General features: G+C 37.7%; 1 protein-coding gene and 1 long non-coding RNA gene across 2 annotated transcripts; both read left to right on the top strand.

Moving 5' to 3' along the window:
- Window positions 1-10,285: 10,285 nt before the first annotated feature.
- On the top strand, window positions 10,286-13,828 carry LOC116895504. Its single transcript, XR_004387282.1, has 3 exons — window positions 10,286-10,386; window positions 11,266-11,379; window positions 13,503-13,828. It is a non-coding gene; the product is annotated as an uncharacterized LOC116895504 (long non-coding RNA).
- A 701-nt stretch (window positions 13,829-14,529) lies between these two features.
- On the top strand, window positions 14,530-69,488 carry LOC116895879 (eukaryotic translation initiation factor 1-like). Its single transcript, XM_032896976.1, has 3 exons — window positions 14,530-14,613; window positions 63,377-63,616; window positions 69,333-69,488. Exons 1-3 carry the CDS (start codon window positions 14,530-14,532, stop codon window positions 69,486-69,488), a joined length of 480 nt encoding a protein of 159 aa, XP_032752867.1.
- Window positions 69,489-126,415: the final 56,927 nt, after the last annotated feature.

The raw sequence follows: 126,415 nt of genomic DNA, 5'->3' as shown, positions 1-126,415 counted from the left end.
ACCCTGGGCTCCATCCTCATAGATAGGAATGAATAGCCTTGTAAGAGCACCAGTTGAAGGGGAAGCCCTTGGTCCTGCCAAGAATGAACCCCCAGTGAACAGGATTGTTCGGGGGAGGGTGGTAATGAGGGGAGAATGGGGAAGAGAACACTCTTACAGAAGGGGAGGGGAAGGGGTTAGGGGCATGTTGGCCTGGAAACCGAGAAGGGGAATAACAATCAAAATGTAAATAAGAAATACTCAAGGTAATAAAGTTGGAAAATAAAAAGTAGACCAGGAAAGGTGAAAACTCCATAACAGGCCCTCATTGATAATTAGTAAAGAACAAAACCCTCCTCATCCCTCACCATCAGTAACTGAACTCTCTGAGATGTCAAAATCCATCCTCATTCAAGAGAACAAATGGTTCCAAAATCTGAGCCTATGCACAGGCTGCAACATTAGGGTAATTAGTAGTCTTTGTTTCACATAAAAGAGAACAGTGTCTGACACAATATCTCACACCTTCCTGAATTCTGAGGACATATTTATTATTTGGAATTGCTAAATAATCTGTATTGCAATTAGATAAATTTTAATATGCCTATAAAGAGACTCCTGCTCTCTAGTGCATGCATGTGAGCTCAACTGGGTCCTCACTGTTGACAATACCTACTAAGATATTTATACAACCCTGTGAGAGAGAGAGAGCTCACCGCCCAGACAGGTGGGCACTCCTAAGACTGCAGAGGGGATGAGACCACTAATACTGCCCACCCCTGCCCACATCCCTGGCCCAAGAGGAAACTGTATATGGCCTCTGGGAATTGGTAGATAGAGGCACAGGAGCTGCAGGTCCCCTGTGCCTGAGACACCACCAGAATCTGAAGGGACTGGATCAACTGTTCTCTGCACCCAAATCCCATGGGAGGGAGAGCTAAACCTTCAGAGACGCAAACACTCCTGGAAGCCAGAAGAGACTAAACTGTGCCCACATTTCTGACTCCAGAGGAAAACACCAAACACCATCAGGGACCCTGATGCAGGGTAGATCCTGAAAGGGCAGCGCATGTCCTCCTCATTGCCACATTTGGGGGAAGCACATAAGCAACACTCCATGAGCAAACTTGAGCCTCAGGAACACAGGTAAGTTCAACTTTTGTTCTCCAAGTGACCTGCCTGGTGAACTCAGGACACAGGCCCACAAGAACAGTTGTAGCCCTGTAGACAGGAAAAACTACACGACTGAAAGCAGAACACTCTGTTCACATAACTGGTTGAGAGAAAACAGGAAAACAGGTCTACAGCACTCCTGACACACAGGCTTATAGGAAAGTTTAGCCACTGTCAGAAATGGCAGAACAAAGTAACACCAGGGATAATCTGAAGGCAGGAGGCAAGAGCAGGAACTCAAGCAACAGAAATCAAGATTACATGGCAATATCAGAACCCAATTCTCACACCAAAGCAAACACTGAATATCCAAACACACCAGAAAAGCAAGATCTCGATTTAAAATCAAATTTGATCATGATGCTGGTGAACTTCAAGGAAGACATGAAGAACTCCCTTAGAGAAACGCAGGAAAACATAAATAAACAAGTCGAAGCATATAGAGAGGAATCACAAAAATCCCTGAAAGAATTCCAGGAAAACACAATCCAACAGTTGAAGGAACTAAAAATGGAAATAGAAGCAATCAAGAAAGAACACAGGGAAACAACCCTGGATATAGAAAACCAAAGGAAGAGACAAGGAGCCGTAGATACAAGCATCACCAAGAGAATACAAGAGATAGAAGAGAGAATCTCAGGAGCAGAAGATTCCATAGAAATCATCGACACAACTGTCAAAGATAATCTATAATGGAAAAAGCTACAGGTCCAAAACATACAGGAAATCCAGGACTCAATGAGAAGATAAAACCTAAGGATAGTAGGTATAGAAGAGAGTGAAGACTCCCAACTCAAAGGACCAGTAAATATCTTCAACAAAATCATAGAAGAAAACTTCCCTAACCTAAAGAAAGAGGTGCCCATAAGCATACAAGAAGTCTACAGAACTCCAAATAAATTGGACCAGAAAAGAAACTCCTCCTGTCACATTATAGTCAAAACACCAAATACACAAAATAAAGAAAGAATTTTAAAAGCAATAAGGGAAAAAGTTTAAGTAACATATAAAGACAGACCTATCAGAATCACACCAGAGTTCTCGACAGAGACTATGAAAGCCAGAAGACCTGGAAAGATGTCATACAGACCCTAAGAGAACACAAATGCCAGCCCAGGTTCCTGTATCCTGCAAAACTCTCAATTAATATAGAAGGAGAAACCAAGATATTCCATGACAAAACCTAATTTACACAATATCTTTCTACAAATCCAGCGCTACAAAGGATAATAAATGGTAAAGCCCAACATAAGGAAGCAAGCTACACCCTAGAAAAAGCAAGAAACTAATCTTCTTGGCAACAAAACAAAGAGAAGAAAAGCACAAAACATAACCTCACATCCAAATATGAATATAACAGGAAGCATTAATCACTACTCCTTAATATCTCTCAACATCAATGGTCTCAAATCCCCAATAAAAAGACATAGACTAACAAACTGGATACGCAATGAAGACCCTGCATTCTGCTGCCTACAGGAAACACACCTCAGAGACAAGACAGACACTACCTCAGAGTGAAAGGCTGGAAAAAAAACTTTCCAAGCAAATGGTCGGAAGAAACAAGCTGGAGTAGCCATTCAATATCGAATAAAATCAATTTTCAACTAAAAGTCATCAATAAAGATAATGAAGGACACTTCATATTCATCAAAGAAAAAATCCACCACGATGAACTCTCAAACCTAAATTTCTATGCTCCAAATACAAGGACACCTCTATATGTAAAAGAAACCTTACTAAAGCTCAAAACACACATTGCACCTCACACAATAATAGTAGGAGATTTCAACACCCCACTCTCATCAATGGACAGATCATGGAAACAGAAATTAAACAGAGACGTAGACAGACTAAGAGAAGTTATGAACCAAACGGACTTAACAGATTTTTATAGAATATTGAATCCTAAAGCAAAAGGATATACATTCTTCTCAGCATCTCATGGTACTTTCTCCAAAATTGACCATATATTAGGTCCAAAAACATGCTTCAACAGATACAGAAAGATAGAAATAATCCCATGTGTCCTATCAGAAAACCATGGCCTAAAGCTGGTTTTCAATAACAGTAAGGGAAGAACGCCCACATATACATGGAAGTTGAACAATGCTCTACTCAACCATAACCTGGTCAAAGAAGAAATAAAGAAAAAATTAAACACTTCTTAGAAATTAATGAAAATGAAGGTTCATAGCCAAACCTATTGGACACAATGAAAGCTGTGCTAAGAGGAAAACTCATACCTCTGAGTGCCTGCAGAAAGAAACAGGAGAGAGCATATGTCACCAGCTTGACAGCACACCTAAAAGCTCTAGAACAAAAAGAAGCAAATACACCCAGGAGGAGTAGAAGGCAGGAAATAATCAAACTCACAGCTGAAATCAACCAAGTAGAAACAAAAAGCACCATAGAAAGAATCAACAGAATCAAAAGTTGTTTCTTTGAGAAAATCAACAAGATAGATAAACCCTTATCCAGACTAATGACAGGACACAGAGAGTGTGTCCAAATTCACAAAATCAGAAATGAAAAGGGAGACATAACTACAGAATCAGAGGAAATTCTAAAAATTATCAGATCCTACTACAAAAGACTACATTCAACAAAACTTGAAAATCTGCAGGAAATGGACAATTTCCTAGACAGATACCAGGTACCGACATTAAATCAGGAACAGATAAACCATTGAAACAACCCCATAACTCCTAAAGAAATAGAAGCAGTCAATAAAAGTCTCCCAACCAAAAAGAGCCCAGGTCCAGATGGGTTTAGTGCAGAATTCTATCAGACCTTCATAGATGACCTCATACCAATAGTATCCAAACTATTCCACAAAGTGAAACAGATGGAGCACTACTGAATTCCTTCTATGAAGCCACATTACTCTTATAACTAAACCACACAATGACCCAACAAAGAAAGTGAACTTCAGACCAATTTCCCTTGTGAATATCGATGCAAAAATACTCAATAAAATTCTGGCAAATGAATCCAAGAGCACATCAAGAAAATCTTCAAAAATCATATTTAAAACATAAGAAAATGGGCATTGTTTTCACAACTAATAGCCCAATACAATAAGAAGAGTTTACTTCAGATCTATATAATAAAAGACAAGAAATGTTTTTGTACTGTATTTCAACAGAATATTATTGTCCTACATAAAGTCGATAAAATCTTGAGAGAAAATAATGCACAGGACATTACTTTCAGCAAAGAGCAGATTAAAATTCAGCATCATTTCATATATCAATAAGAAGCTGAAAGTGTAGGAACACAGAAAAACAATTTAAAGAAAACTCCTAAAACCTAAATAGTGTCATTGTTGTCGTCATTGTCATTGTTTTCATCAACATCAGCATCAGCATCAGAAGTAGAAGGAGGAGGAGGAAGAGGAGGAGGAGGAATAGAAGAAGGATGAGGAGGAGCAGAGGAAGAGAGAGAAGAAGAGGGAGAATTAGGAGAAGAAGAAGGAGGAGGAGGAGGAGGAGGAAGTAGAAGAAGAAGTAGAAGAATTACAACAAGAAGAATAATTAGTAGTGGCAGTAGTAGCATATATAGCAGAGCATGGCCATATTGGATACAAATGGGAGAAGAAGCTCTTGGACATGCCATGGCTGGAGCCCAGTGCAGGGTAATGTAATTCCTGGGAGCCAAGAAGGGGTGTATGGAGGTTAGTGGGACACCCTCATAGATGAAAGCGGAGAGGAAGGAGATAGGAGGTTCCTGGAAGAGGAACTGGGAAATGTTTTCACATGTGAAACGTAAAATAAAAAATTAGAAATATTTTAAAGAAAGAGAGAGATACAAAAATTGATTTTGCAAAGTACAAATTCCATGAGACACAGAGCTGATCAAAAGTCAGGTCACACATATTATGTGTGTAGTCTTTCTTCTGTGTGTCGTATTTTCTCCCACAGTAAATCATGCAGAGAAATAATAATATTCCTTTTATGTCCAACCACAGGTTTTCACATGTCTCTGTATACTGAGGGTTGAGCGAGGAGAAATTTTAACACATACCTTTCTTCCTTTCTGCTAAAGAAGAAGTTCTGATTTATTACCTGAAGGCAAAATATATTCCCAAGACAGTAAAAATAAGTGTCTGAAATTCAATCATATTGTGTAAAAAGGAAAAATACAACTTAAGGAATTCTGAATTTCTCTCTGAATTTTGGACTGTTTTAATGAACTGTAGTATACTATTCTTTGACTCATGAACATGAAGAGATCCACTTGTTTCAGAAATCGAACATCAGGCTGAAGAAGAGCAATGACTATGACCCTTAATCGAATTTATATCACATGAGAGGTCTGGATACACTTTAAATACAATGTAGTTAACCACTAAGCATGAACCTGGTTACTCAATGGAGAAATGATCATAGGAATTTAAAGAACAGAAACATGAGCATATTTTAAATGTCCAAATTGAGATATGTGTGTGATATCCATCTGCCAAAATTTTAGCGGGATCAGACCACAAGGGTTAATCCCCACATGAGGAGGGTGGTGAAATTGAACACAATTCTGGCAACGTAACACCACATCACAAGCTGTAGCCCTAGAGATTTTAAATTTTTGTTGAAGAGTAAAGGAAGGAACATGAAACTTTTGATATAATTCTCTAGCGAGATCAACCAGAGCAGCATGAAAAATAAATTCTCTACGAATACTAGCATCCACCAGGGCATTATTACTGGTCATGGGACCAGGCAAATTTGTATGGGCTTGAATATGTTGTATGAAAAATTTATATTTTCTGGCCCAAATCAATTTTGATAATTCTAAAAGAATTTGACATACGGTAATACTCGACTGAATTGGCCCTGCAATTTCAAGTGAGCGCACAGCATTAACTACATAAGCAGAGTCAGAAATTAAATTAAAAGAATCATGAAATCTTTTAAAAACTTCCAATACAATTTTACACTCCGTAATTTGGGGGGTGCCTGGACTGTATTGGATTAAGACTGGTTCTTGAGAATCAACCATATAGGCACCTGCACCTGTTTTGGAGCCATCTGTGTAAATATCTAACGCTCCCAACAAAGGCTCTGAGGCAGTGACCTTTGGAAAAATCACTGGATGTTCAATGAAAAATTGTAGCAAAGGATCCTTAGGATAATGACTGTCAAACTCTCCATCAAAACTGCAGCGTAGTATGGCCCAATCATCTATCAAGGCACACAATGTTTCTATCTGAGCTGTTGTATATGGTATAATAATTTTCTTGGGTAAAATACCAAAATGCTGAATACAAGATTTAACGCCTAACACAGCAAGCTGTGCAACAGCAGAAGGGTAATATTCAAGGGTCTTATTAATCCCATCTCTTTCCACCCTCTGGGCAAAAGGAAGTAGATTTTGTAAACTTCACCATGCTTTTTTATGTTGAGGGTTATCTCGGAGGTGCTGTTGGTATAACCGCTTTCTTGCCTAATTGTCTGCCTCGTTGCCATGTGCACTAGCATGTGGCCAGTCTGGATCATATCTCTCCCTCTCACACTGAGTAGCCTCTTCCTTGAGATCAGCTTCATCATCCAAAATCCAGTCTCCAAAGCACCGAGACTATCCTTCATGCTACAAGGTTTGACTGCCAATTCCTACATACGAACGCATGATGTTGTGGTCTCCAATATCTCAACAAAGAGACATTGCCTTAAAATCTTTTAGAAGACTGGTTTCTAGGATAAGATTTCCATAAAAATATCATCCCAATTTAGACCTGTTTCCCTAGATTGGCTCATGCCACATGTTGTCTAGAATGACTCCATCCAAATTTACCAGTTTTATATCAACCAATGTTACATTTTTTTAACCATATCCAATAACTTAAAAGCCAACAGTCCATAACCAAGGCATGTAGAGAATATTTATACATTTAAAACCAAAAAGAATCAAAATTGAAGTGGCTACACATATCTTAGCTACAGGTGCAAGGCTCCAAGGGCCGATTGAAACTGCTTTTTTAAGAGAAGCACCTTGTCACCTGATAAATCTCCTTGAGACCAGGAATCCAAGTAGGCACACTCTATACAATTCTCAAGACAAAAGTTTATCTTTTTGTTTGATTCTCCTGAATAAATTTTTCAGGCAGTTTACCTCTATCAAATCTGATCAGTATGATTCTGTGAGGTTTCCAGAGCCTAATCACACTTTTTAAAAGCACAAAGACAAAATCTTTCTCCCAAAATACTGTGTTCCTTTTGTCTCCTTTTCTTTTCTTTTTTTCTTTCAAAACCTTTTCTCCCTCCGACATACTTTCTTGTTGCTCTGCAAGGACCCTCTGACCTGTCCTAACAGCTTCCTCATATCATTTATCCTCTAAGCAAGCAGGGACCATTCGCAAAGAGGTTTTGGTCTGGGCTTAAGCTTGCCCTCTGTGGCCTCTCTATCCCACACAAAGAAAAAAAGAAACAAAATTACAAGCCCTACCCACAAAGGATCCATTGGAAACAACATTGCCATAGTTCATAAACCTTTCGGCCTCTATACCAAGGCTTTCACCTTCACAAACCTTTCAGCCTCTATACCAAGGCTTTCATCGACTCTGCTTACCTCCAGAGAACTTTATCCATCTTCTCTGCTTACCTCCAGAGAACTTTATTCATCCCTTATCCAGCAATTTACCGCCATTGCCGTTCTGAATCCACGAGAATGTCCTCGGGTGTCCGTACAAGGCCACCAGTTGTAGCGCCCACCTCGTCAGGCAAGGAAGACGCAACACCGTCAGATTCTTCTTAACAGCCTTTATTGCAGGACCACCTCATTTGCTGATACGGGGACCTCAAGCAGTAAAAGCGCTCGCCTTATATAGACAGCAGGCTGAGGCTATGCTAATTGTCCTTCAGGGATTTGCGGAGCACGAATCACCTCATTAGCATGGTACTGCTCCCTCATTGGCATATTACCTGCCAACTGATGCCAGGTGCAAAACCTGCGCAAGCACAGTACCGTTGTTCATCACAGGAGGGAGCCCTACAGACAGACACACAAACATTTATTATTGAAGAAAGAATTTTTCATACTCTTTCAAGTACTTCAGTTATTTGTGTGTGTGTGTGTGTGTGTGTGTGTGTGTATGTCTGTACGTGTGTATTGTTTGGGGCCAGTATGTCAGTGTATATAGGGAAGTCATAGATGCCTTTGGTTACTTAAATATCTTTTTATATCGATGGGAGTACAGGAAAAATTTTGGTATTTCAGCTTTATTAATTGCATCTTTCCTTACTGTAATCTCTAGACAGCCTAATTCTAAGTATTATTATGGGAAATGAAGTTTCCCTCATACTACTGGTTATGAGTTCACAGTACCCTTGTTGATCCTGCCTCCCTTCTGTCTACTGTTGCATGTGGTCATGTTTGCTTCATCCTCCTCACTGTCATTTAGTGAAAGGGGCTGCTTGTATGTGTGTTTATGTCAATATGTTTTTCTGAATCTCTTGATAATAACAATTTGTGTATTTTAGCAAACAATGGAACTTTCTATATGGTAAATATTCCTATCAGGAAAACGAAGATTCATTGTACTTGCTCTGATAATATCACACTTGTAGATGACCACTGACATATACACCCAGGGCAGACTATGGCTCCCACATTCTCTTTTCAGCTGTACTTTATGTATTAGAACCTGAGATAGTTTTCTAATATGTATGTTGAGAAAGATTCCATCCAACAATAAAAAACAGCCATTTATTCTATGACAGATGCAGATGCTGTTACCCCAAAAAAATTGATTGACAATGGCAAGACACACAAAAAAATGATAGCACTCATTAATGCCATAGACTTCTTAGATATTAAATGTGCTAAGTGAGAACCTACAGAAAAAGAATTTAAGGGTATGTTTCCAAACGAGCATATGTGTCCTTCATAACAATTCAACATGCAGAATGAGCCAAATTTCAAATCGTATGGAGACCTCTAAAGGACAGGTAACATCATCTCAGCAATTCCCAGCATGGAATTTGTAGACTTGTATTAACAAATTAACCTGGAGATTCTACATCTTTTTTCACAGTGACCTTGGAATGTTCCTAGAGCACCACTCAGGAACTAGAGTCCTAATTTTGAAAAAAAAAATAATACATTAGGACCTATGTCCAATGCACCTAGTCACCAACTGTGAAGTATGAACACCTTGTATGCTACATCATTCAGCAATGTAGAGTCAACCCCTGCAACATACAACTGTCAGTAGTTTAGTTAGTCAAGGCACAAATACACCACTTCCCAAACCTGAGTAGTTGTTAAAATTATAAAATTACAAAAAAGGTAAATGTGCAATCTAAACATATAACAAAGATACCTATTTTTCAGTGTGTACCTGAGTCGAATTGGAGACAAAGGATAAGCATTACTCCAGGAACCATTGTCCTTAATCATGGTTTCAAAGGGCAAATTTTATTATTTCAGATTGTTATCTTCCAGGAAATGTATCTGAGATTCCCTCTGCAGTGAATATGTAAGTTCCTATTTGTAAGCTGCACAAGCAAGTGACTAAAATGCCTTGAGATATATTAGCATCAATGGTCAAATATAGAATTGAGACATTCACAGGCTCTATTTATTTGACCTGAAATTTCCCCTTGTGTGAAACATTCCAAATTCTTCTGTCCACTGAAGGAAGTAAAGTAGGAAAACAAATGAAAGGGATGCTCTGTGTTAAATGTAGCTACTAATGGTGATCATTAGGTGATAAAACCAGCCTGAAACCTTTTTAGAGTTACAAAGTGGGACTACCATTTATCGCAAATTCAATGGGATCATTCACTTCATGGCACATTCTAAAGCCTTCCCTTCTTCTCAAGTCAGATCATGTGCTGGCAATGATTCTTACCTGTCCTTATGGTTTCTATTCCAGGCTGGTTCTTACCTTACTAACAATATTGAAAAGTGTTAGTCCCAGACTTCCACCTTTGGTGTCCTGTTCCTTCTATATCTTAGAGTAAAGATGTACAAAGAAAAAGGTCCTGAAAATCATTCTGTTGGAAGTAGTTTGTGTGTGTGTTCAGATGGCAATCATATTGACATGGATCCAAAAAAAAGTGTTAGCTACAAAAGTAAATTAAAGCATACATGTAAATGAAAATACAGAACTACACAACAATTTTGCTCTTTTCTTCATAGGGATTTGGTGAAATTGAAGTGGTTGAAACCAAATGTAGAGCAATTGAGTCTGACTTCTACAAATGTAATTTCCAGAGGGAATTCTATAACCTAAATGTGTGTTTTTAGTAATGCCTTGTTTGCTGAAAAGTTGGGCAGGGTGGTAGAGGTACTATGGTCATGCATTTGTATAGATATATGGATATTTTGAGAAAATGTGTGTATTGAAGGGAAATATGTAGGAATGTAGTTATTTATGAAGGGATAGAGCTGGAGATGAATATACATGTACTGTGTGTTAGAGTAAGGGTATGCGCACAAATCATAAACATAAATGTTGAAATGTTTGCCATTGAACTCTTCATACTGAGCAGAAAACCTTCTGTAAGTTGGTGTTCCTCTCTGGACAAGAGGACCCTTTTCAAGGACACTTCCTTTGGAGTTGATAATTAATTAACCTGAGCTTCAGCAGCTTTCCATGTGACCATGAAAGAAAAGAGCCAAGGGGTTGGGGATTTAGCTCAGTGGTAGAGCGCTTGCCTAGGAAGCGCAAGGCCCTGGGTTCGATCCCCAGCTCCGAAAAAAAAGAACCAAAAAAAAAGAAAGAAAAGAGCCTTAAACAGGACAAAGGTAACCACAGCTGCCCCTTACACTTTTCCATATGTATAGAGTTATTTCTGGCAACACCATAACTCTCAGATATAATCCCTTCATTCCTAACTCCACTGAATGGATTTTATTCTTCTCTTTTGTCCTGTTTCCTTCTTCTTCACAGCACAAGACAACTAAAAAAATATGGCAATAAGTCAAAGACCTAGTAGGGTGGGTATCAATTTCTATAAAGATGATTTATTTGTTGTATGAGGAATGATCCATGAAGCTAAAGAATGCTAAAACAAAGGATAAACAAATTAATTATTTCAGTTACAAAGGGTTACTGAAAAGAGAAACTTACCAATGAGAAGTGATGCAATTAATCCTGTTCCTTTTCTAAAGTGGACTCCTGGAATAACAATGTACTAGATATCATTGCCTGGAAGAGTCAGATGCAGGAAGCTCCTATCTAAACTGGCCAACTCTCCCTTCGAAGAACAAACAGAACAGCTGAAGGTATGAATACTAAGTGACCCCTCTTTTTGAAAAAATCTTATGAAAATTAGGACCAATGTATAATATCTGAGAAGGGTTTTGTGCTAGTGTTTTATGCATTTGGCAAGGTAATATAAATGAACTGCACAGGAAAAGATCATGTGCAAACATTTGAAGAGAGAAAATGGAGATTATCAATAAATAACATAGGCACACTTGTTGAGTGCATCCATTCCTCAAAAGTAGCGCTGTGCACAGAAGAGGAGGAAGAGTCCATAACAATATTCTCCATTTACTGGGAACTTTACTACCAAGAGTATGATTGATTTTTTGCTTATTGACAGAATAAAGAGTTGTGGAGATGGTTGCTAGTCAGAGGAGAGTCTTTTACTTGCAACCTCACCTTCATTTGCAGGGTTCACTTGTAAAGGTCCTATCCTGTCATTAAGGTACTGATGTGGGGTTGTTATAAGAAGACAAACGGTTCATGACCTGTGGCCATTAAATATCTCTTACTGTTCTGGTTCCAGAAGCTAATGTTTTCTAACTTTTGATTCCTGCTGTTAGGAGAGTATTAGGAAAAAAAACTTAATTTCTTGGGTTCTTTTACTTGGGGATCTCTTGATAGACAGTTAAGAACTTATGAATTCATTAAACTTTTGTGAATAACAGAAAATGAAAAAGGGTAAAAATAAAGTCAAGCGCGCGCACGCGCGCGCGCACACACACACACACACACACACACACACACACAAATTTGGCTGATGCCAAGCATTCAACTACAAAAGTGCACATGTATACATATAAACATACATGTTAATAATAGAAATTATTAAGCATACATATGTATATACATACACACAAACAGACAGACAGATATACATATATACTATCTAAAAATATAAACGTTTTTTGAATAGAGAAGATCCAATAACAGCTACACACTACACTTTACTTTTCTCTCAGCATTTTGTTGCTTTTTAGACAAAAGGTGTTTAAGAATTTACCTCATAAAGTTTCAAAGAAAGGAGTTACAGACAGTTGTAGATAGTCAGTTCAAAGTAGTGTTTCACTCTATAAACCCATTGTAAGTTTAAAACAACAGTTTCACATGTCCTTGATAAATTACAGTGCACATTGGTAGCATCATCAATGGATATTACCTACAATTAATGTCTTTCATTGATCTAAAGTATGTCCCAAATTTATTTCTCTTCTTAATTCAATTTTAAAGTTTGTTTCATTCATTATAAATAACATATAATTATACTATGAGGAGGTGCATGCTCTATTTTTTATTTTAACTTTATTACATCTTTCTGGGAAAACAACTAAAACCATCTCCTTAAATTTCTTTCTTAAATTATTGAATCAAATCAAGAATTCTATAGTCATTAATTCATCTAAACAACACTATTATATAAAAGTATGTGTTCATATTGCTTGAAGAATCTGTGTTCAATATTGTGAGATGATGCCCAGAAATTATCAAGCAGTAATAGTGATAGGAAAGCAATATCAGAAATGAGAAGCTATTTTGGGATGGACCTATGCCTTTCAGAGCACACCAATCATAGCTATGCAAAATGATGGGCTATCTCCAGAAAACCTACTTGCTTGTCATCAACCTGCATGGTTGGTCCCATGCAAATAAAAGATCTGCCACATGTTCCTGACTTTAATCCCTCTTGCTGAAATCCTGCTACTACCACTAGATGGTGTCTTATGCATTGGGTTCCTGTGATACTACATACTGGGGTGGCAGGACTTATCTTCTTAAATATTTGTATCACCTCTTATTTTCACATCAATATTCCCTTCTTTGATTTTTCCATGTGCCACACTTAATGACATGTCAATGTCTAGAACTAGATGGGCCCTGACCCAGTGGACTGCTGTATTGTGTAACAGGATTCAGGATCTCATGAGTTCTGGATTGTGCACATAAAATCTTGTGGACTATAAACAATTGAGGCAATGATCATTGTCCACTGAAGAGCTATGCTGAATATCCAGGGACCTATGGACACTGGAATGACCAGTGTATCATTTACGTGGTTACCATTTCCACTTCAGTTATTTGGATGATTATATTCCTTTTAATTTTAAGACCCCCAATGATCTATATTTCTTTCCATTTTTAGAGAGAAATATGTTACTTTGAACTGTATCCTGATTATATTTAGCAAAATATACATGATGTAAGATTCAATTGTTATACCAAATGAGACTCTGGGACTGACTGGGCTGTTACCCACCACTTGCAGACATTGATTCTAGTTCTGGAAATCTAATATGGAAACACCCTTCTGTATGGATGCCAGGAGTCACAGAGACATGCAGTCCAGTTATGTACACGTGAACAATTGTCTTCCTTTTACATTTCACACACTTCATTTAAATGAACCATTGTAAGCATGCCATGACAAACCTATGCTTTACTCAATAAAAGTACTGCCATTCATCTTGAGTTGTTGTCTGAGAACAACTGCCATGTGGGTAGAAGGAATCAAATGCCAAGTACCATGAGGCTTTTATCAACAAGTCAGTGTCAAGTATGCTGTATTCTATGTGATAATATCCACGTTTCATAGGCACATGTTGTTCCTTCTGTATAAATGAAGATTCTGACTTTCTATATAAGAACATCAAAATACAGTAGATAATCTATCTCAAGGAAGACATGCACTGTAGTTATAACAGGAAACTTACAGTTACATCTAACTGACTCATGTGGATGAGTAACATTCACAAAATCACAGCCAGCCCTTTGTTACTATCCCTCTATCTATATCTCAAGGAATCACAGAGAATCCCTCACAGTGTTCACTTTGTATCAGACCTGTTGTTTTAAACCTTTAGAGAAAAAGAATCATCTCTTTTCTGGGTAGGAGAATGTAAAACTAGTGTGCTCTGGGAGAAAATCTCAAAAGGTGTATGCACAAAACTACTGTGCTAGATAGTCTTTCCCATATAGTACATATCACACATGTGTTATATATAAATATGCACGTTGATTCTATTTTTAAGTTTTAAGAATTATACATGATCTGAGGATGCTGAAGGGAAAATTTATATTCTGTGCCCATATGGACATCTAAAATAAAATCATACAATTCAACGTGTTTGAAATATACAAACATTTGTGTACAGCTCCATCTGTACCCAGTGATGAGGCTGTCCACAGCCTCTGGATCGAAAACTTGCTCGCAGACAGCTGGACTGCCAGAAGGGCTCTTCCACCTAAGCTCACAGGTAGGAACCCACTTCCTCTCCACTGACTATCCAAAGAGAGAGCTGCCTAGAGCACATGGTGGGCAAGAGCCGCAGGTCTGCCTAAGACTCTACACCCTGCCTCCATCAGCTTCCAGAAGAATGCAGGATACTGGACGCACGGGGCAGATTTTTACAGGACACTTGCCGTCTCCATCTGAGCACAGAGATAAGGCTGTCTGACAGGTCTTAAGATCCAAAACCTGCCCCCAGAGAGCAGGTCTCCAAGAAGTTTTCACACTCCTAAGATCACAAATTGTAGGCTTACAAGCCCACATAAGGGACAAGATCCACTCAGAGAGAGCAAGACCAACAAACATCAAAGATTACCAGATGGTGAGAGGCAAGCACAAGAACCTAAGCAACAGAAACCTAGACTACTTGGCATCATCAGAATCCAGTTCTCCCACCACAGCAACTACTGGATATTCCAACACACTGGAATGCAAGATTTGGATTTAAAATCATATCTCATGATGATGAGAGATGTCTTTAAGAAGGACATAAATAACTCCATTAAAGAAATATAGGAGAAAGTTCTTTATACCATTGTTGTCCCGAGAAATAGGACACTATTTTGATTAGTTCAGCAAAGAAGAGAGTCAAAAGACATACTCACTATGGTTAGCAACATTCCCTCACTTGGGTCTTGGAGAGTAAAAAAGAAGAAAATAAGTTGTGCACTAATTATTACTTCGTGTTTTATGACTGTAAACGTAATCAGATCATCTGCCTTGACATCCTTCTGTTATGTTTTTATTTTTTCTGTGATCTGTGCAATTGGATTGAGATGCAAAATAAACGTTTCTCTATTAAAAAAAAAGGAAAAGAAGAAGTAAAAAAAAAAAAAGAAATACAGGAGAACACAGGACAACTAGAAGCCCTTAAAGAAGAAACACAAAAATACCTTAAAGAAATACAGGAAAACACAACCGTTGGACTTAACAAGAAAACCCCAATAAAGGACTTAGAGAAAATACTGAAGGAGATGAAGGGGTTTGTACCTCCGTAAGAAGAACAAAATATCAACCAACCAGACCCCACCGGAGGTCCCAGGGACTAAACCACCACCAAATGAGTAAACATAGAGGTACCCATGGCTCCAGCAAAATATGTTGCAGCAGATGCCATTGTCCAGAATCAGTAGGAGGAAAAGCCCTTGATCTTGAAAAGAGTCACTTCCCCAATGTAGGGTAAAGGCAGTATGCTGATGTGGGAGTATGTGAGTGAGAGTGGGAAAATCCTAGTAGAAGCAGGGAGAGGAAGAGGGTATATGGAACGGAAGGAAAAGAGGATAACATTTGTAAAACATTATGTAATCGTATGAAATATATGACAAAAATTAAAAAATATTTGTACATATAATTATGTACTAATATGAATATATCATCTGTCTTTTTTAAAGAGGAACTTTGAATTTTATTTTATCTTTATTACCTTGAGTATTTCTTATTTACATTTCAATTGCTATTCCCCTTCCTGGTTTCCTGGCCAACACACCCTAACCCTTCCCTCTCCCCTTCTATATTGATGTTCCCCTCCCAATATTCCCCACATTACCACCCTCCCCCCGCAACAGTCACGTCACTAGGTGTTCAGCCTTGCCAGGACCAAGGGCTTCCCCTTCCACTGGTGCTCTTACTAGGCTATTCATTTCTACCTATGAGGTTGGTGCCCAGGTTCAGTCCATGTATAGAGTTTGGGTAGAGGCTTAGTCCCTGGAAGCACTGCTTGATTGGCATTGTTGTTCATACGGGGTCTTGAGCCCCTTCAAACTCTTCCAGGCCTTTCTCTGACTCCAACAACGGGAGTCCCATTCTCAATTCAGTGGTTTGTTGCTGGCATTCGCCTATGCATTTGCTGTATACTGGCTGTGTCTCTTTGGAGAGATCTACATCTGCTTCCTGTCGGCCTGCACTTCTTTGCTTCATCCATCTTATCTACTTTGGTGGTTGTATATGTATGGGCCACATGTGGGGCAGGCTCTGAATGGGTGTTCCTTCTGCCTCTGTTCTAAACTTAGCTCCCTATTCCCTCCCAAGGGTATTCTTCTTCCCATTTTAAAGAAGGAGTGATGCATTCGCATTTTGGTCATCTTTCTTGAGTTTCATGTGCTCTCTGCATTTAGGGTAATTCAAGAATTTGGGTAAAAGCCACTTATCAATGAGTGCATACCATGTGTGTTTTTCTGTGATTGGGTTACCTCACTCAGGATGATATTTGCAGGTTCCATCCATTTGCTTATGAACTTCATAAACTCATTGTTTTTGATAGCTGAGCAATATTCCATTGTGTAGATGTACCACATTTTCTGTATCCATTCCTCTGTTAAAGGGCATGTGGGTTCTTTCCAACTTCTGGCTATTATACTATAATTCTTTCCAACTTCTGGCTGCTATGAACATAGTGGAGCATGTGTCTTTGTTATGTGTTGGGGCATCTTTTGGGTATATGCCCAAGGAGAGGTATAGCTGGGTCCTCAGGTAGATCAATGTCCAATTTTCTGAGGAACCTACAGATTGATTTTCAGGATGGTTGTACCGGTCTGCAATACCACCAACAATGGAGGAGAGTTCCTCTTTATCCACATCCTCACCAGCATTTGCTGTCTCCTGATTTTTTGAACTTAGCCATTCTCACTGTTGTGAGGTGAAATCTCAGGGTTGTTTTGATTTGCTTTTCCCTTATGACTAAAGATGTTGAACATTTCTTTAGGTGTTTCTCAGCCATTCCGCATTCCTCAGCTGTGAATTCTTTGTTTAGCTCTGAACCGCATTTTTAATAGGGTTATTTGTCTCCCTGCCATCTAACTTCTTGAGTTCTTTGTATATTTTGGATATAAGCCCTCTATCTGTTGTAGGATTAGTAAAGATCTTTTCCCAATCTGTTGGTTGTCGTTTTGCCCTAACAACAGTGTCCTTTGCCTTAGAGAAGCTTTGCAGTTTTATGAGATCCCATTTGTCGATTCTTGATCTTAGAGCATAAGCCATTGGTGTTTTGTTCAGGAAATTTTCTCCAGTGCCCAAGTGTTTGAGATGCTTCTGCACTTTTTCTTCTATTAGTTTGAATGTATCGGGTTTGATGTGGAGGTCCTTGATCCACTTGGACTTAAGCTTTGTACAGGGTGATAAGCATAGATCGATCTTCATTCTTCTACATGATGACCTGCAGATGAACCAGCACCATTTGCTGAAAATGCTATCTTTTCTCCATGAAGGTTTTGGCTCCTTTGTCAAAAATCAGGTGACCATAGGTGTGTGGGATCATTTCTGTGTCTTCAATTCTATTCCACTGGTCTATCTGTCTGTATCCGTACCAATACCATGAAATTTTTATCACTACTGCTCTGTAATACTGGTTGAGTTGAGGGATAGTGATTTTCCTCAGAAGTCCTTTTATTGTTGAGGATAGTTTTAGCTATCCTGGGTTTTTTGTTATTCCAGATGAATTTTCTAATTGTTCTGTCTAATGCTCTGAAGAATTGGAGTGGTATTTTGATGCGCATTGCATTTAATCTGTAGATTACTTTTGGTAAAATGGCCATTTTTACTATATTAATCCTGCCAATCCATGAGCATGGGAGATCTTTCCATATTCTGAGGTCTTCTTCAATTTCTTTCTTCAGAGGCTTGAAGTTCTTATTGTACAGATCTTTTACTTGCTTGGTTAAAGTCACACCGAGGTACTTTATATTATTTGGGTCTATTATGAAGGGTGTCGTTTCCCTAATTTCTTTCTTGGCTTGTTTCTCTTTTGTGTAGAGGAAGGCTACTGATTTATTTTAGTTAATTTTATACCCAGCCACTTTGCTGAATTTGTTTATCAGCCTTAGTAGTTCTCTGGTGGAACTTTTTGGATCACTTAAATATACTATCATATCATCTGCAAATAGTGATATTTTGACTTCTTCTTTTCCAATCTGTATCCCCTTGATTTCCTTTTGTTGTCTGATTGTTCTGGCTAGAACTTCAGGAACTATATTGATTAAGTAGGGAAAGAGTGGTCAGTCTTGTCTAGTCCCTGATTTTAGTGGGATTGCTTCATGTTTCTCTCCATTTAGTTTAATGTTAGTGACTGGTTAGCTGTATATGGCTTTTACTATTTAGTTATGGGCCTTGAATTCCTATTCCTTACAGGACTTTTATCATGAAGGTGTGTGGAATATCTGTCAAATGCTTTCTCAGCATCTAATGAAATGATCATGTGGTTTTGTTCTTTCAGTTTGTTTACATAATGGATTATGTTGATTGTTTTCCCTATATTAAACCATCCCTGAATGTCTGGAATGAAGCCTACTTGATCATGTTGGATGATTGTTTTGATGTGCTCTTGGATTCGGTTTGCCAGAATTTTATTGAGTATTTTTGCGTCGATATTCATAAGGGAAATTGGTTTGAAGTTCTCTTTCTTTGTTGGGTCTTTGTGTGGTTTCTGTGGCTTCACAGAAGGAATTCGGTAGCACACCTTATGTTTAACTTTGTGGAATAGTTTGGAAAGTATGGTATTCTTCAGTACCATGAAGGTCTGATAGAATTCTGCACTAAACCCTTATGGACCTGGGCTCTTTTTTGTTGGAAGACCTTTAATGACTGCTTCTATTTCCTTAGGAATTTGGGGTTGTTTAAATGGCTTATCAGTTCCTGATTTAACTTTGGTACCTGTATCTGTCTAGGAAATTGTCCATTTCCTGCAGATGTTCAATTTTGTTGAATATAGGCTTTTGTATTAGGATCAGATGATCTTTTTTTAATTTCCTGATTCTGTAGTTATGCCTCCCTTTTCATTTCTAATTTTGTTAATTTGGACACACTCTCTGTGTCCTCTCGTTAGTCTGGATAAGGGTTTATCTATCTTGTTGATTTTCTCAAAGAGCCAAATTTTGGTTCTGTTGATTCTTTGTATTGTCCTTTTTGTTTCTACTTGGTTGATTTCAACTCTGAGTTTGATTATTTCCTGCGTTCTTCTCCTCCTGGATGTATTTGCTTCTTTTTGTTCTAGAGCTTTTAGGTGTGCTGTCAAGCTGCTGGTATATGCTCTCTCATATTTTTCTGCAGGCACTCAGAGCTATGAGATTTCCTCTTATCACAGCTTTCATTGGGTCCCATAATTTTGGGTATGCTGTATCTTCATTTTCATTAAATTCTAAGAAGTCTTTAATTTCTTTCTTTATTTCTTCCTTGACAAGGTTATCTTTGAGTAGAGCATTGTTCAATTTCCATGTATATGTGGACATTCTTCCCTTATTGTTATTGAATACCAGCTATAGCCCATGTCGGTCTGATAGGATGCATGGGATTATTTCTATCTTTCTGTATCTGTTGAGCCCTGTTTTATGACCAATCACATGGACAATTTTGGAGAAAGTACGATGAGTTGGTGAAAAGAATGTATATCCTTTTCCTTTAGGATAAAATGTTCTATAAATATCTGTTAAGTCTATTTAGTTTTTGACTTCTCTTAGTCTGTCTATGTCTCTGTTTTTTTTTTTTCTGTTTCTGTGATCTGTCCATTGATGAGAGTGGGGTGTTGAATTCTCCTACTATTATTGTGTGAGGTACAATGTGTGCTTTGAGCTTTAGTAAGGTTTCTTTTATGTATGTAGGTGCCCTTGTATTTGGAGCATAGATATTTTCGATTGAGAGTTCATCTTAGTATATTTTTCCTTTGATGAATATGAAGTGTCCTTCCTTACCTTTTTTGATGACTTTCGGTTGGAAATCGATTTTATTCGCTATTAGAATGGCTATGCCAGCTTGCTTCTTCAGACCATTTGCTTGGAAACTGGTTTTCCAGCCTTTTACTCTGAGGTAGTGTCTGTCTTTGTCTCTGAGGTGTGTTTCCTGTAGGCAGCAGGATGCAGGGTCCTCATTGCATATCCAGTTTGTTAATCTATGTATTTTTATTGGGGAGTTGACACCATTGATGTTGAGAGATATTAAGGAATAGTGACTATTGCTTCCTGTTATATTCATATTTAGATGTGAGATTATGTTTGTGTGCTTTTCTTCTCTTTGTTTTGTTGCCAAGATGATTAGTTTCTTGCTTTTTCTAGGGTGTAACTTACCTCCATATATTGGGCTTTACCATTTATTATCCTTTGTACGGTTGGATTTGTAGAAAGATATTGTGTAAATTTGGTTTTGTCACAGAATATCTTGGTTTCTCCATCTATGTTCATTGAGAGTTTTGCAGGATACAGTAACCTAGGATGGCATTTGTGTTCTCTTAGGGTCTGTATGACATCTGTCCAGGATCTTCTGGCTTTCATAGTCTCTGGTGAGAAATCTGGTGTGATTCTTATAGGTCTGCCTTTATATGTTACTTGACCTTTTTCCCTTTCTGCTTTTAATATTCTTTCTTTATTTTGTGCATTTGGTGTTTTGACTATTATGTGACAGGAGGAGTGTCTTTTCTGTTCCAATCTATTTGGAGTTCTGTAGGCTTCTTGTTTGTTTATTGGCATTTCTTTCTCTAGGTTAGGCAAGTTTTCTTCTATGATTTTGTTGAAGATATTTACTGGTCCTTTGAGCTGGGAGTCTTCACTCTCTTATATACCTATTATCCTTAGGTTTGATCTTCACATTGAATTGTGGATTTCCTGTATGTTTTGGACCAGTAGCTTTTTCCGTTTTACATTATCTTTGCCAGTTGTGTCGATGATTTCTATCGAATCTTCTCCTCCTGAGATTCTCTCTTCTATCTCTTGTATTCTGTTGGTGATGCTTGTATCTATGACTCCTTTTCTCTTCCTTTGGTTTTCTATATCCAGGGTTGTTTCCCTGTGTCCTTTCTTTATTTCTTCTATTTCCATTTTTAATTCCATCAACGGTTTGATTTTGTTTTCCTGGAATTCTTTCAGGGCTTTTTGTGATTCCTCTCTATAGGCTTCTACTTGTTTATTTATGTTTTACTGCATTTCTCTAATGGAGTTCTTCTTGTCTTTCTTGAAGTCCTCCAGAATCGTGACCAAATATGATTTTAAATCTAGATCTTGCTTTTCTGGTGTGTTTCGATATTCAGTGTTTGCTTTGATTGTAGAATTGGACTGTGAAGATGCCATGTAGTCTTGGTTTCTCTTGATTGGGTTGCTGTGCTTGCCTCTCACCATCCAGTTGTCTCTGGTGTTACCTTGTTCTCCTATTTCTGACAGTGGGTAGACCGTCCTATCATCCTGTGTGTCAGGAGTGTTGCAGACCTATTTTTCTGTTTTATTTCAGCCAGTTATGGGAACAGAGTGTTCTACTTTTGGGCATGTAGTCTTTCCTCTCTACTGGTCTTCAGCTGTTCCTGTGGGCCTGTGTCCTGAGTCCACCAGGCAGGTTGCTTTGAGCAGAAAAGTTGGTCTTACCTGTGGTCTGGTGGCTCAAGTTGCTCCTGGGGGGCTGCTTTGGAGCTCTCCATGACGGAAGCAACGAAGAGGGCCTGCGCTGCCTTTTCCATGAGTCCCAGTGCACCGGGGTCCCAGATGGCATTTGGTGTTTTCCTCTGGAGTCAGAAATATGGGCAGAGTGTAGTCTCTTCTGGCTTCCCAGGCATTTCTGCTCCCTGAAGTTTTAGCTCTCTCTCCCATGGGATTTGGGTGCAGAGAACTGTTGATCCAGTCCCTTTAGATCCCAGTGGTGTCTGGAGCCCTGGGGACCTGCAGCTTAAGTGCCCCTATCTTCCGGTTCCCAGAGGGCATATACAGTTTCCTCTTGGGCCAGGGATGTGGGCATGGGTGGGGAGTATTGGTGGTCTCTCCCGCTCTGAAGTCTCAGGAGTGCCCACCTGTCCAGGCTGTGAACTCTCACTCCCAAGGGGTTTAGGAGCAGTGAGCTGTGGGCCGGGATCAGTGAAGTTGGGGCTCCAGCAAAAAGCCCAGCAAACAAGTGTCTGGTCCCAGAGAAATTTTGGCTCTGTGTGTCCTGAGACCACCATGCAGGTCACTTGGAGCAGAAAAGTTGGTCTTACCTTTGTTCCCGTGGCTCAAGTTTGCTCATGGGGGGCTGCTTTTGAGCTCTCAGTGAGGGTGGCAACAAGGAGGGCCTGCACCGCCTTTTCCGGGAGCACCAATGCATTGGGGTCACAGATGGTGTTAGATGTTTCCTCTGGAGTCAGAAATGTGGGCAGAGTGTAGTCTCTTCTGGCTTCCCAGGCATGTCTGCCCCTCTGAAGGTTTAGCTCTCCCTCTGACAGGATGTGGTGCAGAGAACTATTGATCCAGTCCCTTTAGGTCCCGTTGGTGTCTGGAGCACAGGGTACCTGATGCTTAAGTGCCAGTCTCTTTTTTTATGCAGGTCTCATGTGTTATTGAGTAAAGATAGTCAATGATCTTCCAGAATCTCCTGGGGTCTACTAGGGTTGCAGATAGTACTGCTACATTTGTGTTTACATGGATGCTGGGGATCTTAAATAAGGCCCTGATTCTTTTATTGCAGTCACTTAACCATTGAAAGATTTGATCAAGCCTAACATCATGTTTCATGCAGTTGTATGGAGAATTCTCTCCACTAGGGAACATTTTGTCCTTTACTGGTAAACTCTTATTTATAATACTCTAGACTTATTCTACCCTATCTTTTTGTTAACCTGGAGATGGTGTCATATCTGACATTTTGAGGCTCAGTCCATAAGAATGAATCCTTCCTTCTCCTACAAATCACTACAGCCACAATGGGAGAAATTTGATCCCATTCTAGATGTTTACTCATACACTTAAATGACATACAGAACTCAGCAAAGCACTTAGGTTTACCCACTGTGCATCAAGAATGTCCTTAGCACAGTTTTCAGCTAGTAATGACATTGTATTATGTAACAGAAATATAGACAAGGCCAAAGAAATCTAAATAGATAAACTCTAGTTTCCCAGTAGATGTTAGTATTTTACTTCAACAATATTATAGTGGATGCATTATCTAATAACATAAAGCCTAATATTATTTTTAAAGAATAGATTTAATATAAAAAGTCTATAATATTCTAATGCATTAAATGTGAACATTTATCTGGCAATGATTTTGTTGCTATAAACAGGCTACAGAAAATTAATAATGGAGGACACTCAAAGTTGAAGTATATGTATCAGTTTTATTTTTAAAAGATAAGAATGAACCAGATCCCATGAAATTACTTTTGTTTTCTCAAAGCATTTCAATGTAGTATGAGAATTCATTTTACAATATTAGAACTTCATAACTGAACCTGATGTATGCAAATTTACCGTCTACCATTCTGAATTGTTTTTAAGTCCTGCCTGGAAATCAAATCATCCATGCTCATGCTTGTGCATTTTCATGTTCCTGGTTGCTTTGAGTATTTAGAGCAACATTACATATCCCTGCTATTATTACCAATCGAATATCTAATACAGCCACTAGTGACATATAAAGGTAGATACAGATTTATGGGTAGGAAAATGTTGCTGTTGCTTCCTTCTTCCAGTCTACCAATTACTTGATCAGTACGTTTAATCAATACTGATGACATTATCAGAATGATAGTACCCTCAAGAAAGAACTAAGATGAAAAAAATAAATAAAAAAAGGTTGCCATGTCACTAAAGCAATTAGCAGTCACATATCATGCTCTAATGGTCCTTCCAGTTCTCATTTATTTTATACCACTTCAATATTGATGATCTCCTTTGAGTCTTTCATCCCTCCTAGGCATCCACATGAGATATTGATAACTTTCTAAATTCCTCTCATATATATAATTTTCATGTATTTTCATGACACTCAGATGATGCTACATGGCTGCTGAAATACTGGATCCTTATCATTAGGTGATTGTACATGTTATTGTATATATAAGTAGGTGGGGGCATGATATTGGAAAAGTCAAGGAAAATCAGATAGGAAAAGAAGACAAATATCCTGAAACTTGATCAAGACTTACTTTGGCTAATAGCCTGGTATATTGAGAGATGTGTTGATAGCCTGTAAAGGCTAAGAAACCAGGAAGTGACTCACTGTGATTCCTTTTCCTATGTTTTTTTTCTATCTTTATTAATTTGAGTATTTCTTACTTACATTTTGATTGTTATTCCCCTTCCCAGTTTCCGGGCCAACAGCCCCCTAACCCCTGCTCCTCCCCTTCTGTATAAGTGTTCCCCTCCCCATCCTACCCCCATTACCACCATCCCCCCAACAATCACATTCACTGGGGGTTCAGTTGTGGCAGGACCAAGGCTTCTCTTTCCACTGGTGCTCTTAATAGGCTATTCATTTCTACCTATGAGGTTGGAGCCCAGGGTCAGTCCATGCATAGTCTTTGGGTAGTGGTTTAGTCCTGGAAGTTCTGGTTGTTTGGCATTGTTGTTCATATGGGGTCTCGAGCTCCTTCAAGCTCCTTCAGTCCTTTCTAAGGTTCCTTCAACAGGGGCCCCATTCTCAGTTCAGTGGTTTGTTGCTGGCATTTGCCTATGTATTGCTGTATTCTGGCTGTGTCTTTCTGGAGAGATCTATATCCGGTTCCTGTTGGCCTGCACTTCTGTGCTTCATCCATCTTATCTACTTTAGTGGTTGTATATGTATGGGCCACATGTGGGGCAGGCTCTGAATGGGTTTTCCTTCTGCCTCTGTTCTAAACTTTGCCTCCCTATCCCCTGCCAAGGGTATTCTTCTTCCCATTTTAAAGAAGGAGTGAAGCATTCGCATTTTGGTCATCTTTCTAGAGTTTTATGTGTTCTCTGCATTTAGGGTAATTCAAGCATTTGGGTAATAGCCACTTATCAATGAGTGCATACCATGTGTGTTTTTCTGTGATTGGATTACCTCACTCAGGATGATATTTGTGGGTTCCATCCATTTGCCTATGCATTTCATAAACTCATTGTTTTTGATAGCTTAGTAATATTCCATTGTGTAGATGTACCACATATTTTGTATCCATTCCTCTGTTGAAGGGCATCTGGGTTATTTCCAGCTTCTGGCTATTATAAATAAGGCTGCTATGAATATAGTGGAGCATGTGACTTTGTTATATGTTGAGGCATCTTTTGGGTATATGACCAAGAGAGGTAGAGCTAGGCCCTCAGGTGGTTCAATGTCCAATTTTCTGAGGAACCACCAGACTGATTTCCAGAATGGTTGTACCAGTCTGTAATCCCACCAACAATGGGGGAGTGTTCCTCTTTCATTACATCCTCTCCAGCATTTGCTGTCATCTGAGTTTCTGATCTTAGCCATTCTCACAGGTGTGAGGTGAAATCTCAGGGTTGTTTTGATTTGCATTTCCCTTATGACTAAAGATGTTGAACATTTCTTTGTGTATTTCTCAGCCATTTGGCATTGCTAAGCTCTGAATTCTTTGTTTACCTCTGAACCCCATCTTTTAATAGGTTTATTTGTCTCCCTGCCGTCTAACTTCTTGAGTTCTCTGTATATTTTGGATATAAGCCCTCTATGTGTTGGAGGATTGGTAAAGATCTTTTCCCAATCTGTTGGTTGTCGTTTTGTCCTAACAACAGTGTCCTTTGCCTTACAGAAGCTTTGCAGTTTTATGAGATCCCATTTGTCGATTCTTGATCTTAGAGCATAGGCCATTGGTGTTTTGTTCAGGAAATTTTTTTCAGTGCCCATGTGTTCAAGATGCTTCCCCACTTTTTCTTCTGTTAGTTTGAGTGTATCTGGTTTGATGTGGAGGTCATTGATCCACTTGGACTTAAGCTTTGTACATGTTTCTTTAAAGTTGATATACTCAACATCAAGAATAAAATTAGAACTATCTACTACTAATGCGAATATGAACCATGCTTATAGTAAATTTACCCAAAATTCCTTGTAATCTATTCCTGTTAATAATTACTTGTGGTTTTTTACCTTTTTTAACTTTTCTGTAAGATTTTATTTTTTGAAATGTATGAATTTTCTATGTAAAGAATTTTGTACTCCTATTTGATATATATATATATATATGTTTGTATATATGTGTTTTTGTATATATATATACATGTATATACATATATATACATATATGTGTATATATATGTATCTCAAGAGAGGGAGAAATATTTTACATAAATTTTTAAAGTTCATGGAGACTTTATTAGAATTTTAAAAAAACTCAGCACATGCAAGATATGAATGTAAGAAGCTTCTGAGACTCTTACCACATTGCAAAGAAGGGAATTTAGAGAGCATATGAGGAAACCCAAAAATGTTAGGGAATTATGAGGAGTATAGGGATCATATGAAGAATCAAGAAAAGTTGTGCTTTGGAAAATAATTCCATTAAGCATTCAAGGTTATAAGCCACATGGCTAAGTCCAGGTCAGCTAATGTCTTGCTTAATATTTTGAGCTCAGGTATGCATTACATGATGAAAATACTGTGACCTTATAAGAATCAATCACTTTTTCACCTATACACAGAAGCACATTGCTCTGATCAATCAAACTGTAGATTTGCATCTCTATTGTTGATAGATCTCAGCTCCTTTTTATAATAAATTGTTCTGATATTATTTATTATGATGAAAGTGAGAAGTCTTGTATACACAGTTCTTTCCTTTCCTTATGAAAATGACTATTTGTGTGAGTTTTTGAGGCAGAGAAATAAAGATATGAGATGAAGAGAGATAAAGATTCTGTAAGAGTTCATTCAGTTTAAGCTCCATTGCACCAGTATCACTCCATCTTCTGGTAATTTACAGTGATGTATCAGTTTTTAAAGAAGTGCCTAAATAGGTAACACAAACAGGTTGGCTCCTGTGGACTTCTTTTCTTCCCTTTGCCATGGCAACATACATACACACATACATACATATATACATACATACATGTGTGTATATAGATTCCTAAATAAAGGTAAATTGAAGAAAAAGAAAGACATTGACCTAGGTAAATTGAAGAAAAAGAAAGACATTGACCTACCTGACTTATTACCAGGGACCATTAGTGAAAATACAGACTGACTTTCATGAAAACAAGTCTCTAGTGGGAGGAACTGATAATAATCTAATAGTTATCTTACTGATCACTGTATTGAGAATAAATATTGGGTGTATGTTCTCTCTACTACACGTGCAGTAAAGTTCATGGGAGTGATTCCTCGATTTTAACACTTTTACTATGTTTGACTTTGACAAGCTTGTCGATCTTCAGTGCTAATAACTAACATGAAAGATTGATGTTGTAAGACCATGTAAATACAAAATTTATGTCAGAAAATCTTGTACATACTGATAACTTACACAAAGTATATTTATTAAGCACAGCATTAGATAAGTACGTGATAGATAGATAGATAGATAGATAGATAGATAGATAGATAGATAGATAGACAGAAAGACAGATAGGTAGCTTGTTAGATAGATTCATTTAGAGGTAAATAAAAATAAATAAATAGGGAAGAGAGCAGACCACCCAGCAGTGCAGACATCCTTAGTCCGGAAGAAAGACTACTACTTCTGCACACCTCGGCACATATCTCTGGTCCAAGGGGAAACTGCACACTGCCTTTGGACACAGGGATATAGGAACAGACAGCCTCTGGTACCTGAAGTTCTGGTCTGAACCCATGAACAAACAGAACTAACCAAACAGCTCCTTGCACCCAAATCCCGTGGGGGAGATAGCTGAAACCACAGAAATGTGGATACTCCTGAGAAGTCAGAGGAGAATACTCACTGCCCAAAGCCCAGACCCAAGAGAGAATTGCAAAGTGCCAACTATGCCCACGGGGAGCAAGGACCTATACTAGCAACCAGGGGCAGGATCATTTGATTCCTGCCAATGGCTGGAGCTGAAATACAGTCTACAGAAGCACTGCCACAGCTAAGAGCAGAGATAAGACCCACTTTACTGCTACCAACGGACCTGCCAGTTGGATTCAGGAAACGCAGAGGCAGAAGTCCTCTCGGTAGGGCACTTCTCATTTCTGGCTCTGCCAGAAAGTGAGCTAATACCATTCCACAGTTCCCTGCACCCAAATCTCTGGAGAAATGAGTGGACCACCAAGGAGTCCAGACATCCTGAAGCCACAGGACAGACTGTCAACTCTGCACACTTCGGCCCACATCCATGGTCCAAGGGGAAACTGCAAACTGCCTCTGGACACAAGGATATAGGAACAGACAGCCATGGGTACCCACAGACCTGTTCTGTGCCCAGGACCAAACTGAACTAGCCAAAGAGCTCCCTGCACAAATCTCGTGGGGGAGAGAGCTGCACCCTCAGAAGTATAGACACTCCTGAGAAGTCAGAGGAGACTACCCTCTGCCCACAGTCCATACCCAAGAGTGAATCTCATAGTGCTACTGGGCCCACTGGGAGCAAGAACCTAAGAATAATCAGAGGCAGGACCCTTTTAATCCTGCCTGTGCCTAGAGCTGAAAGACAGTCTCAAGGAAGGCTGACACAGCTGAAATCAGAGCATCTGTTTTCAGGAAATTCTGAAAGAAAATAAGAAAACTCTTCTCCAGGAGTGATGACACAGAGGAGTACAGCAGGGTCAGGACACTCTCAGAAACACCAAGCAAGCAAACACCAGAGACAAATCAATGGCTAGAGGCAAGCACAGGAACCTAAAGAAATAGAATCCAAGACTACATGCCATCAACAGAACACAGTTCTTCTACCAAAGAAAATAAATGGATATCAAAACACAACAGAAAAGCAAAATTTAGATTTAAAATCACATTTTTTGATAATGATGCAGGACTTTAAGAAAGACATAACAAACTCCGTTAGAGAAATGCAAGAAAATACAAGTAAACAAATATAAGCCCTTAGATAGGAAACACAAAAATCCAGGAAAGAATTATAGGAAAACACAATAAAACAGGTGAATTAATTGAAAATGGAAATAGAAAGAATAAAGAAAACACAAAGGGAGACAACCCTGGATATAGAAAACCTATGGAAAAGCCAAGGAACCACACATACAAGCATTAACAACAGAACACAAGTGATAGAAGAGAGAATCTCAGGAGCAGAAGATACCACAGAAAACAGTGAAGCTGTCAAAGATAATATAAAACACAAAATGATCCTACCTCGAAACATACAGATATTGCAGGACAAAATGAGAAGATCAAACCTAAGATAATAAGTATAGAAAACATGAAGAGTCCCAATTTAAAGGGCCAGTAAATATATTCAACAAAATTATAGAAGAAAATTTCTCTAACCTAAAGAAAGAGATGCTCATAAACATAAAAGAAGCCTACAAGACTCCAAATAGATTGGACCAGAAGAGAAATACCTCCTGTTACATAATAGTAAAAACACCAAATGCACAAAACAAAGAAAGAACCTTAAAAGCAGTAAGGGAAAAAGGTCAAGTAATATATAAAGGCATACCTATCAGAATTACACCAGACTTCTCACCAGAGAATATGAAAGTCAGAAGATCTTGGACAGATGTGATACAGACCCTAAGAAAATACAAATGCCAGCCCAACTTACTGTATCCAGCAAAACTTTCAATTAGCATAGAAGGAGAAACCAAGATATTCCATTACAAAACCAAATTTACACAATATCTTTCTACAAATCTTGCCTTACAAAGGATATTAGATGGAAAACTCTAACAGAAGGAACAAACCTACACCATACAGAAAGCAAGAATATAATTGACTTCCAAAGGAAACCAAAGGAGAGACAAACAAACATAATTCCGCCTCTAACAACGAAAATAACAAGAAGCAACATTTCCTATTTCTTAATATATCTCAATATCAACAGTCTCAAATCTCCAATAAAAAGATATAGATTAACAGACTGGATATGTAAAGAGGAGCCAGCATTTTGAAGCATGCAGGGAACACACCTCAGAGACAAAGACAAACACTACCCCAGAGTTAATGGCTATAAAACAAATTTCCAAGCAAATGGCCCAAAGAAACAAGATGGAGTTGCCATTCTAATATCAAATGAAATTGATTTTAACTCCAAAGTCAATAAAAAAGTTAAGGAAGGACATTGCATATCCATCAAAGGAAAAAACAACCAAGATGAATTCTCAATTCTAAATATCTATGCTCCAAATACAAGGGCACCAACATTCATAAAAGAAACCTTACTAAACTCAAATCACCCATTGCATATCACATGACAATAGTAGCAAATTTCAACACCCCACTCTCATCACTGGACAGATCATGGGAAGAGAAATTAAACAGAGACATAGAGAAACTAACAGAAATTATAAACCAAATGGATTTAACAGATGTTTATTAAACATTCTGTCCTAATACAAAAGGTTATACCTTCTGCACATCACCTCATGGAACCTTCTCTAAAACTGACCATATAATCCATCATAAAACAGGCCTCAACAAACACAGGAACATAGAAATAATCCCATGCATCCTATCCGACCTCCACGCTCTAAGACTGGTCTTCAATAACAACAATAATTACAGAAACCCCACAGATACATGGAAGTTGGACAATGTTCTACTCAGTGACAACATGGTCAGTGAAGAAATAAAGAAAGAAATTAAAGACTTCTTAGAATTTAATGAAAATGAAGATACAACATGCCCAAACTTATATTACACAATGAAAGCAGTACTAAGAGGAAAACTCATAGCTCGGAGTGCCTGCAAAAAGAAACAGGAAAGCGCATATGTCAGCAGCTTGACAGCACACCTAAAAGCTCTATAACAAAAAGAAATAAAAAACCCAAGAGGAGTAGAAGGCAGGAAATAATCAAACTCAGAGCTGAAATCAACCAAGAAGAAATGAAAAGGACTATAAAAAGAATCAATAAAACCAACTGCATATTCTTTGAGGAAATTAATGTGATAGACAAGCCCTTAGCCAGACTAACCAGAGGTCAAAAACAATGCATCCAAATTAACAAAATCAGAAATGAAAAGGGAGACATAACAACAGAATCTGAAGAAATTTTAAAAAATACATCAGATCCTACTACAAAAGCCTATATACAACAAAACTGGAAAATCTGGAGGAAATGAACAATTTTCTAGACAGATACTAGGTAACACTTTAAATAAGGAACAAATAAAACATCTAAACAATCCCATAATTCCTAAAGAAATAGATGCAGGTATTAAAAGTCTCCCAACCAATAAGAGCCCAGGTCCAGATGAGTTCAGTGCAAAATACTATCAGACCTTCACAGAAGAACTCATACCAATAATGACCAAACTATTCCACAAAATAGAATCAGATGGAGCACTAAGAAATTCCTTCTATGAAGCCACAATTACTCTTTTACCAAAACCACACAAAGACCCAACAAAGAAAGAGAATTTCAGGCCAATTTCCCTTACGAATATTGATGCAAAAATACTCAATAAAATTCTTACAAACCGAATCCAAGAAGACATCAAATCAATCATCCCTCATGATCAAGTAGGCTTCATCCCAGGGATGCAGGAATGGTTTAAGAAACAAAATCCATTAATGTCATCAACTATATAAACAAACTCAAAGATAAGAACCACATGGTCATTTCAATTGATGCTGAGAAAGCATTTGACAAAATTCAACACCCCTTCATTATAAAAGTCCTGGAAAGATCAGAAATCCAAGGCCCAGATCAAAACTTAGTAAAAGCAAACCAGTAGCTAACAACAAATTAAATGGAGAGAAACTTGAAGCAATCCCACTAAAATCAGTGACTAGAAAAGGCTGCCCACTCTCTCCCTACTTATTCAATATAGTACTCAAAGTCATTGCCAGAGCAATCAGACACTGAAATGAGGTCAAAAAGATACAAATTAAAAGGGAAGATATCAAAATGATCCATTGCAGATGATTTGATAGTGTATTTAAGTGACCCCAAAAGTACTACCAGAGAAATAGTTAACCTGATAAACAACTTCAGAAAAGTGCCGGGCACAAAATTAATTCAAACAATTCAATAGCCTTCCTCTACTCAAAGGATAAACAGGCTGAGAAAGTAATTAGGGAAATGACACCCTTCACAGTAGTCCCAAATAATATAAAATATCTTGGTGTGACTTTAACCAAGCAAGTGAATAATCTGTATGACAAGTACTACAAGTCTTTGAAGAAAGAAAGTAAGGAAGATCTCAGAAGATGGAAAGATCTTCCATGTTCATGGATTGGCAGGATTAATATAGTAGAGATGACCATTTTGCCAAAAGCAATCTATAGATTCAATGCAGTCCCCATCAAAAGTCCTACTCAATTCTTTATAGAGATAGAAAAGGCAATTTGCAAATTCATCTGGAATAAAAAAAAAAAAACCCAGGATAGCGAAAACTGTCCTCAATAATAAAAGAACTTCTGGGGGACTCAATCTCTCTGACTTCAAGCAGGACTACAGAGCATTAGTCATAAAAAATGTATGCTATTGGTACAGAGACAGGCAGATAGATCAGTGTAACAGAATTGAAGACACAGAAATGAACACACAAACCTATGGTCACTGATCTTTGACAAAGAAGATAAAACCATCCAATGGAAGAAAGATAGCATTTTTTTTTTTTTTTAACTTGAGTATTTCTTATATACATTTCGAGTGTTATTCCCTTTCCCGGTTTCCGGGCAAACACCCCCCTAATCCCTCCCCCTCCCTTCTTTATTTGGTGTTCCCCTCTCCACCTCCCCCCATTGCCGCCCTCCCCCAACAATCTAGTTCACTGGGGTTCATTCTTAGCAGGACCCAGGGCTTCCCCTTCCACTGGTGCTCTTACTAGGATATTCATTGCTACCTATGAGGTCAGAGTCCAGAGTGATTCCATGTATAGTCTTTAGGTAGTGGCTTAGTCCCTGGAAGCTCTGGTTGCTTGGCATTGTTGTACATATGGGGTCTTGAGCCCCTTCAAGCTCTTCCAGTTCTTTCTCTGATTCCTTCAACGGGGGTCCTATTCTCAGTTCAGTGGTTTGCTGCTGGCATTCGCCTCTGTATTTGCTGTATTCTGGCTGTGTCTGTCAGGAGCGATCTACATCCGGCTCCTGTCAGCCTGCACTTCTTTGCTTCATCCATCTTGTCTAATTGGATGGCTGTATATATATGGGCCACATGTGGGGCAGGCTCTGAATGGGTGTTCCTTCTGTGTCTGTTTTAATCTTTGCCTCTCTATTCCCTGCCAAGGGTATTCTTGTTCCCCTTTTAAAGAAAGAGTGAAGCATTCACATTTTGATCAGAAAGATAGCATTTTCAACAAATGGTGCTGGTTCCACTGGAGGTCAGCATGTAAATGAATGCAGGTCAATCCATTCTTATCACCATGTACAAAGATTAAGCCCAAGTGGATCAAGTACCTCGACATCAAAACAGATATCCTCAAACTAATAGAAGACAAATGGGAAGAGTCTCAAATACATGTGCCCTGGGGAAATTTTCTGGAAGAAAACACCAATGACTCACGCTCTAAGATCAAGAATTGACAAATGGGACATCACAAAACTCCAAACATTTGTAAAGCAAAAGACACTATCATTAGGACAAATCGGCAACCAACAGATTGGGAAAAGATTTTTAATAATCCTACATCTGATAGAAGTCTGATATCCAAAATAGACAAAAACCTCAAGAAGGTAGACTCCAGAGAGTCAAATAAAACTATTAAAAAATGGGGTACACAGCTAAACAAAACATTCTTAGCTGAGGATTATCAAACTTCCAGAAAGCACCCAAAGAAATGTTCAACATCCTTAGTCATCAGGGAAATGCAAATCAAAACAAGCCTGAGATTCCACCTCACAAGAGTCAAAGTGGCTAAGATCAAAAACTCAGGTGACAGTAAATGCTGGCGAGGAAGTGGAGAAAGAGGAACACTTCCTCATTGTTGGTGGGATGGCAAACTGGTACAACCACTCTGGAAATCAGTCTGGAGGTTCCTCAGAAAATTGAACATTCTTCTACCTGAGGACCCAGCTATACCTCTCTTGTGCATATACTCAAAAGCTGTCTAACATACAACAAAGACACATGCTCCACTATGTTCATAGCAGCCTTATTTATAATAGCCAGAAGATGGAAGCACCCAGATGCCCTTCAACAGATGAATGGATTCAAAAAATGTGGTATATCAACACAATGGTATACTGCTCAATTATCCAATACAATGACTTCATGAAATCCATACACAGATAGAATGAACTAGAATATATCTTCCTGAGTTAGGTTACTCAATCATAGAAAAAAAAACACTTGGTATGCATTCATTGATAAGGGGATATTAGCTAAAATGCTCGAATAGCACAAGATCCAATCCACAGACAACAGGAAACTCAAGAAGAAGGATGACCGAAAGTAGGATGCTACCAGTGCTTCTTAAAGGGGGGGGGGAATCCATAGGAGGGGATATGGAAGCAAAGTTTACAGCAGGGACACAAGGAATGGCCATTCAGATCCCAACCTACATGTGGCCCACATATATACAGACACCAAAACTAGATAAGATTGATGAAGCTAGAAAATGCATGCTGAAAGGGACTGGATATAGATCTCTCCTGACAGAAACATCCAGAGCATATCCAATACAGAGATCAATGGTAGCAGCAAGCCCCAAAACTTAAAAGAGGACCCCCTTGGGGAGAATTAGAGGAAGTATTGAAATACTTGAAGGAGCTTACAACCCCATAAAAACAACAATGTCAACCAACCAGAACTTCCAGGGACTAAACCACTACTGAAATACTATACATGATTGACCCAGGGCTCAAAATGCTTATGTAGCAGAGAATAGCCTTGTTGTGCACCACTGGAAGAGAAAGTGCTTGATCCTGCCAAGGTTGGACACCCAGTGCAGGGAATTATGTGAGTGGCAATAAGAGGGATGTATAGGGGGGAAATCAGTATGGGTGGGGGGAAGGGGAGGGGATGGGGACTTATGTACATGAAACTGAGAAGGAGAATAACGTTTGAAATATAAGTAAAGAAATATATCTAATAAAATTAAAAATGAATAAAAAGATAAATATATAAATGAATAAATAAATAAGCACACTTTACCTATGTTAGACTTTGGCCAGAAGGTCATTTTTCAGTGGTAATAACTAACATGAAAGAGTGATGTCATAATAACATGTAGATAAAAAATTTATGGCAGAAAATCTTTCACCCACTGATAACTTACACCAAGTAAATTTATTATGAAGTTCAGCATTAGATAACTACATGATAGATGATACGTGATTAGATAGATAGATAGATGATAGATAGATAGATAGATAGATAGATAGATAGATAGATAGATAGATAGATAGATAGATGGATGGATAGATAGATAGACAGACAGTTGGCTTGTTAGATTGATTCATTTAGAGGTAAATAAAAGTAAATAAATAGAAAAGAATGACACAATAAGATGAGACTAAACAATCAACGCAGCACAAGTAGAACATGGCATGTTTGCAGTGTGGGAAAATTCTCTCTTGAAACTGATATTTATAGCACATTTGGGTAAGCAGAGTTGGGTTATCAAGATGTGCAGGCATAGGTTACCTGACCATGACTACTTTTGCCAAACATATTTCTGGTTTTAAAGAAGGAATTATGTTTTTTATCCATACATTGGGATATGAAAAACCTCCTTGGATTATGCTGGCCCTCAACACTTTCCCTTCTCCTTTTTATATTTTGAAAATAAAGATGAGTTACTTGTGTCTGAGTTTCCAAGAACTTTCCAATTCTCCAAAGCCAACGAAGTTTCCTAACATCATCAAATGCTTTACATGCACAGATATTTTGAGCATAATACAGAACAGATGCTGAAGGCTCTTAAAAGGTTATTAAATCACCATAATTTATAAAATATTGTGGCAGTTTGGAAGAGAAATAGAAAGCACAGCCTAACTCAATAGCTAATTACTTGAGAGTTAGTAATCTCAACTTAACATCTCATTATAAGAGGTTTAATAACTCTACATTTAATAAAGGATACAGGGCTCTGTGCAGACCTTGGATGCTTGTTTCACTCCCAGTCTCACAACAACAAGAGGAAATTCAAAACCCAGGTTCTCTAACATGCCCAGAATCTCAGGTAAGGAGGCTACAACAACTGTCCCAACACCCAGAGTATTTAGGTACCCCAGGATCCAGGGATGCAGGAACCCTTATGCAGTCAGTGACACAGGTCCCTTCCAGTCTGAATTACTGCACTGAACAGACCTTGGACACAGGCTCGCACCCAATTCCCAATACCCAGAGGAAGCTCCACTCCCATGTGCTCAAAAAGGCTAAGGATCACAGTTCCACAAAACCCAAAACAGACTTCACTCCCAGCTGCTCTGAAATGCCCAGAATCATGGGATCACAGAGGAAGCTTGACTCCCAGGATATAAGACACAACTAGAATCACTGGAGCTCTGAAACTCTCAAGATCACAACTGAGGCCACAACAGCTTTCTGAAAAACCAACACAACTGGGAATACCACAGGAACCATGAAAACATGAACAACTGCCCAGTCAGATCACCAGTTCACTACAGCTTGCAACTGTGCCTGGAGCAAAGCCAGGGCTCTGGCTCCCCACCCACCACTGCAACACCCTAAGAAAGCTTGATTATCAATAGCTCTCATACAAAAGGGTCTCAAGATCACAGGATCCCAGAATCACAGGTATCACAGAGAGATCTGAATGCTGATGAGTTGTGACACAACCAGAATCAGAGAAGGGACAGTTTCTTGTCAGAGACAGCAAGGACAGGTAGAACTAGAGATAATCAGGTGGCAAAAGGAAAGCAGAATATAAGCAACAGAAACCAAGCCTACTTGGCATCATCAACACAAAGTTCTCCCAGTACAACAAGTCCTAGATACCCCATCACACGAGAAAAGCAAGATTTGGATTTAAAATCACTCAACCAAAGAGGTGAAGGAATTCAACAAAACAAAACAGGATTTAAAACTGGAAATAAAAACAATAAAGAAATCATGGTGGGAGACAATTATGGAGATAGAAAACCTAGGAAAGAGATCAAGAGTCATAACTGCAAGCATCACCAACAGAACACAATACATAGAGAAGAAAATCTTAGTGGTAAAAGATACCATAAAAACCATTGACATGGTAGTAAAAGAAAATGCAAAAAGTTAAAGGCTCCTTACTTGAAACATCCAGGAAACCCAGGAAACAATAAGAAGACCAAACCAAATGGTAATAGGTATAGAAGAGAGCAAAGATTCCAAACTTAAAGGGATAGTTAATACCTTCAACAAAATTATAGAAGAAAACTTACCTAACCTTAGAAAAGAGATGACCATGTACATAGAGGAAGCCTACAGAATTCCAAATAGACTGGACCAGAAAAGAAACTCCTTCTGTCACATATTAATCAAAACACCAAATGCACAAAACAAAGAATATTTAAAGCACAAAGGGGAAAATGTGAAACAACACATAAAGGCAGTTCTATCAGAATTACACCAGACTTCTCACCAGAGATTGTGAAAGCAAGAAGATCCTGGGAATATATCATATGGACACTAAGAGAACAGAAATGCCAGCCCAGGCTAACATACCCAGCAAAAATCACAATTAACATATATGGAGAAACAAAGGTATTTCATGACAAAACCAAATTTATATAGCATCTTTTCACAAACCCATCCATTAAAATGATAATAGATGGAAAACTGCAACACAAGGAGAGAAAATACGTGCATGAGAAAGCACAAAAGTAATCTAATTGCAACTAACCTAAAAGAAGATACCCACACAAACATAATTCCAAGCATAACAACAAAAATAGCAGGAAAAACCAATCATTTGTCCCTAATATATTTCAATATCAATGGACTCAATTCCACAATAATAAGACATAGACTAACAGATGAGATGGGTAGAGAGGACCCAAACTTTTGCTGCATAGAGGAAATACACATCAGTGACAAAGACAGAAACTACCTAAGAGTAAAAGGCTGAGAAAAAATTTCCAAACTAAGGGTTCTAAGAAACAAGCTGGAGTACTCATTCTAATATCAAATAAAATCAACTTTCAACCAAAATACATTAATAAAGGTAAGGAAGGACACTTCATACTCAACCAAAGGAAAATCTACCAAGATGAACTGTCAGTTCTGAAAATCTATGCTCCAAATGCAAGGACAGAAACCCATAATCATAAAAAAAAAAAACTTTACTAAAGCTCAAAGCATATATTGCACCAAACGGAATAATAATGGGAGACTTCAACACCCCACTATCATGAATGGACAGATCATAAAAACAGAAACTAAACAGAGCTCTATGAAATTATCAGAAGTTATAACCAAATGGGTTTAACAGATATCTATAAACATTTCGTCCTAAAACAAAAGAACATAACTTCTAAGCAGCTCATGAAACCTTCTCCAAAATTGACCATATAATTGGTCACAAACAAGTCTCAATAGATACAAGAAGATTAAATAATCCCATGTATCATGTCAAATCAGCCTGGACTAAGGCTGATCTTCAATAACAACAATGAAAAAACATAAGAGATATCCCACATACACATGGAAATTAAAAAACACTCTACTCAATGATAACTTGGGCTGGGAAGAAATAAAAAAGTTACAGACTGTTTAGAATTTAATGAAAAGAAGGCACAACGTACCAAAACTTTTGGGACACAATGAAAGCAGTGCTAAGAGGAAAACACATATTTCTGAGTGCCTCCATAAAGAAACAGGACAGAATATATACTAGGAGCTTGACAAAACACCTTAAAGCTCTAGAACAAAAAGAAGCAAATAAACCGAAGAGGATTAGCAGGCAGGAAATAATCAAATTCAGGGCTGAACTCAAACAAACAGAAACAAAAAGAACTATACAAATAATCCCCAAAACCAGGAGATGCACTGTGAGAAAATCAACAGGGTATATCAACACTTAGCCATAGAAGACACAGAGGTAGTATCCAAATTAACAAAATCAGAAAGCAAAAATTAGAAGGCCAGCATGACAACAAAACCTGAAGAAATTCAAAAATTTAACAGACCCTACTAAAAAACCTGTCTGCAACAAAATTGGAAAATCTGGAGGAAATAAAGAATTTTCTAGACAGATACCAGGCATCAAAGTTAAATCAGGATCAGATAAAGCATATTAAGAGTCCCATAACACCTGAAGAAATAGAAGCAGTCATTAAAAGTCAGCCAACCAGGCAAAGTTTAGAGCAGAGACTAGGCAAAGTTTAGAGCAGAAACTGAAGGAACCGCCATTCAAACCTGCCCCACATGTGGCCCGCATTATATATATCAGCCAAAACTAGATAAGATGGATGAAGCTAAGAAGTGCATGCTGACAGGAACTGGATACAGATCAATCCTGAGAGACATAGTCAGTACATATCAAGTACAGAGGCCATTGCCAGCAGCAAACAACTGAACTGAGAACAGGATCCCTGTTGAAGGAATTAGAGAAAAGACTGAAATAGCTGAAGGGGCTTGTGACCCCATAAGAACAATGCCAACAACCAGAGCTTCCAGGGACTAAACCACTACCCAAAGACTATACATGGACTAATGCTGGACTCCAACTGCATGTTTATCAGTGAATAGCCTTGTTGGGGCACCAGTGAAAGGGGAAGCCCTTGGTCTTACCAAGGATGGACCCCCAGTGTATGGGACGGTTAGGGGGCAGTAATGGGGGTGGATGGTTTGGGGAACACCCATAGAGCAGGGGAGGGGAAAGGGGAAGGACTGATCGACAGGAAACCTGGAAAGAAATAATATTTCAAATGTAAATAAGAAATACCCAATTTAATAAAAATTAGGGGAAAAGTCTCCCAGCAATAAAAGCCCAGGACCAGATGAATTTAGTACAGAATTATATCAGAACTTCAAAGAAGACCTAACACCAATACTCTTCAAATTATTCCACAAAAGAAGTAACAGAAGGAACTTTACACAATTTGTTCTATAAAGCTACAATTACAGTCATGCCTAAACCACACAAAGACCCTATGAAGAAAGAGAAATTCTAACCAATTTCCCTCATGAATATTCAAGCAAAAATACTCAACAAAATTCTCACAAACCAAATCCAAGAACACATCAAAATGATCATTCAGCAGGTATTTGTTAACTAAAGGAATTGGAAGAGCATGAATAGCTCACTTGGACATCATAATCTGTAAGAAAGAGGAAGATCGATGGTCTTAAAAACCTCTGCTAGTAAGTGAAAATAGAAACAAATCTATTTTTAAGGTATAGTAATACATAATACTTGTATCTTCAGGCTGACTGGAAAGCTTCTTATCATCTCCATTTTTCCAGATGAAGAAACTTAATTTTATAAACAGATTAGTGAACTTTAGATATGTCCCAAACTACTGTTAGTCTCTGCAATTTCTTAATATTTCACATTTATAATGTGTGGGTGGTTGTCAACATTGATGCCCTTGCTTCCCAATTTTGCAATCTCCCTTCAAATTCTGCAACATGGTTCATTAAGCATAGCTTATCCTCTGTGTCCAGGGTCATAGTTTCTATATATAAAATTGAAGATGCTGTGATCTCTAATATCTCTTGTGGATCTGAAATCCTATTGCAGATGTCCAGATATATTTTTAAGCCTGTCTAATGCTTTTAGTAAAAGGAAAAAATGTCTGCCAGCAGTATCGTGTGCTCAAGAAAATATGAAGGAGGGTTTGGATGTTTTTTACTTCATTTCAAATGTTATCCTCTTTCCTGGTTTCCCATCCATATACCTCCTAGCCAATCATCCCTCACCCTTCTATTATGAGGGTATTCTCCCTCCCCAACCACACAACACTTCCTGCCTCCCCACCATGGCTTGAACCTACACTGAGGGAGGGTCCAACCTTGGAAGTACCAGGTGCTTCTCCTCCCATTGGTACCCAACAAGGCAATCACCTGTTGCATACACAGCTGGAGTCATGGATCTGTCCATGTACTCTTGGTACATTTTGGGTAGTGATTTAGTCCCTGGGAGCTCTGGTTTGTTGTTGTTCTTATGAGGGTTACATGACCATTCAGCTCCTTCAATTATTTCTCTAACTCCTCCAATGAGGACCCCATTCTCAGTTCAACGGTTTGCTGCTAGCATTCACATCTGTACTTGTCATGTTCTGGTAGAGGTCTCAGGAGATTGCTATATCAGGCTCCTGTCAGCATGCTTTTCCTGGCATCAGCAATATTATCTGGGTTTGGTGGCTGTATGTATATGGGCTAAATCCCCAGGTAGGGCAGGTTCTGCTCCAAATTTTGTGTCCATATCTCCTTCTATGAATATTTTTGTTCTACCTTCTAAGAAGAACTGAAGCATCCACACTTTGGTCATTCTTCTCCTTAAGCTTCATGTGGTCCATGAATTGTATCTTGGTTAATTCAAGCTTTTGAGCTAATACCCACTTATCAGTGAGTGCATAAAATGTGTGTTATTTAGTGATTGGGTTACCTCACTCAGGATGATATTTTCTAGATCAATCCATTTGTATAGAACACTATGTTGAAAGAATGGCTGTGTCTCTGCCATAATTGTTGATCAAGGACATTAATTTGAGCATATACACAAATCAATTAACTCAATTGGTTACTAATATTAGCTAAATATCCTTCCCTATAAAGGACATAGACACTGATGGCTGTAATTTGGATATTACCTAAATTTCTTTAAGCAGGATTTCTGCACTCCACAAATTAACTTTCCCATAATAGGTAAATCCTGTATCTTAATTAAGTCTCTGCAAAACTACACCAACTTGGGACAGGATCTATGATGCAAGACAACCTTAGAGGGGCACAATAAAACAATGAGTGGAAACAAAATCATGGAACTTCCAACATGGATTGTTTAATTGCATTAAACAAGATAGCCTGATAAACATTATTACATTGAAGCTGGTAAATGACCTGAAACTGGGAATATCCTGAGGTATCTTCCCTCACTCTTTGCCTGAAAATCAGTTATAATGAAGACAAATGAGAGAACAAATTAAATTTTCACTGTAAAATGTTTTACATGAGGATCCATATAATCAGAGAGACCCAAATGAAAGTTTAAAAGGTTTAGTGGATGATTTAATAATACTACATGAAAAAAGAGATGGGGAACTTGACACATTTAAATGAGTAGGAACCAAATTCATTAACCTCAAAAATGCAACAGCAAAAATAAAATTTATCCTTCTGAAGGAAGAAATATAATAATGAAGCAAATATAATTGAAGGAATGAAGCTGATTCCTAGCCCTCAGAGCCTTTATACAAATTTCCTAAATATTTTTTTTCTATTTTGTGCTCAACAGTAGGTTTGGGGGTAGACAGATTTGGTTATAGGGCTACTGAACTACATTGATTCAACTTTGTGCCAGGGGTCTAAAATTTTTTATAACAAAATATACAACACAAGTCAACACAAACTGACATGGTTATCATGGTAACACACTGCTTTAAAACATTCACCTTCATCTTTCCATATCTGAAATTTGCAGAACCATCAAGAAAGTAAGGACAAATTATATTTTTAATGATGGTAAAAACTTTTTCTAAGTTCTTTGGTGATACAAAAGTGAAATATAAGATGAAACTAAGCACTTATAGAAATAGAAAATGCTATTTAGAAAGTAAGTGTCCAATGAATTAAATCCAGCTGTTCTACCAATCCTTCTTTTTGACGGCATCCTTGGTTGTCTTCTACTATTGCTATATATTGCTGCCATACTAAGAATTTCTTCCCTACTTCTTTCAGTATCCAACTTGAAGTACCCAGTATGTTATCAGGGTTTGGTCTAAATGAGAAAAAGGGTAAATAATAAGAAAAAAACGATTGAGGTATACCCAAACACTCTTTTACAAGCTAAAGACTAATGCCAAATAAAAAGACCTGAAAATGGCAAGCGAAGAAGAAAGTGTCAAATCTGGATAAGCAGCAAGTGTCAGATCTGAAGAAGCTGAAGATGTGGTAGGTTCCTTTAGAGGATAACCTAAGATGAAGGGTAGTTTTGGAATGGACAGAGATTTGAGGATGATGGCTCAAAGAAATAAAAAAGAGAAAAGTTAAGATGGGAACACTTGAACCATGTTTCTAGCCTTGATCAGCATTTTAAAGAGTGGCACTTTTTGCTTGCTAAGTACGTTAATTCCTCTGTTTATTGAAGCTCCTACAACATTATTTCTGAACAAACCAAGAAAATTTTCTTAGCAGAGCTCTGCTATTTCTGGATGCTTTCAACTTGGCTTTGTACTGAAGCCATTATACAAAAATTGTTCCCCAGAAACACACAAACAGCAGTTCATTCTACCTTCTCTTCTATTGAATAAAATGTTTTGGATGGTAGTGAAACTCTCTAGAGTCTCCAGACTTCACTTGTACACATTTGTGCGGTAGGATTAGCCCAGTTGTAGCAACTCCAAAAATACATAAAATGTGTTGAAAAAGGACATCTAAGACACCTTAGATGTTATATGGCTGCAGTCATTTATAATATGATATTTAACTTAGCTGGGTAACTTTTATCAAAAGGAGTTTGCTTGTATAACGAACCACAAGAACAGAAGAGGGATATTCATCTTCTCTTTCTATCTTCTGACTTGAAGCTAAATTGAATAAAAGATTAGACACATACAGTAGGTTACCATCTGAAAGTTTAAAAGAAAGCTCATATTAAATCTGTGGTAAAGATCCCATTCTAGAATCCAAACAACTTAAGACACATGAGAAAAATCAGACTGTGAAGATAGAGAAGTTTGGCTGTGACAGAAGACAGAACACAGTCTATTCTCTTACACAGAGGAATTCAAAATTATCTAACTCAGCTTTGCAGATATTAACATGAAGTGAAGAATGGTGTATAAAACAATAGTATGATAAATTTGGAAGGGCAAGTGTTGTAAACAGAAAAGTGGATTTGAGAGACACTGAATTGAGTGTGATGAAATAGCCATGTTTGATGACGATTACATAGACAAAAAAACAAAAATACCATGAAGAAAACACTATTTCTGTGTTAGAGAAGATGTATCTGAAACAGAAAATAACTTTAATAATAGGTAAAAGACTATGGCAAACTCATTGGAGAATTCATGAAACATAGCTACATACATACAACATACACAAAAGAGAATGTTGTTGTGATAAATACACATTAAAATGGTTCCTTGAGAAAGCAATATGTGTGCTGGTTAATTTTATTGAAACTTGGAATAAATTAATGTTATTGGTGAGAGTGAAGCCCCAATACAGAAAAATATCTCTTTAATAAGGTCAGCCTAAATGAAATTTGCAGGATATTTTATTTATAACAGCATGAAGAGAAAAAGAACTATCCCTTTGAGGATGTGCCCACAACTGCAGGATTATAGATTCTATAAGAAGCACACTAAGCAAGTCATTGGATGCAAGTTATAAAGCATCACCTCTCCATAGCCTATTCATCACCTCTTGTATCCAGGTACCTATACTGTTTGTGTTTCTGATCTGATTTTCTTACAATGGTGGATCATACTGTCAAAGTATACATCAAATAAAGCCTTTTTTCCTCAAGTTGCTTTTGATCTCATTCATTCACCATAGCAATAGTAACCATAAATAAGAACATGATTATCTGGAACATCAGTCAATGTCAAAAAAATTATTCTTGAAACACTTGATTTCAGAAAGTTTCTTGTACACGCGTTCTGAATACAGAAATTGAAAGCACTTTGTTTTTATTCTCATCATTGTTATTATTGTGGTTGTTGCTTAGGTACACAATTACACAAGATTAAATTCAGGTACACCATAATTTTTATTATATAATACAGAGACACCCTCTGTGTAATGGATCACCATAGAATATGGAATTATCAGTCCATTGATCAACTTCAGATTTTACCATTCTGGTGAAGAGGAGAGCAATATGATGTTGATGACAATGTACACAGTGATAATATACTGAAAGTACTATATATTTTCCTAGTGTACCAGCCTTGACTACCTGCTCTGCACATGCATTTGAAGAAAAGGGAACCTAAGAAAGTTGTATGTTTAGGCCTAGTATTTATATCAGAATTACCACTATGACTTTATAGGATACCACATACTGACAACATCCACTACAACAGATTTCACAACTTGGTTTGCAGGATATGTCTGGCTGTTGTGGGCAGATGGGTTAAATATGGCACTCTTCTGGGTTCTGATACTTCTTCAGATTAACTTCTCTTACTTTGTAATTGAGTATAGTACATTGACTCTAAAGAAACAGTTTGAAAATACAAAGTAATCATGTAAAATGTTATTACCTTGGATTTTAGAGTTTGTAATTTGCTGGGCATCACTAATCAAAGCAGTCACTGAAAGCTACTAGGTTTGTAGATAGGGCACACTCCTGATACAAGGTTACAGGGGAATGAATGAAAATTGTTGAATATGTTTATCTGTAAATCCTGCCTTAAAATCAGAAAGCTGTGGCTACCCAGTGGAGATTTTAATGAGATATCCCCACAAACATTCCCTCATCAAGAGTCAAGGGAATTCATTTGGTAATATATAAACTGAAATTCTATCCAGTGTAAGGATCAATAAAACAAAGAATCTTTGTACATCAAGTAGATCTTAATTGTGACTAAAGGAAAACAAAGACATAAACAATAAAAGAAGTTTTCTACATGACATTCTGTTCATACAGATAGAGTTGGACAACTTCTCTCACATGAACTTACCTACCTATCAATTGCAGACTGTATTTAGAAAGAAATCCAAATATGTGTGATTCACAAATACAGCTATATGTCTATAAACTCAGAACTTATTGAGAAGTATTAGGACTTCTTCTTCAAAATAAGCCACAGACAGTGTTGTTGCTGACATTAAATTTTAATATTAAAATATTAACATCATTAAAGCCAGTATAAAATGTATAGTATTAAAACAGTTATATGTTTCAGAATTTGCACAATATATTGGTGTATATTCTAGTACAAAATATATTCAGGAAACATCTTTTCTAGTCTTCCTGATGCAATGTTACCCAAGGTCCTATTACATCTCAAGGCTCTCGGGGTTAGTACTAGAAAGAACTCTGAACAATGATAAAGAAATATTGGACTGATATTGATGAATCCAGAAAGTAGAACATTCCTTTCTATGTTGTCTATTGAAAATATGAGTCAGAGTTTTGAACAGTCAAAGCCTGACTCATGGAATGTCAGAAGAGAAAAATGCTAACAGTAAGAAATGTTTTAGTTGCCACTGCAGTTGTATTCTGGCAAAGAATACTGCTGTATTTTTTCTGAGTACTAAGAACTTCAATGAGATTAATTGTGGGTGTGATAATTTATTTGGCAGAAAAAATCCATACACAATACAAATACATCAATAACATACTTATTACTTGCCACAATTATCTTTGAGTTCTAAACTGAAAAGGGGAATCTTGTTCAATACTAAAATATGAAAGGATATGTGAAGTTTTTAGTAAATCTGCAAACCATATCTAATGTCTAATGAAGGTATCTTCTAGAAAGCAACAATTGCTCCAAGAAATCTCATATTCTGTATTGAAACATTGTGAAAATACTCAGAGATCAAGTCTCCAACAAGACAAGATTTCCACTGTTCATAATTCTCTGGCAGTTCTTGTTTTCCAAATAGCTTTCAGGATGAAATGGGCATGTCATAGAAAATAGGTAGCTGAAAATTAAAATTCAGATGTATGTCTTCCTTTCTCAAAGGAACATGAGGGAAATAGTTCCAATGATTCATAGCCAAGAACAGAGATAACACTACCACTTGGCAAGAGGAATAAAGTCTCAATCTATAGATAGCAACAGAATGGAAAAGCATGAATCAAGCTAGATTTACAGGTATGTAACATGTACAATTTGGACATTTTAGAGAGTTTTTCTATTATTTCAGAGAAAGATGAATAGGTAAACAATGGCCTGGACAACGGTCTACAGCAATGATTAATATGTGAAAGAAAGGCCAACAAATATTTCTAAATTTGGTTAAAAGAAAACAAAGTCAGAAAGAGGAAAAGAAGTTTATCTCCTCAAACTTATCATCATGTACATATAAAGAGTTTAACTCCTCCCCTTAAATGAGAACCCGTAACTCCAGGAAATATTTAGCAAATCACACAATGTAAAGACGTTTATGGAGACTGTATGTATGGATAATGGAGATCCAGAGCTCAAAATTAGTACTAAAACTACTGTCAATGCCATAGATATCAATACAAAAAGTACAGGATTAAGACATGTGAAAGTTTGAAATATTCACCTTGTACTAGGAAATATTTAAGTTTCAGTTAAAATATCTTCTGACTTCACTGATGAGGTGTTACCAAAAGCCCAATTATCTGTCCTATATATATGGGCCCTGTGGAGTTATTCTTTGGAAGAACTTTAGGCAATGTCGACAAAAGAGATTGGTGTTCATGAGTACTGAAATGGGAACACTTTTTCTTTTTCTATCATAAGATAAATTCTCAGTTGATTTGACAAGAATAACAGAATGAGATGGGACTTCCGCTAGCCCCAGATATAATAGCACTGCAAGGGACTAGAATTTTTGATCCATGTGTCAAGGGGATACATCTAAACAATTAGGACCTTAAGCACTAAATCCAAGTCTTCAAATGTTTTCCCTAGAAACAAAGTGAGGTTATAAGCCTTAGAGGATAGATATTAGGTTGCTGTATCTACAGAAGTATTTTAACTTGAACTTTGTATTTTGCAAAGAATGGCATGCACGTTTGGGAAAGTGTCCAGGCTGAGAAACCAGAATAAGTGCTAGGAATCCTTTAAGGAACGACATGAAAGGAAAGATTCTTTGGTTATGGAAGGATATATGGAGATGATGGGATAACAGGATAGGAGAATAACAGAAAACAGGAGTATATTTGGTAGGTGTATCTAGCATTGCCCAGAAAACTGTAGTACAGAGGATACAATTTTAATCCCCTTAGATGTATTGTCCTCAGTTCTGCCAAAGCTCCAGCTTCATTTCTGAGCAAATCCCAACTAAAGTATTTTGTAGTTCACTTCAACCATATAGCCAAAACTTATCAACAGACATACATGACCACCAGTACTGAGAATTAATACTGAACACCAGGGCTGAATTAATAGCAGAAGCAGGATATTTTATAGATCATTAAAGATGGTTGTAATATCAACAACAAAATCAGATTCAGACAGGACAGTCCTGACTCAGAAGTTCCAGCCATCAGCACAACCAGTTATTACACCAAATATTTTTTTTTAAATTATCACCCAACTGACTTTGGAATAATTGATCCCATATGATAGTTACAAATCAAACCTTCGGCCATGAAAGATATCACTGAGTTTGCAATTCAAACCCTTTTCCTTTAGCATCATCTTTAGCAAATGGACACCATGCTAATGTTCCTTATTTTCTAGAATCCCTACAATGGAGGAGTGTTCCTCTTTTTCCACATCCTTGCCAGCATCTGTTGTCACCTGAGATTTTGATCTAACCATTCTGTCTGGTGTGAAATGGAATCTCACTGTTGTTTTGACTTGTATTTCCCTGATGCTGAACATTTCTTTAGGTACTTCTCAGGCATTCAAAATTCCCCTGTTGAGAATTCTTTGTTTGGCTCTGTAACCCATTTTTACTAGTGTTATTTGATTCTCTGGCATTTACCTTCTTGATTTCCTTTTATATATTGCATATTAGCCCACTCTCAGCTATAGGATTGGTGAAGATATTTTCCCAATCTGATGGTTGCCATTTTTCCCTAGACACTTTGTCCTTTGCCTTACAGAAGCTTTGCGACTTTAGGAAGTACAATGTCTCAATTCTGATCTTAGAACATAAGCCATTATTGTTCTCTTCAAGAAATTTTCCACCAGGGAACATGAGAACAAGGCCCTTCCCCAATTTACTGTATTTATTTGAGTGTATCTGGTTTTATGTGGAGGTCCTTGATCCACTTAGAATTAAGATTTGAACATGGAGATAAGGATGGACCAATGTGCATTTTTTTTCAATGCTGAGAGCCAGTTGAACCAGCACCATATATAGAAAATGCTATCCTTTAAGTGGATATTAGCCCAAATGTTCATATTACCCTAGATGCAAAGAACACATGAAACTCAAGAATGATGACCAAAATGTGAATGCTTCACTCCTTGTTTAAAAGGGGAACAAGAATACCCTTTGGAGGGGATAGGGAGGCAAAGTTTAGAACAGAGGTAGAAGGAACACCCACTCAGAGCCTGCCCCACATGTGGCCCATACATACACAGCCACCAAACTAGGTAAGATGGATGAAACAAAGAAGTGCAGGGCAACAGGAACTGGATGTAGATCTCTCCTGAGAGACACACCCAGAATGCAGCAAATACATAGGCGTATGCAATCATTAAACCGCTGAACTGAGAAAGGGACCCCAGTTGAAGGAATCTAGAAAGGACTGAAAGAGTTTGAAGGGGCTTGAGACCTCATATGAACAACAATACCAACCACCCAGTGCTTCTAGGGACTAAGCCACTACCCAAAGACTTTACATGGACTGACCCTGGGCTCCAACCTCACAGGTAGCAATGAATAGCCTATTAAGAGCACCAGTGGAAGGGGAAGCCCTTGGTCCTCCCATGAATGAACCACCAGTGAACGTGATTGTTGGGGGAAGGGCAGTAATGGGGGGAGGATGGGGAAGGGAACAACCATAGAGAAAGGGAGGGGGGAGCATTTAGGGGGATATTGGCCTGGAAACCAGGAAAGGGAATAACAATCGAAATGTAAATAAGAAATACCCAAGTTAGTAAAGATGAAAAAAAAAGAAAAAAGAAAATACTATCTTTTATCCACTAGATGGATTTAGGTCTTTGTTGAAGATCAACTGACTGTAAGTTTGTGGATTCATTTCTGGGTCTTCATATCTATTCCACTGATCTACCTGCCTGTCTCTGTACCAATTCTGTACAGTTATTATCACTATTGGTCTGTAATGAAGATTGAGATGAGGATTTTGATTTCCCCAGAAGTTGTTTTGTAGATGATAATTATAGCTATTCTGGTTTATTATTTTTTTGGTTGTTGTTATTTGGTTAGTCCAAATGAATATGCAAATTGCTCTTTCTTACACTATGAAAACTTGATTTGGAATTTTGATGAACATTGCACTGAATCTGCAGATTTTTTTTTTTTTTGCCAAATGTCCATTTACAAAATATTATTCCTGCCAATCCATGAGCATGGGAGATCTTTCCATTTTCTGAGATCTTCTTCAATTGCTTTCTTCAGAGACTTAAAGTTTTATCATACATATCTTTCACTTGATTGGTTAGGGTCACACCAAGGAATTTCATATTATTTATGAATATTGTGAAAGGTGTCATTTCTCTAATTTATTTTTCAGCTTGTTAATCCCTTGAGCAAAGAAAGTCTACACATTTTTGAACAAATATTATATCCAGCCAATTTGCTGAAGTTGTATATTAAGTTTAAGAGGTCTCTAGTGGAACTCCTGTGGACACTTAAGTATACTATCATGTCATCTGCAAATAGTGATTTTTTTTGACTCCTTCCTTTCAGATTTGTATCGTGTTAACCTGACTTTTTTATCTGATTGCTCAGCGTAGGACATCTAGTACTATGATGAATTGGTAGGGAGAAAGTGTGCAGCCTTGTCTAGTCCCTGATGTTAGTAGGATTGCTTCAAGTTTCTATGCATTTAGTTTGATGTTGCCTACAGATTTGGTATGTATTGCTTTTACTATGTTTCAGTATAAGCCTTGAATTCCTTACATTTCCAAGTCTTTTAACATAAAGGGGTGTTGAATTTTGTCAAATGCTTCTTCGCATCTAATGAGATGGTCATGTGTTTTTTTTTCATTTTAATTTGTTTATATACTGAATTACTTTGATGGATTTCTGTATATTTAAACATCCGTGCATCCCTGGGATGAAGCCTACTTGATCATGATGGATGACCATTTTTATGTGTTCTTGGATTCTGTTTGTGAGAAATTTTTAATTTTCTATTATATACTTCATTACTTACATTTTAAAGGTTATTCCCCTTCCTGGTTTCCTGTCCATAAGCCCCCATTCCCTCCCCTCCCACTCCCCCAAATGGGTATTCCCACAACCATCCCACTTATTGCCCTCCCCAATATTCCCCTGCACTGGGGGTCCAACTTTGTCAAGACCAAGGGCTATCCCTTCTACTGGTGCCCCAACAAGGCTATTCTCTGCTACATATATAGTTGGAGCCCTGGTTCAGACCATGTATAGTCTTTTGGTAGTGGTTTAGTCCTTGGAAGTTCTGGTTGGTTGGCATTGTTGTTTTTATGCGTTTCAAGCTCCATCAACTCTTTCAATACTTCCTCTAATTCCCCTCAATGGGGTCCTGTTCTCAATTCTGTGGTTTGATGCTAGCATTGACCTCTGTATTGGACATGTTCTGGATGTGTCTCTCAAGAGAGGTCTATATCCAGTCCCTATTCTGACGCCTTTTTTAGCTTTATCAATCTTAACTAGGTTTCATGGTTGTATATATATATATATATATATATATATATATATATATATATATATATATATATATATATATGTATATATATATATGCCTCATGTGGGGCAAGCTCTGAACAACCATTCCTTGAGTCACTGCTCTAAACTTTGCTTCCATATCCCCTCCTATGAATATTTTCCCCCTTTTAAGAAGGAGTGGGAGCATCTGCATTTTGGTCATCTCTCTTCTTGAGCTTTCTCTGATCTGTAGATTACATCTTGAGTAATTTGAGCTTTTGGATAATATTCACTTATCAATGAGTGCATACCAAGTGTGTTTTTCTGTGATTGAGTAACCTCACTGAGGATGATATTTTCTAGTTCATTCCATTTGCCTATGAATTTTATTGAGTACTTTTGCATCAGTATTCATAAAGGAAATTGGCCTGAAGTTATTGTGTCTTTGTATGGTTTAGGTATAAGCGTAATTGTGGATTCTTAGTAGGAATTATATAATGTTCCTTCTGTTTCTATTTTACGAAATAATAGGAATAGTATTGGTATGAGGTCTTCTATGAAGGTCTGAGAGCATTTGGCATTAAAAATACCTGGTCCTGGGCTTTTCAGTTGGGACATTCTTAATAACTGCGTCTATTACTTTCTTAGTTATGGAACTGTTTATATGGTTTATCTGATCCTGATTTAACTTTGGTACCTGGTATCTGTATAGAATATTGTCAATATCATCCAGAGTTTCCAGTTTTGTTGAATATAGGCTTTTGTAGTAGGATCTGATGATTTATAAGTTTCTTCAGTTTCTGTTGTTAAGTCTCCCTTTCATTTCTGATTTTGTTAATTTAGATACTCTCTCTGTGAGCTCTGATTAGTCTGGCTAAGGGTTTATCTATCTTGTTCATTTTCTCAAAGAACCAGCTCCTGGTTTTGTGGATTCTTTGTATACTCCTTTTTGCTTCTACTTGGTTGGTTTCACACTGAGTTTGATTATTTCCTGCCTTCTACTCTTCTTGGGTGTATTGGCTTCTTTTTATTCTAGAGCTTTTATGTGTTCTGTCAAGCCACTAGTGTAATCTTTCTCTAATTTTTTAGAGGCACGTAGAGCTATGAGCTTTCCTCTTTTTACTTCTTTCATTGTGTCCCGTAAGTTTGGGTATGTTGTACATTCATTTGCAGTAAATTTTAAAAAGTTTATAATGTATTCCCAAAGTTATCACTGAGTATAACATTGCTCAGATTCCATGTGAACATGAGCTTTCTGTTGTTTTTGTTGTTATTATAAAAAGTCAGTTCATGGTGATTTGAAAGGATGCATGGCATTACATCAAACGTCTTGTATCAGTTGAGAACTGTTTTATCACCAACTATATGGTCAATTTTGGAGAAGATACTATGAGTTGCTGAGAAAAAAAGGATATCCTTTTCTGTTAGGATGGAAAGTGTTATAGATATCTGTTGAATCCATTTGGTTCATGACTTTTGTTAGTTTTTCTATATCTCTGTTTAGTTTCTGTTTCCACGATCTGTCCATTGCTGGGAGTGGGGTTTGAAGTCTCAAACTATTTTTTGTCCTCACAATGTGTGCAATGTGTGCTTTGAGCTTTACTAAGTTTTCTTTTATGATTATAGATGCCCTTTCGTCTGGAGCATAGATATTCAGTACTTAAAAGAGTTTATCTTAGAGGATTTTTCCTTTGATGAATATGAAGTATCCTTCCTTATCTTTCTGATAGCTTTGATTGAAAGTATATTTTATTGAATATTAGAATAGCTACTTCAGCTTGTTTCTTGGGACTACTTGCTAGAAAAATTCTTTTCCTGCCTTTTACTCTGAGGTACTGTCTTTCTTTGTCACTGAGGTGTGTTTTCTCTATGCATCAAAATGTTGTGTCTCTTTAAATATCCAGATGGTTAGTCTATGTCTTTTTATTGGGAAACTGAGTCCATTTATGTTCAGGGATATTATAAAATAGAGATTGTTGTCTCCTGTTATGTGTGTTGTTAGAAGTAGAATTATGTTTGTGTGACTCACTTCTTTTGGGTATGTTGCAAGAAGATTATTCTCTGGATTTTCCTAGGATGTAGTTTCCCACCTGGTGTCAGAGTTTTCCATTTATTATTCTTTGTAGAGCAGGATTTGTGGATAGATATTGAGCAAATTTGGTTTTCTCTTAGAATATCTTGGTTTCTCAATCTATGTTAATTGAGAGTTTTTCTGGACATAATAGCCTGGGCTGGCTGTTGTCTTCTCTTAGGGTTTGCATGACATCTGCCCAGGAACTTGTGGCTTTCATAATCTCTGCTGAGATGTCTGGTGTAATTCTGTTAGGTCTGCTTCATATGTTACTTGACCTTATTCCCTTACTGCTTTTTAATATGTTTCTTTGTTTTGTGCATTCACAGTTTTGATTATTATGTCAAGGGAGGAATTTCTTTTCGGGTCCAATCTCTTTGGAGTTCTGTTGGTGTCTTGTATGTTTGTGAGCATCTTTCTTTAGGTTAGGGAAGTTTTTTCCTATAATTTTGTTAAAGACACTTCCTGGCCCTTCTTATTTTGTCCTGAATTTCCTGGATATTTTGTGTTAGTAGCTTTTTGCAATTTACATTATCTTTGATGGTTGTGTCAATGTTTTCTAAGGTATATTCTGCCTTTGAGATTCTGTCTTCTATTTTGAATTCTGTTGCTGATGGTTGCATCTATGACTCCTGATCTCTTTCCTGGGTTTTCTATATCCAGAGTTGCCTCCTTTGTGTTTTCTTTATTGTTTCTATTTCTATTTTTAAATCCTGTATGGTTTTGTTCAATTGCTTCACTTGTTTGCTTGTTTTCCTATCATTCCTTAAAGGACTTTTTGTGTTTCCACTTTAAGGGTTTCTACTTGTTTACCTGTGTTGTCCTGTATTTCTTTATGAGAGTTATTTATGTCCTACTTAAAGTCCTCTATCTTCATCATGAGATATGATTTTAAATACAAATCTTGCTTTTCTGGTGTGTTGGGATATCTAATATTTGCTCTGGTGGGAGAACTGTGTTCTGATGTTCCCAAGTAGTGTTGATTTGTTCTTTAGGTACTATACACACCTCTTGCAATCTGGTTATCTCTGCTGTTAGTTGGTCTTGCTATCTCTTAAAATAGCTTGACTCTCATATAAGCCTCTGTTTTAGCACTCCTGGAGGCTGACTTTTGCCCATGAGATCTGGGTATAGAGAGTTGTGTCAAAGTGTAATATCTGGGCCCAGGCAGAAACCAGAAGTATCCTGTCCAAGACTGTTGTTTGGTGCCTCTGTCCAAATGTCACCAGGCTGATACCTCTAGGTCCAGAAAAGGGGGCAAAAGTGGTGGTTTCACCTGTGCTCTCAGGATTGTCCTCATTTTGGAGAGTCCAGCTCTCTCCCCAGGGGAGATATGTAACCAGGTCAGCTCTGAGAGAAAGCACAATGTGGAGGGATCCTTTCCCAGACTGCTTTTCAATTCCTATGTTCTGAAGTCTCCAGGCTGGTCCCTCAGAGCAGAAGTGGTGGTCTTACTTCTGCTCTCACACTTGTCAGTGCTCCTGGAGACCAGCTTTCAGCTCCAGGCACAGGCATGAAACCAGAGACAACATGTCCCTGATTGCGCCTAGGTTCCTTATATCCAGACTGCTTCAGGCTGGTTCTTCTTGGGCCAGGAATGTGAACAGAAGTGGTCATCTCCCCTGTGCACTTCTGAGAGTCCATCTCTCTCCCCATGTAATCTGAGTATAGTGAGCTGTGGGACGAGGTCAGGTCCAAACTTTACCTTCTTGAATGTATCATCATGTACATACAAAGAGTTTATATACTTCCTTTAAATGTGTATCCCTACCACCAGGAAATGCTTAGAAATCACACAACTTAAAGACAAGTATTAAGACTGTAAGTATGGTTAATGCACATTTAGTGATTTATCTGACATAAAAAAATTAGTACTAAAATACTATCAATGCTATAAATATCACTACAAAAAGTACAGGACTAGGAGATTTGAGAGTTTGAAATATTCATCATTTACTAGTTAATACTAAGTATATATTGTTTCAGTTAAAATATCTTCTGACCAACAAAAGGAGATGAAGGGGATACAGATTGGAAAAGAAGAAGTCAAAGTATCACTATTTGCAGATGATATGATAGTATATTTAAGTGATCCCAAAAGTTCCACCAGAGAACTACTAAAGCTGATAAACAACTTCAGCAGAGTGGCTGGGTATAAAATTAACTCAAATATATCAGTAGCCTTCCTCTACACAAAAGAGAAACAAGCCGAGAAAGAAATTAGGGAAACAACACCCTTCATAATAGACCCAAATAATATAAAGTACCTCAGTGTGACTTTAACCAAGCAATTAAAAGATCTGTACAATAAGAACTTCAAGCCTCGGAAGAAAGAAATTGAAGAAGACCTCAGAAGATGGAAAGATCTCCCATGCTCATGGATTGGCAGGATTAATATAGTAAAAATGGCCATTTTACCAAAAGCAATCTTCAATGCAATCCCCATCAAAATACCAATCCAATTCTTCAAAGAGTTAGACAGAAAAATTTGCAAATTCATCTGGAATAACAAAAACCCAGGATAGAAAAAGCTATCCTCAACAATAAAAGGACTTCAGGGGGAATCACTCAAACAGTATTACAGAGCAATAGTGATAAAAACTGCATGGTATTGGTACAGAGACAGACAGATAGACCAATGGAATAGAATTGAAGACCCAGAAATGAACCCGCACACCTATGGTCACTTGATTTTGGACAAAGGAGCCAAAACCATCCAATGGAAAAAAAGATAGCATTTTCAGCCAAGGGTGCTGGCTCAACTGGAGGTCAACATGTAGAAGAATGAAGATCGATCCACGCTTATCATGCTGTCCAAAGCTTAAGTCCAAGTGGATCAAGGACTTCCACATGAAACCCGATACACTCAAACTAATAGAAGAAAAAGTGGGGAAGCATCTCGAACACATGGGCACTTGAAAATATTTCATGAACAAAACAACAATGGCTTATGCTCTAAGATCAAGAATCGACAAATGGGATCTCATAAAACTGCAAAGCTTCAGTAATGCAAACGACACTGTTGTTAGGACAAAACAGCAATGAACAGATTCAGAAAAGAACTTTACCAATTCTACAACAGATAGAGGGCTTATATCCAAAATATACAAAGAACTCAAGAAGTTGGAACGCAGGGAGACAAATAACCCTATTAAAAATGCAGTTCAGAGCTAAACAAAGAATTCACAGCTGAGGAATGCGGAATGGCTGAGAAACACCTAAAGAAATGTTCAACATCTTTAGTCATAAGGGAAAAGCAAATCAAAACAACCCTGAGATTTCACCTCACAGCAGTGAGAATGGCTAAGGTCAAACACCCTGGTGACAGCAAATGCTGGCGAGGATGTGGATAAAGAGGAGCACTCCTCCATTGGTGGTGGGATTGCAGACTGGTACAACAATTCTGGAAATCAGTCTGGAGGTTCCTCAGAAAATTGGACATTTAACTACCTGAGGACCATATACCTTGTCCCAACGATAAAAAAAAGACACATGCTCCACTATGTTCATAGCAGCCTTATTTATAATAGCCAGAAGCTGGAAAAAACACAGATGCCCTTCAACAGAGGAATGGATACAGAAAATGTGGTACATCTACACAATGGAATATTACTCAGCTATCAAAAAAAATTACTTTATGAAATTCATAGGCAAATGTTTGAACTGGAAAATATCATCCTGAGTAGGTAACCCATCACAGTAAACACACATGGTATGCACTGATAAGTGGCTATTACCCAAATGCTTGAATTTTAGATGAACACATGAAACTCAAGAAGGATGACTAAAATGTGAATGCTTCACTCCTTCTTTAAAAGGGGAACAAGAATACCCTTGGCAGGGAATAGAGAGGCAAAGATTAAAACAGACACAGAAGGAACACCCATTCAGAGCCTTCCCCACATGTGGCCCATACATATCCAGCCACCCAATTAGACAAGATGGATGAAGCAAAGAAGTGCAGGATGACAGGAACCGGATGTAGATCTCTCCTGAGAGGCACAGCCAGAATACAGCAAGTACATAGGCGAATGTCAGCAGCAAACTACTGAACTGAGAACAGGACCCCCGTTGAAGGAATCAGAGAAAGGACTGGAAGAGCTTGAATGGGCTCAATACCCCATATGAACAACAATGCCAAGCAACAAGAGCTTCCAGGGACTAAGCCACTACCTAAAGACTATACATGGACTGACCCTGGACTCTAACCTTATAGGTAGCAATGATTAGCCTAGTAAGATCACCAGTGGAAGGGGAAGCCGTTGGTCCTGCTAAGACTGAACCCCCAGTGAACGTGATTGTTGGAGGGAGGGCGGTAATGGGGTTAGGATGGGAAGGGGAACACCCGTAAAGAAGGGGAAGGGGAGGGTTTAGGGGGATGTTGGCCCGGAAACCGGGAATGGGAATAACACTCGAAATGTAAATAAGAAATACTCAAATTAATGAAAAAATAAAATAAATCAATAATAAATAAATAAAATATCTTCTGACTTCCCTGATGAGGTCTTACAAAAGCCCAATTATCTTTCCGTTGTATCTGGGCCCTGTGGAGTTAGGCTCTGGAAGTCCTATAGGCAAGTTTGACTAAAGAGATTGGTGCTCATGATTACTGAATAGGATCACTTCATTTTCTACTATAGATTTACTCTCAGTTGATTTGACAAGAAAATTTGGACACAGCAAGTTGGTACTTCCTATAACTCCTGATATAATAGCACTGTGAGGGACTGAAATTTTTGATGCAGGTGTCAGGGGGTTAGATCTGAAAAATCAGAACCCCAGGTATTAAATCCAAGTCTTCAAATTTTTTCCCTAGAAATAATGTGAGGTTATAAGCCTTTGAGGATGATCAGGTCCTCTGTTTACAGAAGCATTTTAATGTGAACTTTCCATGTAGGAAAGAATGGCAAGGGCATTTGGGAAAGGCACAAGCTGAGAAACCAGAATAAGTGTTAGGAGTCCTCTAAGAAATGAAATGAAAGGAAGGATTCTTTGGAATGTATGGATATCTGGAGATGATGCTGAGACAGGAAAGGTAAATAACAGAAAACAGGGATATATTTGGTAGGTGTAGCTAGCATTATCTAGAAAACTATAGTACAGTTTTAACTCCCTTACATGTATTGTCCTCTAGTCTGCCAAAGCTCCAGATTCAGTTCTGAGGAAAACATAACTAAAGTATATTATAGACCCCTGCTATTTTTATATTTCTTGTTCTGGTCCTGAACATAAACCATAAATAAAACTTATCAACAGACACTTATGTACCACAGTACTTAGAAAACCCTTAATTAAAAAGATAATCAGGATATTCTATAGATCATAGAAAATGGTTGCAATATCAACAGCAAAATGAGATTCAGACAGGACAGTCCTGACTCAGAAGTTCCAGCAATAGAAACAACCAAATATTACATCATAAACATAACTTTTTCTGAAAGTTTGCTCACAACTGACATTGGAATAAATGATGCCATGTGATAGATACAAATCCAAGCCTGGGATGAAGAAGAGGTTGCTGAGTTTGCAATTCAAACCTTTTATCTTTATCATCATCTTTAGCCCGTGGACACATGGTCTTATTTTCTAGACAAAAGCATCTTATTGTCCAGAAACTCCTTCTTTAAGTAGAGCATTGTCTTTTCTACCTTGGTTGCTATCTCACATCTCTAGGATTTATGAGCTTCACTCTTGTCTTTGGGACACAATCACACTTGTAACTATACACTAACAAAAAGCCTGAAGAGGAGGGGGATTAAGACATTTCCCTGGTTGTCTGCCTCTTGCTAAGTCTAAGGTATGCAGTGTAAGCTGATAAGGCTCCAGGGAGAAAGCTTATTTAAGGAAAAAGTATCACCTTTTCTTATGGCGAAGAGCCAGGATCTATGAACCTGAGACTTACAGTTAAATTGATTCAAATAAAAGATCACATGTCATCACTAGCTTTGAATATGTTCTGGCAAAAAGACTAAGCTTGAGAAAGAAAACATATTATAACTGTGAAAAATATCCCTTTAAAAGATATAAAAATTTTAAGAAATGTAAATTGCTGAAGAAAGAAAGTTTGATGTGACAGAGGAAAACCTTACGACTAACCTTTAATACACAGAGACAGAAATTTTCCGAATCAGCCTGTAGATGCTTACCTGAATGGTGGACTAGTATGAAGAAAGTTGATAGGAGGGATCTACTTATTACTTGATTGAATATCAAAGAAACTAAATTTGAAAGAACAAGTATAATAAAAGCACATGTAGAGAAGCAAGAGAGAAAATGTATTGAATGTGATGAAATAAAGTCAATGAATGTTAATACAGTTTAAAAAGGCAAACACAACAATATTGTTTAAAAAGCATCACTCTAGAATGAGAGAACAACCATGTAAATACAGTAAATTTCCTTATTTACTGATGCCATGCGAAAATTTGTAGAACATAGCTAGACCTATGCACTGTATTTAAGATAGAATGATCATATGTGAAAATCTACATTTTCTAGTGTTCTCATTCACTGTATTTTAACTTGAAATAGAATAAAATCACTAGAGAACGGCTAGTCTACCTTTAGGGAGTAATCAATAAGATTGGGCTGTTTTCTTGGATTCAGTTTGCGAGAACTTTATTGAGTATTTTTGCATGGTCCTCATAAGGGGAATTCATCTGAAGTTCTCTTTCTTGGTTGGAACTTTCTTTGGTTTAGCTATAAGCATAATTGTGGCTTTAAAGAAGGAATTGGGTGGTGATTCTTCTGTTTCTATTTTGTGTAATCGTGTGGGCAGTATTGATATGATGTCTTCCAGAAAGTCTATGAGAATTCTGCACTAAACCCATCTGGTCCTGTACTTCTTTTGGTTGGAAGACTTTTAATAAGTGCTTATATTTCTTTAGGAATTATCGGACAGCTTAGATGGTTTATCTAATCCTGATTTAACTTTGGGACCTGGAATCTGTCTAGAAAAATATCCATTTCACCCATATTTTTCAGTTTGGGGAATATAGGCTTTTGTAGTATGATCTGATGGTTTTCTGAATTTCATCAGATTGTGTTGTCATGTCTCTCTCTTCATTTCTGATTTTACTAATTTGGATACACTCTCTGTGCCCTCTGGTTAGGGTGACTAAGGGTTTATCTATCTTGTTGATATTCTCAAAGAACCAGCTCCTGGTTTTGTTGATTCTTTATATAGTGCTTTTTGTTTCTACTTGGTTGATGTCCGCCATGACTTTGATTAATTCCTGCCTTTACTCCTCTTCGGTGTATTGGTTTCTATTTGTGCTAGAGCTTTTAGGTGTGCTGTCAAACTGCTAATGTTTGCTCACTCATGTTCCTTTTTGAAGGCACTCAGACCTATGAGTTTTTCTCTTAGCACTGCTTTCATCGTGTCCCATAAGTTTGGGTATGTTGTTTCTTCCTGTTCATTAATTTCCAAAATGTCTTTAATTTCTTTCATTATTTCTTCCCTGACCAAATTATCATTGAGTGGAGCTTTGTTCAACTTCCATGTATATGTGGGCTTTCTGTCATTTTTGTTGTTTTTCAAAACCAGACTTAGTCCACGGTGATCTTACAGTGTGCATGTGATTATTTAAATCTTCCAGTATCTGTTGAGTCCTGTTTTGTGTCCAATTTTATGGACTATTATCGAGAAGGTACCATGATGTACTGAGAAAAAGGTATATTCTTTCATTTTAGGATGAAATGTTCTACAGATATCTGTTAAATCCATTGGGTTCATCACTTCTTAGTTTCTATATGTTTCTGTTTTGCCTCTGTTCCATGATCTCACCATTGATGAGAGTAGGATGTTGAAGTCTCCCTCTATTATGGTGTGAGGTACAATGGGTGACTAAGAGCTTTATTAAGGTTTCCTTTATGAATGTAGGTGACCTTGCATTTGGAACTTATTCAAGACTGGGAGTTCAACTTGGTGGAATTTTTTGAAAAATATGGAATGTCATTCATTTTCTTTTGGTTGAACCTCAATTTTATTTGATATTACAATGAGCTACTCCAACTTGTTTCTTTGGACCATTTGTGTGGAAAGTTGTTTTCCAGTCTTTTACTCTGAGGTAGTACCTCTCTTTGTCTCTGAGGTTGTTTCCTGTATGCAGTAAAATGCTGGGTCTTCTTTACATATCATGTCTGTTAGTCAATATCTTTTTATTGGAGAATTGGTTCCATTGGTCTTAAGAAATATTAAGGAATAGTCATTGTTCCTTCCTGTTATTTTCCTTGTTAGAGGTGGAATTATGTTTGTGTGAATCTCTTCTTTTGGTTTTGTTGCAAGAAGATTAGTTTCTTGCTTCTTCTAGGGTGTAGTTTTCCTCCCTCTGTTGGAGTTTTCCATCTATTATATTTTGTACAGCTGGATTTGTAGAACGTTATGGTGCAAATTTGCTTTTCTCTTGGATTATCTTGGGTTCTCCATCTATGTTATTTGAGAGTTTTGCTAGACATAGTAGCCTGGGCTGGCATTTGTCTTCTCTTAGTGTCTAGATGACATCTGCCTAGGATTTTCTGGCTTTCATAGCCCCTGTGAGAAGTCTGGTGTAATTCTTATAGGTCTGCCTTTGTATGTTACTTTACCGTCATCCCTTACTGCTTTAAATATCTTTCTTTGTTTTGTGCATTTAGGGTTTTGACTATTTTGTGATGTGAGGAATTTTTTCTGGTCCTATCTATTTGGAGTTCTCTATGCCTTGTTGTGCACGAATGAGAGGAGAAGCCCTTGGTCCTCCCAAGGCTGTATCACCCAATGAAGGGGAATATCAGGATTGGGAGGCTGGAAGGATTTCGGGCTTTGAAAGAAGGAATACCCTCATAGAAGAAGGGGGATGGGAGATGAGATGGGGAGGCATGGGGGTTATGGATGGTAAACCAGGAAAGGGAATAAGATTTTAAATATAAATTAAAATGTGAATAAAATATATTTTAAAAAAACAAAAAAAAACAGTATCTATGGAAAAGCAACAAGAAAGAAAGAAAGGAAGAAAGAAAGAAAGGAAGGAAGAAAGAAAGAAAGAAATGCACAGATTATTTTAAAAAGAAAAGGAAATACTAAAAGATGTTTTCCAATGACTCTATGACCAATCAGATTTTAAGTGTTTGTCTTCCACTCTTAAATGAGTATTTTGATACCTTTATGAAAATTAGACAAGAATCTGAAAAAAAAATATCTACCTATGTTTGGAGTCTAGAGCACCTCAATTTTTTCAATACCCAGGTCTTAAAAATAATAATTATGGACCTTAGTCACTGAGCTGCTTCAAAGGATTCAGCTGCCTCCCCCTCAAACCAGCTCCTTCCAACACTATGCCCCAACCACCACCCCCTAATCGCAGCCTGCCTTCTTCCACAGCTGCATCAGCAGGCCATTTCCACTAAGGAAAGGGAATCATATTGTAGGTCTGCGATCCAGAACCACCACTCTTTCAACCCCTTTGATGATGCAAGTGTGGGTGATGACCTGCTTCCTGCTGGAACTGAGGATTATTTCCTTATAAGAATTCAACAGAGAAACAGGAAGACCCTGACAATTGTCCAAGGGATCACTGGTGATTACAATAAAAAGAAACTAGTGAAACAACTTCACCAAAGTGTCAGGGTATAAAATTGATTCAAACAAATCAGTAGGCTTCCTCTACTCAAAGGATAAACAGGCTGAGAAGGAAATGAGGTAAATTACACCCTTCAAAATAGTCCCAATAATATAAAATATTTTGATGTGATTTTAACCAAGCAAGTGAAAGATATGTATGAAAAGAACTTAAAATCAATGAAGAAGGAAATTGAGGAAGATCTCAGAAGATGGAAATGCTTCCATGCTCATGGATTGGTAGGCCTAATATAGTAAAGATGACCATTTTGCCAAAAGCAATATACAGATTCAATGCAATCCCCATCAAATGTCCTACCCAATTCTTTATAGAGATAGAAAGAGCAATTTACAAATTCATCAGGATAAAAAAAAAAGGAGAGCAAATACTATCCTCAATAATAAAAGAACTATTCAGGGACTCAACATCCCTGACTTCATTCAGTATTTCATAGCAATAGTCATAAAAACTGTATGGTATTGGTACAGCAACAGGCAAATAAATCAGTGGAAGAGAATTGAAGACCCAGAAATGAACCCACACACCTATGGTCACTTGATCTTTGAAAAAGAAGCTAAAACCATCCAATGGAAGAAAGACAGCATTTTCAACAAATGGTGATTGTTAACTGAGGGTCAACATGTAGAAGATTGCAATTCAAACCATTCTTATCAGCATGTACAAAGCTTAAGTACAAGTGGATCAAGTACCTATACATCAAACGAGATACACTCAAACTAATAGAAGAAAAGGTGGGGAAGAATCTTTAACACATGGGCACTAGGGAATATTTCCTAAACAACACAGCAATGGCTTATATTCTAAGATCAAGAATGGACAAATGGGACCTCATAAAACTGCAAAGCTTCTGTAAAGCAAAAGACACTATTGTTAGGACAAAATGGCAACCAACAGATTGGGAAAAATTCTTTATCAATTCTACATCTGATAGATGACTAAAATCCAAAATATACAAAGAACTCAAGAAGTTAGACTCCAGAGAGACAAATAGCCTTATTTAAAAATGTGGTACAGAGCAAACCAAAACATTCTCAGCTGAGAATTAATGGATGGCCAAAAGGCACCTAAAGAAACATTCAACATCCTTAGTCATCAGAGAAATGCAAATCAACACAACCCTGTGATTCCACCTCATACCAGTCAGAGTGGCTAAGATAAAAAACTCTGATGCCAGCAGATGCTGGCTGTGATGTGGAGAAAGAGGAGCACTCCTCCATTGTTCGTGAATTTGCAAACTGGTACAGTCACTCTGGAAATCATTCTGGAGATTCCTCAGAAAATTGGACATTTCCCTTACTGAGGACCCAGCTATACTTCTCCAGGGCATATTCCTAAAAGATGCTCCAATATACAACAAAGACTCATGCTCCACTATGTTCATAGCAACCTTATTTATAACAAGCAGAGGCTGGAAAGAAGCCAGATGCCCTTCAACAGAGGAATGGATTAAAAAATATGGTACATCTACACAATTGAGTACTACTTAGCTATCAAAAACAATGACTTCATGAAATTCATAGGCAAATGGAATGAACTAAAAAGTATCATGCTGAGTGAGGTAACTCAATCAGAGAAAATCACACTTGGTATGCAAGCATTGTTAAGTGGATATTAGCCAAAAAGCTCGAATTACCCAAGATACAATCCACAGACCACAGGAAGCTCAAGAAGAAGGAGGACAAAAATACAGATGATCCTACTCCTTCTTAAAACGGGAACAAATTATCCATGGGAGGGGACATGGAAGCAAAGTGTAGAGCAGCAACTAAAGGAATGGCCATTCAGAGCCTGCCTCACATGAAGCCCATATATTTACAGCCACAAAACTAGGTAAGATTGATGAAGCTAAAAAATGCATGCTAAAAGGGACCAGAATAGATCTCTCCTGAGAGACATTTCAAGAGCATGTCCAATATAGAGGGCAATTCTAGCAGGAAATCACTGAACTGAGAACAGGACACCCTTGGGGGAATTTAGAGGAAGTATTGAAAGAGTTGAAGGAGTTTGCAACCCCATAAAAACAACAATGCAAATACACCAGAGCTTCAGGGACTAAACCACTACTGAAAGACTATACATGGACTGACCCAGGGCTGCAACTGCATGTGTAGCAGAGAATAGCCATTTTGGGGCACCAGGGGAAGGGGTAGCAATTGGTCCTGGCAAGGTTGGAACCCCAGTGGAGGGGAGTATGGGGATGGGGGCAATATGGACGATGTACAGAGGAATATCTGTATGGGGGAGAGGGAGTGGAAGAGATGGGGTCTTATGGACAGGAAACTCAGACAGGGAATAACATGTGAAATGTAAGTAAAGGAACATGTCTAATAAAAATTTTAAAAAAGAAACTAGTGAAGGCGTTTAAGAAATTTGCTTGCAAATGTACTGTAATTGAACATGCAGAATATGGAGAAATAATTCAGCTACAAGATGACCAATGCAAGAATATATGCCAGTTCCTGATAGAAATTGGACTGGAAAGGACGAAGAGCTGAAGATACATGGATTTTAAGTGCTTGTAGCTTTCTGAAGCTTAAGTGAGGATTTCCTTGCAATGAGTAAAATTTCCCCTCTGTCCCTTGTTACAAGTTTAGAAACCTTAAAGCTTGTCTAATGTACTCATTTAGGGTATACTTTTAACTTGGAATAGTGTAACCACTTCATGCAATAAACTGAAAAAAGCCAGATCTTGAAGTGCCTCATTTACACAGGTTAAGCAGTAATCCCTGACAGTTTCTGCCCTGAAACAAAGCAATAACAGGGTTTCAGGCAAGCAAGAACCCCCAAATCACAGCTATATGATGGGTATATGTGATCGGAAGTTTATTGGGACTCCCTTGACAGAGACCCCTACCCTAGAAGAGTATCACCATTTGAACAGCTCAGGTGACCAAGAGTATGGGTAACTACCACAGCTATGTCACTATATAGAGTTTCTGGCAAAAAAAACAAACAAACAAACAAAAAAAAAACAAAAAACAAAAACAAAAACAAAAAAACCCTGGTGTCTGGCCAGGTAGGCAGAATTAAGAAAAGGCCACCTTTCTAGAGAAATCATGGATATTAGCTCACCAATAGGGCACTATATTTAGGCAGATCTATATTAACGAAGGGATGCTGAAACATAAAGGGTAAGATCAGCCGGATATCAGTTAAACTTACAACGAGGGAGCAAAAATCAAGCTGGTGTCAATAACCTTGTGGCTAACTGTAGAGACTTCAACTCAAAACGAGTTGCAGCCCAGTTCCATGTAAACGAATAAACTGGTCTTTTGGTATTCTTTTCCCTTCCAATTTCAATGTTATGTAATGTATTTAAATCCTTATTTAAATACAGCTTGTTTTCAGAAATAATAATAATAATAATAATAATAATAATAATAATAATAATGAGGACTGTTTCAAAAGATAAAGCAGATGAAGTTCTGCAGTTCTGCTGGTCACATTACATATTACTATTCAGATATTATCAAAATTCTTAATACCAATGCAAAAATATACAGTAATAATGGCTGTGTATTTTGGAGGGCTAAGTGTGTACAGATGAATATTTAAGTACATGCTTTTTCAAGTGATTTCTCTGATGGATTGCCTGGTAATATTTCACTCAATACTCATTTATTTATTCTCTATTTCCAAATCTGGGTATTAGGCACGGAATAATCTCTGGGTGGTTTGTTGACTGAATAGATTAACTAGTTCACTTGAGTCGTAAAAAGGGAACATTTTGTCTTCTTTTGCACAGTATAGAGTCATTCTGTATATTTGACAAAGAACCATCTCAGAAAAGGTCAGGGGTAAGTCACTTCAGGCCAGATATGAAAGACCTGTGAAAGATTTTTGATTCTGATCCAGGAGATAGGGGACAACTTGAAACCAATTAGCAAAGTCAGATGGTAAAGAAGGGAAAATGAGAAATTTAAAGACAAGTACAAATTCCAACAATATCTATCCGCAATCCAAGCCCCACATTAAATATTAGCTAAATCTACAACACAAGAAGGATAATTTCGTTAAGAAGGCACCTAATGTTAGTAACTTTCCTCTTACGACTCCTATTACTGTGCCCCATCGAATTGGGTATGTTGTGCCTTTCTTTTCAGTGAATTCTAGAAAGACTTTCATTTCTTTCTTTGTTTCTCCCTGATGCAGAGATTCAAGCAAACACAGGAAATAAGCAATTCCATACCATGGAAAACAAGGGAAATACCCACAAACACACAGACATAAACACACCCAAATATATTATCCATGATGCATCTGCAACATCTAGTGATGAGCCAAACCTGTAAAGGCCAGTAGAAAGGCAGTGCTTTCAAAAATGGTACAATATCTGCATATGAATAATATATAAATAAACCTTTTGTTTTTTTTTTGTTATAATGGATCATAGAGCAACCTCACTAGCAGTATTGATATTTTTAAATGTCAGTTATCAAAACAGATCCTTCTCTGTGAACAGCATCATATCTATCTTCACATAAAAGTGTAGGAAAGGGCAGGCTCATCATGATGGAATGAATCTGGCCTTTAGAAATGTTTCTGAACACTACATTGAAAACACACTGAGTCTCTGACATAATTGTTGACCAAGGACATTAATTTGAGCATACATACCAATAAGTAACTCAAATGGTTACTAATATAAGCAAAACATCCTTCCCTAAAAAATATTTAGGTATGGATGGCTGTAAATTGAATATTACCTAAATATCTTTCAGTATAGTTCTTTGAACTCCACAAATTAACTTTCCCATAATAGATAAAAACATATACTGAGGCTCCCAAACCCATGGGAGAGAGAGAGCTCACCACCCAGACAGATGGGCACCCCTGAGACGGCAGAGCGGGAGAGACCACCAATACTGCCCACCCCTACCAACATCCCTGGTCCATGAGGAAACAATATAGGGCCTCTGGGAACTGGAAGACAGGGGAAATGGAATGGCAGGTCCCACTCAGTCCAGACACCGCCGGGACCTGAAGGGACTGAACAACAGCTCTCTGCACCCAAATCCTATGGGAGGGAGAGCTAAACCTTCAGAGGGCCAGACATGCCTGGGAGGCCAGAAGAAACTACACACTGCCCACATTTCTGACTCCAGAGGAAGACACATAACACCATCTGGGACCCCAGAGCACAGGAGCTCCCAGAAAAGGATACGCAGGCCGTCCTGGTAGCCGTCCTCATGGGGAGCTCAAAAGAATTCCCCCACGAACAACTTGAGCCAAGGAACCACAGGTACCACCAACTTTTCTCCTCCAAGCGACCTTCCTGGTCAACTCAGAACACAGGCCCACAGGAACAGCTGAAGACCAGAAGGCAGGAAAGACTACACTCCCGAAAGCAGAACACTCTGTTCCTATAACTGGCTGGAAGAAAACAGGAAAACCGGTTTAGAGCACTCCTGACACACAGGCCTGTAGGACGGTCTACCCATTGTCAGAAATAGCAGAACAAAGAAACATCAGAGACAATCTGACGGTGAGAGGCAAGCACAGGAACACAAGCAACAGAAACCAAGACTACATGGCATCATCAGAGCCCAATTCTCCCACCAAAGCAAACACTGAATATCCAACACACCAGAAAAGCAAGATCTAGTTTCAAAATCATATTTGATCATGATGCTTGAGGACTTCAAGAAAGACATGAAGAACTCCCTTAGAGTTTGACAAAATTCAACACTAATGAAGACGTTTAAGAAATTTGCTTGCAATTGTACTGTAATTGAACATGCAGAATATGGAGAAATAATTCAGCTACAAGATGACCAATGCAAGAATATATGCCAGTTCCTGATAGAAATTGGACTGGCTAAGGACGATCAGCTGAAGATTCATGGATTTTAAGTGCTTGTAGCTTTCTGAAGCTTAAGTGAGGATTTCCTTGCAATGAGTAGAATTTCCCTTCTGTCCCTTGTCACAAGTTTAGAAACCTTACAGCTTGTCTAATGTACTCATTTAGGGTATACTTTTAACTTGGAATAGTGTAACTCCTTCATGCAATAAACTGAAAAAAGCCAGATCTTGAAGTGCCTCATTTACACAGGTTAAGCAGTAATCCCTGACAGTTTCTGCCCTGAAACAAAGCAATAACAGGGTTTCAGGCAAGCAAGAACCCCCAAATCACAGCTATATGATGGGTATATGTGAACAGAAGTTTATTGGGACTCCCTTGACAGAGACTCCTACCCTAGAAGAGTATCACCATTTGAACAGCTCAGGTGACCAAGAGTATGGGTAACTACTGCAGCTATATCAATATATAGAGTTTCTGGCAAAAAAAAAATTAAAAAAAAAAAAAAAAAACCCTGGTGTCTGACCAGGTAGGCAGAATTAAGAAAAGGCCACCTTTCTAGAGAAGTCATGGATATTACCTCACCACTAGGGCACTATATTTAGGCATATCTATACTAACGAAGGGATGCTGAAACATGAAGGGTAAGATCAGCCGGATATCAGTTAAACTTACAAGGAGGGAGCAAAAATCAAGCTGGTGTCATTAACCTTGTGGCTAACTGTAGAGACTTCAACTCAAAACGAGTTGCAGCCCAGTTCCATGTAAACGAATAAACTGGTCTTTTGGTATTCTTTTCCCTTCCAATTTCAATGTTATGTAATGTATTTAAATCCTTATTTAAATACAGCTTGTTAAATTGAAGAAGACCTCAGAAAATGGAAAGATCTCCCATGCTCATGGATTGGCAGGATTAATATAGTAAAAATGGCCATTTTACCAAAAGCGATCTACAGATTCAATGCAATCCCCATCAAAATACCAATCCAATTCTTCAAAGAGTTAGACAGAACAATTTGCAAATCCATCTGGAATAACAAAAAACCCAGGATAGCTAAAACTATCCTCAACAATAAAAGGACTTCACGGGGGAATCACTATCCCTGAACTCAAGCAGTATTACAGAGCAATAGTGATAAAAACTGCATGGTTTTGGTACAGAGACAGACAGACAGACCAATGGAATAGAATTGAAGACCCAGAAATGAACCCACACACCTATGGTCACTTGATTTTTTTGACAAAGGAGCCAAAAACATCCAATGGAAAAAAGATAGCATTTTCAGCAAATGGTGCTGGTTCAACTGGAGGTCAACATGTAGAAGAATGCAGATCGATCCATGCTTATCACCCTGTACAAAGCTTAAGTCCAAGTGGATAAAGGACCTCCACATCAAACCACATACACTCAAACTAATAGAAGAGAAACTAGAGAAGCATCTGGAACACATGGGCACTGGAAAAAATTTCCTGAACAAAACACCAATGGCTTATGCTCTAAGATCAAGAATCAACAAATGGGATCTCATAAAACTGCAAAGCTTCTGTAAGGCAAAGGACACTGTGGTTAGGACAAAACGGCAACCAACAGATTGGGAAAAGATCTTTACCAATCCTACAACAGATAGAGGGCTTATATCCAAAATATACAGAGAACTCAAGAAGTTAGACCGCAGGGAGACAAATAACACTATTAAAAAAAGGGGTTCAGAGCTAAACAAAGAATTCACAGCTGAGGAATGCCGAATGGCTGAGAAACACCTAAAGAAATGTTCAACATCTTTAGTCATAAGGGAAATGCAAATCAAAACAACCCTGAAATTTCACCTCACACCAGTGAGAATGGCTAAGATCAAAAACTCAGGTGACAGCAGATGCTGGCGAGGATGCGGAGAAAGAGGAACACTCCTCCATTGTTGGTGGGATTGCAGACTGGTACAACCATTCTGAAATCAGTCTGGAGGTTCCTCAGAACACTGGACATTGAACTGCCTGAGGATCCATCTCAATGGATAGAACTGGAAAATATCATCTCAGTGAGGCAAGCCAATCACAGAAAAACACACATGGTATGCACTCATTGATAAGTGGCTATTAGAGCAAATGCTTGAATTATGCTAGATACACAGAACACATGAAACTCAAGGAGGATGACCAAAATGTGAATGCTTCACTCCTTCTTTAAAAGCGGAACAAGAATACCCTTGGCAGGTAATAGGGAGGCAAAGCTTAGAACAGAGACAGAAGGAACACCCATTTAGAGCCTGCCCCACATGTGGCCCATACATATACAGCCACCAAACTAGATAAGATGGATGAAGCAAAGAAGTGCAGGCCGACAGGAACCAGATGTAGATCTCTCCTGAGAGACATAGCCAGAATACAGCAAATATATAGGCGAATGCCAGCAGCAAATCACTGAACTGAGAAGGGAACCCCCGTTGAAGGAATCAGAGAAAGGAATATAAGAGCTTGAAGGGGCTCGAGACCCCATATGAACAACAATGCCAACCACCCAGAGCTTCCAGGGACTAAGCCACTATCCAAAGACTATACATTGACTGACCCTGGGCTCCAACCTCATAGGTAGCAATGAATAGCCTAGTAAGAGGACCAGTGGAAGGGGAAGCCCTTCGTCTTTCCAAGACTGAAAACCTAATGAACATGATTGTTGGGTGGGGGTGGTAATGGGGGGAGGATGTGGATTGGAAACCCATGTAGAAGGGGAGGGGGAGGCGTTAGGGGGATTTTGGCCAGGAAACTGGGAAGGGGAAAAACAATCAAAATGTAAATAAGAAATACTCAAGTTAATAAAGATTAAAAAATATTTCCTCTAACATAACAAAAATAAATATAAATTTCAATTTTTTAATGAAATTGGATGTGGCTTTTTAATAGCTTGGACATGCAAAGAGTACACAAATTTTATAGATGGAAAATCTCCATATAGATTTCATATAAATTATATGTATATAATAAAATTGTCTATTACTTTTAAATTTTAGTAGAAATTATAACTGTTACATATATATACATACATATATATATACATATATATATATATATATATACTATAATTTTAGTTTTTACCTCACAGGAACACAAGTTAGCTTTTATTAATAGTTAATGAGTTTGGAAACTATTCAATTTAAATAATAGAATGCTTTTTATACTTTTAATATATCTACAAGCTTCAAAATTAATCAAATGTCTTAAAAGTATCTTGTATTCCAAAAGGTTGTTCTTAACATGCAGCCACTAAACAAGGAAATACAAGTAATTATCCACACACACTTACTCAAGATTTTCAGTTGTATCCATGGGAATGGATACCATTTTAGTTTTTTCCTTGCATATTTACCTTGAATTAAAACATACAGCACACACATGTGCATGTGCAAATGCACACACACATACACACACACACACATATACACACACACAGAGCAAAAGAGAACTATATATACACATATAAGAAAACAAACAAATGTTTGTGTATGTGTATGTGAGAACTGACAGTACGAATGTTTCAGCCAGTATTGAACCACATACTAGAGACTTGTCCCATAAAATCACAATAGTATTGAAAAGTTCTCCTTCCTGTAGTTATTTCATTCTTCTGATTCTATGCATCTATATCTATATCTGTATCTATATCTATATCTGTATCTGTATCTCTCCCTCTCTCTCTCTATATATATATATATGTATATATATATATATATATATATCCATGATTAAAACAATGTTTCAAATGTATACACTCTGTAGAAGCTTATCTATGTGTTAAATCTGGGAGCCAAGTCTAGTATGCAGTCAAGGTTTGCATGTTATTATGAACATGCCAGGAAAAATGAAAAAGGAATATTTCTTTGAACATATTTCAATTGTTGAACAATAGTAAGCCTGATTCCTGTGTTTAGAATATTTACATACTGCTAACAACAAAATAAGGCAGATAATTCAGACTTTTGAAAATGTCAACTTCTGATCTGTATCTAAGTACCTCAGTGCAAGAGGTACAGCAGCCAAAGCCATCATGTTCCAGTCATGCACACTGAACAGACTACAATATGTCTTCAAATCTGTTGGTGTATTTAATATACTCTATTATGTGATTCTTGTTACCATCGTTAAATAGTATGTATTGCGACTTTTTAAAATTTTCTCTTTTTTCATTTATTTATTTTATTGAGTGTACCATGGAATTGGGAAAATGGGTCAAAACAGAGGGAGAGAGGGAGGGAGAGAGGGAGGAAGGGAGTATTAAATTTTCATATACTATATTGATTATATTAATAAGCTACTGCTCCTATAGCTTTTACCAGAAACAGATTTTATATCTATAATCTATCCCAAGTTCTGGTCTTTTTTTTATAATAATTCTTTGAGTCCAATTTGTGCTGATCAAATTCTCTTAGAATCAGGTTCATCTATAGGATTGATGTCTACCTTGCAGGGGTCAAATGCTTCATTTTTTACTGGATAATTTTTTATTCACATTTCAAATATTATTCCCTTTCTCAGGTTCCTGTCCCTATCAAATCCCTCCTCCCCCTTCTTCTATGAGGGTGTTCCCCCTCCCCAACCACCCTCTTTCCTATCCTGACATTCCCTTACACTGGGGGTGTCCAGGCTTGGTAGGAACAAGAGCTTCTCCTCCCAATGATGCCCAAACAAGGCCATCATCTGCTACATATGCAGCTGAAGCCATGGGTCTTTCCATGTCTACCCTTTGGGTAGTAGTTTAGTCCCTGCAACCTCTGGTTGATTGGTATTGTTATCATGGGATTGCAAGCCCCTTCAGTTCTTTCAAAACTTTTTCTAACTGCTCCAATGGGGATCCCATTCTTAGCCCAATGGTTTACTGCTGGTATTCGCCTCTAAATTTATCATGCTCTGGCTGAGTCTCTCGGGTGACAGCTATATCAGGCTCCTGACAGCATGCACTTCTTGGCTTCATCAATATTATCTGGGTTTGGTGGCTGAATATATATGGGCTGTTTAACCAAGTGGGGCATACACTGAATGGTCACTCTTTCAGTCTCTGCTCCAAATTTTGTTTCCATATCTCCTCCTATGAATATTTTTATTACCCCTTTTAAGAAGGTTTGAAGTATCCACACTTTGGTCATCTTTCTTCTTGAGCTTCATGTGGTCTATGGATTGTATCTTGGGTAACTTGAGCTTTTGAGCTAATATCCACTTATCAGTGTGTGCATACCATGTGTTTTTTTTTTCTTTTTTGTGATTGAGTTACATCACTCAGGATGATATTTTCTAGTTCCATCCATTTGCCTATGAATTTCATGAGGTCTTTGTTTTTGATAGCTGAGTAATATTCCATTTTGTAGATGTACCATATTTTCTGTATCTATTCCTCTGTTGAAGGGCCTCTGGGTTTTTTCTAACTTTTGGCTATTATAAATAAGGCTGCTATGAACATAGTGGAGCATGTGTCCTTTTTATGCATTGGAGCATCATTTGGATATTTGCCCAGGAGTGGTAAAGCCGAGTCCTCAGGCAGTACTATATCCAATTGTCCAAAGAATCTCCAGACCGATTTCCAGAGTGGTTGTAACATTTGCAATCTAACCAACAATAGAGGGCTGTTCCTCTTTCTCCAAATCCTTGCCAGCATCTGTTGTCACCTGAGTGATAGATGAACATCGCCCATCACTGTGATGAGTGATGATGGAACAACATCCTCAGCTGAGAATTTTGAACATTTCTTTAGGTGCTTCTCAGTTATTCCATATTCCTCAGCTGAGAATTTTTTCTTTAGCTCTGTACCCTAATTTTTAATAGCATTATTTGACTCTCTTGAGTCTAACTTATTGTGTTCATTGTATATATTAGATATTAGCCTTCCATCGGTTGAAGGATTGGTAAAGATCTTTTTCCAATCTGTTGGTTGCTGTTTTGTCCTAATGACAGTGTCCTTTGCTTTACAGAAGCTTTGCAATTTTATGAGGTCTCATTTGTTGATTCTCGATCTTAGAGTACAAGTCATTTGTGTTTTGTTCTAGAAAATTTCCCCAGTGCCCATGTGTTCAAGGCTCTTCCCCACTTTTTCTTCTATTAGTTTGAGTGTACATGGTGTTATGTAAAGGTATTTCATTCATTTGGACTTAAGCTTTATACAGGGCACTAAGTTTTGATCAATTTTCATTTTTTCTACATGCTGACTTCCAGTTGAACCGGCACCAATTTTTGAAAATGCCATCTTTTTTTTCAGTGAATGGCTTTAGCTCCTTTGTCAAAGATCAAGTGACCATAGGTGTATGGGTTTATTTCTTGGTCTTCAATTCTATTCCATTGATCTACCTGCTTCTCTGTACCAATACCGTACAGTTTTACTACTGTTGTTCCACAATATAGCTTGAGGTCAGGGATGATGTTTCTCCAACAATTTATTTTATTGTTGAGGATAGTTTTTGCTATCTTCGGATTTTTGTTATTCCAGATGAATCTGGCAATTGCTCTTTCTATCTCTATGAAGAATTGAGTTCTAGTTTTCATAGGGATTGCATTGAATCTCTAGATAGCTTTTGGCAAATGGCCATTTTTACTATATTAATCCTGCCAATCCATGAGCATGGGAGATCTTTCCATCTTCTGACATCTTCAATTTTTTTCTTCAGATACTTGAAGTTCTTGTCATACAAATCTTTCACTTTCTTGGTTAGAGTCACAGTGAGGTATTTTATGTTATTTGCAATTCTTCTCAAGGGTGTCATTTTGCTAATTTCTTTCTCAGCCTGGTTATCCTTTGAGTAGAGGAAGGATACTCTTTTGTTTGAGTTAATTTTATATCCAGCTCTTAAACATTGTAAGCTATATCCTCTGAAGCCATCAACTGTCAATACCCCTTCAATCAGGGTTAGGGATTTATGAGCTTATCCATAAGCCCTGCTTGAATTTTGTTTAATTTGATTTGGTGAAACTTCTTTTACAACCAATTACAGCAGGTCTGAGTTTATGAGTATATGGTCCTAGTATGTTTAGAAGATACTGTTTAATTCTGGTCTTCCTATATAATTGTCTCATATTTTTTACAACTTTCTGATTTGCGATAGTCTGTGAGGTTTGTAGAGGCATAATATGTCTACTTTAGTTTAATAATAGAAGCTCAACACTAGATTACAGTCTATAGTATCTTTCCTAATGTTTTACTTTTTTAACCATATTTCTCCTTTGATAGCTCTGGTTAGATCATTAGCAGAATCAAAGGCAAGCTCCACACATGTGAGTGTCTCCCACCTGAGAGATTAAGAATGAAGGTTTCAGGAAAGAATTGCTTTCATAAACAAACAAGATAACTTAAGACTTTTGAAATTAATTTAAAAACTAGGAATTATATAATATTCTACAAAAATGAAAATCAGACATGTTATTAAGTAAATTAGGCAGAAAAAATTTTAGACATGTTTTATAAACAACATACAAGTCACACAAAATGTTTGAATGCATTTTATATGATGAAATTGATTGTATCACAATATTATATGCATATGTATATAAATTCACGTAAAACTTAGAGTTTAAATAGCCTATAAAATACATGTAAGTGTAACAATTACAGCTACACTTTAATGTAGCTGAAATTGACATTTTTAAATTTTTCTGAAATGTGTATCAATTTTATTTTTAAATATATTTTTATTGATAAATTATAATAGCATTATAACAAAGTAATATACATATTTATTTAAATTTAAATATTATTATAGTGTTTGTCTTTTGGGATTCCTTCATTCTTTCAGGGTAAGTATGCCATTAAAATGTAATTCAAAGTCTTTTCTGACATATGTCATTGGATGTAATAGTTTTCTGTATCCATTAAGAATCAGAGCTAGAGGAAGCCAACTCTAAGTTTTCCCCTAACATATCATCTGAGAGAAAAGTGCAGTGAGCATGGCAAAATGCCAGAGCTGTCGGAACACTGTGGAAAGCAGATAAATGATATCAAATAATTGTGAATAACTGTTTAAGAGGAGAGAAAGGTTATCTTTCTTGTCAGAAAGATAGTGCTGGGTTTTGAAAGCCTCTTACTTTGAACAGAATATTGCATTGACCAGATACTCAAGATCTGAAAGAAATACATCAAGAACTAAAAAATAATTTGCATTTTAAAGCAATTTAAAAATATCACAGTCCAATGTGCTGCATATATTATATCAAGGCTTAGTGAAGCATTAGATCTCCTGTGATCATTATACTTAGGTTCATAAAGACATTCATTTGAATCCAGATATAAGGGAATGATTTTTTCACTAAAGATTCTTAATATTTTGTAGCATATAGATGTTATAGTCAAATGAATATAATTTCCCCATTCAATGTATGACAGTATTCAAAATTATTTATCCATAAAACAAAATGAAGGCCTGTATTAGCAGAAATTATACTTTAGGTTTATATAAATTAATTTCTATATTAATATATTTATTAATGATGGGAATAATGTTCATGAAATTCATCATTAAGCAAATTTAAGTATAAGCAAATTGTAATTTCCACATACTTATACAACTACATTATCTATGACATTGTTTATGTTATTTTCTAGTTCCATTCATTTGCCTGCAAAACTCAGGATGCCATCATTCTGAATAGCTGAGTAGCATTCCATTGTGTAAATGAACCACATTTTTCTCTACTCATTCTTCTGTCTTGGGAAATCTGGGTTGTTTCCAGCTTCTGGCTATCACAAATAAGGTCACTATGAACATAGTGGAGCACATACCTCTATGGCATGGTGGGGCATCATTTGGGTATTTGCCCAAAAGTATTATTGCTATGTCTTCAAGTAATCTCTTTCCAATTATCTGAGGAACCTCCGAATTTATTTCCCGAGTGGTTTTACCAGTCTGCAATCCCACCAGTAATGGAGGAGTGTTCCTCTTTCTTCACATCCTTACCAGCATGTGTTGTTACCTGAGGTTTTGATCTTAGCCATTCTGATTGGAGTAAGGTAGAATTTCAGGGTTATTTTGATTTGCATTTCTCTGATCACTAAGGAAATTGAGCATTTCTTTAGGTGCTTCTGAGCCATTTAAGATTCCTCTGTTATGAATTTCTGGTTTATTTCTATAACCATTTTTTGATTGGGTTGTTTGGTTTTGTGATGGTTAGCTTCTTGAGTTCTTTGTATATTTTGGATGTTTGCCCTCTATCGTATGTGTGGTTAGTGAAGGTTTTTTTCCAGTCTTTAGGATACCAGTTTGTCATGTTGACTATGTCTTTTGCCTTACAGAAGCTTTCTAGTTTCATGAGGTCCCATTTAGCAATTCTTGATTTTAGAGCATGAGCCACTGGAGTTCTGTTTAGGAAATTCCCATCGTGCCAATGAGTTTAAGGCTCTTTCCCATTTTCGCTTTTATTAGATTCAGTATATGGTTTTATATTGAGATTCTTGATCCAATTGGACTTAAGATTTGTCCAAGGTGACATGTTCAATTTTGACAAAAGTACAATAAGGTGCCAAGAAGAAGGTATATTCCTTTGTTTTAGGGTGAAATATTCTTTTGATATCTGTTAAATTCATTTGGTTCATAATATTTATTAGTTTCACTGTGTCTGTGTTCAGTTTCTGTTTCAATGACCAATCCATTGGTGAGAGTGGGGTGTTAAAGTCTCAGTATTATTGTATGCAGTTAAATGTGTATTTTGAGCTTTAATAAAGTTCCTTTTATAAATGTGGATACCCTTGATTTGGGGGCATAGATGTTCAGAATTGAGACTTCTTTTGGTGGATTTTCCCTTTTATTCATATGAAGTGTCCTTCCTTATCTCACTTGATATCTTAGGGTTGAAAGTCTATTTTATTAGATATTAGGGTGGCAACTTCAGCTTGTTTCCTGGGACCATTTATTTGGAAGAAATTTTCCATTATTTTACTATGAGATAGTGTCTGTCTTTGTTATTGAAGTGTATTTTTCATATGCAGCAAAATTCTAGATCTTGTTTGCATATCTAGTCTGTTACCGTATGTCTTTTTATAGATGAGTTGAGTCCATTAATATTAAGAGATATTAAAGACAGATGAGTGTTAGTTCTTTATTTTTTGTTTTTTGTTTGTTTTAATTTTTTTGTAGGTGACTTTATGTGCTTGCAGTTCTCCCCCTTTCACTTTGTTGTGAGATGCTTAATATCTTGTCTTTTCTTTGGTGTAGGTACCTTCCTTGTGTTGTAGTTTTCCTTTTAGGATACTCTATAGGCCTGAATTGCTAGATAGATACTGTTTGGATTTTGTTTTGTCCTGGAATACTTTGTGTTCACCAATTATCTTGATTGAGAGTTTTGCTGGGTATAATTCCCTGATCTGGCATTTGTATTCTCTTAGAGTCTGCATGGTCTCTTCACAGGCTTTTCTGGCTTTCATAGTCTCTCTTGAGAAGTCTGGTATAATCCTGATAGATGTACCTTTGTATATCACTTGGCCCTTTTCCCTTGCAACTTTTAATATTCTTTCTTTGTTCTGTGCATTTATTCTTTTGATTATTATGTGATGAGAGGATTTTCTTTTCTGATCCCATTTGTTTGGTGCTCTATAGGCTTCTTGCACCTTTATGGCCATGTCTTTCTTTAGGTTGGGAAGGTTTTCCTCTATGATTTTGTTGAAGATATGTTCAGGTCTGTTTAGCTGGGAATTTTGATTTTTCTCTATTCTAATTATTCTTATTTATGTCTTTTTATTGTGTCCTGGACTTCTTGGATGCTTTGGGTTAGGAGATTTTTTTTCTGTTGTCAATTTTCTTTGACAGTTGTGTCAATCTCTTCTACCGTAACTTCTATACCTGAGATTCTCTCTTTTATCTCTTGTATTCTGTTAGTGATGCTCACATCTGTAATTCCTGACCTCCTTCCTAGGTTTTCCATTTCCAGGGCTGCATTTGTGTTTTCTCTATTGTCTACTTTCACTTTTGGTCTTGGACTGCTTTATGCAATTCCTTTACCTATTAAATTGTGGTTTCCTTAAGAGATTTATTTGTTTTCTCTTTAAGGTCTTCTATCGGTTTACCTGTATTTTTCTCTATTTCTTTCAGTAAATTACTTATACCCTCCTTAAAGGACATTATTATCTTCATGAGATAGGATTTTGGGTCAGCTTCCTGATTTTCAGTGGTGTTGGTGTATTCAGGGCTTCCTGTGGTGGGAGAACTGGATTCTGATGCCCACATATATTGGCTTCTGTTGCTCATTGTCTTGTCCTTGTTTCTCACCATATGGTTATCCCTGGTGTTTCTTGGTCTGTCTAGACTCTGCCTCTTTTGCCACTGGGTTGCTTCAGGTCTCCTGATAAGCCTGTGGCCCTTGCTGTAGCAAATGTCCTGTTGTGCCTTCCAAATGTGGGGTCCTCAGAGGTGCAGAGAAGCCTCTGCTCTGTTGTCCTTGCTGTAGTGGCTCTCTTGGGAGGCCTGCAGACTGTTGGGTCTTCAGAGGACCAGTCAAGCTGTTGTCCTGTGTTAAGCTATTCTCCAGGGAGCCCTATGCTCTATGGTTTCTGTTTCCCTGTGTGCAGCAGAACACCAAAGAGGCTTTCAGTCTTTTGGGTCAGTTGCCTTGCATGTCACAAAGCCCCAGGGGAGGTGTTCAGGCTGTATTGTTGGTTACCCAGTTGCCCTATGTACAGAGGAACTCCTGGGATGCCTTCAAGCTGTGGTGTTCTGAGTGCAGTAAGTCTCTTGGGATGTTTCAAGCGCTGGTGTCAGAAGCCCTGATTGCAGCAGATCTCCTGGGATACCTCAGGGTGTGATATCACGTGCTCTGAGAGTTCTTATTAAATACTCTCAATGCTGGGGATTTTCTGGTATGCTTCAGGATTTGGCATCTTCCAGGGAGAAGACTATCTAGCAGACTGTCTAAACAAAAGGAACAGGGCAAAATGGGAATGGTTTTTGGTGGGAGGGATTTTCGAGGAGTGATGGGTCCCTGAGTCCACTATGCTTCCAGTAGCAGCTGCGGGACTTCAGGAGGGTGCTTACCAAATGCTCTGAGTGCGGCAGATCTTCTGGTTGCCTCAGGATATGGGGTCTTCTGGCAATCAGTCTGTCCCAACACAAAGAACTAGGTGGAAGAGGGATCATTTGATTTGTGTGAGTGTGTGTGTGTGTGTGTGTGTGTGTGTGTGTGTGTGTGTGTGTGAGAGAGAGAGAGAGAGAGAGAGAGAGAGAGAGAGAGAGAGAACTTGTGATGAACTTTTAAATATGTGATCATGCATTATGAAAGATGTATAAGTACTGAGGACAAGGAGATGAGAGAGTAGTTTTTTCCCTTAGAAGAATTTTTCCTTTCCCCCACTGGAAGACTTTTTCCCTTACTAGAAATATTTGCCTTTCCCTGCCTAGAGAAAAAAATTTACCCTTTCCCCACTTAGAAGATTTTTTCCCTTTCCCTGCTTAGGATCTTTTTGTTTTTCTCCTTAGATAGCTTTAATAGGAAACTCATTATAACTTAGTAATAAACTTTATAATTACTTTTCAAAGTGTCCCTTTTTCTTCCTAGGACTTCCTATTAACAAGCCAAAAGTTAGGGACATACAGTTCCTGCTGAGATAGAACAGAGGCCACATTACTTAATCCTCCCCTGTTAGGCTACAGATGTCCATCACCTAAGCCAGTAGCCCTTTACCCTCAGAATGAGAAAGAGCAAGAAAGATTTTAAGACTTTTTAGAAGTTATCATCAACATTTCAGTACAGTTTGAGAGCTAGAACATCCCGAGACCCTCAGACTTTAAAGCCATCAACAGAGTCTTACACTGTGCTCTCCATCACTATCCTCTCTGGGCCAGGAGGCTACAGGCATATATTCAATATAGTCCTTGATGTTCTAGCCAGAGCAAATAAAAAAAAAAATAATAGAGATCAAGGTGATACAAGTTTAAAGCAAGGAGCCATAGTATTGCTATTTGTTAATGATAGAGAGCATACATAAGTTAAAAAAATTCTACTAGAGAAATTCTAAGATTGATAAACAACTTCAGCAAATTGATGATACAACATCCATTCAAAAAATCAATAGTTCTCCTTTATGCAAATGATAAACATGCTGAGAAAGAAATTAGTGAAAGGACATCTTCTATAGGAGCCTCAAATAATATACAATATTTGTCATAACTCTAACCTAGGAAGTGAAAGATCTGTATGACAAGAAGTTCAAGTCCCTGAAGAAAGAAATTGAAGAAGATATCAGAAAGTTTAAAGATATCCCCTGCTGATGGTTAAGTTGGTTGAACATAGAAAAAAAATGACCATTTTACCAAAAGCAATCTACAGATTCAATACAATCCCCATCAAAATTCCAACACAATTTTTATAGACCTTAAAAGAGCAATTCTCAACTTCATATGTAAGAAAAAAACAGAACAAACAAAACAATCCTTACCAATAAATTAACTTCAAGACAAATAGCAATCCCTGACCTCAAGCTGTACTATAGAGCAATATTAATAAAAGTTGCATGCTATTGGTATAGGGACAGAGGTTGACCAATCAAATCAAAGGCCCAGAAATCAACCCAGCCACCATGGACACTTGTTTTTTGATAAAGAAGCCAAAACCATAAAATAAAAAATCAAAAACATCTTTGACAAATGATTCTGGTCTCTATTTATAGAAGAATACAAATATATCCATAGGTATCACCCTGCGCAAATGTCAAGTCCAAGTGGATCAAGAACCTCAATATAAAACTAGATACACTAAATCTCATAGGAGAGAAACTGGGGCTAGCCTTGAACATGTTGGTACAGGAGACAACTTCCTAAAGAGAACACCAATGGCTTAGGCTCTAAGATTAACAACTGATGAAGGGGACCTCATGAAAGGGCAAAGCATACTGTAAGGCAAAGGATACTGTCAACAGGACAAAGCAGCAGCCTCCAAACTGGGAAAGGATCTTCACCAACCATACATCTGACAGAGGGCTAATATTCAACATTTATGAAGAACTAAAAAAGCTAGGCAACAGCAATCCAAATAATGAAATTTAAAAAAGGAGTTTCCTGCACCCAAATCCCTTGGGGAAGAGAGCAGACAACCCAGGAGTGCAGAAATCCTGAGGCCACAGGACAGACTGCCACCTCTACACACCTTGGCCCACATCCCTGGTCCATGCAGAAACTGCACAGTGCCTCTGGACACAGGGATATAGGAACAGACAGCTGCTGGTACCCGCGGTTCTGGTCTGCGCCCAGGACGGAACTGATCCAGCCAAACAGCTCCCTGCATCCACATACCTAGGGGGAGAGAGCTGGAACCTCAGGAGTGTGGATACTCCTGAGAAGTCAGAGAAGAATACCCTCTGCCCTCAGTCCAGACACAAGAGGGAATAGCATAGTGCCAACTTGCTCGCTGGGTGCAAGGACCTAAACGAGCAGTCAGGGGCAGGATCCTTTGACCTTTGACTCCTGCCCGCACCTAGAGCTGGAAGACAGTCTTTAGGAGCACCAACACACATGAAATCAGAGCACCTGTTCTCAGGAAAGGCTGAAAGAAAACAGGAAAACAGTTCTACAGCAGTACTGACACAGAGGCCTACAGCAGGGTCAAGTCACTCCCAGAAACAGCAAGACAAGCAAACACTAGAGACAACCCAATGGCTAGAGGCAAGCATAGGAATCTAAGCACCAGAAACAAAGATTATTTGGCATCATCAGAGCCCAGTACTCCCACAAAAGAAAATACTGGATATCCAAACACACCAGAGAAGCAAGACTTAGATTTGAAATCACATATTTTGATAATAATGGAGGACTTTAAGAAAGACATAATGAAATCCCCTAGAGAAATGCAGGAAAGCACAAGTAAACAAGTAGAAGCCCTTATAGAGGAAGCACAAAAATCCCTGAAAGAATTACAGGGAAACACAATCAAACAGGTGAATGAATTGAAAATGGAAATAGAAACAATGAAGAAAGCACAAAGTGAGACAACCCCAGATATAGAAAACCAAAGGAAGGGTCAAGGAGCCATAGATACAAGCATCACCACCAGAATACAAGAGACAGAAGAGAGAATTTCGGGGGCAGAAGATACCATAGAAAACATTGACACAACTGTCAAAGATAATGTAAAATACAAAAAGCTCCTAGCCCAGAACATACAGGAAATCCAGGACACAATGAAAAGGTCAAACCTAAGTATAATAGGTATAGAAGAAAGTGAAGACTCGCAACTGAAAGGGCCAATAAATATATTCAACAAAATTATAGAAGAAAACTTCTCTAAACTAAAGTAGGAGATGCCCATAAACATACGTGAAGCCTACAGAATGCAAATAGATTGTACCAGAAGAGAAATTTCTCTTGTCATATAAAGGTTAAAACACCAAATGCACAAAACAAAGAAAGAATATTAAAAGCAGTAAGGAAAAAGGTCAAGTGACATATAAGGCAGACCTATAAGAATTACATTACACTTCTCAGCAAAGACTATGAAAGATCTTGGATAGATGTCATACAGACCCTAAGAGAATACAAATGCCAGCCCAAGTTACTGTATGCAGCAAAATTTTGAACTAACATAGATGGTGAAACTAATATATTCCATGACAAAGCCAACTTTATGCAATATCTTTCTACAAATGCAGCCCTACAAAGGATAATAGATGGAAAACTCCAACACAAGGAGAGAAACGACACCATACAGAAAGCAAGAATGTAATTTTGTTGCAATGAAACCAAAAGAGAGACTAACAAACATAATTCCACCTCTAATAATGAATATAACAGGAAGTGACAATCACCATTCCTTAATATCAACACTCAATTCTCCAATAAAAAGACATAGACTAACAGATTATATATGTAAAGAGGACCCAGCATTTTGCTGCATACAGGAAACACACTTCAGAGACAAAGACAGATACTACCTCAGAGTAAATGGCTGAAAAACAATTTTTCCAAGCAAATGGCCCAGAGAAACAAGCTGGAATTGCCATTCTAATATCAAATAAAATTGACTTTCAACCAAAAATCATTAAAAAAAGATAAGGAAGGACACTTCATATTCATCAAAGGAAAAATCCACCAAGATGAACTCTCAATTCTAAATATCTATGCTCCAAATACAAGGGTACCTACATACATAAAAGAAACTTTACTGAAGCTCAAAGCATACATTGCACCTCACACGGGCAACTCCAACACCCCAAGCTCATCAATGGACAGATCATGGAAACAGAAATTAAACAGAGATGTAGAGAAACTAACAGAAGTTATGAACCTATTAGATTTAATAGATATTTATACAATATTCCGTCTATAAACAGAAGGATATACCTTCTTCTTAGCACCTCATGGGAGCTTCTCGAAAAGTAACCATATAATTGGTCACAATAGTGGCCTCAACAGATACAAGAAGATAAAAATAACCCCATGCATTCTATCAGACCACCACCCACTAAGACTGATCTTCAATAACAACAATAATGACAGAAAGCACACATAGACATTGACATTGAAAAATGCTCTACTCAATGACAACTTGGTCAAGAAAGAAATAAAGAAAGAAATTAAAGACTTCTTAGAATTTAATGAAAATGAAGATAGAACATTCCCAAACTTATGGGACACAATGAAAGCGATACTAAGAGGAAAAATATCTCTGAGTGCCTGCAAAAAGAAACAGAAGAAAGCATATGTCAGCAGCTTGACAGCACACCTAAAAGTACTAGAACAAAAATAAATAAATAAACCCAAGAGGAGTAGAAGGCAGGAAATAATCAAACTCAGAGCTGAAATCAACCACGAAGGAAAAAAAAAAAAAGAACTATACAAAGCATCAACAAAATCAGGACCTGGTTCTTTGAGAAAATCAACAAGATAGATAAATCCTTAGCCAGACTAATCAGAGGTCACAGAGAGTGTATCCAAATTAACAAAATCAGAAATGAAAAGGGACACATAACAGAATCTGAAGAAATTTAAAAAATCATCCAATCTACTACAAAAGCCTATATTCAACAAAACTGGAAAATCTGGAGGAAATGAACAATTTTCTACACAGATACCAGGTACCAAAGTTAAATCAGGAACAAATAAACCATCTAAACAACCCCTTAACTCCTAAAGAAATAGAAACATTTATTAAATGTCTCTCAACCCAAAAGAACCCAGGTCCAGATGGGTTCAGTGCAGAATTCTATAAGACCTTCATTAAAGACCTCATAACCAATACTATCCAAACTATTCCACAAAATAGAAACAGATGGAGCACTACTAAATTCCTTCTTTGAAGCCACAATTACTCTTATACAAAAACCACACAAAGACCCAACAAAGAAAGAGAACTTCAGATCAATTTCCCTTATGAATATTGACACAAAAATACTCAATAAAATTCTTGCAAACCGCATCCAAGAACACATCAAAATAATGATCCATCATGATCAAGTAGGCTTCATCTCAGGGATGCAGGGATGGTTTAATATACGAAAATCCATCAATGTAATCCACTATATAAAAAAAAATCAAAGATAAGAACCACATGGTCATTTCATTAGATGCTAAGAAAGTATTTGACAAAACTCACCACATCTTCATGATAAAAGTCCTGGAAAAATCAGGAATTCAAGGCCCGTATCTAAACATAGTAAAAGCAATATACAGCAAACGAGTAGCTAACATCAAACTAAATAGAGAAAGTTGAAGCAATCCTACTAAAATCAGGGACTAGACAAGGCTGCCCACTCTCTCCCTACTTATTCAATATAGTTCTTGAAGTCCTATCCAGAGCAATCAGACAGCAAAAGGAGGTCAATGGGATACAAATTGGAAGGGAAGAAATCAAAATATAACTATTTCCAGATGATATGCTAGTGCGCTTCAGCGATCCCAAAAGTTCCACCAACTTTGATAAACAAATTCAGCAAAGTGTCAGGGTATAAAATTAACTCAAACAAGTCAGTAGCCTTCCTTTACTCAAAGGATAAACAGACTGAAAAAGAAATTACGGAAATGACACCCTTCACAGTAGTCCCAAATGACATAAAATACCTTGATGTGACTTTAACAAAGGAAGTGAAAGATCTGTATGACAAGAACTTCAAACCTCTGAAGAAAGAAATTGAGGAAGATCTCAGAAGATGGAAAGATCGTCCAAGCTCATGGATTGGCAGGATTAATATAGTAAAGATGGCCATTTTGCCAAAAGTAATCTACAAATTCAATGTAATCCTCATCAAAATTCCTACTCAATTCTTTATAGAGATAGAAAGAGAAATTTGCAAATTCATTTGGAATAACAAAAAACCCAGGATAGTGAACACTATACTCAACAATAAAGGAACTTTTAGGGGAATCACCATCCCTGACTTCAAGCAATATTACAGAGCAATACTCATAAAACTGTATGGTGTTGGTACAGAGACAAGCAGATAGATCAGTGGAACAGAACTGAAGACCCAGAAATGAACCCACACACCTATAGTCACTTGATCTTTGACAGTGGAGCTAAAACCATCCAATGGAAGAAAGAGAGCATTTTCAACAAATGGTACTGGTTCAACTGGAGGTCAGCATGTAGAAAAATGAAAATCCATCCATGCTTATCACCCTGTACAAAGCTTAAGTCCAAGTGGATCAAGGACCTCCACATCAAAGCAGATACACTCAAACTAATAGAAGAAGCCAGAGGGAAGTGTCTCGAACACATGGGCACTGGGGAAAATTTTCTGAACAAAACACCAATGACTTATGCTCTAAGATCAAGATTTGACTGATAGGACCTCAAAAAACTGCAAAACTACTGTAAGGCAAAAGACACTGTCATTAGGACAAAATGGCAACTAACAGATTGGGAAAAGATCTTTACCAATCCTACAATTGATAGAAGGCTAATATCCAAAATATTCAATGAACTCGAGAAGTTAAACTCCAGAGAGCCAAATAACACTATTAAAAATGGGATATAGAGCTAAAGAAAACATTCTCAGCTGAGGATTATTGAATGGTCAAAAAGCACCTAAAGAAATGTTCAGTATCTTTAGTCATCAGGGAAATGCAAATCAAAACAACCCTGAGATTCCACCTCACACCAGTCAGAATGGCTAAGATTAAAAAAAAAACTCAGGTTACAGCAGATGCTGGAGAGGATGTGGAGAAAGAGGAACACTCCTCCATTGTTGGTGGGATTGCAAATTGGTACAGACTCTGAAAATCAGTCTGGAGGTTCCTCAGAAAATTGGACATTCTACTACCCGAGGACCCAGCAATACCTCTCTTACGCATATACCCAAAAGATGCTCCAACATACAATAAAGACACATGCTCCACTATGTTCATAGCATCCTTATTTATAATAACCAGAAGCTGGAAAGAGCCCAGATGTCCTTCAACAGAGGAATGGATTAAAAAAAATGTGGTACATCTTCACAATGGAGTACTACACACCTATCAAAAACAATGACTTCACGAAATTCATAGGCAAATGGAATGAACTAGAAAATGTCATCCTGAGTGAGGTTACTCAATTACAGAAAAACACACTTGGTATGCATTCATTGATAAATGGGCATTAGCCAAAAAGCACAAATTACCCAAGATGCAATCCACAGACCACAGGAAGCTCAAGAAGAAGGATGACCAAAATGCAGATGCTTCCACTCCTTCTTAAAAGGGGGAAAATATCCATAGGAGGGGATATGGAAGCAGAGTTTAGAGCAGCGACTCCAGGAATGTATATTCAGAGCCTGGACACACATGATATATATATATATCAACAAAACTAGATAAGATTGATAAGCTAAAAAATATGCATGCTGAAAGGGACCATAAGATCTCCCTGGAGAGACACATCCAGAGCATTGATGAGGTGTCAATGCTAGCAGCAAACCAATAAAAACCCCCCCTTGAGGGATTTAGAGGAAGATTTAAAGAAGTTGGGAAACTTGCAGATAAAATAACAATGCCAACCAACCAGAGCTTCCAGGGACCAAGGTTCCAACTGCATATGTAGCAGAGAATAGCCTTGTTTGGGGCTGCAGTGGAAGGGAATGCCCTTGGTCTTGCCAAGGTTGGACACCTAGTGTAGGGGAATATGGGGGGAGGCCATAAGGGGGATGTATATGTGGAATACCTGCATGGGGGAGGGGGAAGGTAGGAAATTGGGGTTTATGGACAGGAAACCGGGAAGGGGAATAACCTTTGAAATGTAAGTAAAGAAATATATCTAATAAAATAATTAAAAAACAAGGTTCCCAGAGCTAACAGTGGAATATCAAGTAGCCAACAAACACTTGAATAAATGTTCAAAGTCCTTAGTTAGCAGGGAACTTACATATAAGTACAAATTTGAGTTCCAACATACACCTATCAGAAGAGCAGATTTGATCAAGGAAAATACTCTTCCACTGCTGGTGGGAGTGCAAAGTTGTATAACCACTTTGGAAATCATTTTGGCTGTTTCTCTGAAAACTGAGAAAAGTTCTACCTCAAGACCCAGCTATACTTCTCCTGGATGTAGAACTGACAGATGATCTACCAAACCATAAAGTCACTTGCTTAACTATGTTATAGCAGCTATATTTGTAATAGCCAGAAACTGGAAACAAACTTGATGTCCCTCACCTGAAGAATAGATAAAGAAATGTGGTACTTCCACAGACTGGAATACTATTCAGCTAATAAAAACAAAGATATTGTGAGTATGGCAGGTAAGTGAATGTATCTTGAGAATATTATTGTAAGTGAGGTAAATCAGTTCCAAAAGATATGGATGGTATGTACTCACATAAGGGATTTTATCCCTAAAACACAGGATAGCAATGCTATTCTTCACACACCCAAAAAAGCTAATCAAGAAGGCACAAGGAAGAATGCATGATTCCTGATTAGAAGGGTGATTAAAATGTTCATGAGGCAGATGGAGGAAAGATACTCAGCAGGGAGGAGATGGGGAGGGGAATGGGGGGATTAGGATGAGGTGTGGGGAAAGGCAGGAAAGATGTCCAGATGACCATGAGAACACTGAAATTCTACTACTGACAAGTGCATGTGTGGAGATCTCCAGGACGTGACAGAGACCTTGCGTAAGGGAGGTGCCTAAGAATCAATGGGAATTATCTTAGTTGTGACTCACAGGACTGGATATAGAAGCACAAAAGTTCATCTCCTATAGCCAGGCAGGAACCCTAGTGAGATATAAGGACAAAAAAAACAGCCACAAAACTTTCAAACCAAAATGTATCTGGTCTACAAGAAACACAGGGACTAGGGATGGAGCAGAGACCTGTGGAATTGCCAACTAATAACCAGTACAACTTGAGACCCTTCACATGGGCAAGAACCAATTCCTGACACTATAAATGATATTCTGTAATACTCACAGACAGAAGCCTAGCATGCCTGTCCCTGAGAGTGGCTCTGCCTGGCATCTGACTCAGAAGACATCCCCAGCGAAACAGTGGATAGAGCTTGGGGACTCTTATGGAAAAGTAGGAGGAAGAATTAAGGGCCTGATGTGGACAGGAACTCCACTGGAAGACCAACAGATTTAACTAAGTGGACCCTTGGAGCTGTCAGAGACTGAACCAGCAACAAAAGGGAATACATGGCTGGGCGTAGGCATCCCTACACTTACGTAGCAGATGTGCAGCTTGGTCTTCATGTGGCTCCCGAACAAATGGAGTAGTGTCTGTCCCAAAAGCCTTTCCTGTTCATGAGATATGTTCTCCTACCTCAACTGCCTTGTTTGGCCTCAGTGACAGAGGATGCACATAGACCCCTAGAGACTTGATGTTCCAGGATAAGGGGATACCCCGGGGACCCTACACTTCTCAGAGAAAGGGATGGTGGAAAGCTTGTGGGAGAGGGCAGCATGGGCGACGACGGCAATGAGTGAGATGTAATGTGAATAAATAAATGTTATAAAAAGATTCCATGGAACAAATCTGTCCATTTTTAGGGCCCTTAACTTTCTAAGCCACTTGTCTGAAATGTTCGTATCTTAGATCTACACTGTCATTTCTTTTTCTAACTTATTGAACATTTTTGCATTTCCTAATTGCTCTGTCTTAACCAGTGTTAGGAAAGTAGACTCTGGCAGTCCCATTAAGATAAGAGCAGTCTGATCAAACTGTTTTCCATATATTGCAAGCCTGCATTTTACTTTGTTCTAAGGCATCTAAATCTAATCTTTTGCCATTTAGTCTATCATTTACCTTGTTGACATTTAAGGTCTCACTTCTTTGGTCACACTAGTCAGGGAAATGATGTGTGAAAATAATGATCAGCTAAATATTTCCAACAAAAATGCAATTCACTGCAGATAAAACTCTAGCCAAACATCTTATGGAAAATACAGTATTCTCATTAAGTGATATATTTATATATTGATCACTTCTGTATATTATCTATATAACACCACAGACCTGACCATTATAATCTATTAATATAATTGTCTGATTTTTGTTTTTGTTTTTTTAATTCCATTTTCCTAATATATCATGTCCAAATTTTAGTTTTCATCTCTGGAAAAATCCATATCACAAATTCCTACTGGTTTCTGGTTTGATATATTTTTTAATTATCCTTCTCACACTTCTTCCAACTAACCTAAATATACATACGATTTTTACTTATGCCATTCCCTGGCTTTTTTATTAGGTTGAAGAATAGTAGTAATAGAAATAAAATATTGTATATGAATATTTAAAATAGTACGAATTCATATTTTGTAGGCAATGTCTTTAAACAAGAGTCTTATAGATTGTGGAAAATAAGAGTCTGTAAAAGCTGACAAACTAATATTTGTCATATATAGATGAAAAAAGATTTCATAATGAAATGTTTAAAGTCATTACAAAAGGCACACTTGTGTAAGTTTCATCTTTGTCAGGCAGGAAGAGGATATTCAAGAAAACAGAAAAAAATTTAATTCATACTACTGACAGTTCTCACTGTTGTGGGATGTGGCAACAGTTATAACTTTTCCTTGTTATAAAAAAAAAAAACCCGCTGTTTCTATTCTTCTGTCCTATCTTTTATACTCTATATTCCCATGTAACAAACTAAATGGTTTATTAAAGAGCTTCATTAGAATTCATAGAAGAATAAATCCCTACTGGTATTCATTTTCTAAGCTAAAATGGACAATGCCATCTATCAAGTGAAAAATTTCCTATTTTCACACTTAACACATGAACCATGTTTCTCTCTTTGATACTTCAGAGGGAGTTGTATTGGCAGGGTAGGCCAGAGGAACAGAACGTACCAGAATTCATGGTCATATTGCATATATGCAGCCCAACCCACAGTCTTAGAACCTTTATTGATCTTAGTTTGAGCCTCAGAATTATGTTATTCTTGCATCACATTGTCTGTGTTCCTCAATCTGAATTTAGATACATAACATAAACTACTTCTCCAAGCTATCTCAAAATGCACTGACTTCTATGAAATTCCATGAGGCTCTTTATGTGCATGATTAAATAATACACGGAGGACTTAAATTTTTCACAAAGTTCTCATACATTTTCTGCTTTATGAAAAGGAAACATAGTGTGATCCTAGGGGAACCATGAAATAAAATAACAATTGCTCCATAAAATATTCTTTCTGAAGCCCTTTCATTTCTTATCATTTTACTTGCCCAAATACCTGGTCTCTATAATTGTCTAAAACTTAAGTAATTTTAGTTACTTACTAGTTTTAAACAACTGATACTATCTGTTGCATGTAATTTTAAAATACACCCAGTGCTGGCAACGGCCATCTCATCTCACCCAGCTCCGGTGGCGAGCTCGGACAAAACCTCTAAGAACTACTCAGTCAGTGCCCTTTCTCTGCCCACTGGAGTCACCAGGGATGGAAAACATCAGGCAGCCTTCATATTATAAAACTAGCCAGATAACTCAATGGCTGGGCGAAGAATATCTTGCCCCATCTTCCTTAGCCTCCCCAGGTGGCTGTGGAAGCTACAAACTATAGGTCCTCAAAAGCTACATGGCCGCTACTTCCTAACAGCTCTAAGCCTGTTCTGAGTCCCTCTCCCTCTCTCTCGCCTCCTCTTCCTCCTGGGACCCAGAAATCCCACCTTATCCTTCACCCAGCGATTGGCTTCTGTGGTGAATCCAATCTTTATTGATCCATTAAAAAGGAGAGAAGGTTTATATAGACTCACCTGAGTATGTGATCCACTTCTCTTGGGGTCGGGAGGTGGGAAACTCCTCTTGAGGAAGCAAAATTAGCAACAAAATACAAATAGCACTGGGGCAACTACAAAAACTATCTGCAGTGTTTGAAAAGCTGGCGTATAGTTTATAATTCTAATAGTCCTGGCTCATGTTTGTGAGTCATGTGTACACTCTACTGGTAAGATTTGGATTCTAGTAAATACGAAATCAACTTACATTTAACTTAACTTGATAATATAAATTTTTTTTTCAAGCATTGCTTTAATATGAGACCATGTTTTTTTTGTTTTATCCCATTTTAATCATTTATTGTAAACTCAGAATATATTTTATCTTAACACAGACATACTTAGAATTTGACCTCTTCACAACAGTGTATTACTTTCTGTATCCTAAAGGCTTTAGCTGGGAATATTGTTCTTTTGTCTGAAGAGCACTCTTTATACTTTTACTTTTAGTGTGACAATTTTTGTGAAAAATATTCCTTTCTACTTTTATCTTTCAAGGATGTTTTATGCCATAGCAAACTGGCATCAAGATATCCCAATAAAGTATCTTTCATTGGTTGATGAAATTTCAGTTTGCTTTTATCATTTTAGTTATAAGTTAAATTTTGAACAGTAGATATAATTTCCATATTTTATTAATGTAGTTAAAATGGCTTCTTGGACCTTTGATACACTGTTTGTTTCTAACTTGAGTTTTTATCAGTCTTTGCTCTTTCTGCATGTTTACCTCCACTGATGTAGAAAAATTAAGGAAATCCAACTAGCAAAAGTTGATATCATAATTGTGCAATGTAAGTATGTTCAATGGGGTAGGGGTCTCTGATGGCTGAGGTTGTTTGGGAATGTGGTCAAAGGTATGGACCGGAAGATGTAGCACCAAGGGGACAGGGTATACCTCATAGATGCGGGGCTTGCTTCTGTCAAAATGTTCAATTCACTTGCTACCTTTTTGTTTATTTGTTTGCTCTGTTTTAGAATTCCATTCATCATATTTTACATTTTGGAGAATTTATAGAAGACTTACTTTTTGATCTCTCCTAGCAAGTATCAGTATCTTAGTAAAACTTTCACCATCAATGTGATTAGAAATATCTTTGAAACAAACTGTATTGTCACCTATTGCCATCTTATAACTGGGTTATACCATGCTTAATTGTATCTAGCTAGTTTAGTTTGAATTTTAGTGTAATCAATGATATGGAAAATTAGAGTTTAAAACTGTCTTTGCCCCTCTGGGCAAACTGTGACCTGCACAGCATTTTCCTGACTACAGCTCCACCTGGGGCTTTGCTGGTTTGAGGGAAAACCAGGTGAGATCCCTGAGCCCCAAACTCCTGCCTGCTGGGTCCCATGCAACACCAGTATCTGTGAGGTATGCCCTGTCCTCTTTGTACTACATCTTCCAGTCCATACCTCTTACAACATTCCCAGAAAACCTTAGCCATCAGAGAACATAAGGTGAGACCTCTACCCCAAGTCCCTGCCTGAAAACCCCTGGGCCAAACCCAGCAGCAGCATGCTCCAGTCTGACCCCTCTGCATTCCATTTCCATGGCCCGCCATTTCCATGGAGACTTTCTGCTGCCTGGGACAAACAGAGGCCTGCAATCACCAGGGACCACCAGGTTTGCCTGTATCCCTGGAACTCTGCTGACATCAGTGAGTACCCGATCTACTTGCAGCCTACTCCCATCAGGAGCAATCAGTCATGCTAACACTAGGGAAAGCTAGATGCCTAAAGATCAGCCTAAGAACACAATAAAAAAGATCGAACACAATGTGGCACTACAAGAACCCAGCTAACCTGCTAAAGCAAGCACTGAATACCTTTTTTTGTTGTTGTAATTATATGCAAAACACTTTATTTATAGTATTTTAATCAATCTATAAAAACAACCATTTGAGGAAAGCATTAATAGGTCTCGGTCTCTCTCTCTCTCTCTCTCTCTCTTTCTCTCTCTCTCTCTCTCTTTCTCTCTCTCCTGTAAATTTTTTTGAATATTTTTTATTTACATTGCAAATGTTATTCCCTTGCCTGGTTTCCCAGGCATAAGCCCCCATCCCATCTTCCTCCCCTTCTTCTATAAGGGTGTTCCCCCTTCCCAACCACCTCTTCTTCCCACCCCACCTGACATTCCCCAACAATAGGGGGAGGGGTCCAGGCTTGGTAAGACCAAGGGCTTCTCCTTCAATTGTTGCCCAACCCTGAATATCTTTAACACACCCAAATCACAAGAAATTGACCTTAAATCTAATCTTATAAAGATGATAAAGACCTTTAAAGAGGAAATGAATAAATCCCTTAAAGAAATACAGGAAATTAAAGAGGTAGAGGGTCTAAAAATGAAAATAAAGAAATATAGGAAAATATAATCAAACAGTTGAAAGAAAGGAATAAAACTGTTCAAGACAAGAAAATAGAAATAAAAACAATAAAGAAAACTCAATCTGAAGCAATCCTGGAGATGGCAATCAAGGAAAGAGAATAGGACACAGGCATTACCAACAGAATGCAAGAGATTAAAGAGACAATCTCAGGCAATGAAGATACCACAGAAGAAATTGATATATCAATCAAAGAAAGTGTTAAAGCAAAAAAGTTTCAAAGATAAAATATGCAGTATATTTTGTGACACTATGAAATTACCAAATCTAACAATAATAAAAATAGAATAAAGTCTCCCATCTCAAAAAGTTCTTAAAAAATCTTCAACAAAAATCATAGAAGAAAACTTTTCTAACCTAAAGAAAGAGATGCCTATAAATCAATAAGAAGCTTATAGAACAACAAAAGAAGAGGGCCAAAAATGAAAATTATCCTGCCACATAATTATCAAAACAGTAAATTTATATAACAAAGAAACAATATTAAAAGCTACAAGAGATAAAGGTCAATTAATATTTAAATACAAACCTATCAGAGTTGTAGGAAACTTCTCAACAGAGATTCTAAAAGCATATCTCCCAAGATATCTTGAAAATTCTAAAAGACCATCGTTTAAGTCTAGAATTTTATATCTAGTAAGACCTTTCATGACCATAGATGGAGAAAAGAATACAATCCATGAAAAAGCAAATTTAAAGAGTATGTTTTGATTAATCCCAGCCCTACAGAGGATACAAGGAGGAAAATTATAATCCAAGGAGGTAACTTCACCAAAAGAAAGAACAAAAACACACACACACACACACACACACACACACACACACACACACACACACACACAACATCAAAATATCAAAACTAACAAACTTTGACCCTTAATATCTTTTAACATTAATGGACTCAATTCTCCCATAAAAGGACACAGGCTAACAGAGTGAATGCGTAAATAGGATCTATCATTCTGTTGCATACAAGAAAAACACCTCAACAAAAAGATAAACACTATCTCAGAGAAAGGGGGTGTAAAAGGTTTTCCACACAAGTAGACCCAAGAAAGAAGTTGGAGTAGTCATTCTAATATCTACAAAAATAGACTCTCAGCCAAACCAATCAAAAGAGATATGGAAGGACACTTCATATTTATAAAAGGAAAAATCCACCAAGATGACATCTTAATTCTAAAACTCTATGCCCCAAATGCAAAGGCACCAATATTCATAACAGAAAAATTGCAAAAGCTTACATAACACATTGATCTCCACTTTAATAGTGGAAGACTCCAACATCTTTTTCTCACTAATTGACAGGTCATACAAACAAACACTAAGCAGACAAATAATGAAACTAAATAAATCAGATGGATCAAACATATCTATAGAATATTTCTCACAAACACAAAAGAATATACTTTCAGCATCTATGGGAATGTTTCTGAAAGAGACAGTATATTTTCTCACAAAACAAGCCTCAACAAATATAACACAATTGAAATAATTCATTGTATCCTATCAGACCAGCATGGATTAGGGCTGGACTGGAACAACATCAAAAACACCAGAAAGTCTGCATACACGAGAAAACTGAAACTCTCTGTGCAATGATCACTTGGTCAGGGAAAAAAATAAAGAAATTAAAGACTTTCTAGAATTCACTGAAAATGAAGGGACAGCATATCAAACTTTTGGGACATGAAAGAAGCAGTGCTAACAGGAAAGTTTATAGTATAAATGCCTTGATAAGAATTTGGAGAGTTCTCATACTAACAATTTAAAAATACATCTGGAAGTTCTAGGAATAAGAAGTCTATGAAGAAGGAGGAGGGGGAGGAAGAAGAGGAGGAGGAGAAGAAGAACCAAACAGACAGAAGAGGACTAGAGAATAGAAAATAATCAAACTCAGGGCTGAAATCAGTCAATTAAAAAAGAGAGAGAAAAAAATCCAAAAAAAAAAATCAACAAAACCAAAAGCTGGTTCTTTGAGAAAATCTACAAGATAGACAAACCTGTAGCCAAACTAACTGAAAAAACAGAGAGACAGTATCCAAATTAACAAAATCAGAAAAGAAAAGAGAAATATTACAGCAGACATTGAACAAATCCAAAGAATTATTAGGTCTTAATTCAAAATCCTGTACTCCACAGAACTGAAAAATCTAAAGGAAATAAATGATTGTCTAGACAGATACCACATTACCAACATTAAATCAAGGTCAGGTATACTATATAAGTAGTTCTATAACCCCAACAAAAATAGAAGCAGTCAAGAAAGGTCAATAATAACCAAACCAATGCTGTTGAGGCACGGTATCTGAACCACACAAAGACTCAACAGTGAACGATTAATTTCAAACCAATTTCCCTTACGAGCATTGATGCATAAATACTCCATTAAATACTCACAAACTGAGTCCATGGACACATCAAAGACATCATCTAACATGATGAAGTAGATTTCAATGCACGGATGAAGGGATTGTTCAATATATATAATCCCATCAATGTAATCCACCATATAAACAAGCTGAAAGAAAAAAAAAAAAACATGATCCTCTCATTAGTTGTGTTAAAAGGGATTTGACAAAATCTAATACTCCTTCATTTTAAAAGTCTTGGAGAAATTAGAAATACAATGAGTTTACCTAAACATAATAAAGGCAATAAACACCAAGCCATTAGCCAACATCAAATTAAATGAAGAGAATTCCACTGAAATCAGGCAAAGAGAAGACTGTCCAATCTCTCTCTATTTCTTCAACTAGCTAGAGCAATAAGTCAACTAAAGGAAACTAAAAGGATACAAATTGGGAAGGAAGAAGTCAAACTATCACTATTTGCAGATTATATGAAGTAAATATAAGCTATCTCCAAAATTCTACCAGAAAACTCCTACATCTAATTTTCATTTTCCGTAAAGTATTTGGATACAAAATTAACTCAAAGAGAACAGTAGCCTGCTATATACAAATGATAAAGGTATGGAGAAAGAAGTCAGGAAGCTACAAGTAATATGAAACATCTTGGTGTAACCTGAACAAAGCAAGTAAAAGTCATGTATGACAAGATCTCTAAGTCTCTGATGGAAGGAATTGAAGAAGATATCAGATTGAGAAATCTCCCAAGCTCATAGATTGTAGGATAAGCATAGCAAAAACAGCCATCTTACTAAAAGCCACCCACAGATTGAAAATGAATCCCCTCAAAATTCCAACACAACCTTTTACAGACCTTGAAAGAATAATTTTCAACTTCACATGGAAAACCAAAAACCCAGGATCAATAAAACAATCCAAAATAATAAAAGAACATCTGGAGATATTACCATCTCTGATTTTAAGCTGGACTGCAAAGCAATAGCAATAAAAACTACAAAGTATTGGTATAGAAACAGACAGCCTCACCAGTGGAATCAAACTAAAGAATCAGAAATAAACTCACACACCTATCAGCACTTGTTTTTTTGACAAAGAAGCCAAAAACATAAAATGCAAAAGTGGGAATCATCTTCGACAAATAGTGCTGGTCTAACTGGATGTCTACAAGTAAGAGTGCAAATAGATTCATATGCATCATGAAACTGAAAAGCTTCTGTAAATCAAAGGACACCATCAAAAAGACAAAATGACAGCCTATGGTTCAGGAAAAGGGCTTCACCAACCTCACATCTAACAGAGGACTTGTATTAAAATATATAAAGAGCTCAAGAAGTTAGGTGCCTACAAACAAACAGCCCAATTAGAAAGTGGTGTACAGAGCTAAACAGAGCATTCTCAACAATATCTCTAATGGTAGGGAAACAAAGAAATGTTCAATATTCTTAGTAATTAGGGAAATTCAGAACAAAACAGGTCTGAGATTCTACCTTACAGCCATCAAAATACCTAAGATCAAAACTCAAGGGACATCACATGCTGGTGAGAATGTGGAGGTAGAAGAGCATTCCTACGTTGCTGATGGGAGTGCAAACTTGTACCATCACTTTGAAAATCTATTTGGCAATTTCTTGGAAATTGGTAGTATTTCTAACTCAAGACCCAGCTATCCTACTTCTGGGCATAGACCCAGAGAGTGTTCCACTATCCCACAAGGATATGTGCTCAACTATATTCATAGCAGCTTTTTTTCGTAAGAGGCAGAAACTAGAAATATCCCATATGTCTCTTAAGTGAAGAATGGATAAAGGTAATGTGATTCATTTACACAATGGAAAACTACTTAGCTATTAAAAACAAGGACATTCTGAATTTTTTAGGCAAATGGTTGGAACCAGAAAATATCAAGCTGAGTGAGGTAATCATGACCCAATATTAAATGCATTACTTGTACTCACTCATAAGTGTATATTAGCCAACATGTACAAGATAACCATGCTATAATCCATAGACCAAAAGAAGCCAGATAACAAGGATTGCCCAAGGAAGGATGGTTGATCTTTCTTAGAAGGGAAAATAAAATAGATATTGGAGGTGGATGGAGTAAGGAAACAGGTGAGAGTTATGGGGAGGAGATGTGAATGAGAAACAGCAGTGTAGGTGGAAAGGCTAGGAAGCCTCTGGCTGTCTATTGGGGTGACTCTACCTGAGACTTGTAGCATTGGGAGATATGGATTTTGAAGTAGCCACTCCTTGTAGCCAGACAAGAGATGTGTGATAAGGCAGAAACCTAGCCACAAAAAACTTTAATCCAAAATTTATACTGCCTACAAAATTTTCAGGAACAGAGCAGAGAGGGAAGGAATAGCAATTAATAACTGGTCCAAATTAGACCTATGCCATAGGCAAGAACCAATTCCTGATACTTTTAATGATACCCTGTTATGCTTGCAGACAAAAGCCTAGCATAACTGTCCTCTAATAGATTCTACTCAGCAGCCAATGGAAACAGTTGTAGACCCACAGTCAAACATTAGATGGAGCTCAGGGAGTCCTATGGAAGAGTTGGGGGAGGGATTGCTGGACCAAAAAAGGACAGATAGTTCACAGGAAGACCTAGAGAGTCAAGTAATCTGGGCCCTTGGAGTGGGGGCTCCTAGAGTCTTAACAACCCACCAGGGAGCAAGAATGGACTGGATCTAGGCCCCTGCATATGTGTGGAGAGATATAGCTTGGTCTTCCTGCGGGTCCCCCAGTAACTGGAGCAGTAGTTGTCCCTGAATCTGTTCCTGTCTGTGGATCCTGTTTTCCTAACTGAGCTGCTTTGTGTGTCTTCAGTGGGAGAGCATGAGCCTAGCTGTGCAGTGAATTGATGTGCTGGGGGGTGGGGGGTTGGAAAAATTGCAGGTGTGTGTGAACTTTCCCTTCTGAGAGGAGAAAAGGAGAGGGGGAATGGGGAACGGATCTGTGTGAGGAGGCAGACCGGGAAGAGAGGGGATTGATTTCAGGATGTAAGGTGAATAAATACATAAATTAATAGAAAAATGGCATTGTTTCGCTTGTAAGAACACCCAAGCTTAAGTTTCTTCTTGTATCTCTTCTCCCCACAGAGAGTGAGGCTGAGCTGTGTAGGTCATGGCATCTGGGCAGACAACAGTTTGTAGAGTAGAATTATTTTATTTTCAGCTCAATTCTACTGTTTATTTTTCCACTATTAATTTTGTTATTTGGATTTTAGTAGATAATTTTCATATTTTGTCTTATTTTATCATTTTTACTTACTAGAACAATTTCTTCAAAAATCTTTATTGATGAAAAGTTAATTATGTAAGTCCAGTGTAACTACGGAATTTCAGATTGTAATAGTGTGACTTTAAGATTTATGATTTTTTTATGATTTATGATAATAATAATTCAACCCTTGTATAGAATGCAAGTAAAAGTAGGGTGGAAAGTATGAACACATTACTAAATTAACAGAAATAAATAAGCATAAAAAGTTTAGATGCTTAGAAGTTGAAAATTAAGCGATATTAATTTCTCATTCAGTTTTGGAATTTTTGATACAGGATTTGTGAATCTATGAAAACATAGTATTAACACACAGTAAATCAGTGAAATGCTACAACTAACACTGAGAATTCTGTTGACAGATTGTGTTTATTGAGAGATGTATACAAGATAAATAAAGATCTGATTTGAAATGTAAATATCTCTGAAAGATAATGGTATCTAAAAGTTTTAATATTAGTTATCACTAATATCTATTTACTATTTCATTCAGATATTATGAATTTGTGACATTTAAAGTTAATACTTGGGCCCATCTCCTACTGGGTTGCCTCATCTGGCCTGGATATGAAGGTGTGTGCCTGGTCTTATAGTAACTTCTTAGGCCATGTTCACTTAATATCCCTGGGAAGTCTGCAACTCTTTTGTTAAGGGGAGAAGGAGGAGGCCTGGATCAGGAGGAAAGCAGAGCTTGAGGGGTGGAATTGGGAAGATCAGAAGGAGAGGAAATTGTGGTTGGGATGTAAAGTATAAGCGAAGAAAAAATAAAAAAAAGTTTTACACTATATACAGGCAGGCATAATAAAGGAAAAACAAAAATAGGTGAAATTAAAACTAATAAAATATATTGAAGCTAGAACATTGTGAAATAGGCAAATTATTTGCAATGTCCCTTTTATTGATGAATACAAATGAGAGTTAAATTAACACTCATGTTTTATCCTTAAAGTTATTTTGTCTGAGATGTACCCATATGTTCACTGGAAGACTTTATCCTTTTAAACAGAGATAGAAATGGCAACTTGTAGCCATACATGTACTAAGACCAATATTGAACAATAAAGGAAACATCTGAGCCCTGGACAGATATGTGGATTAGTATGCACTTAGTAAAAGCTTCTAACTCCATGCCCTCTGCCATTCCCTCCATCGTACAATTCAGGTGAAGTTACACTCGTCTGAAGATTTAATGATTGTCTGAATAACAGCACAACCATGCCCAGTTGGTATCTCTGTCACCATATTTATCATCTGGTGGCCAGAAATAATTCAGAGTGTAAGTGTGATTTTAGTGTGCATGCAATGATCAGAGTTTGGTTCCCACAGTGGCAGAAGAAAAGAAGACTCAAAAGTTACACACACATATACACACACACCCTCGCCCACACACACACATGCACAAACACACACACACACACACACACACACACACACACACACACACACACACACACACCGAGTCAGAGAGACAGAGAGACAGAAAGACAGAGAGAGGCAGAGACAGAGAGACAGGGACAGAGATAGACAGAAAGGGCCAGACAGACAGACAGACAGACAAGAGCGCACACAGTTATCAAATGTGGTTATGATACAAAACAAAAAAATACATAGTACAGGAAGTCAATAGTGTTGATAGCTTGAATTTTGATAAACACCATAAATAAATATGTAAATATAAATACAGAAATAAAAACAAATACTTTCTTTTTTTTATTATTATTAACTTGAATATTTCTTATATACATTTAGAGTGTTATTCCCTTTCCCGGTTTCCGGGCAAACATCCCCCTCCCCCCTCCCCTTCCTTATGGGTGTTCCCCTCCACACCCTCCACCTATTGCCGCCCTCCCCCCAACTGTCTAGTTCACTGGGGGTTCAGTCTTAGCAGGACCCAGGGCTTCCTCTTCCACTGGTGCTCTTACTAGGATATTCATTGCTACCTATGAGGTCAGAGTCCAGGGTCAGTCCATGTATAGTCTTTAGGTAGTGGCTTAGTCCCTGGAGCTCTGGTTGCTTGGCATTGTTGTATATGGGGTCTCAGCCCCTTCAAGCTCTTCAGTTCTTTCTCTGATTCCTTCAACAGGGGTCCTATGAAAAAATCAATAAATATGCAATTAAAAAGGAAAAAAAAAGAAATAAAAACAAAAATAAACTGTAGGAAAACAGAACCAAGTTACAATAAATTTACACCAGAATATTGTAAGAGAATCATAGTGGAGAAATCCAGACAAGACAATCAGAAAGAAAATCTCAATCCTCTAATTAGCTGATATCACCAAGACCCTAACGTAGGACTTGGACACGCTTTATTTTACCAAAAAATGTTTTCATAAATAAAAATCTGCCATGATTATAAGAAAAGCAAAATCATACAAACAAAAATAGTCATTTACAGGTCACAATGTATACATCAGGTCTAAAAGGAGAATATATGCATGTGTGTGGGAATCTGTAAGTTTGTGTTAATGAATGAAGGAAGGAAGGAAGGACTATCCTCAGGGAAGGAGGAAGAGATAGTGAACAGCTATTATCTCAATATACTGAAATAGAAAGAAGGAAAAGTTGTTTTTAAAACCTACTTCATAAAAGCACTTTACCTTATTTACATAAGTTCTTCTGCAAATTCCACCTTCAGCTTCTTCCCTGAGACTCTATTGCAAAGGGCCACTATAGAATTCTGAGTAAAGTTCACTTTTTTCTTTATTTCCTCATTCAAAATCCATTAATTTCCCTTTCACTCTGTGGTTTCTGCTGACCTTTACAATAATGTGAAAAGTATACCAACTGTGATGGGTAGAAGGGGGAAAGTCCTGAGATTTTAACCCAGGGGTAAACTCAATATAATTTTTTCAGAAATGTAATCCAAAGTTCAAAATGTGAATGCCAATTAAAAGCTTTTAAATGGTGATTAAAAACTCATGTGACTAATCACACTTTATAACTTTTTTTTTTTTTTTTTTTTTTTCATTAACTTGAGTATGTCTTATATACATTTCGAGTGTTATTCCCTTTCCCGGTTTCCGGGCAAACATCCCCCTCCCCCCTCCCCTTCCTGGTGGGTGTTCCCCTCCCACCCCTCCCCATTGCTGCCCTCTCCCCCAACAGTCTAGTTCACTAGGGGTTCAGTCTTAGCAGGACCCAGGGCTTCCCCTTCCACTGGTGCTCTTACTAGGATATTCATTGCAACCCCTGAGGTCAGAGTCCAGGGTCAGTCCATGTATAGTCTTTGGGTAGTGGTTTCCCTGGAAACTCTGGTTGGTTGGCATTGCTGTACATATGGGGTCTCGAGCTCCTTCAAGCTCTTCCAGTTCTTTCTCTGATTGTTCAACAGGGGTCCTGTTCTCAGTTCAGTGGTTTCCTGCTGGCATATGCCTCTGTATTTGCTGTATTCTGGCTGTGTCTCTCATGAGCGATCTGCATTCACATTTTGATCATCCGTCTTTGAGTTTCATTTGTTCAGGCATCTAGGGTAATTCAAGCATTTGGGCTAATAGCCACTTATCAATGAGTACATACCATGTATGTCTTTCTGTGATTGGGTTAGCTCACTCCAGGATGATAGTTTCCAGTTCCAACCATTTGCCTCACAATTTCACAAAGTCATTGTTTTTGATAGCTATAATATTCCATTGTGTAGATGTACACATTTTCTGTATCCATTCCTCTGTTGAAGGGCATCTGGGTTCTTTCCAGCTTCTGGCTGTTATAAATAAGGCTACGATGAACATGGAGCACGTGTCTTTTTTTTAGTATGTTGGGGCATCTTTGGGTATATGCCCAGGAGAGGTATAAAAGCTGGATCCTCAGGGCAGTTCAATGTCCAATTTTCTAAGAGGAACCTCCAGACTGATTTTACATTTTTTAATGATTCTGAGTGATGGCTCAGTGGTTAAGAATCACTGGCTGCTAATCCAGAAGTCCTGAGTTCAATTCCCAGCAATAGTGAATCACAATCATCTTTAATGGGATCTGGTGCTCTCTTTCTGTGTGTATCAAGACAGGTACAGCATACTCATGTACATAAAATAAATAATTCTTTTTAAAAATATGTTGTTATCTTATTCATATATCTGTCTAATATACTCATATTAACATGTATGACTAATCTCATGACATCAGGTTCTAGTAGCTTTATGAATACCTGAAATTATGGTGAGTCTCCAGAAGTACGAAAACTGGTAAATTTATATAGGACAATTATTCTCTATCTTATAATTTTCATGATTATACATATGTTTCATTGGACCTGTCTCTGTTTGAGTATCCCTTGTCTGTCTATCTACAGTTATATATAGATAGAAATGATTGAATTGGGTGGGTGTAAATACTGTAATGCAGCAAGAACTAATCTATTAAAAACTCTACTTAAGGAGCTGTTTCAAAGTATTATATGTATTAATACATCATGTATATTGACATAAGTTACACTGTCTTTCCCAAGGGATGAAGTTGAAGATTCAGAAGGAGTAAATAAATTGATAAAGATCATATAAAGAGTAAGCTGTAAGAAAGTCACACTCATGTGCAGTTAGCCACAATTCTCACTTTTTCTGGTAAAGCAGCTATAGATTCAAAGTAGTATGGTGACTCATAGGACTTTGGGTTGAATTCCCCCTAACTGGAAACTAATTTGGAAAGAGTAACATATTATGACTGATTGCATTTCAGATTTGAAGGGAACGGACCACTTTATTTAAAACCAGGCAGAGGCACCAGGTAATCTGAACATTTCTCTAAGGTGAAACTATGGCAGAAAATTAAATAGTCAAAGTTACCCTGTTTTTAAAATAAAGTTGAATATTGCTTCTTCGAGGTGTCTAAAGAATTGTGTTGGAATTTTGATGGGAATTACATTGAATATGTAGATTGCTTAGGTAAAATGACTACTTTTACTATGTCAATCCAATCTATGTTGGTCCAATAGCATAAGAGATCTTTCAGTCTTCTGATATCTTCTTCACTTTCTTCACTCAATGAAGTTCTTGTCATGCAGTTCTTTTACTTGTTTGGTTAGAATTACCCCAACATATTTTATATTATTTGTAACTATTGTGAAGGGTGTTGTTTCCCTGATATCTTTCTCAGCCAATTTGTAAAGAAGAAGGTTGTTGATTATTTTATGGTTAATTTTGTATTCAGATAATTCAATGAAAATGTTTATCAGCTTAAGGAGTTCCTGGTTAAAATTGTGGGAGTTGCTTTTGTAAATTAGCATATCATCTGCAAATAGTGATATCTTGACTTTTTCCTTTCCAATTTGAATTCTTTTGATCTTCTTTGGCTGTCTTATTGCTCTAGCTAGAACAAGTGCCATACTAAATAGATATGAAATGATTTGGAGACACTTGTCTTTTCCCTGATTTTAGTAAAGTTGATTTGAGATTCTCTCCATTTACATTAATGTTGGCTATTATGTTGCTGTACTTTGCTTTTATTGCTTTCATATGTCCCTTGTGTGCCTAATTTCTCCAAGACATATGATGGAGTGTTTGAATTTGTCAAAAAGTTTTTGCAACATCTAATGAGGTGATCATATTGTATTTTCTTTCAGTTAATTTATATGGCGAACTACTTATACAGATTTTTGTATGTTAAACTATCCCTATATCTCTGGGATGAAGTCTATTTGATCATGGCAGATGATCTCTTTGACGTGTTCTTGGAATGTGTTTGTAAGTATTTTATTAAGTATTTTTACAACAATGTTTATGAGGGAAATTGGTCTGTAATTCTTTCCATTTCTTGAGTGTTTGTTTAGATATCAGGGTTACTGTCACTTTATATCATGACCTTGGCGATGTTCTTTCTGTTTCTCTTTTGTGGAATTATTTGAGGAGAATAATACTCAATTTCATATGGAAAAACAAAACACAACAAAACAAACAAACAAATAAACAAAATAGGATAGCTAAAACAATCCTGAACAGTAAAAGAACATCTGGAGTTATTCTTGTCAATGATTTGAAGCATTACTATAAAGCTTAGTAATAAAACCCCTTGGTAATGGCATAAAACAGACAGGTAGATCAATGGAAGTAAACAGAGGACAGAAACATAAAGCCACACACGTATAGACACCTGATTTTTTGATAAAGAATCAAAAATTTTTCAATGAAAAAAATTTTAAAATGATGGTGTTAGTCTAACTGGATGACTGCATGTAGAAGAGTGGAAATAGATCTACATATATCATCCTGAAGAAAACTAAAGTCAAAGTTAATCAAAACACCTCAGGATAACACCAGATACACTGTACCTGGTAGAGGAGAAAATGGGGGATTGAAGTAAACAAATTGACAAGGAGAAAGCTTCCTGAACAGAACACTGATAGCACAGACACTAAGATCAACAATTAACAAATGAAACATTATGAAACTCAAAAGCTTCTGCAAGGCAAGGAACAATCTACAAAGGCCAAAATGACAGCTTACAGCTGGGGAAAGATTTTCACAAACCCACATCTCACACAGGGCTGATAACCAAAGTATATAAAGAACTCAAGAAACTACACATCAACAAACCAATCAATCCAATTTAAAATGGGAGTAGAGATCTAAACAGAGTTCTCAACAGATGACATGCTAATGGTAGAGAAGTACTTAAAGTAGTGTTTAACATCCTTATCCATCAGCAAAATGCCAGTCAAAACAATTCTAAGATTTCATCTTACACATGTCACAATGGCTATGACCAACAATACAAGTGACAGAACATGCTGGTGAAGATTTAGGGCAAAAGAAATTCCTCCATGGAGATTGCAAACTTTTACAACTATTTTGGAAATCAATAAAGAAGTTTCTCAAAAAACTCAGAATTCATCTACCTCAAGATTCAACAATACTACCCCAGACCATATACCTAAAGGAAGATCCATCCTGCCACAAGGACACTTGTTCAACTATGTTTGTAGCAGCTTTATTCATAGTAGCCAGGAAATGGAAACAACAGAGATGTCACAATAAAAAAATCATTAAGGAAAATGTGGTGTATTCCTGCAATGAAGTATTATTACCCAGCTGCTAAAACAAAACAACAACATAAAATTGTGGCCAATGGATGGAACTTGAAAAAAATTATCCTAAGTGGGGTAACCCAAAAAGACAAATAAGTTATGTATTCATTTATAAATGAATATAAAATGTAAGGTAAAATGATAATGGTGTTACAGTTCATAGACGCAGAGAAGCTAAGTAACAAGGAGAGATCAAGGAGCATGCCTGAATACCCTGGGGAAATAGAATAGACATTGCTGGTGGACAGGGCTGGGGGTTAGCTGGGGGATGGGACAAGAGAAATGTAATGAGGGAAGGATGGGAAAAGAGAGTACTGGGAGAGACAACTCAAAGTAGGAGCCTCTCTGGGATGAGCTAAAAACAACGTCTAACGTTAAGACTCTTAGCAATGGGAGATACAGAGCATGAACTAGCCATCTTCTATAATCAGAAAAGACTTCCAGTGGAAGGATTGGGAAACCAACCCAGCAACAAAAACTTCAACATAGTTTATCCTGCCCACAAGATATGCGAGGGTAAAGATGACAATGTAGCACGGAAATTGATGGATGTCCAGGTTGAGACCCAGAGAGGGAACACTCCTGACACTGCTTAGAGGTCAATGAAATGATTACTAATTATATACTTCTATACTTATAGATTGGTGCCTAGCCCAGTTGTCATCACAGAAGCTTCATTCAACAACTGATGGAAATGATGATGTGGCCCACAGCCAAACATTAGGTGGGGTTCAGAGATCCCTGCTAAAGAGTGGAAGGAAGGACTATAGACGCCAGAGGGGTCAAGCACACTATAAGAAACCCCACAAAATTACCTAACCTGGTCTCATAGTTGTGTACAGAGACTGAACTGACAAGCAGGGAGCCTGAATGATAATGACCTATGCCCTCTGCATATATGTTACAGCTGTATAGCCTGGTCTTCTTGTGGTATCTTGTCAGTCTGACCAAGGACTATTTCTTCTGACTCTTGCCTACTCTGGAGATTGCTTTTCAAACTGGGGTATCCTGTCCAGTCTTACATTGGTAGAAGGTGGCTAGTCTTACTACAACTTGATGTGTTGGGAGATGTCCATGGGAGGCTTGCCTTTTTCTGAAGGGAAATTGAGAAGGTGGAGTGGATGGAGAGGATAGAAGGGAGTTGAGAGGGAGAAGAAGAGAGGAGAAGAGGGAATAGAACTTCAGTTGGGTGTTTAAAAGATGTTACCTCCCTCGTTTTCCTAGAAATGAGAAGTTACTTGTTGCCCTTATTTTGTCCTCCAAGAGTCCTGCTTTTATCTGAAGGGAAAATAGAAGGAGAGTGTTGCACTGAGGGAAAAGGGAAGTTGTGGTGATCTAGGAGGAAGGAAGGAACGGAAACCTGTGATACGGACATATTGTATGAGAAAATATTCTATTTTAAATAAAAAATTTAAAAATATCAAAAGAAGATTGTTTTCTTAATCTTTTTCAACATTAAAATAAAACTGACTACTGAGTGTGTAACCAATGTCACCTCTGAAAGGTGGAATTTAGAGTCACAGACTCCTCTGTTTAGCTTGCCTCTTTTATTTATTTATTTTTTTTTAAATTGTTTAATGTCAGGCATGGTGGCATATGCTTTTTTTTTTTTGGTTCTTTTTTTTGGAGCTGGGGACCGAACCCAGGGCCTTGTGCTTCCTAGGCAAGCGTTCTACCACTGAGCTAAATCCCCAACCCCAGCTTGCCTCTTTTGTAAGTAACATGTTAGGTTTAGAAGTAGAGAATTCTCCATCTGCATCTGATTAATGAAAGAAATTAATATTTTAAAACAATGTCATACATCCTCTGTGATTTAGTTGCTTTAGAATAACTCAATGAATTATTTCAGGCACAGAAGTGAATCTGGCTATAACAGACATTGCTCATTGTTACGCGATTTATATAGAATGTGTAGACTTCACAGGCATCCACTAGGACTCTACTGAGAATCAATAGTGATTATACTTGAATAAATTTTGACCACATATAAAATTTATAAATGCTTATTGGTTTTTATTTTTAATAAGACAACAAATCAGTATTATTTGTAGGCTATCTTATAAAAGAACATATACATTTATTTTATATGGCATTCAAAATAGATTTTGCCATTTACTAATTAGATGGTCTTAACAACTCAAATTGTCTTTTGTTACTCTATATATCTGTATATACTCATAAAAATTGAATTTCATCTAGAAAATTATTACAATAATACAGTAACTATTCAAAAATTCCTCCAGTATTTATATCAGAATCTGTACACAAATAAGCTACAAAAATAACCAAAAACATGATGTTAATAACAATGGACGAGATGTAATTTTTAAGAAAGTGTTATGACTTGAGAAACTATTGGTGTTATTGAATGTTTCATGGAAACTTTGTTGAAGAGCTTTATATGCGAGTCTTTTTTATTCCTGAAAATAGCAATGAGTTTCAATGGAAATAGGGATGTGTATCTAGTTCTTTTCTTTTTTAAAATCACATTTTATAAAGCAGACAGTAACTGAAAGTGTCAGTGCTATATTCTTTCACATAGCTGAAAGCTCAGCACAGTAGAAATGTAGCCGTCTCTAAATGAGCAAGCATGGGAAGCAGAGAAGGTGAATGGCTAAACATGTCATTTGAATCAAAATGTTACCATCCAGTCAGAACTGGAATCCTGTAAATGTCTCTTTTATTTCCATAGTTGACAGAATAAGATGAGAACCAAACCCATACTTTTACAAATACTTGTGCTGAGCCCAGAGTGTTTCTAGCTTACTATCCCTAGGCCTAGTCCTGGAAGCTTCAGGCCTCTGAACAATATAATCTTTTGCAAGTGAGATCGTGCAGGCTTCAGATCTGAGACTATCTGCTAACTCAAGTCCAGAATGCTTCACCTCTAAGAATTATTGCTAAACAATCTCATACTTTTTCTTTCTGAACTCTGGTTGTTCAACTCAACTGTAAAGGCTCAACGTCTCTTCAAGCTGACTGAATATAATTAGTTTCCTTTGTCTTCTGACTAAATTGCTGTACGTGGAAAGACTGTCTGAACTCCTTGAATAAGAGTGCCATGACTGCCTGCATGAACAGAAAGGAACTGAATGGATCTTCACGACTTAATAGAGCTGTACTGCACTGAGCTCAGCTCAACTCCATTCAACTGAACTCCATTCAAAGCTCTCCCCGCACTGCCCTTTCATTATTATTATTGTTGTTGTTGTAGTTGTTGTTGTTGTTGTTAATTATTCCATTGGTTTAAATCTTAAATGACATCCCACTGCCCGGTTACCTATTCACAAACCCTCCATCCCACATCTGCCCTCTCCCCTTTCCCCTTTGCTTCTATGAGAGTACTCTCCCACCTACCCATCCTCTCCCACCATACCTCACCAGCATCCCCCTACACAGGGCCATCAAACCTCCCAGGGAGCAAGAGCCTCACCTCCTATTGCTGTCAGTTAAGGCCATCCTTTGCTACCTATGTATCTAGAGCTATGAATCCCTCCCTGTACACTCCTTAATTGGTAGTCTAGTCTCTGGGAGCACTGGGTGTTCTGGCCAGCCTATATTGTTCTTCCTATGAGGTTGCAATCCCCCTCTGCTCCTCTAGTCCTTCCACTAGCTCCCCAACTAGACTGCCTGATCTCAGTCTGATGGTTGGCTCCAATCATCCACATCTGCATTGGTTAGATACTGGCTGGATCTCCCAAGGAGCAGCCACTCCACGTTCCTCTCAGCAAGCAGCTCTTGACCACAGCAACAGTGTCAGGTTTGTTGTCTACAGACATAATGCATATTCAGGTGTGGCAATCCCTTAAGGCAATCCTTCAGTCTCTGGTCCATTGTTTGTCACTGTTCTTCCATTGTAGAGGAACATTTCTGGGTTAAAAACTTTGAGATGAATGGGTACCCCCATACCACAACTGGGGTCTTTGCCTGTCTGCTGGAGGTGATCTCCTCAGGTTCTCTCTCCCCTTTCTCTAGGAATTTCAGCTAAAGTGCTCCCAGTTGGATCCTGGGAGCCTCTCATTTCTCTGGTGTCTGGGACCCTCTAGTGGCTATCCCCAGTTGCTCATCCCCCACACGCTATATATTTCTAACTCAATTCATAGAGTTAGAAAAAGCAATTCTCAAATACAGTTGGAATAACATAAAACTCAGGATAATGAAAACTATTCTCAACAATAAAAGAAATTCTGGGGGAATCACCATCCCTGACCTCAAGCTCTACTATATAGCAATAGTTATAAAAGCTGCATGGTTTTGGTACAGAGACAGGCAGGTAGATCAATGGAATAGAATTGAAGACCCAGAAATGAACCCATACAACTATGGTCACTTGATCTTAGACAAAGAAGCTAAAACCATCCAGTGGAAAACAGACAGCATTTTCAACAAATAGTGCTGGTTCAACTGGAGGTCAGCATGTAGAAGGATTCAAATCAATCCATTCTTATCACCATGTACAAAGCTTAAGTCCAAGTGGATCAAGACCTCCACATCAAACCAGATACACTCAAACTAATAGAAGAAAAAGTGGGGAAGAATCTCGAACACATGGGCACTGGAAAAAATTTCCTGACAAAACACCAATGGCTTATGCTCTAAGATCAAGAATCAACAAATGGAACCTCATAAAACTGCAGAGCTTTTATAAAGCAAAAGAAACTGTCATTAGGACAAAAGGGCAACCAACAGATTGTGAAAAGATCTTTACCCATCCTACAACTGATAGAGGGCTAATATCCAAAATATACAAAGAACTGAAGAAGTTAGATGCTAGAGAGCCAAATAACCCTATTAAAAAGTGGAGTACAGAGCTGAACAGAGAATTCTTTTTTTTTCACTTTCTTTTTTTAAAAATTTTTTATTAGATATATTTCTTTACTTACATTTCAAATGTTATTCCCCTTCCCGGTTTCCTGTCCATTAGCCCCCATTCCCTCCCCTCCCCCTCCCCCATATGGGTATTCCCCCTATACATCCCCCTTATTGCCCCCTCCCATATTCCCATGCACTGAGGGGGTCCAACCTCGGTACGACCAAGGACTTACCTTTGCCTAGTGCCCAACAAGGCTATTCTCCGCCACATATGCAGTGGGAGCCCTGGGTCAGCCATGTAGTCTTTGAGTAGTGAGAATTCTTAACCGAGGAAACTCGAATGGCTGAGAACTCTGCACTGTTCCTAAGTAGCCTCTTTTCTGTCTGTTCATCTGGGAGTTGGGCATTTTCTATCTCCAACTCATTCTGACAAGTCTTCCTCTGATTTATCACTTTGCCCTCAATTAGATGTCATTGTTTGTTATTAAATGTGTGTACTATGACTGTGGCTATAATCCAGCCAGAGTGTTTCTGTATTCTAGTCAGATCACACAGACCAAGATCTTTGGACATGATTCCTTGCCAGGGTGACCATGTTGCTGGATTAAAATTATTTTCCAAATTCAAGATAGTCATATCAAAACTAGAGGGCCAGAATGTTACACAGATTGGCATTCCTGGCTGGTACAGGAAACACAAAATAGTGGCTACACTGAGTTTGTAGACTTTGTGAAGCAACTCAACTTGTGTGCTAGGTTCAGCCAACTTCATATGTTTGAAAGGAAACAGCTTCCCTTTGGCAACAATAAAGCTGATAGGAACTGAGCTGACCATGTTTAATTCGTGCAAGGCAGTCTATGCAGAGTATAAATTAAACATCTTTTTAACACCTGCTTGTTTACCAATTCTTCAAAACACCAATAGCCTGATGTGGCAACATAATACACATCAGTATTCATTTTCCTCACTTGTAATTCACAAAGGAAATCACAGTGTGACACAGTAAAATTCAAAGCCGCCACATCAATTCAAGAAAATAATGTAACATTAAATGTTTGAAGGTATAATCAGTCACATGATGTTGCCTCATTCTTCTGTACCATTACTGGAAATTTATTAAATAACAGAACTACTACTATAATTCATAGGGATTCAATTAGTAAAAAAGTAAGAAATCCCGCCATCCTGCCACATTATGCATCTAGAACGTCCTCCAAAAGCTCTTTTGATAAAGGATTAATCGTCAGCCTCACACTACTAGGAAATCTGAAAGATCTTTTAAAAGTTAGAACATAGTGGTCTTCAAAGAACAAGGGACCAAGGGCATTTCTTTTCTTTTTATTTCTTTTTTCTTCTTTTCTTTTCTTTCATTCTTTTTTACGGTTCAGACTTTATCCCTTCCTGATCTACCCTCCAACTATTCCACATCTCACACCTCCTCCACCCTGTCTCCAAGATGTTCCCTTATCACTCCACTAGACCTTCACACTCCATGGGACCCCAAACCTCTCATGGGTTAGGTGCAGCTTCTCTAACTGAGTCCAGACCCAGGAGTTCTCTGTTGTATATGTGTTGGGGGCTTCATATCAGCTGATGTATGCTGCCTGGTTGATGGCTCAGCATGTAAGAGATCCTAGGGGTCCGAGTTAGTTGAGATTGCTGGTCTTCCTATAGGGTAGCCCTCCTCCTCAGCTTTTTCCAGCTTTTCCCTAATTCAATCACAAGAGTCCACAGATTTGTACATTGGTTGGGTGTAAATCTCTGCATCTGACTCTTTCAGCTGCTTGTTGGGCCTTTCAGAGGGCAGCCATGGTAGGTTCCTCTTGGTAAGCACACCATAACTTCAGTAATAATGTCAGGCCTTGTGGCCTACCCCTGAGCTAGATCCCAATTTGGGCCTGTTACTGAACCTACATTTCCTCAGGCTCTTCTCCATTTTTGTCTCTTCAGTTTTTCAGAGAGGAATAATGATTTCTTACTGATAAGGGTAAGAGGATTCTGGTCTCACACGCCTTCAGTTTCCACATACCCTGAGGTATGTAGATGTATCAGTTAGTTTTATGTGAACTTGACATAAGCTAAGCTGGACTGTGAAGATAGAGCCTCAATTCAGAAAATGCTTCCATTGATCAGGCTGTACGTAAGCCTGCAGGCCATTTTCTTAAGTAGTGATTGATGGAGGAGGGCCCAGCCTTTGGTGAATGATGTTACCTGTGGGCTGGTAGTTCTGGGTTCTATAAGAAAGCAGGTTGAGCAAGGCATGAGGAGTAAGCCAATAAGCAGCATCCCTCTGCATCTGCTCATGGTCCCAGATTCCTGCCTTCTTGGAGTCCTGTTCCAGCTTTATTTACTTATTTATTTTGATGAACTATAATGGAAGCACAAGCCAAATGAATGGGCACAGTATTCTGCACTGAGGTAGGATCAGATACAAAGGGTCAAGTCCACTGCAAACTAAACCTGAAATGCAGTGCAAACATTTACTCTTTTCTAGTTGATTTTTGGCTATTTTATTAAAGACAATTAATTACAAAATTGATACAGAGAATTAAAACTATGTTTGCAACACAGTTGTTTCTTACATTGCACCAATGGAAAATAATGAAAGCATAGCCACTCCTCAGCCTGCAGGAACAGTAAATACAAATAACTTTGCAAGGATACAACTTGCTCATATAAGAAGCACAGTACTGTATCTGTTTCCTGTGAAGAATGTGAGGATTTTCTAAGGAAAGAAGAAGGTGTATATGAAGGAGTGGCTGTCTGAGAAGTAGTGTGTAAGCCGGAATGGAATTCAGGAAGATAATTATTTTTTTCTTTAGAACGTCCAGGTCCCCGGGTCCTTTCATCTGTTAGAGAACTAAAGAACAAGAAATTTCAATGTGCTGCTCTAGGAAAGATAATTCCTTTGTGGTGGCGGCTGTCAAACATTGTGATGAAACAAGTCTTATCATCATATATGGATTAAAGTATCTACTTCATAGCAATGATAGAGAAAACACAGCAGAGGCATATGGTCTCTGTCTTTTATTATACTGTTGACTGAGATGCTAATCTATGACTCATCTTCTGGACATGCAGTGATGTTTTTCTTCCTCTAATGGATATTCTCATTTTTTTTAAGTATTAAAGATCCATTACTATCTGTCTTCCTTAGTGATGTCTTTGTTTTTTTTTATAATTTTTATTAGATTTATTTTCTTTTTTAATTTTTTATTATACCTTTCTTTACTTACATTTCAAAGGTTATTTGCCTTCATCGTTTCCTGTCCATAAGCCCCCATTCCCTCCCCTCCCCCTCCCCCTCCCCATACAGGTGTTCCCTCTATAAATCCCCCTTATTGCCCTCCCGCATATTCCCCTATACTGGGGGTCCAACCTTGGCAAGACCAAGCACTTTCCCTTCCACTGGTGCCCCAACAAATGTATTTTCTGCTACATATGCAGGTGGAGCCCTGGGTCAGTCCATGTATAGTCTTTTGGTAGTGGTTTAGTCCCTGGAAGCTGTGGTTGGTTGGCATTGTTGTTTTTATAGAGTTGCAAGCTCCTTCAACTCTTTCAATACTTCCTCTAATTCCCCGCAAGGGGGTCCTATTCTCAGTTCACTGCTAGCATTGTTTGTTGCTAGCATTGACCTCTGCATTGAACATGTTCTGGATGTGTCTCTCAGGAGATATCTATATCTGGTCACTTTCAGCATGTGTTTTTTTGGCTTTATCAATCTTGTTTAGTTTTGGCCATTCCTTGAGTCGCTGCTTTAACTTTGCTTCCATATCTACTCCTATGGATATCTATCTTTCCCCCTTTTAAGAAGGAGTGGGAGCATCTGCATTTTGGTCATCCTTCTTGAACTTCCTGTGGTCTGTAGATTGCATCTTGGGTAATTTGACTATTTTGGCTAGTATTCACTTATCAATGAGTGCATACCAAGTGTGTTGTTCTGTAATTGAGTAACCTCACTCAGGATGATATTTTCTAGTTCATTCCATTTGCGTATGAATTTCATGAAGTCATTGTTTTTGACAGCTGATTAGTACTCCATTGTGTAGATGTACCATGTTTTTTGAATCCATTCCTCTGTTGAAGGGCATCTGGGTTCTTTCCAGCTTCTGGCTATTATAAATAAAGCTGCTATGAACACAGTGGAGCATGTGTCTTTGTTGTATGTTGGAAAATCTTTTGGGTATATGCCCAGGAGAGGTATAGGTGGGTCCTCTGGTAGTATAATGTCCAATTTTCTGAGGAACCTCCAGACTGATTTCCAGAGTGGTTGTACCAGTTTGCAATCCTACAAACAGTGGAGGAGTGTTCCTCTTTCTCCACAGGATATTCTCATTCTTAATACACTTTCTTCATATGGCAAATGTAACTGATGAAGTTATAGGAAAGAAAAAAGGGATTTATTTATTTTCTCTTTTTTATTTAGTTTTCTTTTCAGAATTTCATGAAGTATTCACAAACACCCAACTTTTCCTAAATCTATCCACTCAAATTTGTGCCCCTTTGGTTTTCTTAAATTACATCACAATATTTTGTACTTCTGATATCCTCTTTGATACTTGGTCATTCAGTGGCAGAGGGTGTCCACTTATAAATCGCCACATTCTTTAAGAAAAGTGTGGAGATCAGAGGGAGGGAGGGACATGCTGTGGGAGAGGGGAGAGGGAGCAGATAAGGGGAACATGATCAAGTATGGTGGAAAACAGGAGTGATGCCCTGAGGCCCAGAAGAATGAATGGAACAAGCAACCTTAGAATGTGGGAGGTGAGAGACTCTCAGCACTCCAAGGGAGGGACCGTTTATAAAATTCCCAACATTGGGGAGTGGAAATTGTAGATTCAACATCCAATAAAAAGACAGGAGAGATGGGGTTGCCATTCCACAATCAAAAACTCTGACCCAGAATTGTTCCTGTCTAAAAGGACTGTAGGGACAAAAGTGAAGAAGAAATCGAAGGAAAAAAGATCCATTTCCAGGCCCAGATTGAGATCCATCTGACGGGAAGGCTCTAAGGCCTGAGAGTATTAATGATGCTGTGGTGTGCTTACAGACAAGAGCCTAGCATGGCTGCCTTATGAAAGGCCCAAAAGGAGCCTCTGACAGAGACAGATAACACTCAACCAATGGACTTATGCTTGAACTGGTCTCATACAAACTTTCACAACCCCTGTGAGTTCATATGTGCCACTGGTGTGATTTGATATGTTCAAACAAACTTCTTTTTCTTATCACTATTCACACTCTCTGGTATTCACACTCTCTGGCTCTTACAATTTTTAAACCTTTTTTTCTTCAATATTTCTGAGCATTGGTAAGAAAGGGTAAAGAAAAAAAGACATCTTTGAAAGTAGGGATTTAGAAGTTAAATACACATATATACAAGGTTTCTCTACAAATCACGTGTTTATTCCTCCAGCAAGAAGTGCACATTCGTCAAACCTTCAGAGTTTATTTCCAATATAGATGGATAAATATCTGACCATCATATAGGAAAACCAGCATATGTTTGAGACTTTACAAAAGTCCTTTTTGTTCTATGATGTTATAGTTTCTGTTCTCCCTATATTGCTGTGCCAATGAGAAACACCATATGAACTTTTCAAACATATATGATATAAATGATCTTCATATACCTTTTTTAGTATATATTTAGCCTAGAACGGACCTGTTTGAAGGTGTGGCCTTGGTAAAATGCTAAGGTACATGAGATGCTTCTGGAAACCTGTGAAAAGGCAAAAAAATATCATCAGGCACTTTAATTTTGCATGGCTTGATCTATTAGAAGCTTGCATCAAACTCTTTCCTCTAACATTCTTTGAGTCAAACAAAAGTTTATGGTAGCACATACAGAAAAGTAAATGTATATTATTAACACAGGAAGATAGGAATATGTTCTGATGGTTCTTGCCTCTGAGTTACTCAAGTGTTCAGTATTCTTAATCCAGGTATTTATGAAGCATGTTTTACCATAAGATTAATTTATGTAATTTCCCTAACCTAAAGAAAGAGATGCCTATAAACATACAAGAAGCCTACAGAACTCCAAATGGATTGGACCAGAAAAGAAACTCCTCCCGTCACATAATAGTCAAAACACCAAATGCATCATTGGAGGAATTAGAGAAAGGACTGAAAGAGCTTGAAGGGGCTTGAGACCCCATATGAACAACAATGCCAACCAACCAGAGCTTCCAGGGACTAAGCCACTACCCAAAGACTATACATGGACTGACCCTGGGCTCCAACCTCGTAGGTAGCAATGAATAGCCTAGTAAGAGCACCAGGGGAAAGGGAAGCCCTTGGTCCTGCCAAGACTGAACCCCCAATGAATGTGATTGTTGGGGGGAGGGTGGTAATGGGGGGAGGATGGGGAGGGGAACACCCATAGAGAAGGGAGGAAGGGGAGGGACTAGGGGGATGTTGGCCAGGAAACTGGGAAAGGGAATAACAATGGAAATGTAAAGAAGAAATACCCAAGTTAATAAAGATGGAAAAAAAAAAGAAGGGGGAAAAATACTAATGGGAGGAAATACAGGGACAGAGTGGGGCAGAGACTGCAGGAAAGGCCATCCAGAGACTGCCACATCTGAGAATCTGTCTCCTATGCAGTCACCAAACCCAGTCACTATTGCTGATGCCAAGAAGTGCTTGCTGACAGTAGCCTGATGTGGATGTCTCCTGAGAGACTCTGCCAGAGCCTGACCAATACAAATGCAGATGTACACAGCCAAACATCAGACTGAGTGTATCAACCTCAATGGAGAAGTTATGGGAAGGACTGAAGGCGCTGAAGGGGTTTACAGCCCCATAGGTAGAATAATATCAACCAACTAGACCTCCCAGAGCTCGCAGGTACTAAACCACCAACCAAAGAGTACACATTGCTCCAGCAGCATATGTAGCAGAGGATGGCCTTGCCATCAACAGGAGAAGAAGCTCTTGGTCTTGTGAAGGCTTGTTTCCCCCAGTGTAGGGAATGCCGGCGTGTTGAGTTGGGAATGGGTGGGTGGGAGTAGGAATATTTACATAGATGCAGAGGTAAGGGGAGGCAGGATGGGAAAGGGAGGAAAGGGGATAACATTTGAAATATAAATACATAAAATATCCAACAAAAATGAAAACATAGGTTATATCTATTTAAACTAATAAAAGAATGGTATTTTTATTGATGGAAAAAACAGAAATGATGTGAACTTTCTCCTTATTCCTTCAAATACGTTGGTACTTATAGACTCACATATTTCAACTTCTAAAAATCTGGCCTTACATAGCAAAGAAATACAATTGGAATTATTATTTAAAGTAAATGAAGCTATATTTGATAAATTTTATTCTTATGATGAATGAACTATAAAATTGCATCGAATTCCACCTATCTTCCCACTTTAACAACTGTTTGATGTATTTTTGCATAATGTCTGAAAGAATGAAACGAAGGCAGATGTAACCATGCACAAAGAGAATTATGAGGTGATATAATTATCTGTTATCAATAGAGAAATCCCTTGTATTCCATAATGAAGTGTGAGAAATAATTTATTTCTTCTTAAAGGAGATATTAGACATAATCAAATCCTGACTTATGTCTTTCAAAATTCCCATTTCATCAGTTGTGTAGGAAGATGACTACAAAACTTGCCTGGTGATTCTAAAATTGTTAATTAAAAGATTAGCTATTGAAAATTTACAGAGAATGTAATGTTGGGTTACACATGCCCAAACACTACTACAAATATCCTTTAAACTAAAAATTAACTTAACCTTTTTTTCTAGGGAGATAGTTTATTCCCATTCACATAAAACCTGAATAATAATACATTCTGCTATGAGTAAAATATAAATGTTCCCTAAATCATATTAGAATACATTTAGATGAATAATTTTTCTACACTGGGTGTCCACCCTTGCCAGGACCAAGGGCTTCCCCTTCCACTGGTGCCCCAACAAGGCTATTCACTGCTAACTATGCAATTGGAGCCCAGGGTCAGTCCATGTATAGCCTTTGGGTAGTGGCTTAGCCCCTGGAAGCTCTGGTTGGTTCGCATTGTTGTTATTATAGGGTTGCAAGTCCCTTCAACTCTTTCAGTCCTTTCTCTAATTCCTCCAATGGGGGTCCCGTTCTCAGTTCAGTGGTTTGCTGCTGGCATTCGCCTCTGTATTAGACATGTCTTTGCTCTATCTCTCAGGAGAGATCTATATCTGGTTCCTGTCAGCATGCACTTTTTAGCTTCATCCATCTTATCTAGTTTTGGTGGCTGTATATATATGGGCCACATGCGGGGCAGGCTTTGAATGGCCATTCCTTTAGTCTCTGCTCTAAACTTTGCCTCCCTATCTCCTCTTATGGATATTTTTGTTCCCCTTTATTTTCATATTTAAGGAGAATTTCATATTCTTCCAAATATGCTTGGCAATATTTTCTCTAAGTTGCTTAATCAAAAGTAGTACATGTAAATAATTTTATATGACATGTGCAAAAATATAAACTAATATTACTCCTTCTTTGTGGCCTCTTAAATACGAAAAAAAATCACATCACTTTGAATTACAGAACATAAATTGTTAGTATCTATTACTCTCTTTTTATTGGTTATTTCATTTATTTATATTTCAAATATTATTCCCTTTCTGGTTTCCCCTCCACAAGCCCTATCCCACCCCCTTTCTCCCTTGCTTCTATGAGGATGCTCCACCTGTCACTCACCCACTTCCCTAACTTCCCTAGCATTCCCCTGCACTGGGGCATAGAGCCTCCACAAGATCAAAGACCTCTCCCCTCAGTGATGCCAAATAAGGGAATCCTCTGCTACATATGCAGCTGGAGCCATTGGTCCCTCTATGTGTATTCTTTGGTGGGGGAGGTTAGTCCCTGGGAGCTCTGTGGGGAGGTCTGGTTTGTTGATATTGTTGTTCTTTCTATGGGGTCACAAATCCCTTCAGTTCCTTCAGTCCTTGACTTAATTTCTCCATTAGGGTGCCCATGTTCAGTCAAACTGACTTCTAGCATCTTCATCTATATTGGTCAGTCTCCTGCAGAGCCTCTCAGGGGTCAGCTATACCAGGCTCCTGGCAGCAAGTGCTTCTTGTCTGGCTTTGGATTTTGGGATGGGATGGATCCCTAAGTGAGGTGGTCTCTGAATGGCCTTCCCTTCAGTTTTTGTTCCACTCTTTGTCCCTGCATTTCCTTTATACAAGAACTGATTTAATATTTTTGAGATAGATGGGTGGCCCCATCCCTCAATGGTGGGCTGTGCCTAAACTCGGGATATGATGTCTATAGATTCTTCTCCCCTCTGCTGGGTATGTCAGCTAATGTCATCCCCACTAGGTCCTGGAAGGCTCTTGCTTTTCTGAATTCTGGGATTTTCTAGTGGCTATCCCCAGTTCCCTACCCCCTCCCATTGCTAACCACCTCTGTTCAATTTCCTGACACTGTACTTCTTCCCAGTCTCCCCCAACACCTGATCTTGCCTCCCTTTCCCCTCCCCCTCCTCACTCCCTCACAGGTCCTTCTGTACCTCTACCTCCCACGAATATTTTATTTCCCCTTCTAAGTGGTACTGAAGCATCCACACATTGGTCTTCTTGAGCTTTGTATGCTGTGTGTGTAGTATTGTGAGTATTCCGAGTTTTTTGCCTAATATCCACTTATCAGTGAGTGCATATCATTTGTATTGTTTTGTGACTAGGTTACCTCACTCAGGATGATATTTTCTACTTCGATTCCAAGAGTGGTATAGCTGGGTCCTCAGATAATATTATGCCCAATTATCTGAGGAACTACCAGACTGATTTCCAGAGTGGTTGTACCAGCCTGCAATCCCACCAGCAATGGAGGAGTTTTCCTCTTTCTCCACATCCTCACCAGCATCTGTTGTCACCTGAGTTTTGATCTTAATCATTCTGACTGTTGTGAGGTGGAATCTCAGGGTCGTTTTGATTTGCATTTCCCTGATGACTAAGGATTTTGAACATTTCTTTAGGTATTCCTTGGCATTTCAAGATTCCTCAGTTGAGAAATCTTTGTTTAGCTCTGTACTCCTTCTTAAATTAGGCTTATTTGGTTCTCTGGAGTCTAACTCTTTGAGTTCCTTTTATATGTTGGATATTAGCCCTCTATTAGAAATAGGGTTGGTAAAGTTCTTTTCCCAGTGTGTAGGTTGCTATTTTGTTCTATTGACAGTGTCTTTGCCTTTCAAAAACTTTTCAATTTTATGAGATCCCAATTTGCTTAGATCCTGAGCCTTTGGTGTTGTATTCAGAAACTTTTCTCCTATGCTGATGTGTTTGAGGCTCTTTCCTGATTTTTCTTCTATTAGATTCAGTATAACTAGTTTTATCTTAAGGTCCTCTGGGAGATTCACCATCCCTGACCTCAATCTGTACTACAGAACAATAGTGATAAAAACTGCATTCTATGGGTACAGAGACTGACAGGTAAATCAATAGAATGGGATTGAAGACCCAGAATTAAACCAACTTGCCTATGGTCACTTGGTCTTTGACAAAGAAGCCAAAACCATCCAGTGGAAAAAAGACAGCATATTCAACACATGGTGCTGGCTCAATTGGCAGTGAGCATGTAGAAGAAGTCAAAATGATCCATTCTTATCTCCTTGTACAAAGCTAAGTATCTATTACTGTAAAATCATTATTTGAAAATGACTTTATTTTCGGTTATGATAATGTCTTCTTTTCTGGATTGATAATAAATATGTAAATATATGTTTCTTATGAAAGTCAATATGCATTATAAATTTTCTATTGACAAGTTTTGTTTTATACCATACATCTTTTCATGTGGCCATAAACATTTTTATTTATTCCAAAAAATAGATGAAGATGTAATCATGATCAACATGTGTTAAATGCATGTATTGAAATGCCATAATGAAATTTCTTTTATTTTACAACAACATAAATGTAAAAATTAATTTTAAAAACTCTGCGAAAAATGATGTTTGTATCAATTGTTCCTTGGGTGACTAGATGAAAGCCACTGTTATATTTATGTGATGTTGAATCACATCTAGTGATACTTTTCATCTCAAAAACATAGTCCAGAACGACTTATTTCTACATTTAATGTGTGGTTGCACAGGCATTTTCCATTTTCCTGTTCATGGGGGTCCTTCTTAGGTGAGAAATTGTCAAGGCTTCCAAATTCTAGTTGAACGAAACCTATTTTATCGTTTGCCATTTATTTCTCATACATGGACTTCTTTGTTGCAGATTGCCTGGCATGTAGAAATCTCCTTTTTACTTCTGTTTCAACATTTCATTTAAAGAAAGTCTGGCTGTTGTCCTTCGACTGAGATTTATCTTCCTCTGAGCTTCTTGTCTGTGTTTCAGATTGTGCCTAAGCAGAGCCTCTGTTGCTCTACTAAGCACAGCCTGTCTTGTTACACTCTGAGGTAAGTCTGCAAATACTCAGTCAAGTATGAATGAATCATTTATCCAGGTTCTCGTTGCTGTCAGGAGACAAATTGCAAGTCTCATATTTCTTTGGACTTTGTCACAAGTGAAAAGAAATATATAGTCCAAGTTTATGTTCGTGTCTAGTAAAAGTTCAATTCATTGATGGATGCTGTTTTGTGTAGTACACGAGGACATATGGTCACAATGACTTCATGCCTGCCAGAGTTGCAGACACTTTGAAGAGAAACATCAGCTTGATCAGGTCCTCCAAGCTAGTTGTAGTTATTGCCAACACAGCATTTCACAATTTCTACTGATTGTCGATACCTTCTACTTTCTCTATCCAGATAGTAAACAGAGAATATCCCTTAAAATATAAATAGTAATGTCTCAGAATCTGGTTCCAGATTAGCTTGAGCAAACTACTGCTTACAATTTAAAAGATGTCTTTCCTGTCCACGGTTTTGTTGCAACCTTGCTATGTACAGAAGCAACTATTAATATGGAGGCTTATATTTTCCTGCTTTCCATGCAATCTAGAGATTCATATTAATGGAATATCCAGGGTATATAGACTAGCTAAGTTTCAGAATAAGACAAGTGATGAAGTAATATACAGTAGTTCCCTACCTGGCATACCAACAAGGGAAGAGAATAAACATAAATATAACCTTTTATAATATCTAGCTTATATTTTATTGAGATTCAAGCTACTTCTTTAATATAATTCTGTTTTTGAAATGCCCTGTGCAAGAAACTGTATTATATATGCTTTCAACCACACATATTTAATTTAGACTATCATTTGCTTGATTTAAACTGATAAAGGCAAAGTTTAACATAATAAGTAAGAAACAAAAACTGTAGAAGTAGAAAGTTGGATAATGAAAGAATGTTTTGAAAGGGGGAGATAAAGGTGGGATGTAGAAGTACTAGTAAGTTCTTTGGAAAGTTGAATAGACACATGTATTTAAGAAAATACCAGTTAAAAATGAAAATGTGGCAAAGCTGCTATTTTGGTATTCTACTTTGAAAAGCCGTTATAAACATGCATAATGAATGAGAACTAGCAAAAATGTGGGCTTAAGTTATAAGCGAGAGTTTAACCTAAAATGATGAACTGTGGATGACAACAGTGGATAGATCTTTTATATCTGTAAAGGATTGTCTTTTCACTAAAGATTTCTTCCGAAGACTTAGTACGTGATAACCTTGGCATTAGAGCAGTGCCCAGAAAACATTCATTCACAAGACGACAAGCGAAGACCTACTCTCTTGGCCTTCTGTCTTTTGACATAGGTTCCCATTATGCTTGAAATTATTCTAAATCACTTAGGATTTAATCACTTCAGGGATGATCGAGGGTGGTTCAGGTATTTTATGTTCTTAATATATTTCTCATTAGGCAAGCTTCCAAAAATGTTTCCTTATTAGGAGACGATCCCAGAAGATTATCCATAAATAGACTATAATGTTCCCTCCTCGACTCTTCGACAATGGAGGCTTTTCGTGTTTCAATAGAAAAATGCCTCAGTGCAGAGTTAATG

The sequence above is a fragment of the Rattus rattus genome, chromosome 3 (genome assembly GCF_011064425.1).
Source record: "Rattus rattus isolate New Zealand chromosome 3, Rrattus_CSIRO_v1, whole genome shotgun sequence".
NCBI classification, from domain to species: Eukaryota; Metazoa; Chordata; class Mammalia; order Rodentia; family Muridae; genus Rattus; species Rattus rattus.
Note: the sequence above shows the minus strand (reverse complement) of the source record. Positions and strands in the feature narration are given on the sequence as shown.

What these genes read in the sequence shown, in the direction of transcription:
- LOC116895879 (XM_032896976.1), top strand. Translation starts at nt 14,530, where the DNA reads ATGAGGCTGTCCACAGCCTCTGGATCGAAAACTTGCTCGCAGACAGCT. An exon ending in TCTTCCACCTAAGCTCACAG is followed by an intron (nt 14,614 to 63,376) that starts GTAGGAACCCAC and finishes CTTCTTCCACAG; the next exon opens with CTGCATCAGCAGGCCATTTC. An exon ending in TGAAACAACTTCACCAAAGT is followed by an intron (nt 63,617 to 69,332) that starts GTCAGGGTATAA and finishes ACACTAATGAAG; the next exon opens with ACGTTTAAGAAATTTGCTTG.